Raw genomic sequence first — 140,337 nt, forward strand, 5'->3', positions numbered from 1 at the left:
TTTTATTTAAAGTCTCATGATTTTCAAACATTTGGAATTTGCAATATTAATCCAATTCAAAAGCTGCCTAGTGTCCCCCTCCCCATCTCTCTACCTGCGTTATTTAAGTATAGAATCATTATTATAGTGGTCTTGAAGAAAAGTTGAAACTGATTCAGTGTCTTACAGTGGGCTATCCATACACAGTATTATATCCACAGCAAGCTAGCTGGCACCAGCAACTGGCTCAGTCAGAAACGCCAATTTTAATTAAAATTCACCTTTTCAAATATAGCGCCCAACTTATTAATTGTTCTTTTTAACTTTCAGATTGCTGTTCTAAGAAAGAGAGAAGGGAGTGTTTCCTTTAAAGACAGCAACAGGAAAGATGCCATAACCACCGCATATGGGAAGTGCTAAAAAGGCAGTGGGTAGGTGTTTGCTTGGAAGGAAAGGGTGAATAAAATGTGTTGTTCCTTCTATTATAATTGGAAAGCAAGTATTGAAATCCAAATATCCAGCAAAATATATTTAATGAAAAAATTGAGAAATGTTTTGTTACCAAAAAAAAAAATTTCCTATGATGGAACAAAAGGACAAAACATGGAACAGTGCTGGCATTTCTGGCAATAGACACCCATCAGCATTATTCCAGAAATCAAGTAATGTGGTCCCCTTAACACTGGAGAAAAAGTAGATGGCTTCTAGAGACACCAATCAAGGATGAGGGTCTCCTTTTACTAGGCAATGTAAAGACATGCAGTATATCCACGAATATAAGTATCTGAACATGTTGGCCCAATTCAAATTAAACTGAACCATAAAAGAAAATTATCAGAAAGGGGACAGGAAAATATTTGGGTACAGATAATGGAGAACTTCTGGAGTATCTAATCTAAAATTAATTAATATGTAACTATTGCACTCAGAACATATTATACAACTGGCAAAAAGGTAAAATGTTGAAATTTTAAGAAGCATCCTGGTCTGGTATTTTATCTGCTTTGGGAATATAAAAGCAATAAATAATTTGGAAAAGCCTGTTTCCTTTTTAAAATATTTCACTGAATACCAGTGTAAGACATACCTAGAGCTGACCAGAAAATGGAAATGCTTTCCCACAAAATATTTCATGTTTTTAAAAAAAATGTCGTCTTGAATTGGGATGAAAGGTAAAAAGTGAGAAATTGTTTTGCATGACAGGATTTTTAGAAAAATTTCCTTTTGGAATAACAAAAATGGAATTTTGTGGCTTGCCAGTCGTCCAGCTTGAAGATTCTTGCCAATTTCACTAGCAGAAAGAGAGACTGACAAGAACCTAAATGGCTGGATGCCCTGGCTCTCTCCACATTCTCCCCCATCCCTGGCCTGGCGTCCTGAGAGGTACCTGGACTGTGGGGGAAACTGAAAGCTGGAATGTTCAGCCTCCCTGGCTCTCCACCTCCAGCCCGCCCGCTGAACAGCATCCAAGTGGTGGGAGGTAGACAACTGGAACACCCAGTTATACAGTACTAGTAACGCTAGTTATAGTGGTAAAACTTTAAACTGTAGACCAGATCTTAGGCCACCTCTGGTTTTACTGCCACCTCAGGCCAATGCATGCTTTTGCCCACCCAGCACATGAGTCTGTGAATGAGTTGACTAAATCGCACCCTATTTCCTCCCCAAAAGCTCAATCAGCACCAAACTCTGTCATTGTCAACAAACAAGAAAGGCCAGGATTTCCTTTAGCCAGCATTAAGAAATCACAACTGATACTGAACATTGTTTAAAATACAAAAAAGAGATTTTGGGTTCCTGGTGGATAATCAGTTGAACATAAGCTCCACTGTGATACTGTGGCCAAAAGAGCTAATGTGATTCTGGATGCATAAAGAGGAAAATACCAATCTGGAGTAGAAAGATAATTTTACCTCCAGATTTGGCACTGATGAGACCGCTGCTGGAATACTGTTTCCAGTTCTGTTGTCCACAATGATGTTGATAAACTGGAGATGGGTCAGAGAAGAACTATGAGAATGAATAAAGGATTAGAAAACCTACCTTTATAGTGATAGACTCAAAGAATCATTCTGTTTAGCTTAACAAAGAGATTAAGGCTAACTTGATTACAGTCTATAAGTATCTACATGAGGAACAGATATTTAATAATGGGATCTTCAGCCTACCACAGAAAGGTATAACATGATCCAATAGCTGTAAGTTAGAGAAATTCAGGCTGGAAATAGGGCATATATTTTTAATTCTGAGAGTATATAACCAGTGGAACAATTTTCCAAGATTTGTGATGGTTTCTCTATCACTGGCAATTTTTAAAACAAAGATTTGATGTTTTTTTAAAAAAAAATCTGCTCTAGGAATTATTTTGGGAAAGTTCTATGGCCTGTGTTATACAGGAGGTCAGACTAGATGATAACTGGAAGGAATCTATAAATTCTTCTACAACTTTGGAAAACCTGCATGTCTATTTTTATCATCTCTGGGAAATTCAGAAAATGTGAGGCTACTTTAATTATAAATGACACTGTATGTGTCAGTCAGCTTGCATGACTCCATTCATGTAAATATTTCCTGTCACTGATTATTCAACATGTACAACCAACCTCCTATGTAAGGATCTTCATATTAGCATGGATGCTGTAACAGTCTCATGCTATTATTTAAGGGATTAGCAGGGACAGATTACTTGAATATGCTGAAACGTTCAAATCACTTTATTTTTCTTTTCTCTCTCCCACTAGCAACCATAAAATCACTTCATGTAATTGTCATCCGGCTAATTTCCAGCAGGACTGTGGATAAGCGGCTTATGCTGCAGGCAGCATGAAACCCCCTCTTCAGATTGCCTAGAGTTGCTGCGAGATAGACCAAGCAAACTCCTGTCTAGGGATTTGACTTGTCAACTTCGCATTAAGCATAGCTGCTTCTGTCAGAAGAAATGAACTGGCATATTGTCATTACATCTTCCCATTAAACAATATACTGTTGACTTAATTCTCATTTTATTCTTATTCTATCTAGCACCATCTTGAAGTAGAACGGGCTTTCCAGCACTAGTCAGTACATTGTTATAACTCACTTTAGATTGTTTAATAGCAAATTTAGTGTTCATGAAAGGTGCTAGATTACAGTGACAGTCTTGGAGATGGAAATCCTCCATTTATTAACACAACACATCCCATAAGCAGCAACCATGCAAACTTCACCATGCTGCCATGCCAACATGCCCCCAATTTTGAGATGGAAGTAATTCAGTCTCCATGACTGTTAATCCATGGCCTCTCTTTTGAGGCCTATGCTTGGTGGTGCTTTGCATTAAATAGACAGGGGTTTGGCAGGAATTAAACTGAAACCTCCTGTGAAGTAAGACAACACCATTTATCTCCCCTCTGCCTTAGAGACAAAATATCACATCCACAGAACTATTCTGGATTGTAAGTGCAGAATGCTTTCACTTAACCCAAGAACCTAGCATCTTGTACCAAGAATGATCATCAGGCTGCTGAACAGAAGATATCTTGCATCTGGGACAAACTTGCCAGACATCAAGAACAACAAAGCCAAGCACTGGACCAAAGACACTGTTCCCTCCCTTTAAAAATCTGCCCCATTCACACAAGAGGTCACAAAAGCACTAACTGCTTAGCACTAACTGTCAAGACCACTGCGTAATTCTGACCTCTGTCCCTCTTGGCTAGTGAAAGAGAACAGAGATCTTCTGGGATCCCTACTGAAAGAGACTACCAACACCTACTTCAAAGAAGGAATCCTGCCCTAAAGTGCAATAGTGAAACCAGTACTAAAGGAACTAACACTCAGTGCAGGTGACCTTGCCAATTACCACACTGTATTGAAGTTCCTTGCTAAGCAAACTAATTGAAAAGTGAAAAGGAACAATTTCCAATGACATGTTTCATTTGCCAGTATCCTAAATCCATCTCAGTGTTCAAGCCCTGGTATGGTACAGAACAGCACTTGTTGCACTGGTGGAGTATCAATGTAGTAATTGGGAAAAGGCATTCTTACTCACACTTCTGGACCTCATCATGCCACTTATAACCAAATTCCCCCATCTCCAAGAAACTGCAAGGATGTAAGGGAACCCCTTAAAATGTTTCAAAGTCCTTACTGTCAGATTGAACACCAGGGGTTGTGATAGGAGTGGAAGGATGATCCAGCAGTTAGGACACTAGCCTGGGACTTGGGAGAACTGGATTTAAGTGCTGGCTCCACCACAGACTTCCTTTGTAACCTTAGTCATTTAGTGTGTCTCTGCCTGTTTCCTATTGTAATATGGGGATACAGCATTGTTCTATGGATGTGAAGAGAAATGCATTAAAGATTATGAGGCACTTACATGTTACAGAAATTGGGGCCAGATAAGTACCTTAGACAGAGGGCAGCTTGTTCCTCTATCCCCAGACCACTTACTTACCTGCAAGGCTTTATTCTGGTCCCCGTTATTCACCATCTATGTGAAACTGCTGGGGAAGCATGTGGGATGCAACAGGTCAATCTGTCCGCAATATATTTGACCTTGCCCTGGAAGCATGTGAGGAGAACTGTCTGTCTCCTGCTCCATGGTTTTACCCACTTTCTGCCATATATTTTGTTTTATGACAGTCTTGGATGATGACCCAGCACACGTTCAATTTAAGAACACTTTCATTGCAGATTTTACAAAACGCAAAGAGGGTACCCATATGAGATTTCTAAAGACAGCTACAGCACTCGACCAAGGGTTTAAGAATCTGAAGTGCCTTTCAAAATTCAAAAAAGGGATGAGGTGCGGAACATGCTGTCAGAAGTCTTAAAACAGCAACACTCTGATGCGGAAACTACAGAACCCGAACCACCAAAAAAGAAAATCAACCTTCTGATTCAGATAATGGAAATGAATGTTTGTTGGTCTGCACTGCTTTGGCTCGTTATCGAGCAGAACCCATCATCAGCATGGAAGCATGTCCTCTGGAATGGTGATCGAAGCATGAAGGGGCATACGAATGTTTAGCATATCTGAGATGTAAATACCTTGCCACGACAGCTACAACAATGCCATGTGAATGCCTGTCCTCACTTTCAGGTGACATTGGAAATAATAAGTGGGCAGCATCCTCTCTCATATATGTAAACAAACCTGCTTGTCTTAGTGATTGGTTGAACAAAAAGAAGGACTGAATGGGCCTGTAGGCTCTAAAGTTTTACATTGTTTTGCTTCTGAGTGCAGTTATGTAACAAAAAAATCTACATTTGTAAGTTGGACTTTCATAATAAAGAGATTGCACTTATATGAGATGAATTGAAAAATACTATTTCTTTTGTTTATCTATTTTACAATTCAAATATTTATTATAAATAAGGCTGTCACGGAGGTTGCAGAAATCTCAGATTCCGTGATTTCCAGAGACATCCGTGAAATTATGCTCTTCAGCTTCTGCCCCATGCCCTGGGGCTGTAGGGACCTGGGCATTCTCAATTGCCACAGGCAGCGAGGGTCCCAGAATTCTCAGTGGGGGGGGAGGGGGCAGATCTCCCCCGCTCTAAGCCACTGTCAGCAAGGGCCACCCCAGCTCCGAGTCACCATGGGCGGCAGGGACCTGGCAGCTTTGAGCTACCATGTCGGAGGCTCCGCTGCTGTCTGTTGGGGTGGGTGATGGGGGAACCCTGCAGCCCTCACGAGCGGCAAGGGGACCTCCAGCTCACTGAGTCACGGTGGGTGGCTGACCCCCGGAGCCTCTGACCATTGCGGACAAGCACCCCACCCATTCAGCCACTGTGGGCGGCCCTGCAGCTTCCAGCTTCAACTGGCGGACCCTGCAGCCTTCAGTCGCAGGCAGGGATTGTCACTGGAGCCACAAACCACCAAGGGGGAGCTTGGAGCCCCAGCGCTGGTGGGACTGGGCTGGCCGCAATTGCTGGGCCCTCTTCCTCCTGCAGTGGGTTCTCATCCCCCCCTCAGGCTTCAGTAATGCCCTTCGCACCCCTCCCCATTGTTTTTAGTAAAAGTTACAGACTTCTATGAATTTTTGTGGATTGCCCATGACCTGTCTGTGACTTTTACTGAAAATAGCTATGACAAAATCTTAGCCTTAATTATAAAAAATAATGTAAAATGAGCACTGTACAATTTGTATTCTGTGTTGTAACTGAAATCAATATATTTGAAAATGTAGAAAACATCCAAAAATATTTAAATAAATGGTACTCTATTATTATTTAACAGTGCGATTAAAACTGTGATTGTGACTATTTTTTTAATCTCGTGATTAATTTTTTAAATAATTTGACAGCCCTACCTAATACAAATAACAACTGTATGCTAGTAAAGGAAACCCTACCCACACATGTATTTTATAGGACAGACCCTTGCATAACAGTAGTGTGAATGTGGATGATGAATACAACAAACAGTATATCACGCAAACCTGCAGATTGTTTCTCTGTCTTTGACTCCGATATTATCTTGACCCCATTCTAGACCTGTACAACCCTGTTTAAATTAATGCTTTAGTGTAAACTCACCTATTCTTACTGATTATAAATACTATGCTAGTATCTTCCTCTAGCCCCTTTCTCATCATCAGATTGTATGCCTACTACAGTTGCCAGAAAGCAAGGATAGGGGTACTACTTTTCCTCCCTTCAACACAGTATCTTCAAGCAGCATTGTCCCTTGGCACCTCATGGAGCTGTCTGCTATGGAAAGCCTTTGCATTCTGTAGTTACTACAGCAGGAATTGTCAGCAGGGATGGCTAGCTCATTTTTTATTGAATTGAACCTTAAATTATATGCTATGTTTATAAAAATCGGGATTTGTTTTTAAAGAATGGCATAAATTGTTCTTTCTGGGCTGGCTTTGGTCCTTTTTTACTCTGGCAAGTGTATATATGATGAGTCAAGTGCCATCAGCCAAAACGCATTATGCTAAAGACTTCTACTCTCAAGTGACAAATCAAGTAGTATAGACTACCAGCTGCTGTTACACAGTCTTATAAGCAGATAATCACGTACCTCTGGACACTACTTCCAGGAGGACTTCAGGAAAAAAGAGTTTATTTCTTGCTGGTGTCAATGGATGACTCTCACTCTAGGTGGTTTATTTCAAATTTATCTCTAGTTTAAAAAAAAATGCAATTCAGTATCAAAAGCATGTCTCACAGCACACTTTAAATTAGAGGTCAGAGCTTACAAACAGCACTGCAATACTTTTAAGAAGTCATATATGAACCACTCACCTTCAGAAAGTCAAAAAGGGCACTGTCAAGATAAAAATTGCATTAAAAATGTCTTACCTGTCAATAATACTTTATTACATATCTTAGATTTAAAGATCCCTTTGCATCCTGAAGGCTATGTGTGCTTTAAAAATAATAAAATTCAACATATTCCATAAAATACAACCAATTCTAGATTGAAATGCAACAACTGTTTAACTGCATATATCAATGCTGCCAACAGTCTAAGGCAGGAAGTGAAGAATATGAAATCCAATTTAAACTCATAGAATTTCAGAAGGAAGATATTAATGTTCAGTTTGAATTCAGCCAATACATGAGAGTTAACCCCCGTCTTGCAAAATGCCATGAGATCTTTAGAGAGACAAGGTGGGTGAATATCTTTTACTGGACCAACTTCTGCTGGTTAAAGAGACAAGCTTTCAAATTGCACAGAGAAGCTCAAAAGCTTCTCTCTTTCACCAGCTGAAGTTGGTCCAAGAAAAGATATTACCTCACCCACTTTGTCTCTCTAATATCTTGGACTGACACAGCTACAACACTGCAAACCAGATCTTTAAACACAACTAGTCAAGACCTTCATGCAAATGACAATAGCTGCAGATGCACAGTAGGTGGCACTCTCCTCTGTGCCAGTACTGAACCAATGCCTAAGAAGCTGCATCCTACTAAGTAACCAACTCCACTTCCCACAGCACCTATGTGTTCCTTGAATATATTCCATCCTAGTACTAACCCAGGCACTGCTCAGCCCTGATTGTTTTAGAACTGACTGGATCACAGCACAGAATGGTAAGTCTCTAAAAGAACTTTAGCAGTCTAATTTATTTTCATCATTCATGCTGTTTGTTTATTGTTTGCATTTTACTCTGCTTGAATAGTGTATAAATATATTTAATAGGGGACACCATTTTCAAAACACTGTGGATTGCATTTAAACATTTCTTTTTTACAAAAAGAAGAGAAGGAAATCTGATGTAAGTGGCTGCAACTCCTAGAGAAGTTGGTATAAGTTGCAGCTGTTTGCAATAGGGATGAATTTCTCCAGTATGTATTTTAATGTGTTAACCTGTCTACTCTTTTAATGGCTTTAAGATTTTTCCCATCTGTTCTAGCTTTTATCGTATTACATTCTTTTCCCATTGCTTCTGCATTTGCTTTGTCTATTTCCTGCCTTTTTTTGACAATCCAACAAATATAAATTAAACAATGCAACCCTGCATGAGACTTGCATACTTTTACTATTACTGTATGTATATTACCAAACAGCTAACAGTCTAAATCAGTAGTTTTCAACCTATTTACCATTGTGGGCTACATATGCAGCTCTCCACATGTTATGTGGGCTGCATATGCACTATATACTACCTGTATGGCCCTGAGGATGTCACATGGCCCGCAGCGGTGTGCTGATTGGGACATAAGCGGCCCATGGGATGAGAACCACTGGTGTGAATAAACACGCACATAAAGAGCAATAGATGAAGTGACTGGGTGGCAAAGTTTAGTGTGTATCTGGCTAGTTCCCAGAAGTTTATTTGGAGTTTATTTATGTTATCATATGTTAACCTATTTAAGCTATATATACGTCATACTCAGAGGAACAAGCACAGACTCAGACACAGAGGCCTTTTCTTCACTAGAATTTTTTTTTACTGTTAGCTAACGTAGTAATTAACACACAGTAAAATCCTAGAGTGGACAAGACAGTTGTAGGGAATGAGAATAAGCTATAGCAGCATAAGGCACCTTTTTACTGTTATAACTGTATCCACAACTGGGTTTAAAAAAAAAAAGTCATATCCCTAAGTGAAATAGTTGTAATAGCACAAGAAGTGTGTGCAGACCAGACCTAGGATTTTATTCTGTAGTAAAAAAGACAAAACAGTTCTTTTTCTTGCATGGATTCATGCAAGGGTGACTTCCAGCTCTGGGAGACATTATACCTACTAATTCTGTTGAGCTTATGCACTAAAAATAATCGTGTGTCTAATGTCACTCAGGTGCTGGCTTGGACTAGCTGCCCATACGCTGGGGTAGGACTGTATTAAATCAAACCTAGCATGGGAACATCTACATGTTACTCCTGAGGGGATTCTGCACCAAAAAATTAAAAATTCTGTGCACAATATTTTAAAATTCTGCAAAATTCTGCATATTTTATTTCTCAAAATAGCAGTATAATCATGCCAGTTTCAATCATTTTGGTACTTTATTTCAAAATACTTGTAAGTATGTCTGTAACAATACTGACAAAAAAGATTCAGGAAATGTTTTTTGAGAAATAGATTCCTTATTAGGCTTATTAATACAGAACTTTTGAGTAATAATTTAAACTACAATACAGAAATGTATTTGTCACCACTCAGAAGCAGTGCAGAGGCTTGGGGGAATCAAGTAATGGATGAGTTAAGGAAGAGGGAAGTAATTGCTTTGAAGGAGCCTGTGAATAAACATGGAGGGCTGTTGGGTGTGGGTGGGAGAAGTATGGAACAGGTTTTTTGGGGGGAAGGGGAAATGTATGCTTAGGGAGTTGGGGAGCCTCCCCCATTCAAACTCCAGCTGACCCCTAGCCTCTCTCATTCAGTCAGGCACATCTGCTCCTGCTCCCATGGGTCCCTGCACCTCCACTCTGTCAGCTCCTGCCCTAGTTTGTCCCCTCCACTGGCCCTTCTGACCCCACAGCCTGTGACCCCCTCCCAAGCAAGCCAGTGTGCCCTGTTCTATCTGTCCCCTCCCACCCCCTCAATCTTGTGCTGCCTCACCTGGCCCTACGAGCAAGGTGCTATGAGGAATGCAGTCTATCTTTCTCCCCATCGGCTACGCCTGGTGAGCTGGCTGCCCTCAGTTCTGGCACCATAGCAACCCATGGTGGGCAAAAGATGTAACTTCAGTGCCTCTCTGCAGAACGTATTTTCTGTGAAACAAAAAAAAGGGTGGGAGACACAAATTTAGCATGTGCACAGCAGTGCAGGATTCCTCCATGACTAGCATGCTGCAATCACACCACCTGATTACAGTGTAGACAAAGCCAGAGAATATGCAGGAAGCCATGCTGTAGCCTAGGCTCCTACCAGGCTTTAACTGCACCAGCTCAGCATACATTCACGTCTGTGTGTCTTGTCTACGTTGACTTTTCAACCATGCTGGTCAGAACATTTGAGTGAATGTGCTCTAATATCACACCTTTTACCCTCGTCTACATGAAGCCAGAAGTGACCCAGAGAGAACCTTGCTGCCGCCTTCCCCTCACCCATGACAGGCTGAGAGCGCTCTCCTAGCCCCTCCAAAGCACTGGTCAACAGAGGGACCCAAACCCAGAAAGGATTCACCCCCCCAAGCAAGAGCCCTTCTCCTAGAATCCCAACCAGCGAGGCCACCTCTCGTCCCCCAGAACCCCTCCTACAGCCTCCCAACCAGAGACCCCCGAGACACCCCCTCCCTACAGCCTCCCAGCCAGAGACCCCTCCCCCCACACCCCTCAGACCGAGCCCCCCTTCACAGCCTCCCAGCCAGAGACCCCTCCCCCCACACCTCCAGACCGAGCCCCCCCTCCCCACAGCCACCCAGCCAGAGACCCCACACACCCAGACCGAGCCCCCCTTCTGACTCCCCAGCTACAGACCCCGCCCCTCCTCCTCCTCCCAGCTAGAGACCCCTCCCCCCACATCCCTCAGACCGAGCCCCCCTTCACAGCCTCCCAGCCAGAGACCCCTCCCACCACACCCCCGGACCGAGCCCCCCTCAGGGGCCCCTGCCACAGCCTCCCAACCCGACCCAAGACCCTTCCCCATACACCCCCAGCCCGAGACCCCCGCCACTGCTCCCCACACGCTCCCACCGCCAGGAACCTCCCCGCTCCCTCAGACTCCCAGGCACAGCGGCCCCTGCCGGGGGGGGAGGGGAGGGGTCACGCGAGCCTCGCCGCGGCCCGGCCGCAGCCCACAGCGCTCGCCTCTCCCCATCCCCTCACCCCCGCGCGCGCGCCGGCCGGGACCGCCCCCGGAGGCGGGGCCGGCCCCGTCAGTCCACCGCTATCCCGGCGTGCCCCGCGCCGGCTGGCTGGGACGCTCTCGGCGCGGCGTGCGCGCGGCGGCTGACTCACCACCCCGCCTCGCTCTCGCACGGGCTGACGGACGGACGGACTGTGCCCGCCGGACGGAGGCTCCGATCCATCCGCGGGGGCAAGATGGCGGCGGAGGCAGATTCGTGGGGTAGGTGCTGGCCGCGGGCTCGCTCCTTGGCCGCGCTCCCTCGGTCCGGGCCCGCCGCCCGGCCCCTCTAACCCGCTCTCGTCTCCCCCACAGACGCGGACACCTTCGAGGTGGCGGATCCGGTCGCGAAGCCGCTGGTGCCGACGCCGGGGGCCGGCGTGGACCGCTGGGCCGGGGAGGATGAGGAGGACGATGTGAAGGTGGGGGCCGTGGGGCGGCCGGGCCCGGCCCGGGGTGGGGCAGGGAGGGGGTCCGGCTCTGTGCGGGGCCTCCCCTGGCGTGGGGGCGGCGGAGGTGGAGCGCGCGAGTGAGCGAGCTCCGGCTGGGGCCCGGCCCGCGTGCGGGGGGAGCCGGGGCTGCTGTGAGCGGCCTCCCGGCCGGGCTCCGGTCGCTGAGGGGAAGCGGGCTGCGGTCAGGGCCCGTGTAGCCAGCCCCTGGCCTGGACGTGGAGGCGGCCATGTGTCAGTGCGCGGCTGTCCGTGCCGGCCCGGGGGTGGAGCGCGCCGCTGCGTGCCATATGGTGCTGCATGGGCCTGAGCTGCCAGTGGCTACGTTGCTTTCAGATCCGGCGGCCCCGTCCCGTGCTGGCCCCGGCACGATATTAAACACAGGCCGCCTGGGCTCGCCCTGCTGCAGGCGAGGCTGGTGGCGGGCAGGGGCAGTCGGGGCTGAGGGCGAGGGGGGCTGTCAGAACTTGGCCACATGGCGTGCAGGTGTCTCGCTGCCGGCCTCCGGAGACTCCTCCTGCCAGGGGAGGAGACGGAGAGATTTAGAAACGGCCTAATTAAAACCGATGAGTAAAACTTGTCAGGTGATCCTGTGAGGGTGGATTAGATTCAGGCTTCTTCGGGTGGTGAGACATGGCAGCATAATTCTGGCGAAATGATGCGAGTGCTGGGAAGTTGCGGGATGGGTGTAATGGTGGATAGTGATGGGGCAGATTTTTGGTCACTTGAAGTCTTTAAGATAGTATATTTAAAAAAAGCCCAATACTTTAGGTCAATCATAAGTTATTAACTTGATGTAGGAATTATTAGGTGAAGTTGTATAATTGGTGTTAAGCAATTTCATGTGCACTGAAACCTGTCTGGGTGTACTGGGTGATCAAAAGCTAATTGTCTACTCAAGATGGCAGGTCAAATAAAACTACTAGAAAACCTCTGAAATACTTTGGTAAATGGGCCACTTAAACCTAAGAACAAGTACACTTCTCAACAGGGTTGAATAAACATGGATTCCCTTCTGTAACTTCTTTCCCAGATCCAGAGCAAAACCCCTATCAGTTAAGTCTCAAAAGGTGTCTGTTGTCCCAGTAAATGGAGAACCATGTGGTTATTGCCCACATGCCACTTCAAAGCTGCTGGCAGGTCTCTCGGTACAGAAATGCTCTGGGATCTGCCAGATGGTATTCAACTATTGACCTCTTCTCTGGAGAGTCTCCCTATTCTCTGCCCCCCCGTACATGTTCCTAGCCTGAGGGAGCAGCTAGAGAAGAGGTGGGGTACAGAAGAATGACAGACTGAGGGAGGTTTGAACAGTTAAACTTGTTCCAAATAGTCCTATCTTGGCATTATCTCCTACAAGCCAGAAACTTCTTCCATCCTAGTGGTCCCTCTTTTGGCTTCCTGTGAAACTAGGCAGTCCTTTATTGTTCCTTCAGGATTAGGTAATGTCCAGAGGGTTAAAATGAGGCTTATCTACTAGAGGGGCTCCCAACCTTCCCAGACTACTGTACCCCTTTCAGGAGTCTGATTTGTCTTGTATACCCCAAGTTTCACCTCATTTAAAAACTACTTGCTTACAAAAGCAGACATAAAAATACAAAAGTGTCATAGCACACTATTACTAAAAAATTACTTACTTTCTCATTTTTACCATACAATTATAAAATAAATCAATTGGAATAGAAATATTGTACTTACATTTTACTGTATAGTATATAGAGCAGTATAAACAAGTCATTGTCTGTATGAAATTTTAATTTGTACTGACTTCGCTAGTGCTTTTTATGTGGCCTGTTGTAAAAGTAGACGAATATCTTGATGAGTTGAGGTAATCTCTGGAAGACCTCTGCACATCTCCAGGAATACACATACCCCTGGTTGAGAACCACTGTACTAGAGGATTTTGGAGTTGGTTTCACTTTATTTCAGTGTTAGTCTGTTGTATTTGAGTTTGAACTAAATAGTCTACTATAAACCTAATCTATTAAATCAGAAACAATTAAAATGTCTGAATCCAATGCAGTATAGTTCTCAGATGTTCTTCAGCAAGAAAGGTCAGTTGAGTTGGTGATGGATACCTCAGAAATACCAGATCATTTTTTTAGAACTTGTTGATATCTGCACTCAGGATCTGTCCAACTGACAGTGACTTCTGTAGAACTATATGCAACAGACTTCAGAACGATGGAAGGGTACATACTACATCTGGAATCTAGGACTCTTTGAAAGGGTCTCTGGTTCTGTGAAAGTTTATTTTATTTAAAAAATTGGCAAACTCAGTGTCCAAAATTAAGCATTGAATCATGCTTTTGTTTCAAATCACGACACTCTGAGATTGCCAGACAATCTTAGTATTGATCACTAGATGACCAAAAAACAGTTCATATTTTGTCATTTGTTCAGACATGGGCACCAATAGGAAGGCAGTTCTAAACTAGATTGCAGTAATTCATTCTCTCTAATTGAAGACTCTGGCAGTGATTTTGTTCATGTTGTGCCGAAGTACTGCTGTCTATGATAACTGACAGACTTTGTGCATGTACTGTATTTTTTAGTGCCAGAGGTGACTGAGGCTTGGGATGGTGGTCTTTTATGTAGTATAAATCTAAATAGATAAAATATATTACTTGTATTATGAAGACTTTAAAAAAAATATAAATGTCCATACTGGGTCAGACCAGTGGTCTGTCTAGCCCAGTATCCTGTCTTCTCACAGTGGCCAGTATGAGATACTTTAGAGCAGGGCTCAACAAACCCCGGGCGCCAAGTCGCCATGGCGCCTAGAAATTTTAAGTGTGGCGCCTAGTATTCCTCCGGGAGGAGCGGCCGCCGTCCTCCGGCCAGAGTGCCACTGTGCCCATGTGGCACGGCTGGGAGGGGGAAGCGCTGCAGCTGCTGTGCTCCAGCCAGGGTGCTCCACCGCTGGGCCCATGTTTTGGGAGAGGGGTGGGGCCAGGAGGGGAGAGTGGCGGCTGTGCTTTGGCCAGGGCGCCCCACCACTGAGCCCACATTGTCTGGCTCCTTAATTTTTGGGCTGGCTCCTAGCTCCAAAACAAATTTGTTGAGCCCTGCTTTAGAGGAATGAACAGAACAGGATGATGATCAAGTGATTCATCCCCATTCATCTTGTCCCAGTTTATGGCAGTCAAAGGTGTGGGAACATCATGAGCGTGAGGTTGCATCCTGACCATCTTGGCTAATAGCCATTGATGGACTTGTCCTCCAGGAACTTGTCAAGCTCTTTTATGAACACAGTTATACTTTTGGCTTTCACAACATCTCCTGGCAACAAGTTTCACAGATTGACTGTGTGTTCTCTGAAGCAATACGTCTTTATGCTTGTTTTAAAGTTTTTATGCTTGTTTCAAATTTCATTGGGTGATCCCTGATCTTATGTGAAAGGGTAAATAACAGTTCCTTATTCACTTTCTCCACCATCATTCATGATTTTATAGATCTCAATCGTCCCCCCTTAATTGTCTTTTTTCTAAGCTCAACAGTCCCAGTCTTTTTAATCTCTCCTTATATGGAAGCTGTTTCATATCCTAATTATTTTTGTTGCCCTTCTCTATACTTTTTCCCAGTTCTAATATATCTTTTTTGAGATGGGTGACCAGCACTGCACGCAGTATTCAAGTGTGGGCATACCATGGCTTTATATAGTGGCATTATGATATTTTCTGTCTTACTATCTATCCCTTTCCTAATGGTTGCTAATATTGTTCGCTTTTTTGACTGCTGCTGCACATTGAGTTTTCAGAAAGCTATCCATAATGATGCCAAGGTCTTTCTTGAGTGGTAACAGCTAAATTAGACCCCATCATTTTGTATATATAGTTGGGATTGTTTTTTCCAATGTGTGTTTGCATTTATCAACATAGAATTTCATCTGCCTTTTTCTTGCCCACTCAGCCAGTTTTGTAAGATCCTTTTGTAACTATTCTCAGTCAGCTTTGGACTTACTGTCTTGGGTAATTTTGTATCAACTGCAAACTTTGCCACCTCACTGTTTACCCTTTGCATTGGTTCCAGTACAGATTCTTGGAGGACCCTGCTTCTTATCTTTCTCCACTGTGAAAATGGGCCATTTATTTCTACCCTTTGTTTCCTATCTTTTAACCCAGTTACTGATCCATGAGAGGACCTTCCCTCTTATCCCATGACTGCTTACTTTTCTTAAGAGCCTTTGGTGAGGGACGTTGTCAAAGGCTTTCTGAAAGTATCTTAAAGTTGGACGATGTTCATGCTAGCTTAACATCACCTATTCTGCAAAATGAAGCTTAATACATGTGATAAAACAAATTGACCCTGGGAGCTCTGTAGCTTTTAAACACGCTCATTCTTCCACACACCTGACCACACTCCCTTTGGTTATTCTGGACATTGGCTTACACCAGGCAAAATGGGTAAATGTATCTCAGTGCACAGTATTTACACTAATCTTTAAAAAGAGAGTAGTGACAACTTGGATTGAAGTTTTACAGCCCCAAAAATCCTTTTGACAAAAGAGGCTTTACTTTTCACATTTTCCCTGAAACTCTAAACAGTTTACTACCTATGAATGAAGATCTGTCTAATAACAGCCACTTAATTGTTCTTCCCAGCAGTCTGCTTCTTGAAGGAAAGTAAACTATAACTGGACAAAATCGCAATCCCTCTGAAATTATAAAGACTCCTGCTTTATGTGGCTATTTTAAAATAAGACATGGTTTTATTTCCTCCACTAGTACTAAGAATACTATTGCTTAACCTCCTGAAGGGTTATGGCTTTAAAAATAAAAAGTTTAGGGTTTATTTATAGGGAGTGGGGAAAAGGAACCCTATGATGAATTATCTTGTTTATTGTACTGTGATCTGTGTTCATGTGGTAGCTGCAGAAGTTGGGAGAATCTACAGCAAGCTAGGAGGTGTTTCCTTGCTCTAGATATTTTTTCCTTCCAAAATTAGCGACTAAAGAGAAACTACAGTCCCAGTAAGCAAAAACAAAGTGACCTAAGTGTAGACCCTTTGTGTTTTCCAACAAACAGTTTCTCTTTAGGATGATTGATTATTCTTTAGGGTTTCTTATTACTGATTTAGAAGTTTTGGGATCTTGGTTTTTTATGAAAATGCTTTGATTAAAAGACTTAATGTAACTAGTGAGTTGGTGATAGATGCTGCAGAAGTTGCAAATAAGATACCCTTTTAAAATAACAGGAAATTATTCTAAAATGTTACCTGGAATACAGAAATTACCCAGAAGATATATCTGCTGCCAAGAAATTTCTGTATATTTACTCTTCGGCATTCCTATAGCTAAAGGAGCCAGAACCAGGAAACATGTTCAGGGGAACAATCTAGAGACTTCCTTGATCAATATTTCTGATAGTTCTGTTTAAAATAGCAGTAACCAGGGACTCCGACATTAGAGTATCTTGTCACTTCCCAAGAACACTATTTGTTTTTGGAACTTGCATTGTCATGAATTAAAGCTACAGTTGATTGTGCATATAGGTCTGTAGCAAGCAGTGATTGCTGCTGCTTGGGATGGGATCATGTATGTGGAAAGGGGCATTTTTTCTAACCATATGTTATAATTGGATTATTACTCATTTAGTCACTTATAAACATAGTTAACTAAGTTTGAAAGTGTTTCAAGAAATTAAACTACCTTGTAATAGTGTCAATATTGGGAATGAAGAAATTACTAAGGATGTGTCACCACTGGACTTCTCAATTGGGTAACAATGAAAAGAAGGTAAAACTCTAAAATAGGTTTCTCCTAATGAATTGTATTATTCAGATTTCTAGAGTGTAACTATAGGTGCACATCCTGAGCTTTGGACACCTATCCCATAAATAAAAAAATCAAAAAGACTGCCCATAAATGTATTGACTTAATTCCAGTCCCCCCAGCAGCCTTAGAGAAGTGCGGGAGGCAGGGGCATATAGGGTAAGATGGGTTTGGCAGACCAAGGTGAGGCAGTGAGTTCTGAAACTGGATCTCATAGAAAATGCTCTGCTAGCAGATCCTTCTGATTCATTTAAAAATCTTGATTGCCCTACTAATCTGAATTGTGGCAGTATGTCACTAGGAGAGAGAGACTCACTTGTACCACCAGGTCCTAAAACCTTTAGGGCTTTCTGTTTTAAAATGCTTTGAATGCCACCCAGAAGTTTCCTGGAAGCCAATACGGATGATGGAGCATTTGTCTGATATACTCCCAGTGTTCACATCCACTTAACAAGTGGGTTGCAGTATTCTATGCTAGCTTCACCTTCCAAATTGTGTCATGGGGAAGCTCCCTGTAGAGTGCCTCACAGCAATATAATGTTGAGATGACAAGACATGGATAATTGTGGCAAGGTCTGCATTGGAGAGGAAAAGTCACTCTTCTGGGCAGGCACAGATGGGAAGAAAGCACTCCTGGCTGCAGCTCCATGGTGGCTGAGGAGTAGCCCAGGTCTAAACCCCTTAGGTGTTTGCCTGTCTTACAGTGATTGCATTCTTTCCATAAAGAGTGCTGAGATAAACCCTGCGAACTCTTCCGATGTTTCTCGCAGCCTGCCGAGATTCTCAGTCTTGTCTGGATTAAATCTCAACTTGCTCTCATCTAGGCACCATATGATTTGTTCCACTGTTCTAGCTGGGTCAGGTGTGATGGAGATGTTGTGCTGTTGGTCGTCATCCTGCTAAATACACAGCAGCCCATATGTCCTCACTAACCCTCTCCGTAGCATCATATTCATGTTGAGTCAGAGGTAACCATAGGCTCCTGTGGTGCACCATGAGAGAGACAGCAATTGGGGCAGAGGACCCTTGCCCACAACTCCCCTCCGAGAGGGTTCCTTAGGAAGATAAGTATAGAACTATCCAAGCAGCTTCAACCAGAACCATTATTGTCTGCAAATGAGTTTGCAAAATCTCATGGTCATAGCACCCTACTTCTACATGGAGATTTCACTCCAACCGCACTCTTTTAGAAAGGTTATATCTGTGAAGGACAGGATCAGATGAGAAACAATCTGTAAACAGCACTCTCTGCAACAGTAATGAAAGTAGCTGTATGAAATAAGTGTAGCTGATAAACGCAGCATTGTTGTAGTTGGGTTGGTCCCAGGATACTAGAGAGGTGGATGAGGTAATATCTTTTATTAGACCAGCTTCTGTTGGTGAGAGACAAGCTTTTGACCTTACACAGAGCTCTTCTTCAGGTCTGTGTAAGCTTGAAAGCTTGTCTCTCTCATCAGCAGAAGTTGGTCCAATAAAAGATAATTCCAGAGACAGGGTGTGTGAGGTAATGATAGACAGATTACTCTGATCCGAGGTAATGACTGTTGTTACTGAAAATTCATGTCAACTATTTGAAGTGGACTGGAGAAGCTAGAATCTGTCTTACAAGTACCAGTTCATCTACAGGTCTTAAATGAGTTAATTTGGGTGTCCTGGTACTTGGATCATCAAATCACAGTTAAAGAGCGAGATCTGCTATCTGAAGTATTTTGCTTATACTAGTGGTTAAAGTGAGGTATTGATAGAAGTTAGTCATTAGTTTTGATGCTTAGTTCCATTATTGTCAGGGCATCAAATAAACGTAGCATAGCGGTAAGAATGTAATCCTTGAATTTTACAATTGCTTAGTTTACCTAAATGGGTGATGACTAGATCAGTTAGCTTGACATTGATCCCAGGCAAAATTATGAAAAGGTTGATGCAGGATGCAGCTAGTAAAGGAATGTCTATGTTGCAGCTGGAAGCGAGCCTCCCAGCCTGAGTAAACAGACTCGTGCTAGCTCAGATCCAGTTAGCGTGCTAAAAATAACACTGAATGTTGTGGCTAGGGTGCCAGCTTGGGCTGTCCAGCCCTCCTGACTACCTGAGTCTGAGCTTGGGTGGCTAGCCTAAATCTCAGTTGCAGCAGCAATGTCCATACTGCTATTTTCAGTGTGCTTGCTTGTGTTGAGCTAGTGCAAGTCTAATTACTCAGGCTGGGAGGTTTGCTACAAGCTGCAATGTAGACAGAGCCAAAAGGATTAAGTATGGTTATATACTGATTATTGACATGATTTGCGGGAAAACAGGCCAGGTCAAACTTGGTATTATGTTTTAAGGTTACAAGTGTAGCTGATAAATGTAATTGTGTTGACGTACTTAGATTTCCATAAAGAGGCTGACTTAGTACTGCATAACACTCTGACTACAACATTACCCTTTACAAAATCAAAGCAGCACAGATTAAATGCATTAAAACTGATCTAAAATAATTTTAAATGGGGATCCCCATCCAGTGGGGCTACTCTGAGCAGAATCCTGCAGGATCTATTCCTGGCCCAATCAATTCAATATCTTAAGATCTGAAAGAAACTATAAAACCACTGGTGGCAAAGTTTGTAGTGACACAAATTGGTGGAGTATTGAATAATGACAGGTTAGTTCTATAGAACAATCTGGATGTCTTGGTAAGCAGGATTTACTTGAACAACATGCATTTTAATGCATGAATCATACACCTAGGAATAGAACCTTGGTCACAATTATAGAATGGGGAACCGTATTTTGGAAGGCAGTGACTCTGGGATCAGCTGAACGTGAACTAATGTGCATTGGCTAAACTAATGCAATCCTTTGGTGTAAGCAGGTGAATACTGAGTAGAGGTAGGGAGGTGTTCATACCATTCCATACGGCTTTAGCGAGACCATTACTGGAGCTTTAAAAATGATGTTGAAAAAATTGAAAGGGGTTCAGAAAAACTACATGAATGATTTGAGATTGGGAAAACATGCTTTTTGGTGAGAAAGTGAAGAATATCAGTCTAAGAGGTGACTTTACTATCAGAAATCTCTTCTCTATAGTTAACAGTTCTTTAATCTAGTGGAGAAAGGCGTAACAAAATCCAGTGGTTGGCAGTTAGTGAAACAAATTCAGACTAGGCAGGGTGCAAATTTTTAAGTCAGGGTAATCTACCATTGAAACAACTTCTACTAGGGACATGGTGGATTCTCCATCATTTGGAGTCCTTAAATTAAGATTGAGTGATGTTCTAAAAGATAAGATGTAAGTCAGCCAGAAGCTATGGATTTCATGGTGGAATTACTGGGAAAAATTCTGTCCTGTGGTATGCAGGAAATCAGAGTGATAGATATGAGAACTGGGAACTGTAAGGGGTTCAAACGGCTATTGACTGTACTAGACAGACAATAAGTGTTAAGTGGGGTTCCAGGGAGTGGTTAATGCAAATTGCACAACTCCAGCTATGTAAAAACCTAGTCTTTTGAAGCTATGCCCTGGGGAGAGGACCACTGAAGGGTGATTACCTGTTCACTGGGACTGGAGATGAAAGGCCTGAGCTGTATAAACAACTGAACTGTCCAGTTGGGGTCTGGTTCCTGATCCCATAATCTGTACTTTTAACCAGGGAGATGGCAAACCCAGTTGTGGCGTTTGAGAGACTGATTCATAGGAGTGCCTTATGTTGGGGTTAGGGGTGACCTTTGGTAAGCTTTTAGAATCATAGAAGATTAGGGTTGGAAGGGACCTCAGGAGGTATCTAGTCCACCCCTGCTCAAAGCGGGACCAACCCTAGCTAAATCATCCCAGCCAGGGCTTTGTCAAGCTGCACCTTAAAAACTCTAAGGATGGAGATTCCACCACCTCCCTACGTAACCCATTCCAGTGCTTCACCACCCTCCTAGTGGAAAACTTTTTCCTAATATTCAACCTAGACCTTCCCCACTGCAACTTGAGACCATTGCTCCTAGTTCTGTCATCTACTACCACTGAGAACAGCCTAGTTCCATCCTACATGATGGAACCCCCTTTCAGGTAGTTAAAGGCTGCTATCAAATCCCCCCTGCAGACTAAACAAACCTAGTTACCTCAGCCTCTCCTCATAAGTCATGTGCTCCAGCCCTTTAATCATCTTTGTTGTCCTCCGCTGGATTTTCTCCAGTTTGTCCATATCCTTTCTGTAATGGGCGGGCCCAAAACTGGACACAGTACTCCAAATGTGGCCTGACCAGTGCTGAATACAGGGGAATCATCACTTCCCTCAATCTGCTGGCAATGCTCCTACTAATGCACCTACTAATATATCTTTAGCCTTCTTGGCAATAAGGGCACACTGTTGACTCATAACAAGCTTCTTGTCCACTGTAACCGTAGCATGTGTAGGGTTCTGTTGGATTTTTTTTCTGTAATGCTTTTGCCCCATGCATCTTGCTTTGTGAAGGCTGGCTGTAAACTGGTGTACATTGTTGTAGCCCATGGAGAAAGAATTAACCACAGGTGCTCGCTTGACCCTGGTCAGACCTGCTGGAAAATCTCAGTGAGGTGCAGAGGGGATTGCAAGCCTAAACTCCTGGTCTGAAAGGAGAGATGCAGGTCTCTGCCCTGAGAGTGTTGTTGGCTGGGAAGCCTAAAACCTTAACTGAATGCCTTCAAGGAAGATCAGGAAGGGGATCAAAGGTGCAGCTAACCCTGAAACTGACAGATTAGATGATTATAATGGTTCCTTTTGCCTTAACTCTGTGGGTGCTCCTGTCACATGTATTGATAGTCTGTCATCCATCCCTCTGTTGCATTAAGTGGTATGACTGTAATGGCAGCATTTGATATTTTTAAACCCTGATGGGTACTAAGTGGCTTATGTTCAGATTTAATCACCAAATAACACCACTGCTACTACCAGAGCTACCTCCCATCAGAGCTCTCTGCCCTGCTTCTGTAATGCTTAATTTATGCTACAAAATCCATTTTCTGCTAAGCCTCTCTTGTTTCTGGGGACGGATGTGCTATAGGGAAGAATCAAATCATTCTAATTTCTTATCAGATAATGTCTACTCATAAAATAATTTTTTATTATAACAATGAATTTTTACTCTGCAAATTGATTGTGGCAGTTTTTTGTCTTGCTTCTGTAACTGTGAGCATGAGCTTGTCTGTTACTGTGAAATACAGTGAGTGTTCAAAACAGCTACCTTCTTTTTATGGAAAGGTGTTAATGAAACATTTCAATTAATTCTCTAAAACAGTGGTTCTCAACCGGTGGTACGATGGTACGCCAAAGAAGGCTGGGTGGTACGTGAGCCGTACTGCGCCGCCAAATCCCCTGCCGCCAGCAGGGCCCTCCCACCCACCCTTGCGGAACTGTGCCGCCAAAAAGGGGAAACGGTGGAAGGGTTCCGGTGGAGGGCATTGTTCCTGCCATGGAGCCCGCTGCGAAACCCCGCTGCCGCCGAAGGGCCCCCCCCTTTTTTTTCCTCCCTCGAGTGGTACTCGGGTCAGGAACAGTCAGGTCAAGTACCACTTGTACCTGACCCGAGTGGTACTGGGGGGGGGCGGGGGGTGAGAACCACTGCTTTAAAAGAATGCCCTAATTTTATCACTTTTGTGCTGTGATCTAATTGACTGGGTTGGGGAGTAGAAGTGGAGTGTGGACAAGAGAGCAGCGTGAGGAGTCTGCCACAACTGTTTTTTCTTTCCGCACAGATACCTTTACTGGTTCAGAAGTAAGATTTAAATACTGATAACTCATACTCCTTCCTGTTTGGTAGGATAACTGGGATGATGAGGAGGAGGAGGAGGAAGAAGAAAAAGAGACAGAGATAAAACCAGGTGAGGACTTGGGAGGCGCACACTTCATTGTATATAGAACCAAGGAAAACACTTGATTCTGTGCACCAAGTGTATGAACTGTGTTTATGGGACACAATAGACCCAGTGTGTTTGGCTTATTAGTGACAAAGTGCATCGTTTTTCACATTAGTTACATCTGGTTTCTGAATTGGCTTTCGGTGTTTTTTCCCCCATGTTATAACAATGTTCTTTGTGCACTAGACTACTTAAAAGAGGCTTTGTTGTTCGTTGTTTTACAGAATCAAAAGTTTCAGAAAAGAAGAAAATAGCAGAAAAAATAAAAGAGAGAGAAATGCAGCAGAAGAAAAAGCAAGAGGAGATTAAAAAAAGGGTAAGACTTCAGGGTCAAGACGTTAGCTGTTAATGGGAAAAGGAAGTCTTGCTTATTGTTTGAGTCTAGAAAAAACAAATGTAATCTCAGAATTAAAGCACTGTTACTTATAACTTACCCCCTACCATAAAGTTGTCACCCTGTTCTTCTAGTGAAGAATAGTCCTGATGCAGTCTGCATAAGAACTTGAACATCGAAGAGTTTGAAATAGTACTTATCATATTTCCATCCTTTTTCTAAGTGTGTACATTGAGGTCACAATACTTACCATTGTATGAAATTACTTTTGAAGAGGGTTTTGGTATTTTCTGCTTGTAGCATGCTTGTGGTTATTAGTATTTCTACGTGAAATGTTTAAACACAAGTTTTAGGCCTACTGTTAAGAACAGAATGCTTGCCCTTCAGGAATAACTACTTCAAACAGAAGAATACTGTTCAATTAGCTAGATGAAATAACCTCACTTCTTGCAACAGCTCCATTCATGGGCAAGAAATGTAATTCACTTGCCACCAATGTAAACTGATGTTATTTGAGGACTTTTAGTTAAATGGGTTGCTTATGCATGGTTAGTAACAATGACCAAAACCAAAGACTTGCCATGGGTCAATCAATCTACTTTGTATACTGTTTTTTTTTTTTTTTAGTTAGAGGCACCAGAGGAACCTAAGGAACTCACACCAGAAGAACAGTTAGCAGACAAACTACGGCTAAAGAAATTACAAGAGGAGGCAGATCTTGAGTTAGCAAAAGAAACATTTGGTAAATATGGATATGCCTAATCCAAACAAGCAGTTGGTGTAGTTATACTATGACAGAAGTAATGTAGAAAGTTAACTAATCATTCATTCAAATCTAGCTTTCAAATATAGCAGTATATTGATAAAAAATATGTAGGACTGCTGTGATGTTGTTCTTTCTTTTATAACAATATCAGGATGAAACTTGGCATTCGACTAAAGCTAATTAATAACTTGTTCCTCTCTTCTTTTAACCAGCACTTTAGGGTTTTCAATAACTTTTTTAAAAAAAAGATTGACAGTTCATAGGTAAGAATTGATGTCTTTTGGTGTTATGAGAATCTTTAAGACATGGTATGTTTGGGGAAACATCCGGTGACACGTGTTGTGTAACTGTCAGAATTAGTTTTGTTAATTTGGATTCAGATGTTACAAATGTCACAATGGATGTGAGCTATGCTGATATCAACCAGAAGTTTGTGTTCAAACAACTTGTCTGTTTATATCTGGAAGTATACATCATAATGACTCTAATTTCAAGCACCAGATACAATTTAGTGTCTACAGATGTTCTCTTCTGCCTACAAGTGTCTATAGCATCTGCTTGTAGGAAGTTAGATAGGGATGCATTACCTGATTCAACTTCCCAGCCAATAGTCAGTCACCTTTTGTATGAAGGAGGAGTAGCCTCTAAGGCCTTGTCTACACTAGCATTTATGCCAACAAAACTTTTGTCACTCAGAGGTCTTAAAAAGACACAACCCTGAGTGACATAAATTTTGCTGACATAAGTGCTTGTGTAGCCGCGTTACATCAACAGGAGAGAGCACTCCCGCTGACATGATAAAACTACCTAAACAAGTGGCGGTAGCTATTGCAGTGAGAGAGCGTCTCCCACCAATGTGGTGCTGTCCACACAAGCACGTATGCTGGCAAAACTTGTGTCACTCTGGGGTGGGTTTTTTCATGCTCCAAGTGTCAAACGTTTTGCCAGCATAAGTGCTAATGTAGACAAGGCCTAATTGTCTGGGGTGCTCTCCAGAGTGCAGCCAGATTACCTGTCAGATTGGGCTAGGCTTTCTGAGGGGTGGCTCAGCATCAGTCAAGTGCGTTTTAGTTTGGTCAAACTATGACCAAACATATGCTGAAAAAGCAGTGAAGTCGGTGGAAGGGTGTTTGGCTTCTAAGGGCAGTTACAAGAGTGGTAAATTTAACTAGATTGGGGAACTCGCTATTGTTGTATGCTTTCCTGACAGAATTGGCAAAGTATTGATTTTTGGACAATGTGTGCCTTTATGTTTGAGGAATAAACTTCCTTACAAACAGGATTGATTGATTGATTGATTTAAATCAAGGTGATTTAAATTGAGGCTTTCCATTTGGTGACTGAAATCAAGTATTTTAACCAACTTTTTCATTTGTACTTGTTTTCTAAAGAGAGGTGCATTCTCATTGGTTAATGTACCATTAAAACACGTTGATTTACAACTAAATGGAGCCTTTACACTAAATTTGGTACATCTTTTTGCTACCTAGGAGAGTTCACCGTACATTCATCTTAACAATTATATAGCTTAATATTTTCAAATTCTCTAACATGTACAGTTAATGTTAGAAAATGATGAATTATATATTGCTTGTTTACTAGATAATTAACATTTTGCTTATGATTTGTGTCCAGCTGAATTAGGAGGGTGACTGGGATTTAGACGGACACACAACAGCATATAAAACTGATTTTTATTAAACAAAACAAGTCCTTAATAGCTCATGACCCGTTGTACCATATTTATAAAGCTTGACCTCAAAAGTTGGATGTTTTTCCACTGATTCTTTCTTTATGTAGAAAAGCAGCCTTTAACTCAAAGTACTTGACAGATGCTCATGGATACAACATTTATTTTTATTTAATTTTTTGAGATTATAAATTTAGGCCTTAATGTCATTTGTATATTCAGATTTTATTTGAATAGGTTTATTTTTAGAAAGAGAACATTATAATTTAAATAAACCCCAATATAAATAAAAATGGATATTTTTCCACCCTGTTTACAAAGTGAATTATGCTGTGTGTTTAATACAGCCTTCATGGGTTTTGGGTGTGCTTTCACTTGTATTTTTTCAGTGAGTTTCTTCAGAAATAATCCAGTCTGCTTTGGTTTGGAAAAATCGCAGTCCTAATAGTCAATTAAAAAAATTCCAATTAAACCTAGTACACAGGGCTATAAGGAGAAAATACTCTCTTCAGTCCTGTTGCAGAGAATAGGTGGTTCAATACAACTCATGGGATATGTAGCCTTTCACTTAAATTACTAGTTCAAATTGTTAGTAACTGAAGTTGTTTGGACTCTGCCATGTAAGAGCTGCTTAATGTGAAATGAGTTGACAAGATTCAGTTCAAGTCCTAGCGATGCTGGCTGCCTTGTTGATCGTTTCAGCTGAGGTGAGGGACTGAAGAGGAATGGAGATGAATTACCCATTCTGTGGCTAGAGGGTTTATCTAGTGTAGTCAGTCTGTGACCATCCACATAAACTACAATTAAAGGCACCGGTATTTTCCCTGATACTATGTTTTTCCCTGCAGGTGTAAATAATACTTGTGGAATAGATGCCATGAATCCTTCTTCAAAAGATGACTTTACGGAGTTTGGCAAATTGTTAAAAGAAAAAATTACACAGTATGAAAAATCTCTACATTATGCCAGTTTTTTGGAAGCATTAGTTCGAGACGTATGTATTTCATGTAAGTCTTTACTTCAAGTGTGAGATTTCCTAGCATATTCCATAGTAGGGTTAAGTAGCAAACACATTTATCAAGTAAAACTGAATGGGGATTTATGCAGTCCTACATTAAATGATGCACTGCTACCCCTACCAGAGACTATTTTTGACTAGTACCTGACTGAGAATCAGTATCTGCATGCTTTTCATCTTTTAATGCAGGAAGTATTTCCTCTATGGGACTGATCTTCTCTGAATGTTCCTGTCAGTTCAGGATAGTCCACTTAAACATACAGGCAATTTTGTACTGACGTAAGTCTTATGCAGAACCTCTATTCAAGAGGAGGAAAAAGCTCCCCAATCTATATAATAGCTCAGTAGAGGACTGAGTTACAAACCTAAGTTCGTATAAAGCTGGAAATTTGAAGCAGTTTAAGTGTTTAATTCCAAAACATAAGCGTCTGTTGAAATAAAACTACCATTGATTTGTTTTCACTGCTTTGGTTGGCTGAGGTACTTGGTGCATAATTCTGTTTTGAGACTTCCCTTTTTCCCATGCTTGTACATGCTGTCCTTTAGAGTAATGGCAGTTGGATATTGTGACTGGTGCCATATACAGTAAATACATCGTGGGTGGTTGGCCTACTGCAACGGATATTGAACTGCTCAATTGGAGTCCAAATCCTGTAACATGAAGAATTGTCAGTGTTTGAGCATTAAGTGCATGTAACATCCCACTCCCCAAAAGCCTTCAAACCTGTCTTTAGGCAAAACATTTGACCTTCAGGCACAAACAGTTGACCATATGACAAATCTAGAGGCATAATGTGCTCCTCAAAGTTTTAACCAGAAAGGATCACCATGTAACCTAGTCTGATCACCTGTATATCATGGGCCATCACCTAGCACCTGCCCACTAAACCCAACAAGAAAATTAGACCACGGTATTACAGTCCATGGGAGACTAGACAGGTAAGAATAGGAGGGACTCAAGCCCCAGGGCTTGAGGCCCTGCAATGGCAGGAAAATGATTGAGATATACCCAGATATACCTGGCAAGTGACCAGTACCCCCCAGGGGAGAGGAAGGTGAACCCCCCAAGATTTCCCCCAGTCTGACCTGGAGGAAAATTCCTTCCTGACCTCACATATGGCAGTCGGTTAGACGAGTGTTTCCCAACCAGTGTGCCAGTGTGTGCTGTCAACCCCAAAGAGGTGTGCCAGGGAATTTTTTGAAAAAATACATGAGAACAAGGGGGCAGGGAGGCACCTTCTGATTGGCTATTTACCTCACTGCCCCAAGGGCAGAACAACCAATCAGAGTTCAATCTCCCTCTCTTCTCTCCCACTCCCCCTGTGTGAACAATGGGTTGGCTCCTCTGCCCCTCTCCTGCAGCTGCCAGCTGGGGAGGGGGAGAAGAGCACCTGGAGCTTGAGGTGTGCTGTGGCAGAGAAGAGGTTGGGAACCAGTAAGATAGACCCTTAGGATGTGTGCAAGAACCAGCCAGCCAAGCACCTGAGAGAGAATTCTCAGTGCCATCTCAGAGATCTGGCCCACCTTGCCCAATGTCCCATCCCCAGCCATTAAAAAAGAAAAACTGGGGAGCGGGGGGAAAATCATTTGCTGATGCCTGCCAATGTCAGGCTGAAACCTTGAAGCATAAGCTTTAGAAACGTACAACATAACTGTGTCCAGATGTTGGCCTCCTATATTTATTGATTATTAAGTTGACCTTCTTACACTGCCCCATTACACAAGTTATCAAGGAGATGTGAAATCCTAGATTGTGATGCTGAGGATCAAGATTGCCCTGCGTGTATTTCACTATTAACAATGAGATTTTTACTCCAACCAAAGGATAAACTACAGACATAAATCTTCACTTATGGGATTTTAGAGGATTTGATGATTATTGGAAGGCTCTCTGAAAACAATATTGGTTGAAGTCTAATTTTTTTTCCTCTCTGTAGTGGAAGTTGATGATTTGAAAAAGATCACAAATTCTTTGACAGTGCTATGCAGTGAAAAACAAAAACAAGAAAAGGTAAGACTTCTGCATTTTTTTCTATACTGTCTTTCAGTAACTTGCATAATACCAATATCCGCTGTGTGCCTTCTATAAATCTAAGGGATCTAGGTTTTGAATTCAAATGTGCTTCTGACTTAACACAATTACACTTGTTAATGAGAGATAGTTGAAATGGAAACTGATTTGGGATATTGTCTTAGGGCTAAACTTGGGAATGTCCCATAAACTTAAATAAGTGTATTCATATAAAGTAAGCACTATTTTGCCAGTAATCTCTAGCCCCATCCCGTCTCATCTTTGCACTGATCGCATTCAATTTTTTTGCCACTGTGCTGCAGTAGAAATGGATGTGGAGGTATCCAGTTGTCCTGGAAATGTGGGAGAAGCCTATATTTTAGTCAAAACCAGAAAACTAAGATCAGTTAAATGTGTTTATGGAAGTAATTTAAATCTTTGTCCTCAACCTTTAATAAAACCAAGATCAATGTGATCAGAGTGACTTAACAGCAGATAACTGAACTAGATCTTGTGTGTTAGTATGCCTCTGTGCGCCATACAACTTAAGTGAAAAAAGCAATGAGTGATAACATTGTATCAAATTAAAGTATATTTGGTGCTTTGTGATGATACAAATTGTGTAAAATGTTTTCTGTGCAAAAGTTATAAAATTAAATTTGCTCGGGAATTACCTAGCTAAATGTCAATGAGACGAGTTTTAAAAAATAGCTAAATGGACATTTTATCTGGCACATCCAAGCCATATTGTCCAGCAGATAATTGAAATGAGCCTGGTTTCAAAACTTATACTGGGGAGTTCTTGAAGGAAGCAACCAGCTTCTGGACCTTCAATGCAAATATTAAGTGCTCCATAAATGCTCAATTCTGCTACTTTGTACCCTCAATTGGTGGGTGATTGGAAACACTTTCTAGGCACTTAGAGGCACATTCCCCAAACTGTTCTAGGGGCAATTTACATTAAACCGTTTAGTTCAAGAGAAGATTGACAGTGTAAACTTGGCCATAAACTCTCTTGTGTAGAGTGATATTGAACTAATTTTGCATTTCTAATAGACCTAGACTTTAGACACATGAACTTCCCCTTCTGTTTACAAAGCTGAGAGAAAGGCAGATGCCAAGGTGCAGTTGTGGCTGAATGTAGTTATGCTGTTGTGCTTCACTGCTGGTTTTTGGATTTTGGCAGCTAAATTTCAAGCTAAACTTGACATTTTTTTATAAAATCTCAGATTTGGACATCAGGTATGTCTTTGTTATAGATAACTTTTCTTTTTTTATTAATCCTTCTCTGCCTGCTGTCTTTGATGCCCCATCCATTGACAGAGTTACCAAAGTGGTTAATATTAGCATGCAAGAAATAGCTTGCACCTCAGTTTAGTAACTCTGAGTCGCTATTGGGGATATTAATTTACAATAATGGAGTAAGCTCCCAACATATAATTTGTAAGTTCTCTTGGCTGAATCATGCTTCATTTTTTTTTTAAGTCAACCAACCAAAAAGACCATACGCAAACAGAGCTTTTACCTTAAAAAAGAGCCAGAGATTCCATAAATTCACTAGGGACTTTACATGGAAGGTGCTCTGATACTATGGTGATGGACAGCCATATAAACCCTAAAATAAAGTTCCCTTCCAACTAAATCACTAACAATAGAAAAATGAACCTCTAAAATCTTGCATTTAGACAGTGCCTCTCCTCCTGCAGGATAGCGAGCTTTGAGCTGTATATAGTGTAACAAGTTTGGTGAAATAGGATGAGTGTTTCAGTGTACCACAGAGTACATGCTGCTATTCTGATTAAGTGTGTCCGCTAGAAATTGAGTGGCTTTGCCATGAACAAGAGTGAAGTGTGAACTGAAATTCAGTTTCCTCTGGGTTGAAATTCAACAGCACCAGCGCACACTGATATTAGGTGGTAGGAAGTGAACACTTTTCCAACTACAGATCAGCAATGCAGGGGAGAATAAGTGTCTGGTATTCAGTTACCCACATAGGAAACTGCCAGGATCCTAGGGTTAATATCCATCATATATTTTACCATCTCTTCTAGGAAAATAGCATGTTACTTCTAACTTTGACTCTAAAGTAAACCAAAGCTTTTTTGGTCTTTCCTCAGCAAAGTAAAGCCAAAAAGAAGAAAAAAGGGGTTGTGCCTGGAGGTGGTTTAAAGGCCACGATGAAAGATGATCTGGCAGATTATGGAGGATATGATGGAGGATATGTACAAGATTTTGAAGACTTCATGTGACATTTATCTTCCCTGATGTTGTCTTTCTGTTGCCCGTAATCCCTTAAACATGTAGCACAACTTCTTTTCCTTTAAACTCTGCCAAATGCTACAATCAAAAGTGCAGTATCTTTGTGCTGGTTATTTAACCCTTTGACAGGGTGGTGCTAAAGCATTGGGATACCTGTCTGGTCAAGGGGTTAAAATGATGAAACTCAATTGCTATATAAATCACAGGAAAAAAAAAACAGAATTCTAATAATGTTTTTAATTGTTGCTATCTAGTTTCATAGTAACAAAACCACTAAATTGGACATCAATTTCAGCAAAGCAAAAGTTGTATTATTACCAGCACAGTTTAGTAATACAGCCTTAACTGTATCTCCTTGAATGATTTATCTTGTGAACAAAAGCAGTTTGCAGCAAGGGCATGGTGTGCACTTAGTATTACAATTGCTTGGTCTAAGTTAGAGCTTGAGGTTTTTTTAAATAATTGTGAATGGGACTGCGAACTTCAAAGTAAGGATACTGCACCTGGAAATTCATCACTTGATCGATACATCCACTCTTTCAAAGTCTGACATTTAAAATAAAACTTATTTTGGTCAGAACAAGAAAATAGTCCCTTATTGCATTTGAAAAATGACTTGTGGTATCTTGAGTATAAGCAATCTAGTTTACATTTATCTGAATATTTCTACTAATGCAGCTGTACGGGTTGGTTATTCTTTAACAGTTAACTGCCTGGTTTAAGTGTCTGAGAAAGAAATTTCCTTTTCTCATGGGCTGTGATAGAACTTTCACAGGACTTTGCCATTTTCTTTCATTTACAAAAACCTGCTTAGCAAACTGCAACAGTTACTACAGTTGGGCAAATTGTTATGTTAACAATTATGACATCTGCAATGTTTTATAAAGCAACTAATTTAATAAAATCACTATTGTGAGGACTTCAGAGCCTGTGTATTGGGAGTACTTATTTTAGTGTTAACTAAGCTCTAGCACAGTGTCTCTGGGCCACCTAGCTATGCTGACAGGAGAATTCTCTTGAAGATAAAGAGGGCGGGTTAACTTTCTTGGCTCACTGCCTAATAGGAGCAAAACTTCAGCCAGAGGCTGGTTACAAAATGCAATATACTACTGGTGTAGGGTTCAGGTCTTCCTGCCTTTCACAATAACAAACTTGCTGCCTTGACCTGATCTTCACATGCCCCTTAGAGAACCTCTACTACAACCCCAGAGCAGCTCGTCCCTATGCTATGCATATTCCGTTTCTTGATGTGGCTTACTTTACTATTCCAAATCAGTGAACCTTGAAATTGGCAGGATAGTGAGACAGACGTTCAGCATTGCAAGCCAGGATTTGAAATCTGGTCCCACACCTTAGCTGAATCAAAGGCAGCAATTTAAAACACGGTATACCATTACACACATTACTAAAAGAAGTTGCAAGCTAAGGTTACAAAAACAATTAGGACATCATCCTTAACACTGAAGTCACATGCACCACCACATTTTGTTTGGTTTTTAACTTTAATGTCTGGAATGTTAAATCTGGGCTTGGTGGACCTTTGGAGATCTGCGTATGGTGGGAGTTCATGACGCTCACACCTTTAACTAAAGGGAGAAAGGATGTTCGATGTGACACCTCTGCCACAAGTGTGAGGTGTTGACAAAATAGTGACTACAATTTCCTCAGCTGCTCAGTCTGTCGTCATTCTCCTTCTGCAGTTACACAGAACTCCGGCTTAAACAAAACTGGAATGAAGGGCTAGAATTGCAGTTAAAAACTGTTCACGGGAATGTGTGAAGGGCCTGGGCCTGCTCTGGTTATGGGGATAGTGCGTGGCTATATTGGAATATTTACTGTTTGTATAAAGTTTAATAGCAGGAATATTAGGAAACCCCCCAAGGGTGACAACACAACATCTCTAGATAAGCAACCTCCTGGGAAATGTGGAGGGGGTCATTGCTAGACAAAGCCTGAGCTATTAGCTCAGATGATAGTGTTTCCAGGCTCCAGCCAAAGTTACAAGACTTGTTTTGCTCAGGCTGGAAGCCAAAAGATCACTAAATGGTCACTACTGCGAGAGGGAGAGGCAAAGAGCTGTTCCTGGCAAACAGACCAACACACTCCTCTGCTGGAGGATCTGCAGAAGCAAAGCCTGCCTGGCAAACTGCCCCGGGGGCAGGGCTTCACAGAACGGCTGGCAGCCGTTCTGTGCATACAGGTCTGCGCAGGGGTAAAGGGAGAGTGGGGAGCCCAAGGGCAGGCACCCACAAGGGTAAGGAGGTCCCCCTCAAAGGCTTGCTGTGTGAAAGGGGTCACCAATACAAAATGAGAATCACTGCTTTAGCAGAAATAGCCAGCTGTGCTTATTCCAAACTAAAGAAAACTGCACCATGTCCAACATAAGCCTCAATTCTGCAAACTGTTAAGCATGTGGACTGGTCCTAGTGACTTCAATAAAGTTAGCAGGTCTGCAGGGGAAAAAACAGAATTGTATTTAGAGCCAAAGGGCTGCTGTAGTAGGAACTTTTTATTTAATTAAACCTTGGGTTTTTTAATTTAAGAAGGGAATAGAAGCAGCTGCAAAACTTCTCCATCTTGCTGCAAAGTATATAGGACCTTCAAGCTAATCTTATTATCCAATTAGATGGAAGAGCCCCTAGTCATTACATTTTCTACTTAGGGACTGACTGAGTTAAGAATCTTCAGCTTGTTATTAAGTGCCAAGAACTGTGGCACGCCGTGTCCGGTAGGACAAAGCTCAGTAAGGAGCAAATCACCAGAATCCTAATCCTACAAAAACGCATGATCCTAGCAACTGAGTTGCTAAGGCAAAATTGTCTGAAGCTTGCAGTGTGTGTGTAGGTAAATGGAAATGCTGCTGAGGGTGACTCAGCGACTGCATGCTCCTGGCAGCTTGAGGAAAAGCTGTTTGCATCATCGAGCGTACACACATTTCAGAAATAGGAAAAACGAAAACTTCCAATTGCATAGGGTGAATGTTAGACACTTTACCAAAATGTGATATTATGTGTGCACACAATACAAGTTCACTTTCATGTAGCAAATTCTCCCTTTGTTTCACTGGTAAGAGAGCGTACTCTAAAAGCACAGGCCCAACATCTTAACCCTGTTAAACAGGGAGCTAATTGTGAATACAGAGGTAGTCCATTCTTACCATTGGCTATTATGGCAGTCCTATAACTCTTACCTTGAGCAGATTAAAATAATCTCTTACCTGCATAAAGCACTAGAGAGGAGTGTCCTAGACAAAGAGGTTCCTCTGAACATTTTGGAAAAATAGGCAAGAGACTTTTTAATACAAACGTTTAAAGTTTTCTACCTGCACTGGTGGTTCTGTAAGGTCTACAGAACCTCTGTATTTTAAACAGATATAAATATTTGATCCGATGGTCAGTTGAGGTTACTCTGAGTACGACAAACTAATTTTACGGCAGTAAGATCCTCCGCCTTGATCAGGCTTTGTTTGTAAGGAGGCTTGACTGCAATTTCTGCTGAAGCCAGTCATCCAGGCCCCTAAGATAGCTAAATGAGTCATTTTAGAATAAATCCAAGTTCTGGCTGAAATGCCAACTGTGCCACCCAGCTGGCTAGCCACAGCACCCTCTTCCAGGCCCACCAAGCGGGCTTTTACAAAACATTTTGTTCAACTCTGATTTAAATATTAAGATTTATTTATTATCCAAAACAAATTGGGGTTAATAGTCTCTGCCCTTCAGGGAAGGGCTGGGCTTTTTATGGCAAGTTTCCATGCTGAAACCAATTTTTAAGGCACCTAGCAGCATATATTGAGTTAAGCAAGAGATCAGGAGCTGGCCTAGAGTAAGATGGTTTGTTTTTGTTTTCAATCACAGCGCAAGCCATAGGTCTGCTGCTTGTCAGAACTAGAATCTTCATGTCGTTTCGGCTGGAGTCTAATTTGCTAGCATATCCTTTAGACAGCAGCCAGTCTGCGCATCCTTCAAAAGCATATTTACCACATCAAAGAACTTGTTATCATAAGCCAATTTGTAGTACATGTAAATGTCTTCACAGTAGGTCAGTAACTTCTTCAGATTTTTCAGAGCAGTCTCAGTAGGCTGGTGCTGTTTGAACCTGAAAGAGAATTTCGTGTTATGAAAAGGGAGAAAGGGCAATCTTACAAATAAGATTGACAAAGCTGAAGGACACCACATGAGACGGGAAGAATTTCCGATATCTGCAGAAAAACACAAGCTGTGGAGTAAGGGGCAGAGGAGCGTGTGGTGGAGGTGGGAAACAGACAGTTCTTGGATGGGATTTGTGTTTTGCTTCTCCGTACTCTTCCCCAGAGATTATTTTAAAGGCAGACATTAAGGAAACGAAGCTGTCTAGGTCTTAAAGAGTTCCGAGCTCTGTGGAAGTTCTCTCCTCCACACTAATGGCTGACATTATCTGACAACACCCAAGTGTGCTGAGTGCTTCACAGTACAGCAAATAGCACATGAACCCTGCCCCCAGAATCTAATTGTGTACATGATGCAACAAAGGGCCAACCCAACGGGGCTTAGGGAGACCCAACAGAGGCAGCAGCAATACGCAGGGTAGCTACCCAGCCAAGGTGCATGCCCAACATTGTCAAAGTTGTTATGCAGGTTTTAGTAACTACAAGATAAATGTCATTAAATAAGAGAGTCCTCTGATTTTAAAGTACTTGACATGCTAATAAACTATTCCTCTTGCCACCCCAGCAGGTGAAGTAGTAACATCATTACTGGTCTGGAAACAGGCAGTGGAGGTTAGATGATTGGCCCACAGTCTATGGCACAGCTGGCAATGGAATTCAAGTGTCCTGATTCCCATGCCTGCCCTAGTCTTTCACTTCACAGCAATTAAGGGTGATTGACATGTGCAAAGTGCCCCACAGAGCAATTCTCACAACACTTCTGGGTAGTTATAATTTTACAGGCAGGAGCTATAGATTGGGCTGGAGTCTGCCAACCTGCACTTGAGGTCAACACAAAGGTACAAGGATGAATATCTGAGCTGGGTATGTGAGAGATGACAAACATATTTAATTTGATGGCAGTACAGTAACTTCTAGTTATGACTATGCAATGGAAGAATTAGCTGCTGATTTCTTATTCATTGTTTGTGAGATTAATTAAAGTAAGAACAGTTATTAATGTCATTCAGCAAATAAACTATTTTTATCTCAACAAAACCTGTATTTTTGTAAGTATAAAGATGAGTGATCTATGTTATGAAGTGTCTTTAAGCACTGATGAATTAATAAATTAAGCCTGTATTCACACTAACTGAAAAAGAGTATCTATTATCACGCAGAACAAAACTAAATACAAATGGCACTGTGGGGATTTCCATACCCCTCACTTAGGGATCCCCATTTTACCCTTAAATGTTCCCAGATCGCCTCCCTTCATGGCACTTGGCAGGGTGACAAATGGTTACCTCAGAGGCTCACCTAGCACTGCCGCTCTTAGAAAGGAGTGGCAGGCTACTTTATAGTGCTAGTCCCTCCGGAGGGCCGAGTGTGCGGTCTCCGCAACACAACATGCTTAAGCTTGGGGATATGGAGCAAGAATCCCAAATCCCTCCTGAACTTGGCTCTCCCCAAGCAGTGTACTGTACTGGCACCGGAAGACTTGTATTTTATAAGCAAATACAAATAAAACCACTCTCTTTGAAGTCACTTGCCAGAAAGACAAAGACCTAGCCAGGCAGGGTTGCAGAAATACTTACTTCTTAGCAATCTCCTCAAACACACTAGATTTGAGTAACCTTTGCTGCTTAAATTCTTCCAGGTAATTGAAGTCACCCTTAATAATCACTTGTTGATACAGAACTTCTGCCCAGTCTGGAACAAAGTCATAAGCCTCCGCCACAATGGCAGCCTAGGAGAAACACACCAGAATTACTGACTAAGAGGACGGGCCACAATCGGATTAGTGTAACTGCTGAAACTTGTCCGCCATGGGGTTTTGCCTGCTTTTGTCTGCACTCTGGCAGTACTCGAGCATTTCAGGTGCAGACTGCCAGGGCCTCTCTGGCTCAGCTCTTTATGCTGTTGTCTCAGAGCCATTCTGTTAATGAGGAACGCAAGGGGCACTGTGGAACTGTAGGTAAACACGGGGTGTGTGAAGTGGGGGGTAGATATGCTGGAGAGGACAGAGTAAGACAGGAGGTGGAGAAGAAGAAACTGAGGATGGGGGGAAATTCCAGGCTAGAAGATTCTGATTGTACTGAAGTTAATGGGAATTTGGAGCAGTTTTGGGCCCTAAGAGCTGGGAGATGAGAGAAAAGAGAAGGCATGAATTTGTAACAGACCCAGCAGATTCACATATAAAACACATTCAACAGAGTGGCAGGTCTCCTTGACATTTCTTTAAAACATGGTAGAGGGGAAAGAAAGGACAAGACAGGACAAAACAAGGGTCACTGAACAGCCAATGAAAAGGTCTGAAGGCCACACAATTTTTTGTCTAGAGAATTCATTTCCTTTAAACTTTGAAAACCAAAGAGGCCTGAACATTCTCACTTTAACTTGCTGTTGGAGAGAGATTCCATCTCTGGTGCTGAAGGGATATTTGTTCTTTTTAAGAAGTCCTTTTCCCATTGGCTTCCCCCACTTGCTGGTGCTACAGAAGCGGTCAGCTGCTTGTAACACAGCCACTGCTACCAGCTGGCTCTCTCCTCAAACACGTTCCCTTTTCTAACTTTGGGGAGCCGCATTTCATCCTGTGAGCCTGTACAGCGCTGTGGCGAGTGAGGTGGATGCAGTGTCCCTTCCTCAGTCACTTTACCTGGTAGAATCTGGGCAAGGCCAAGATGCAATCCATCAGCTTCTGTCTGTTCAGGTTAATCAACATTGTGCTCTGATTGATGTTCAGAAAATGAAGCTGGAGGGTTATCAGCTTTGTCAACCGGTTGCAGCGTAAGGACTGGCGGACACAGGAATCCTAATTAAAGAGTCAAAACAGAAAAGCAAAACCAAGCTCCTGGAGTAATGTTTCTATAAGGAAAGCTGGGATGCATGATCCCAAGCACAGCTCTGTAGGCTTCAGAACTACATCAGTATTTTGTCTTGTAAATCACTGCAGTTTCTCTGATTAATTATCTTCAATGCACGTTTATATGAAGCACCGCTCACCAGCTCGTTTTTATTGTAATAAAATATAATGTAATACAATAAAATACCTCAGCCTGCTCATCCACATGACCACTGAATCAGAGAGTATTAGGCTCTGTCTTTTGCCCTGCACTGGGGTGTAGCACATCACTGGTGGCTGCTTCAAAAGCACCTTTTCCTCACTGACGAGGATGGGTCTCTGAGCATCACTCCAAGAGAAGCTCTGCCTGCCTTTCAGCCTTAGCCCATCTTGGCCAATGCTGATAATTAATATTTTACAAAGTTCAAACTCCATCTCAGTTTACCTTGGAGTAACTTTCAGCTGCATCAATAAAGAGCGTCAGAGCTTTCATCAACAGTTTCTTTAAGTTAGGCACATCTGTGAGAGACTCTTCTGAAATGGAGAAAGAACTTTAAAGCAAGCACCCAAGACTTTTCCAGTCGCAGCAGCAGACAATATGCAACAAAACCTTTTGTAACTCATTATTGAACATTTGTCTAAAGACATTTCAGAAGGCAGCAACATGCCAAGAGACCTTAGAAATCATCTCATGCACTAATTCTGCACAAAGCATAAGAAATGCTGCTCTGCTGTGTACAGAACAAAACGCCAAGCAACTGCATGAGTCTGATCAGAAGTTTTAGAGGCGATTTGAAAACAAATACAAAATATCCATTTGCTTTTGTCATGGGTGCTGACTGCCCTCAACGAGCCAGGCTAAGTAAAGCATTCAGCAGAACCCAAGTGTTTTAGATCCCTTTACATCACTGAGTCTTGCTCCACAGTGACACTCCTACATACTCCATTCATTAGACCTCAGAGCTGCATGGAACCCCTGGAAGTTCAGGCTAGTTAAAGTGTTTGTTATTATACCAGAAATGTAGAAAATACTTCGAAAACTGCGTAACGTCCTAACACACTGGGATGCACAGGGCCCCGTGTTCATGGTGCTACGAGGGTGTTGCACCAGCACAAAAACCGGGAACCCCACAACTTTCTGGAAGGAAAGAGCAACCAAATAATACCTCTGAGCATGGCTAGCTAGTGGGGCCATGCAGCGCATCCTGCGGATGTGAATGTGATCACATTTTGATGTGCAGGTCAGCAGAAAAGGCAATCGGAACTATGTTTACCAGCCATATCTCACTTAAACCACAATGCATCTGACAGAAAAAAATGCCTTTAATTTTACAAAAGTATTTTAAATTAAGCCAATTTGTGATTATGCACAGCAATGAAATATGCTTATAAAAGAAGCTATATTCAAACACAGGATTGGTTCCATGATACTCACCCCATGGCTGAGATTCAATGAGTTTAAGCTGAATACAAGCAGCTGCCTCATGATTCTCTCCAATTTCTCGACACATGCTAAAGCACAGGGCTATCATATTGTGCTTTTCACTGTCCCCTGGGCGACAGCGCTTTATGTAATCTAGAAGAGCTGTCTTCAGAGTTCCACTCTGGTTAGGAGAAAGGGCATCAGTTGTGTTTTGGGGTTTGTTTGTTTTTTTAACAGAACTTGCAAGCAAAATCAAATCCAGTACAATTTTCAAAAAAGTGGTCACCATGCCACCTTAAGTTCAGCCTCAAACATTTCAACACATAGTGGGAATACAATTAAAGCATTACTGAGAATGGTAGACTCCTAACCATATTTAACAGAATTGCAAAAAATCTGGCAGGTAATTGTAAGCCAGCACTCTGTAATAGAATCTCTATTGTGTAAAACACAAAAAGGGTCCAATCCAGCTCAAAATATATAGGGCCTCCAAATTTCTGATTACTGAAGTTGAGAGAAATAGTTATAGTTTTCCTTCCCTCCTACATTGATTTTTACTGTGTGTAGCACATCATGAGACAATCTAGACTGTTAAAGTAACCACATGAGTCTCTTTATAACTATATGCAAGAAAGAAGAAAACATGCTAAAGTATTTCATTTAAAATTGTGTTTGGTTTTCATCAACCATCTGAAGACATTCGCTTTGTAGGGTGATATTTTAATCCCATACTCGTAAATTATTAAACTCCCTAGATAACTCAGCTGGCAGTGAAGGTGTCTGTCTCTAACATTAGCACACACTTTGGTTAGTAGGTTTTTTTGTTTTCTGCACCTACCGGGTCTAACTTTTTTCTCATGAGCACTTCAAAGTAATGTTTCTCATGCAGCAGGTCGAATACGTACGTCATTTCATTATATCTGCCAATACCAGTAAGGAGTCGGACCTTTAGAGACAACAGTATAAAGATGAGTGTGATATGGAAAATCTCTCACAAAGGAGCAGCCACATATTTTAGGATTAGTTTGTTCCCTTTTTTAAAAAATTGGAGGTTTTCTTTCTTTTTTTTTTTTAAAAGGCAAAAGGATCAAAAGCCCAAATAACCAGCCCCCCCAAAGTACAGCTTTCCATCAACTGCAATCCATGCAATGAGCTTTCCAGTCCCCCCTAGTAATTCCAACTTTGAGTGACATCTCTGTCATTAAATAGGTATGTCTCATGTCTGGTGGGGCCTTTTCCAAGCAGCAACAGAAGATGCAAGCAAGCTTGGTAATATGAATCATTTCATTTCATTTCACTTCACCAAACAATGTCTAAAATACCCGGAAATTCCCAAACCAATATATTGCATTGTTCCCCAACCCTCCATTCTGCCACAGCCTCCCCCACTTTTCTAACAAATCGCTATGGTGGTCCTTCTGTGATGTGGAAATCTGGCCAGTAGCAGCTGTGATCATCAGGTCACCAAACACACATCACAAAGGTAACAACTTTTGGTTTCTATTGATACAGGCTGGGCAAAGACCAGTGACCTAGAGGTGAAAGCTGTTGTGTTTTAATTCCAGTTCCATGAGCCTCTAGTCCATGTGCTCATTTGTTTTGCTACCACTTGCATGGAGAGCTGTGCACAGAGTTTGGTTAGTACGGTGTGATGAAGGATACATACCACAAGACCATACTCCTCATTGGGTGCCAAGTATTCCTCAGTGAGAAGTCGAGCAGTTTGCAGGACTCTAATAATTCCTTCCATGTGACATGTCAGACTGAAGCAATTATGGGCCAAAATCAGCAGCTCTGTAGCTAAAGAATGAGAGAATTTGGGTTCTTCAGTTAATAAGCGGAGGAAGTTAGTCACTGCATCTCTTTTGAAATCGGTGCTAACTGCAGATGATTTACAGTTTTTTTCAAATTAGAGACACTAGAAGAGAATTGGAAGCATTTACAGCTTCTGAAACTGCACACATTCAGTCTGGCTTTCCAGTTTGTGCTAGAATCTGGTCTTTTGGATTATTCTCAGTGAGGTTAATATAACCCTTACAAGGAAAGGCGGCTGCTTGACAGATGCACAAAGTATATCCCATCCACCATCATGCCAAGTCAGTTCTCAATTTTAAGATGTACGAGTGATGAGGTCTACCTCACACAGGGGATGAAAGGGTTAATGTGGGCCTGAGAGGCCAATTAACACAAGTGGTTACACAGGGAGGGTGGCCAAGGCCCAATTAAAGATGAGTCCCAGCTAGGGGAAAGCTGATTAGTTTCTATAAAGACAGAAAACTCAGAGTAGGAGGAGGCCACAGCAAGAGAAGGAAATAACTGTCGTCTCTCTCTGAGTAGTAGAAGTCACCAGGGTGAAGCATGCTCTGGTGATGAGCTCTGACCAAAGGGCAGGACCTGGACCTAGACCTACAGAGAGAAAACCCAGGGAGGCATTCAATGGAAGAGGTGATTCAAGAAGAGGAGGCCAACTGACAAGCAGACAGCCTGGGGTAAGCAGGAATGGAGGATCCAGAGTAGAGACAAGACCCCCAGGAGATAAAAACTCTTTCAGGTTTAGATTATCCCAGCATACTAGAGGGGGATATGAATGGAGACCTTCTAGTTGCACCTGTGTGTTAATTTTGGTAATCTTTGGGACAGAGAATTTACACTAAAATCCTGTCCTTATCCTTTTCTTCAGAGAGGCATTTTCAGTATTTCTAAAGGAACTTCATTTACCACTGCTGGTTGGCTGCAAAAAGTATCTTGGTTACATTTTGTAAGCACAATTAACACAATTTCCATGAATGGACAACTATACAACGTGCGTGAGGTTTTGGCCAAAGAAGACCTCTAAATATTTAACAGAGCAACACACAAAATACCAGGTTGTTCTGCCACTTTCCTAAGAATTTGGCCAGAAGAACTTCCTAAATCCATCTGCAAAACTTTAAATAACTTGAGATTTCCAAGCTATCACTACAAGAACTCCTCTCTTGAGTCTTAGAGGTAATAGTGAATTCATGTATGTATGCCCTAGGCACTAATGCTACAATCTATTTCTTCTGCATACATTTTGAAATTTCTCTTTAATTTTTTGGGTTTTTAGAAAAAAAATGAGCAATGAATATTCCCCTCACCAATGCTCCAAACTCTTCATGATATGATACAAAGCCCAAAATGGTCAATGTTATCATAATGCTAGTTACATATGGCATTATTCGTTATTTACTTACTGCATGATAGTTCCCCACGAGGTACAGATGAAATCTTATCCAATAACTTCATGCCAACCAATGTATGATCCTGGCACAACTTGGCCAACTCTAGGAATGCTTGAGTCTCATCTGCTGGATTCGCAACTTGCTTTTGCCCTGTGCATACATGAGACACACAGACAGAGAGCTATGTCACAAACACTAGTTGTTCTTGGAGGAAAGGTTAGCTACATTTATGGAAAAAATAGTGTATTCTCTTCCTGACTGAGGAAGGGGCTGGAACTATATAATCCAAGAGAGCCCTTTTGTTCCAATCATTTTTGTCAAAAAGTCATACATCTTTTCTTTGCCAGATCAATCCAGTACAAACCCACTGCATAGCCATATTGTTTGTTGCAACTAAGACTGGCTGTTCTTATCTAAAAATACGTTGACTTTGTCACAACACCCATTTATAGAAAACAATTCAAACCAATTCACATTATTTTGAGCAAAATATCCTTTATTTTGCCATGAAAAGATTAAAAAATCCTTAAAAAACCAGGCCACTCTCCCATTCTTGCCTTTGTAAAAAAAAAAAGGAAGAATCTTGCTTACAAGTTTGATGGCTGGATAACTTGTTTTTTAAAAAAAAAAAAAAAAAAATAACAAAAGGCCCAGGTAGCATATTTTTTGCTATTAACAGTCTTGGTTGTAAAAAAACCAGAATCTTAATTAAAGCAACAAAACACTGGATACAACAAGGCAAACAGCTAATAATACTTAACATGAATAGAGATTTACAGTTTTAAAGTATTGTGCTGTAGGAAAGTGCAGAGGCCTTCCTCCGAGCCGGGGCCCGAAGAAGGGCCACAACCACGGGGTTGGACAGAAAAAGGGCCGGCCGCCCAGTCTGCCCGGCAACCGGGAGGCTGGCTAGTGATAGGTCCTGCCGGTCGACCAATCCAGCACCAGAGGGGCGGAGCCTCAGCCAGGGCTGCGGCTATAAGAAGCAGGCCCTACAGCTCAGAGGAGAAAAGACTGCCGCCGGAGACAGACGTGCTGTCCCGCCAGCAGAGGGCTAGGCCGGAGCAGAGCTGCCGACCAACCCCGGCCCCACCTGGGCCTGGAGACTGGATAGGGCCTTTCCGGAGCTGGACCAGGCAACCCGGCCAGAGAGACTGGGCCGAAGTACCTGGACCCCGGGACTGGTCCGAATCACCGGAGCCCCGGGACTGGTCCGAGTCACCGGAGCAACCCGGGTGGGGGATACCCCCCGAGGCCGGACAGGACCTGGAGGAGCTGCCGGCCGCCGAGCCCCCAGAGTTGGAACAGGACCTGGAGAAGCTGCTGGAAATCGAGCCCCTCCCCGCGCCAAACGACCTAGAGGAGCTGCCCCTCGAAGAGGAACTCCCCGCATTGCCGCCCGTGGATGAGGAGGGACTGACAGGCCAACCCCAGACGGAATACCCCCACGATACCGAGGAGACAGGTACTGGGGCCAGCGGGGAGGAAGTGGCCCAGGGGCAGCCATAGCTTGTGGCTGAATCTGAGGCCTAGTCGGTGTGTTGTGGCGGGAGTCCCACTGACACAGTGGCAGCTGCTTTTGCCACTGCTAGGGCCCTGGGCTGGGATGCAGTGGAGACGGGTTGGCCTGTGTCCCCCTCTTCTCCCCCATTTCCTAGCCACCCCGAAGAGAGCCTCCTGCTCCCTTCCGCCCCAGAGAGCGAACCCACTGCTTGCTTGCTTGCTCGCCCGCCCTGCCTGAGGGCCGGGGCGATAGACTGCTTGCTTGCTCGCCCGCCCTGCCTGAGGGCCGGGGCGATAGACTGCTTGCTTGCTCGCCCGCCCTGCCTGAGGGCCGGGGCGATAGACTGCTTGCTTGCTCGCCCGCCCTGCCTGAGGGCCGGGGCGATAGACTGCTTGCTTGCTCGCCCGCCCTGCCTGAGGGCCGGGGCGATAGACTGCTTGCTTGCTCGCCCGCCCTGCCTGAGGGCCGGGGCGATAGACTGCTTGCTTGCTCGCCCGCCCTGCCTGAGGGCCGGGGCGATAGACTGCTTGCTCACCCGCCCTGCCTGAGGGCCAGGGCATCAGACTCATAGCCAAAGCTAACATTCCCCTTGTAGGAAGGTGCAGTGGCCTTCCTCCGAGCCGGGGCCCGAAGAAGGGCCACAACCGTGGGGCTGGACCGGACCCCGTGCTACATGCGCAAACACTGAATACCATAGTTACCACATATACACAGTCAGCAAGTGTTTTACACACACTCACACACACACTTTTTAGAAAAGGACTTCAGATATATGCAGAGGTAAAAAACACACAACAAACCGCCATCACCTTTTCTTTCAGAAGATACCAATAACTCTTGCATGATTTCTTCAGCCACAAGTTCTGCCACAGTTTCAGACTGGAGACCCTGTGTTGTGATGAATGCCTGGGCTTTCTTGCATCTGTCAGGCTGCTGGGATGAGAGGATCACTCGAAGCAGCTTTTCAGAATCATGGGTTGATATTTCACCATAAGAGCAATTCAGTTCCTAAGAAGCATATAATATATTTTAAAAATGCTACCTAGAGAAAAATGCATGTTACAGAGCAGGTATTCACCAACAAAGCTCAATCATATTGAAAACACAATGCAAGGTTATTCAAAATTGTGTGTGAAAAAGCAGATGCAAGTCTAATCCATCTTTATACCAATTAATATTGCATTGATTTGTGCATGTTAACTAGTGAGGGTTTGATACAAGAAAGCATTTTAGTACATGTTTAACTTTTTGCTTGAAGTTAAATGTGTGCTGAACAGCTGTACTGTTTCTTAATTGGGGACTAAATTTGTTATAATCAAAATAGATTAAAAAAAATGCATTCACAAGCTAGAATTTTCTTGTTATACTAACATTCCACAGAGTTCGCTGATCAGATTTACCTTCTCCACATCCAAATAATTCCAAAGTCTCAATGCAAAAGATATGCAAATTCCATCTTAAAAAGAATACCACATGTAAAGCTAGATGGGCCATCAGAAACAAAAAACAGACACTGATGTATCCAGGATACTAGACTAGATACGCTTCTGGTTTGATCCAGCAGCACAAATGTGATGTTCCAAAACTAAGGGCTGAATCTTGGGGAAGGGACAAAGAACATGCAAAGGGATTTTGCTTCATGAGAAAATGTCTGGAGGAGAATCCTCTGCTCCAACCTGAGCAGCTGGGCTACATCCACACATGAAGCCATGAAGAAGAGGAGTAGCAGCAGATGGTTAGCTATGGGAGAAAGGTGGGGGGGAGGGCATTGAAGATGCTGAACCTAGGGGAGTGTAAGGTGTAAATCTGGCCCTGTCTGTGCTGTATCTCTATTGCTGCTGCCGTCCGCTCAGGTTTTAAATTGATTTTAGGCCTTATGAAGGTGTGGAGGGCAACACATAATTTAGAGCTAAGTACTAAAATGACTAACAAACAATTTAATTCTTAGCAGATTATGAAAAAGGACAATTAGAGAGACATTGGTAGGAATTTGGCTTAATGAAGTCAGAAGGCAGATCTGAAGGGTTCTGTTCATTTCAATACATGATCATATCTAGGATTTGTCTGAGTAATGGGCCATACTACCACTTGATAATTTCCCCCTTATTTTTTGTTTCTGTGCTCAGAAGTGTTCAGGAATGAGCTCCTAGTAAATTATTTTGTGAACTCGCAAGAGCTTCAGTCTCCATACCTCTATGGATTGGCTTGAGACAAACAACACTATAGTTCTGGTAAATGTTGCCAGGCACATACCTTGGAAAGCTCATACAAACAGAGGACTTGTCTGCAGTAGTTTCTCCCATGAACACACTCCTCTATTAGCGTTTTCAGACTGTTAATAACCAGATCATCTGAAGATGAAGCCAGGACACACGACCAATTTTCTAAGCTTGAGGCTGGAAGCAAAGAGAATATTGAAAATGCGAGTCTCAAAGGGAAAAGCACTCTAGGGCTAGTAAAAAACAAAGGCTCACACTTACAATAAAACTCTAGGAATCAGTACAAATAATTACGTGTTATAGTTTTTCAATCTTTAAAAACTGAATTCGCAGTATTTGTGAAGAATGGAAAAGGTACCCTCATGAGGTTTTGGGAGATGAGTATCATTAAAAAAAACCCACCAAACAACACCATATTATCAAATACAACATCAATTGTGAAATTCTTAAAAATATCTGAATACAAGTGTATAAAGCAGCCCAGATAATGTTCAGCTATCTTTCTGCAGCCTCAAAATGGGATTAATACATTTAATTCTAGCAAGAAACGTTCTAGTTCCAGTTGATAGAATCTTTTTTACTAAGACTGTGCATGCACTCATTCACATACAGATAACATGTCTATGTATAAGATGTTATCAGTTTTCACAGTGCTATTAATAGAAAACAATGATCCCTTATAACAGGGGTGGGGAACCTTTTTTCTGTCAAGGGCCTGATGGTGGCCCTGGCGGCGGGGGAGAATTCGGCGGCGGCGGGAAGTCCCACCGCCGCCGAAAAGGGGCAAACGGCGGCAGGGTTTCGGCAGCGGGCACTGCCCCCCCCCACGGAACCCCGCTGCTGCCATGAAACCGCGCCGCCACCGAATTCCCGCCGAAGGGATGACGTGATTGTTTACGCAGAAATTTTGCCTGAAATGTGTAAATTCAGTATGGGATGTTGGTAGAAATTCCCCAGAGATTTCTGGGGAAATTAATTTTGTTACACAAAGGAGGAATCTATAGAAACCTGACAACAACAGTACTTGTCAAATGTCTGCATCTGACTGCTAGGGTTACTTACTACTTTGTAATCTTCTGGGCTGAGGTGTGTCTTTCACATCTGCTGTGTCTCTTGCTAGAAGAATAGCTCGAATGTCTGGGTGTAAGTTGGTTACATCAGCTTCCCCAGAGGCCAGTGCTCTGCAGTGCAATACCAATGAAACATCTCTGCTATAGAACTGAAAATACTGGCAAACACGGCTGGCTTCATGAATGCTTCCTTCGTCTAGAAGATGTCCAATTAGAAAGCTAAGTGATTCTACCTCAGCTTTATCCAGTGTGGTTTCAGACATATCGTGGAATGCAAGACAGTCAAGTTGTAAATATTTTGATGTATTCAGAGTAGTTAGTTTTGAAAAGGAAAACTCCTTAGCTAAGTTATCAAAGGAAAGTTCACCACTCACTGAAACCTGGTGAGAAAATTTTGACTTGACCAACCTATCCTCTCTATTTAAGGTTTCTTGTGTGATACAACAAAGCCAGATCTGTCTCTCGATTTCTTCCAATTTGTCCAATGTCACTGAGTCACTCTGTGCTAGCCAGTGGCCAGACAAGGTAAGCAGCAGATGTTTCTCCATAATGTTGTTTACCTTCTCATCAGCCGAAGATTCAGACACTATGTTTGCCTGAGCTAAAAAAAAGTCAGACGCTGCTTTGTTGGAGATAGAATTTTTCATAAAACTATCATGACATTTTTTCCAGAAGTCAATTCTAGTTTGTTTTTGATGCCACTGTCCAATGTGCTTTAAAAGATGTAAATCTTGAAGTACCTGCAAAATTCATAAAAGCCTTAAGGGACTTAATCTACAGAAACGATAATCACTTCCTGAATAAATATGCACCAATATTAGACGACTAGAATGCTGAAATTAGAATGTCAATGTCTTAGGGCAGGGGCCCTGTCTCAGTCTGTAAAGTATTAGGCACATCTGTTTTTCTGGATAAATCACAATAATAGAATGATGCAGCAAGTAACAAAAAGTCACCAATTTGTTCAGCAATTTGTTCAGCTGATTAGCAGATAAATTGAATAATATTTTAAATTAAGGCAATTCACACATACCTTTTCTAGGTCCTTCTGGAGAGCACCCGCGTATTGGCAAAAAGTAACACTTGACCAGAAGTTTGTGAGCTTAGCAACCGAAAAAAAACTTGACTGTGTAAACGTTTTACCTTAAGTAAAAAACATTAGGTAACTATACTATACCTCTCGTACAACCACACTGTCCACAGGCAGTTCAGCCAGTTCTGCTACTTTCCTTGCCAATGAGAACAGTCCTCTCTCTTGCAGCTGCTCTAGAACTGATCTGCATTCATTCTGAAAATTCTCTGTGTCGTAACTGGTCAGGATGGAGCGATTAATAGTTATAGATGAATCCTTCAAAATCTGACTGAGTGCACACAGTTTCTTCACATCTGGGCCTGTTTCAAAAGAGACAGGATAAATATTAAGGCAATTATTCTTTAACTGAAGAAGTCACTGATATATATTTTCAACATATAAGCCTGTGAGGAATGGAATACATGTATAATACATATAACATACTAAAGTTTTCATATGATCACAATTTTTTTTTCAGTTTAAAACTGGAACTTTCTGTTCATTTTCCATACATTTCTCACTAGTTGGACACTGGCAGTGAATTGTTCTCCAGAAGAAGCTTATATTTTCCTCCACAGCTACATGTAAAAATCAATTCTGGCTTCAGAAATTCCTTCACATTATAGTACACTACTATCTGCAGATTTGCAACAAAAGTTTATCACATTTTCCTCTTTCCATAAAAATAAACAGCAACATAATCCAAGCTACAGTAGAACATTAGTGTAGAACGTGTCGTTTTTAAAGTACACTTCTCACAGGGTTAGGTTTTTTTAATTATTCCAATACATTTTAAAGTTGTTAAAGCAACCAGACCATCTAATAGAAAAAATGGTCCTTACCATAAGGCAAAAGTTTATCCATATCTGCAAAGAGCTGTAAGAGTTTTCCTAATTCATACTGTGTTCTACACTGCTGCATCATCAGTTCAAGAAGAAACAATGCCTGTGACTCCACCCATGGTGCTGATATTATTGAAGGTGTTGGTTTATCTGCAATTTTAAGCTGTTTAAATAAAAAGGATTTATAAATTTCTTACAAGCATATTCTGCAGTGAATACAAATACAACTTTGTTTCTAATTAGATGAGGTCACACTGAAAACTAGAGAATACCTATTCTAATATACAATATGTGGCTACAAAAAGAAGTATTGCTCCATCATCAATATCTTGATTTTAATCTAGAAGTAGTTCACTTTCGTCGTTTATGGGCAAGATTTCTGGCAATTTCCCCTGAAAATCTGTATTAATTGAGTAGGTAAAATGTCAGAAAGATCATGAATAGATAGGAAGAAAACTTAATTGGAAACAAGTAGCCCTGATATATCCCATCTGCTTTATATACACACACTTATTACATGGGGTCAGAGTATGATGCTCTGAGTAGGAAAAGGAAATTGATCTTAGCTTTGACTTAAATCACATGAAGGAAAACAACCAACACTAAGGGCATGAACTGTCAATTGCTAGGATACCCAGGAAACTGAAAGAACAAAGAGATGAAAAGGGGAGAGTAGGAGTAATTGTTGTATGTCTAGCTGTGACAATGTAATGAAAACAGGTGAAGACACAAATCCAAATAGTCCCTTTATGAATTTGATCCTTAGCAACTTTTGGGCCAACTTTTGTCCCCAGGTTGTTGCTGATCTAGCACAGCACTTGAGCATGTGCTCAACATTACACACGTGCTTCAGTCCCACTGAGTATTTCAGTCCCAATTGCTGAATAACGGCCTTAATGGGGTTGCTTAAGTGTAACTTGGCCCAATTGTTTTCAAAGAATGAGCTGACATGGTTTTTGAGACTGCTGGCATCATGGAGATATTGGAGCCCCTTTCAAAAATTTCCATTTTTCAGAAAGCCGCCAATATATTCAAGAGCAACTATACATCCCAAGAAGATTTCCTCTGAAAGATACCACGATATCAGCACCATCATTTTCATTTTACTATTAGAATTAATACTAAGGCCTGGAGAATGTGTTACTATTACTCATCATGAATAGTACCTTACACCATAAGGAATGTGTGACTCTAAGAACCCTTCAATGCCAACTAGCAAGGCGGCTACAAGAATATCCTGATGTGTAAATTCTGGTTCACCAAAGAATTTCAAGTGAGGTCTTGAATAAAAGCCAGAGTCACGCTCATCATTAATACAATGTAAGGAATCATGTATGAATGTGGAAAAAAAATATCTTTCTACAGTCTGTATTAAAGCACACTCGACAAACAGCTTTCTGCCAGACAACAGATTGTTTATTCCTCTGTCTCCATCAGTCTGAATGTAAATTAAGCATTGTAAATTAACACAATGGAGAGTCATTTACATACAAGTTAGTGGGGGATGTGAAGCCAGCAGGAAGGCAACATACCTGAGAGTAAACTACGAGGGGGTAGAGATCATCCTGACTCTGAAGCACAAACGATGAACTTTGGGGAATATTAAGGATAAGGCCAGGAAGACACCTCTTTATCCTTCGCCTAGGAAGTAATCGGGCAATGCGGCTACATTAAGGAAAATTGGATCTCAACCATTCTTGGCTGAAATTCTGCAAAGGATATTTTGGATGAGATAAACTTATTTAGACTAGAGGTTAATCTATTAAGTTTAGTTTCCAGGACTCCTTTTATGATTTGTTTTATATGTAACTCTTCTGTGTCCATTATCCTTGCTCATTATCTCTTAAATCTTGATCTTTGAGAATAAACTTATGATTGTTTTCACTATAAATATATCTCAGTGCTGTGGTATTGCACAAGGAGCCGATTCTGAGTTGAACTATTCAAGCAGGTGTGTGCACTGTTCTCCTGGGAACAGTAGACCTGATATTACCGTGAGTGCACCTACTGTTAACCTGCAAGGCAAAGTAAGGCCTGGCATAACTCAGACAAGGTTGCCTGGGTGGTTAACAGGCTGGAGGTATCAGGGAGCTGACACCCAGTTAAGCACAAGTAGGTCTCCCTCTCGCTGGAGGCAAGCAGGTAACAAGTCAGTCCTGGGCACCTTGAGAACCATTTTATAATCCCAATGAAGTCAATGGGATTATTCATGGAGTAAAATACTACTACTTGTGAATTAGGGTATCACAATTTGGCCCCAAATAATTAAAATGTACTGATTTAAAAGTGTATGTAGTTTATTCAAGCAACTGATTCCTTTTTACAAAATTCAGGTTTTCCACCAAGTGGAAATGATGGAGTTGTCTGACACCTATTACTCCAAAATCATCTCCTGAATTATGATAAGCAGACTATTTTTCTTTGTTTTAGCCTATGGCATAAGAAAATGACATCTAGGCAAAGACATTTATAAAATGTCTGCTTACATTTGCAAGACTTGTCTGGAAGTTGTGGAGTTTGGTTTTGGCTTCACTGTATTTTTTGTAGTCCATGCACAGTTCATACATCTCCAGCATATGTAATAAAGGGGAATCCTTTAAGATAAACAAAAAGGTTACAAAACTCCACTGAATGTACATTTAAATGGAAAGTTTGTCTCAATCAATATAAGAACAATAATTTGGTTGGTTTGTTATTTACAAAAAGATATATAAACCTGACAATTTTTTAAGTGTTTAAAGAGAATTTTCCAGTCTAATATTTTCTGATAGGGCTGGGTAGCACAGTGCATTAAACAGCATTTATCTTTCAAATAATTTGAAAGACAGAGTGGAAAGCCTCCTCCAAACAAATAAGAGAATCTCTAGTACAGGAGACCTAAGCACATACAAAAAATACTTAGGTAAGTCATTACCTTGAGGAAAAGCTGAAAACCATTCATGAGAGTTTTACTTTTTTGCTTTCTTAAAAACATCTTCCAGATGGCAGAAAGGTCATGAAGATCCCATTCATGATTTTCTACTGAGCCTTGAATATGGTTTGTTGCTTCGGCAGCAGTAGCATTATCCACTGAAGTAATTATCCAAACACAGAGACAGCGAATAATGTTGGCATCCTGCCAAAGGGACAAAAAATAAATAAAGACGACAGTCTCTCATTACTTAGTAATCTAGCTAGAGAGCTGTCGAACACCACATGAAATGCATCATGACGTGTCACACTAATCAAATTATTTTGATAATTGGGGAATACTTGGTGTGTGCAACATATGCATTTGCCCTCTGACGTAAGTATGTGAAGCAATGGTCTGAATTGTCTCCAGATGTATACATTTTCCTTATATTGTATCATATCTCTAAAAGAGAAACACTTTTGAATAATTCTTACATGAAAACATGCTGCTAAGACACTCAAGAATGGAGCATGGTGTCTCACTCCTTCAGCCAAAAGGTAGCACCCAGGATTAGGAATTTCTTGACACCACAACAGAATTTCAAAGAGATTGCTTTTATGTTCACTCTGCCTGCGCTCAGTCTTGAGTGGACTGGTGGTGTTATTGTTGTGATGACTCCCTGTATAAGAGTGAGAGCGCTGTAAGTTCTCAAAGGCTAGCATCAAGTGATCTTGCAAAATGGGAGTGAAATCTTGAAGGATGGAAACGACCTAGAAAAGACAATCAAAGGAATCTATATATATTAAACTTTAAAAGAGCAACGGGGGAGCTATTGTGTACATGAAGTAAAAGCAAATACAAAAGACGTTTTAGCAAACAGAATTTACAAGATATATTTCTGGAGATCTACAGATTAAAGTGTTCTGGAAATGCACAGTATTACAATAAAATATTGAAATTCCTCCCTTTTCATAAAACATACACTCATTTTCAGCCCCCATGACATCACTGGTATAGATGGTATATTGTAGAAAGGAATTTTTCAGTAAGTTGCTACCTGGGGTTTATTTGCAGGTGATAGAAAAAAATATAATTTTGTGCGCTATTCTGAAAACATTCAGGGTAGGATTTTCAAAGAAGCCTAAATTAAGCTTCTCAGTGGCAACAGGATTTGCGAGCCTACTTCTCTTAGGCTTCTTTTCTAGACTGGAATTTTCATTGTTTGTACAAAGTACACTCAAAAAGTCACTTCTATCTGAAAATGGTATACCTACTACTACTGATAGAAATTAACTCCTCATGTTAATACAATGAAAAGACTAGAAGCAAAACTTCTATTTTACCAGTTTGTTCATGTGCATTTGCCAGCACTTTGTGTCCTTCCTGTTTCTGCTGTAGAGACAGCTGCCCCTCTTGTGTGTCAGCTTTTCACACAGTAACAGGCAGGACAGAGAAAAACATTATGCAAAAAACAGGAAAATGTGACTGTAAAACAAAAAGGAATGACAGGGAGATTCATGGATAGTTTAAGAGCCTGAAACAATTTCTAACAAGGTCAAACTGACCAGATTTAAATTTGATGTTGTTTCTTTAAAGAGAGTCCTGTGTTTAAAAAAAAATTAAAAACAAAGACTATACCATTGACAATACTTGCTCTTTAAAATGTCTTCATCATTTTTAAATTATACCTAGTAGCTCACCTCATCTAGTTGGTAGCTGTACATCTGGGTCTGGATGATAAACTGCAGCCAGTCATTAGATCTCGCACATTCCTTTAGGTAAGATGTACTCAGTTTGATATCATGGAGTTTACAGAACTGCATCACCAAAGACCACTGTCTTCGAGAGTCACTGGATGTTCTGTATAGAATTGAAAGAATTTTCACTCAAAAAAATGTGTCCAGTTTAATTGTTTAAGTAGTAAAACTATCCTTTCATCTTCACACATTTAACAGCCACAGATGCAAGCAGGTCTTCCACTTTTAATGAATCAAGATGTCTTTCCTGTGACTTCAGCAGGCACTGGATCAGATTCTATCTCGGGGGCCTACCCCTACCTTGTTTGCACATCCAAATTCCCAACTTTCACAACAGTTTTGGCTTTGCAAGGAATTCCAGATCATTTTTGCTCCTAATTCAGGATGTGCCTAGAGTGCAGTAAAAGTAGCACAGTCAGCAATATACATTAGCTTCCCTCCTTTATTATGAGTGCTGTTGGAGGCCCATTGCCTATGATATTTGATTTACAAAGAGGACTCATTTCTTACTTCCAACATGTGGAAACGCTGTTGATCATAGGTTTTGTTTACTGCATTTGCTATGCAGAGTAGCTGTCTCAATGACACATGGTAATACCTGACCACACAGAGGGTAAAATTCAGTGCTTTATATCAGTTTGTCAGTATAAAGAGCATAAGTACACTCACTTCTTTATTTCCTGATGTTCGATTTTATCCCAAAAAGCTTCTTCCAAGCAGATGAGCACTTCTGCTGCTGCTGTTTTTTCACCATCCGCCAATTTTGTTAGCTTTTCAACTATTTAAAAAAAATTAAAATAATGTTACTGGGGCTCTATTTTCACATTAAAGTACGGAACTTTTTCAAAAGTGCTGAAGTAACTGCTTTAAGTGCTAACATCACTTTTGACAAATAAGAGTTAGGCTCCTAACTCAGGCATTTTTAAAGATGTGTCCTATATTTAAACAAACACACTTTAAAGAGCTTTATCACATAAAAGCAAAACAAACCAGAAAACCTGTTAGGTTTCCTAACTAGAGAAAAAAGCTACATCACATGGAACCCTGGTTAAAAATGTAATTTTCTTAATTTAAGTTCTTCCTAGAAAAATTCTCACTGTCAACTTCAAATATCTAATTTTTATTTAGTTTACAGACTGAATGCAGCAAGGGAGAATCATTTTTAATTTTCCTTTTAAACATTTTGTTATGTTACAATATTAAGCAGAAACCGACTACCATTTTTGGAAGAGCGATTACTCTATGTCTATGGGTGGTAGAATGACACCAATATGTTGCAAATCATTCATGTAGACTATTCCAGTCCCAGCTGCCCCTTTGGTGCACAGACTATTTACTATGTTATCAGTTGGCCAAGTCCAGATTAACCATGGGATTACCCCTCCACAGATTAGTGAAAACTGTATCTGGTAAGAATGGCAAAACTCTTAACTCCTCAAAGAAAGGGTGCTCTTCCCACATTCCTTAGAGTTTATTCTGGGTGGGCACCATCACCTCCTTCCTCCTTTTATAGCTATGTTATACTGCTCAATAATTATGAAATGTGCAAAAGTATACTCTACCCAAGGATTCTCTTAAGTTGTTCTGAGACTCTTCATTTCTAGTTTTGAAGCTCCAAATTAAATTTGCAACTTTAATATCAACTCGAAGTTTAAGGCTGTCAAGACCAAGTAATTCTAGAAAACAAATACATGCTGCTCCTATTGAAGGTACATAAAAGAAAGAAAGAGCTAGAGCATAGGCTTCATTCCCTGCTTGCTGAATCCTGAAACAAAGGAAATGTTAAAGTCAATACAATACACTCTATCACTAACATTTCAAAACACAGAAATCCACAATGTAAACTAATATCTACAATTGTTGAAAAATATAATCAACTTAATTTGGAATCAATTTAATAATGCTGGAAATATGTTAACTGCCTGGGACAAATCTGGACCTAAATCTGGGAAAGAAAATAAAGCATCCCACATGAAAAATGTTTAAAGGACGTACCTGAAATTTGGCCCAGAATTTGCACTTTGTTTCAATAAGATTTTATAGAACCTTGCAGCCAAATAAAATGATTCCACAATTTAGAAAAATGATTCTGATATGCAGGCAATGTTTCAGTGATAATGCAACCAGGGCACACTCAGAATTGCACCTGAACACTCCCACTGGAAGTTTGAAATGTACTTTATTTCAAATACTGAGTGATAAAAGTTTCATTTGTTATCTACAGAATGTGTGTGGGTAGTTAGGTAGAGGGTGAGATTTTTCTTGTAGTCCCATAGCCGCCAAGTATCCTACATTCTTATGGTATGTGCATATATTACCATAGTAATGACCATAAGAGCATAGGGTACTTGGAGGCTATAGGACTATAAGAAAAATCTCACCCTCTATTTAAGGACCCCACATTAATGTCTCTTTGACCTTGCCCAAGTAAAATGTAACAACAAAATTACTGTGATGTTATACTCTAGCAAATGGAGTGATTGCAATAATTTCCAACAGTGAACAGCAAGTCATATGCTACAGTCCAACACAGGACTGGAATTACCAAGAGCACAGAAAAAGGTATGATTTAAATGGCAGCATTCCGAAGCTTTAACTCTGGAAAATCTTTCTAAACTAGCAGTTTGGTAGCACAGTTGGAATTAACACCTGTCATGGGATGAACTTTTCTTTGATTTACATAAATTCAATTTGCGCAGTCAAAGTTGGGAATGAAAAGCATTACACTCCTACCAATCTCAGGCAGGTTTTCTTCTTGAAAAATAATCTGAACTCCACAAAAAAGTACATTCTCTCTATGGAGAAAAGATGCCCCTTTTTTGAACATTCTCTCAGGAATGTTGATTTTTCCATTGAATAAGGAGAATAAGGCTAGATCCTTGTACCACAAAAAGTGACTGTATCAAAGCTCCATCCACACTGAAAGTGATACAGTCAAATTAGACTCACTTCTGTCAGAAGACGTGTAATAATCTACTAATGTTCAAAGCAACACCGAAAATTACTATACCAGAGATCAGAGATGAAATAAAATCTGTTTCCCCAGTGTGTTTACTTTGTACAGTTGGCAGGAGTTCCCCTATAGACATTTTCACTGTTCTCTCATATAGTCAGTCGAGTTACCTTTTCACTTATGTTTCACACAGCAAGAGAGAGAAAACATTAAAAACAGGAAAAGATTATTTAAAAACAACAAAATGTAGCATGGAGACATAAGGGCAAGTGTAATAACTAACTATTTTTAACTTTTTGAAGATTACTAGATTTCAAATTGATGGTGTCACTTTCACACTAATTAATACAAATAAAATGCCATATACTGAATATACAAAAAAGTAACCTCTTCTATTGTTTTGCATAATGTACTTTAAGACTAATTTCTTATTTGTGTGTCAGATTCTGGGATTTCATTTTATATTTAGCTAAATAACTTCTATAAATTAAAAGCGAGAGGATGAAATTCACACTTGACTTATGATTTCATTGATTTTCTTTAGTTTAAATAGGGAAATTAATAGTTAGTGGAGGAAGGGATAAGGAAAGAAAAGAAGGGGAAAATAATAGCCATTTCCCTTTATCTAATGTTAGTTTTCATGTCTAGGCCTAATCCTGCAATCATTATTAACATGTGTACTTCGCTCTGGTAAAACAGATTTGGCATGGGTTTGAAAGTGGATGCCTTTTGTTTCTAAGAACAGACCCTATGTATCAACCACACGTCCAACAACCTATTAAAACAAAGGCAATCCTTTCTGTATCCTACCCCTCATATACTAAGGGCTTGTCTTCACTTACCTCGGAGATTCGACGGCAGTCGACGGGAGTTATGCAAGCTATGCAAAAAACTTGCGTAACTCCCGTCGACGTCTCTGCTTCTGTTCTGCGCGCCGTCTTCACTGCACTGCGCCAAAGGGAACCATGTTCCCATTGACGCAGCGCTACGCCACTTGAGAAGGTGGTCTTAATACGTCGATTTCTGGATTGACTGAGTGGGTCTTCACTGACTGCTCAGTCAATCCAGAGAAGTCGATCTGACGGTGGCAAATTTGCCGCCATCAGTGAAGACATAGCCTAATCATACAAACACTCTGTATCCCAATTTACTTACATGAAGCTATTTTCAAAAACTTCCTTGGGCCTAAAACTCCACCATCCAATCACTTAATCTATTCTTTTCATATTCACCATTCTTTGCTTTTTCGTTTTTAAAATGATTTTTGTAGTGATACACAGGTAAATGACATTTCAAAATTGAAAGCTGGGAGTATTTCTAGCAAGACAGTCCTGTTTCTCGTTTTAACATTTTCTTAGCAAGACTCTATACATTCACTTGGCAACTATTACTTTTTAAATACTCACAGCTGTTTTGGGGACTTGCTCTTTACTAACTGCTGGACCAAAAAGGTACCAAAAGCAAATGATGGGCGTCCATGGTGCAAATAGTAGGAAAAATCCAGTCGTTCCATTATGGCATATTTGTTTACCAAATCAGGCAACGAGAAATGAGGGAGATCACTTGAGATGTCTGGAAAGAATGTCGCAGTGTTTCTTAATTGCATAAACATTTGATTTAAAAACTGGAAGATGCCTTTCTGCCACTCAACAACTTCTATGGAAGAGGAAAACAAATACCACACTAACTCTGCTCTAAATTATTAAACTTCCGAGTTCCTTTCAAATTCTATTTCTGGTTCAAGTGCAATTGGAACTCTGGCACTGACTTTTATTTAAGTTGCCATGGGCAGGTCACTTAAGTAAACTGAGACAGGATGGTTCTCACTATTAGAGGAACATATTACTTACCTAACTCACAGTAGATCTGTAAAGATTATTGTTTTACAAAACATTTCTTGGGCAAAGAGCTACACTAATATTTAGATCTTCCCCACGCCATCTGGCAGAAACTAAGTGATGTAGCCAGACCCAATAACACCACTGTAAATTACCATTTTAAAACAAAACCTTTGGTAAAATATAAGAAGAAATCTTTTTGTACAAAGAAATACTTAGTGAACAGAGTAATTTGTTGGGCAATTCTACTGTAGAGAAAGGAGTATGTTAACTTGAAATTGTATGATAAGATATGTTGTTGTAGGTAAGTGTTGCCAAGCAGAACTGTTAAGTGTTGTTATAGGGCTTTGTTGCTGAAGACCAAAAGAGCACGTGTCGCTGGGTGCACAGACACACAAAGGCTTGGACTCCTGGATGGAAGTTCCACCCCAACTGCTCATTCAGAACTTTAGGGGTTTTGAATTTAACTGATCATCAGTTTGGCTACTGAGTAGAGAGGGAGCAGGATCACAGAGGGGCCCTGATAGCTAGACTGTTTCAGGGAGGGAAGCACTGCTGGGCTCTGATAAGACAAGGCGTTCCCTCCGGGAATAAGAAGTAGAAGGTTGCTGAAAGCTATTGTCATGGTTATGTTATGTTTACTCTGGACAAATAAAAGTTTGGTGATTTTTCAAACCCAGGGTCAGAGGCATAGCCAATTGGTGGGTTCTGAAGAGATGTATAGGGCCCTCAAAATAGAGTTAGGAAAAGCAGCCAGGATATTCACAGGCAAGTGTCCCAAGAGAAAAGTTAGAAGGGTAAAAAGGCTGCACTAGAGCCTCAGAGACACCAGGGTTGAACAAGGTGTGTGTCCAGGAAGGGGCAAATACTGACATCCACTGAAAAGTACTTCATTCTACGTTCACAGCCTAAACACAAGTATTTTACATTTTAAAATGAATTACCTGCTACGGCCAGAGTGTTTGACGACTGCCAGCCAAATAATTTGGTGGGATCAAAAGGCGCTAATGACTGCAAAATTAGAAACAAAATATATTCAGAAAAACAGTTCAAAGCACCATGATTTTAAAGCCAACTAGAACAAAAAAAATACTTCAGACAGCTACAACAGTTGACAGTGAAGAGCTTGTGGATGCTGCAGGGACAAATATCTTGGGCAACTCTTTCTGGGAAGCACATATTTTCAACTCATACAGGACCCAACTGTGACTATAACTTTAAGCACATATTTCAGTGGGAAAGGATGTGCACAAGTGCTTTGCTGAAGGGTGGCCTTGGCATGGCTAACGCTTTTCTAGTAGTTACTAGTCCAGTAGACTATTCCCAACTATTAGGGGGTCATTTTATCACCAAACTAACTTAAGACAAAGGTGTCTATCAATAGGGGCTTTCATAAGACTGTCTACTTGGGGTCCCTCCATTTTCACCCATCCTTGCATTCTAGGTCTCACTCTCCCTCCTCCCCCACTTAATTTTAAAAATAACTCTCATTTTCAGGGACAGTTGACACCCTGCCTATTGAAGACACTAAGAACATTACCTCCATGATATTCTAGAGCTGGCAGCTCTCCCGGGAGCCTGGGGTCGCGGCATAGGTGAAAAATCAGGCCACTTATTTAGGTGCCTAAATATGGACTTCAGAGCTTAACTTCAGCCACCCATTGTTTAAAATCTTGGCCTAATGCCTTAATGCCAACCCCAGTCCCAGGATTCGCACAGAGTAACATATAACGGTATGTTATTTTATGTTCAATTGTGAAATCAAGCCAGCCTAGAAGACAATGAAGAATACTGGAGGTTTTTTCCATAAATGATAGGGTTTGAACCTTTACATACAACATTTAAAAATTAACTATAAAATACAATATAGAGGCTTTAATACAAGTTTCAAAAATTTTGTTCCAATGAAGTGTACACACTGGCAGCGAAAGGGTTAAAGGAGCCTGGGGGCTCAATTAGCCCACATGGTGGCACAAGAACCGATTCATTATCAGACCCAGCTGGGAGGGAGCATAAAGGGAGCAGCTCAGAGCAGTGAGAGGGGGCTGGGAGACAGGAATCTTGGGGCAGAGTAGGCCTTGGGATCCTCTTCTGAGGACAGAGCACTGGCAAAGGGCTAGGAAAGACATTGGGAACCCACAGGGGTGCAGCAAGTTCTAGAGTAAGCCTTGACAAAAGAGCAGACCCCAGGGAGTTGGGTTTACAAAGGAAAGAAAGACATACTCACACTCGGCCTTGGGAGAGGCAAACAGGAGCTGGGCCTCCAGAGACAAAGTCCTGGGAGGTATCGCTCAGTACAAGAGCCAGAAAGGACTCTGCAGAGCCTGGAAAGGGTTGAATAATCTGTGGAGGAGTGACCCTAGGAAGGGGCTGTGGAAGAGGGCCTACAGACAGGCTCAGTAGTTCAGGGAGTCATCAAGGAGTATGAGGAAGCAAATGTTAGCTGGGCCTGGAATGTAAAGCAGAGGGAGGGTCTGGGTTGCTTTACCGACCACTGAAAAAGATGGTGAAAGCCCCCAGAGATAAAAAGTACAAGGAAGTACTGAGCCCAGAGTTGGGCTGAAGACCTGGTGTATGGTCACTGGCCTACTGTTTTGTGGGACTCTGCTATCCCAGATGGGAGGCAACTGAACGGGACCTGTCTGGAGGGCCGAATTACAAGGAGAAGCAGACCACTTCTCAGTGGGGGGCACCAGACCTGTGATGCCACATCTAGCAATGAGGGGGTGCACCAGCCGGTGAGTCACTCCTTCACACTTGTAATAAACTGAAATGGGAACGCATACTTTCAAGCTGTCTGTAGCTCCAAATGGAACGTCTCTGAAATTCTTATGTTCACTTTGCTGTGCAGCTTCATTTACACTGCATTACGTATACCTGCATAAGATGGTAGAGTGAGATATCAGGTGGCAAAATTCCATGAGAAGTGTTCTGTGGAAAGAGAGCAGCTTTGAGTTTGGGATAAGGAGTCAATGCCATTTTTAACAGTTGTGGATCCACCTTCTTCAGGGGCTTTTCAGTATCTTCATTCTGAAGAACCTAGATTGAAAGGAAATAAGAACAGAACATTTCACTAATAAAAAAGTAACTACATGGGCATGAGCATGCATTCCTTGTAGGCCCAAAACTGAACACCCCAAACTGTCTGAAATCAATAGGAATATCGATTATTCAAGAACAGCAAGACAGGGCCCTGGCTGCTGAATTTGTTGCAAAACTTTCATGATTTATAGTCCAAAAAAATATCCTGAGAATTATTCGAAAAACACCTCTTCAGCAATCACTGCAATTTTAGGTTGCACTATTATACAAAGGCAAAAAACCGAACGGTTTGTGTTAAAAGAAACATGAAGCAGTGTGTTAAAAAAAAGATATTAAACATGCTTATATTTTAAGTCTTTACAAAACAATGAAACAATAAGCACAGTATTTTCTATGAGCCATAAGAACATAAGAATAGCCATACTAGGTCAGACCTATGGTCCATCTTGGCCCAGTATCCCAGATGTGGGTGTACCATGGATTTATAAAAAGGCAATATAGTATTTTCTGTATTATCTATGCCTTTCCTAATGATTTCAAACATTCTGTTAGCTTTTTTGACAGCCACTGAACACTGAGCGGATGTTTTCAGAGAAGTATCCACAGTGACTCCAAGATCTCTTTCTTAAGTGGTAACAGCTAATTTAGACCCCATCATTTTATATGGATAGTTGGGATTCTGATTTCCAATGTGCATTTCTTTGCATTCATCAACACTGAATTTCATCTGTCATTTTGTTTCCCAGTCACCCAGTTTTGTGAGATCTCTTTGTAACTCTTCGTACTCTGCTTTGGACTTAACTATCTTGTGTAGTTTTGTATCATCTGAAAATTTTGCCACCTCACTGTTTACCCCTTTTTTCAGATCATTTATGAGTATGTTGAACAGTGCTGGTCCCAGTACAGACCACTGGGGGACACCATGATTGATAACTTGACAAACAATTCAAAAGTGGCAGCTGAATCCCACTGTAGCAAGGTGCTGTGGCCTTCCTCGGAGCCTGGGCCCAAGGAAGGGTCACGACGCCCCTACTGGGCAGAACCAGGCCCTGCAGGCCAAACAACCCGGAAGCAGAGGGGCGGAGCCAGGGCAGGGAAGGGAAGTATAAAAGGCCGGCCCAGCAGCTCACTCAGAGGGAAGCTGCTACTGGAGGCAGATGTGTCTTTGCAGAGGCTGTGCCTGACCCAGGTCCTGTGGCTGTTTGCAGCAACTACCCCATTGACCAGAGCCTCCAAAGCCTGCCTGGGCCACTGGGCCCGAGTGACTGGAGAGGGCTGCCGGGCCTGAGTAGCTGGGAGAAGCTAACTGAGGCTGCTGAGTGGGAGAAACCCCCTGAGGCCGGCCCTGACCTGGAGGAGCTGCCCGATGTTGGAGACCCACTGGAGTGGACTGAGCCTGGTGTACTGGAGAACCCCCTGTGACCCGGAGGAGCTGCCCTCTGCTGATGACTCAGGAGTTTTTGAACCTGCTGCCAGTTGATGGTGAGGGACTTGTAGGACTCCTGCTCGCTGTGTACCCCAGCGACCCAGTGGGAGATAACTGTCTACAGGTACCTGGGGACAGGGTGGGAGCAAGGAGCCCAAGGACAGCTGACTCTAGAGTGGCTGAGTCTGGGGTTGGATGAGTCAGCATGTTGCCACTGATAAGGCCCTGGGCTGGGATGCAGTGGAATTGGGTGGGCCTGCATCCCCCTTCCCTAACCATCCTGGGAGTGCTTGGCTTCCTCTGAACCTGCATACCAGAGGGTACTGAGCTTTGCCAGCCCCGCCTGCCTGCAAGGCCAGGGGCTTTAGACTATTATACCTGCCCCACACGCTTGAGGGCCAGAGGCTACTGACTACTCCACCAGCCCTGCCTGGCTTGAGTGCTAGGGACTGTAAACTGTTTACCTGCCCCTCTTGAGGGCCGGGGGCAACAGACTGCTTACCAGCCCTGCCCTGTTTGAGGCTAAAGGAAAATTTTTAAAAAAATTTAGAAAGATTCTACCACCTTAAGAGCTAATCCTGATGGCTTCTGTACTTCATTATCTACTCCTAAAACATCACTATAATAATACCATCCACTGCATTATTTTGAAACTTAGTGTAACCTTTAATCAATTTTTCATAATTTAGTGAAACATACTACTCCAAAGGAATATTTTCATCTGTGAAAGGAAGTTGTGGTTGCATTTGCTTACTTCTTTGTGTTGAGTTGAGACAACATCCCATTTTGTTTTCATAATCTATGTAATACAATTTTAGGATTATCACTCTGAAGCCTAAATGTCTGACTCGGTGTAACATAACAGAAGCAGCTACAAACATGGGTGAGACCTCTTTGTTCAGAATATCACCAGGTTCAATCATTACTTGGATTTGTAGTCTGTTACTGTCCAAATTAAGTTCTCATTTTAACTTTACAAACTACACCGCATGCTGTACAGCTACAGGAAGGCATGTATCTATGCCATACCAAAAGTCCTAGACCATTGTGAGATCAGAGATAACTCAAACAATTACCTTACTCTATAGCTAATTTGCATGCAACAATTTCATTGGTTGTGTGAGGCACAGATGACTCAGACCACCTGGCATGCCTGTGTCCAACTGTCACTCACACAAATCAACAGAAATCTACCACAACCACTCACACAACACAGCAGCTCATGCAATAACCCCAAAGACACACAGCCCTTACCACTGCATACACCCTTGATTTGCCATCCACACAACTGTCCCAGCACAACTCAACCCACACATAAATCAGCAACTACTCACACAACACAGCCAGCACACACACAACCCCCATCATCATTCTGCAGCCTAGAATGTCTGAGTCAGAGTGAAGCAATGGAAATAGCTACAAGCATGGTTGAGAGCTCTTTGTTTAGAATATCGACTTGTTCAATTGTCCCTGGGATTTGAAGTCTGTTACCATGCAACTTTTAAGTTCTCTACCATTTTCAGCTTTTTTTTTTTTTTTTTTTAAATACACATGACTTTATGAATTACACCCATGCTACAGAACAGACTTTCAGCTACTAGTTAAAGGAGTAAGTTTCCAGAAATAATTGACATTTGTTATATACTGAGTACCTGATCAATACCGCCAGGTGCATACATTGTGGTTGCAAGTGCTAAAAGTGTATGTCCTTCCAACAGCATGCTGCTCACACTAGCTTGATTACTAGGAATCAAGATCTGAGCATTTGCAAGACTAGCCTGAAAAATCATCTTTGGATCTGGAAAAAGAGAAAAGTGAGATTTTTCTTCTCCAAAAAAGCAATTATATTATTAAATTATTCATATGTTGAAATTGGTTCAGGATTAAGAAAAAGTACCTTTTTTTTTTTTTAAAGTCATGCAGATGGCATACTATATAGATGGGCAGACAGGACCCTAAAACACCTCCCATGTATTGACAATGCTCCTATATTGAGCTTCAAGAGGAATTTATCTTACAGAAAGAGGATAGGCATCAGGTCCCCTATTTTTACATTGCATTACAGATTCATTCTTTAGCGTAGAACGTACATATTTTCTGAAATAATAAATGCAAGCTTCATTCAAGGGTTATTTATTTGTTAACCAATGATGATATGGATGGCCCTGTAAAAGATGGAGGGGATTTTCAAAAGTATCTAAGTGCACAAGTCCCATTGACTTTCAATGACATTGATTAAAAACCATCCTGGCCCAGGGGAACATATAATCTAAAAGACTTTAATAAGCCAGGACATACCAGAAGACCCAGAGGAGGTGTTAGCTGTAAATGTATTCTGTGTGCGCTGTTTCTGTTCAGACTTCTACTAATAAAGGCAATCATCACCTCCTCCAGCTGATGTTACACAAAATGAGTTTATCCACAGAATGTGCAATGAATGAAGCTGGGTTCCTACCTCTTGGGTTACTGGCAACCCCTCGACACTGCACTAGAAATTCAAACCAGGGGTGAGCCTCATGCAATTCCTTTTTATCCAAAATAGGACAAGTCGAAGGAGTTAAACTGAAAACAAGGCAAGAACAGTAGCATCATGAAAATATAAAATACATTAATAAAAAGCAGCAATGTACAATCACCATCCTCTTCTCTAAAAAGTGATTATGTTGCACTCTTTGTCAGGCATTTCTAAAAGAATCAAACCTACAGATTCTCTTGTTTCAACAACCGTTCCCCCTCGATGGGAGTGTCTACACTTAGAGCTGGGGATGTAATTCCCAGCTTGAGGAGACATACCAGCACTAGCTCTCATTGAGCTAGCACATTAAAAATAGAGCGTAGTCACAGTGCCATAGGAGTGGGAAGGGCTAGCTGGCCCAAGGTATGTCCCAGACACCAGGCGTTTATTGGAGCGGCTCTCACTGCTCGTGCCACCGTGACCACACACTCTTTTTAGCTCACTAACTCGATGAGAGTTAACGTGGGTATATCTCCTTGATCTGGGAATTACACCTCCCAGCTCAAAGTCTAGACACATCCTAACAATGACAGGTGAGGAATTTTCATTCTGCTAGGACAGACAGAACAACAGTAATCTCAATGACTATGATCTGCTATCAAACTACTATTTACTCCCTAGCCAGAAGCGTTGGGTGGGTAGGGGGAAATGGTTCTTAAAGCAAATGCATTTTCTCTTCTCCCAGAACCTCAACTGGTTCTGATTTAGATGTAATCTTGCAAGGAATATAGCAGTCAATGTGTGTCAAGAGTTTGACCAGACCTGAGCCTGATTCAGAGAGGTTGTTAAAGAAAAACAGCACTAACTCACTGTTAAGATCAAATTCTAAGAGGAACTCAAGAAGTGATAGTCTGAGCCCAGTGTTAAACTCTGGATTACATTTTAGAGTCAAAACTGCAATTACAACAGCAAGACATTACAGCGCTAGTTATGGGACAAAGCTACAGTTCAAAGCACAGTATTTTTCTCTTCAAACTGTTCACAAAGTCAGCACTGCATTGAATCTAACCATCTTCAAATAGTGCTTCTTCCCAAACAGTGAGGGCCTCATTGCATTGGAAAATTCTCATCACCAACTATTTAGTCTGTATTTTACCAGCTTCCATTTTTTTTAAAAAAGATCTGCATATAAAACACTTCTCTTATACTCATGAATAAATCCAAGTACTTGTACCTGTAATAATCTAAATAAGTGTATAGCAGATGCTGCAGACTACGTTCTAAACAATACAGGATGAAACGTGTATGGAAATCTAAACCACTTGCAGTATTATATTTTGGAACAGGATGTGGATTTTGCATCACTCCTCCAATGTGGATCAATCTTAGGAGGAGGAGTTCAAAGTCTTCTAGTTCAGATGGGACAAAAATTCCATTTCTACCAAGAAAAAGAGAAATCACATTTTTAAATTAAGCAGTTGCCTCAGTTGAAGGTGTCTTCACTGAACAGCTAAATAAGAGGTCTTTTGCTGACAGTGAATTGTTTTACTGCAGAAGTGAACATAACATGCAAAAATACATTTCCTTACAATGATTTCATAGCATGATATATTAGTGTTGTTTTAACTGCTGGAGTTCACTGTGAAAAAGTGGGAGAGAGAATTATTACACTTCTGGATTTCCTCATAGTAAAATAGGTAATAAGAAATGTACCTTTTGTACATAAGAGCTAAGGGCTGATCGTGCATTATCTTATTCCTCAAAGACGTTTATTACATTTAATGGGAGTTTTGGGCCTGCAAAGAATGCGGGACTGAGCCCATACTTTGCAAATGGTTAAATCTATTTAAATAAAAATAAATCATGATTAAAAAATAAATGTATATCAAATTTTACATGCACACACTTCTACATCAGATTCTGGTTCTCCACAAAATGTAAACTTAGTATTAACACAGTGAGGACACGTACCTCGCCAGCTTATCTAATATTTCATTTCTCATATAGCTGCTGCATAATGTATTTTGGTCAATAATATCTGGTGTCAGAGAAGGCCAGTTAGTCTGTTCAAATGAGGTATGACTCTGTGGCTGGGATTCTTCAATCCATGAGCAAATATTAAGCCAATCATGCTGGGATGTCAGATATGTCCAAAGAACCTCAGGACTACAGCACTTGAATTCTGTGTTTAAAAACACACACACAACTTTAAGGTAATAGTGAAATCCTTTATAGTCGCACCTTGTTAATGGATAAAAGGTTTCTTCTTTTGCTAATACAATGCTGAATTAAATACACTGTCCTAACTAGTTAGAACTTTATGTTGGAAAAACAAAATGCTACAATATAATAAGCTTTCTGGGACAAAATCCATCATGCATATCATTCACAATGGATAATAAATTATTTTGAGAAGTCCTGTTTAGTTAGCCCCTTTTCCTCTCTTCCCCAAAACACCAGAGGATAGACTCTGATTTTCCTGCCCATATTCTGAAGGTTGGTTCAGATGAATTTCAAAATGTATCTGAGTCTTTTCTCCCACAACACAACTTAACTTTCCTCATAGTATGCGCCTCCCTTTCGCTCATCCTGAACTCAGTACATCTGCTCCACTTGCCCAAATGCTACTCATTGCTACAGAGCTACTTTTAGTTTTAAACGTTTAATTTCTTTGACTCATTAAATATGGGAATACTTGCTTTCATATCTTCTTTTGGGAAGAAGAATCATCTCTCGAATATGCTGATCCCACCACTGACCCCAGTTTAACATAATTCTGTGCTCCTTGTTGAGAATCTGATGTTTGTCACAAGTCAAGAATGTATCCAAAACAGCTGTGTGACTGGAGAGATCTTGTTCCTTTCTCCAATTCCTGAAACTGGCAGCAATATTTACCCATTAAGATGTTTTACTCAGCTTCTTATAAACTGTAGTTCACAATATTGATAAATTTAACAAACCAAAGTTCATTAACTTTTTGTTCTTTATAATTTTTAGTGGTGCTCTACAAGTAATACCAACAAGATCTATATCTTCAAACAAGATTTTTGGGAATGCTTTAGTACCTTCAGAACAAATGAATGTAATGGGGAGAAAAAGGCTAGCTAGCTGCTAGACACAGTAGTAAATATTCAATGCTGCAAAAATTTAGCTGATGTACCAGGCACATGCACTGGAATAAGTGTGTTTATGTAATGAATATGATACTTAAAGGGTCTTAGGGAGTTCTCATTTTAAAGTTCTGTAGTTTGCAATATTATAGATGTTAATATTTCAGACACTCAGTTTTAACAAATGTTTCAATATTTATTTAATATTTAGGGAATGTGTATTCCACTCTAACATTAAGGGTGAGACTAACTATCTTAAAGAAGATAAAAATTAAGGATCAGACTGCGACCCCCTAGTGAAGATGTTCTACTTTTTCATAAAATACTTGTATAGTTTGGACCTGAGTGAGACTGATTCTATAACCTAGCAATGAGGGCACTCACCTGAGAGCGGCGAGACCTGGTTTCAAGTCCCTGGTGCAGAGCAAGGATTCAAACCTGTGTTTCCCACATCCTCCGTGAATGCCCTAAGCACAGGGCTTACACAAGGACACAAGCACCACCACCTCCTCTGTTTTGTGAATCTAGCTCTTTTATTTCCTTCGCTTTTGATTAAAAATGCCCAAAATATTTTGTTCAACCTGAAATAGTTTTTTCTGAGTCTTTTGATTCACCAAAAGTTTAGTTTTGATTCATCCTGAACTGAACAATTAAAAATTTTTTTTTTTTCAGAACTGCCAGCACACCAAAAAGTCAGTTATTTGCACTGCACTAGCTCTGGTAAAGGGTTCACCATGAGATTACATAGTTGCTAGGGCATCTGTGATCTGTGCTGGCTGCTGCCTCCGCTCGCCTGTGTGTGCTGCAAACAGCAGTATCACAGGTAACTGCAGAACCACTGGTTTTAGTGCAAGACACAGCTGGATATGTTTCGTAACACACACAGACATTCACCCAGTGTTACAGCTTACAGAATTCTATTCGGAGCTTAACAATGGCCAAGTCTTATTAAGTCACTGCGCTCATCCCCCTGCCGGTGCAGAATTGTTCCATATGTAGTTACTGATCTTGCATAAACCCACAGAGATAAAGTAACCAAAAGCCAAACCACCTTCTTTAAATTAACTGCCACTGCTTGTGCCTCAAGCAATGAATAAACAAATTCATTCTCACTAGAATGTAAGCAATGAGGCCTTCATATGTCATTAGTTTGGTTTCATACACCTAGTTGTTTTATCAATAGTATAAGTTTCATAGATCCCCAAACCAGAAGGGACCATTGCGATCATCAACTTTGACCTTCTATATAGGATAGGCCATAGAACTTCCCCCAAATAATTCATACATTGTATCTTTTAGGAAAAACGTCCAATCTTGATTGAAAAATTGCCAGTGATGGAGAATCCAACATGACATTGGGTAAATTGCTCCAATGGTTAATTACCTTCACTGTTAAAAATATACACCAGGAGAACTGCATGGTGACTTGCCTGCCGGGTGTGAAGTCTTGCGGATCTCTCAAGAGAGCTAGATAGACTTAGGTGGAGTGGTGGGGAGAAGCTGGTGGTTGTGGTACATTTAGGTACCAATGACATAAGGAAGGATAGGAGAGAGGTTCTGGATGCTGAATTTAGGCTGCTAGGTAAGGAACTGAAGTCCAGGACCTCCATGGTAGCATTTTCTGAAATGCTTCCAGTTCCACATGCAGGGTCAGACAGACAGACAGAACTGCAAGGTCTCAATGCGTGAATGAGACAATGGTGTAAGGAGGAGGGGTTTAGATTTATTAGGAACTGGGGAACCTTTTTGGAACTGGGGAACCTATACAGGAAGGATGGGCTCCACCTAGACCAAAATGGAACTGGATTGCTGGCACATAAAATTAAAAATGCGTAGAGGAGTTTTTAAACTAAGGGGTATGGGGGAAAACTGACAGGTGCGCAGGAACACGTGGTTCAGACAGAGACATCCCTTAGGGGAGGATCTATTCATGGAGATTCTCTATATCCTAGTAAGGAGGAAAGGATGGAAAGGATAAAATATGGGCAGACAGCTAAAAAGTGACCATTTTTTTAAAGTGCTTATATACAAATGCTAGATGTCTAAATACTAAGATGGGTGAACTTGAGTGCTTTGTATTAAATGAGGATATTGATATAATAGGCATCACAGAAACTTGGTGGAATGAGGATAATCAATGGGACACAGTAAATACCAGGATACAAAATATATCGGAAAGACAGAATAAGTCGTACTGGTGGGGGAGTGGCACTATGTACGAAAGAAAGCAGAGTCAAATGAAATGAAAATCTTAAATGAACCAAACTGTGCCACAGAATCTCTATGGATAGTAATTCCATGCTTGAATAATAAAAATATAGTAGTAGGGATATACTGCAGACCACCTGGTGATAGCAACCGTGAAATGCTCAGGGAGATCCGATTTCTACTGATTTAAATTTTCACAATTGCCAGAAACTATGAAGGAAACGGACAATTATTTAATCACAGTAGATACTGAGACTGTGTTTTAATTGTTTATAAAGCTTTTTTTCAAACTATCAACATCACATATCAAAATATACAAAGTAAATATCCTTAAGCAAACAAATCATACCTGTTTTTACTATTCACTTGCTAGTCCATTTGTAACAAGCCTAATTCCAAAGTCTAAATCACTGGATTTTGACTCTAAGAAGTTCTCAGGCAAAAAAAGAAAATGCTGCTTACCTGTAAATTTCTATCATCATTGAAGGAAATACTTTTGTTGGTTTGCATGTACAGTGAAATCAATGTTTACCAACATTTATCAATTAAAAATATCTAATTCTTCCAATACTAATCAAAGACCAAGACTGGTCCATAGAGATTTTACACTACCTTCATGATAACAAGTGTCCTGCTCATGAAGAAAATAATCAGCTCCCAGAGTTCTTAAAAACATTTTACACTAAGTAACAGGAACCCCATGACACTGTAGTTGGAGAATTACACAAGTCCACATTTGTTAGTACAGCAAAACCTATAGAATACAAACCTCAGATTACCACAGTTCTTAGCATATTTAAAAGTGTATCACTGCTGTTCATTTAAGATAAAAGGGCAGTTAACCCACGTTACCTGGTAAGAGGATGAATCTCTTTATTTTCTTGGAAAGATCCTGAATAAAAGTTTTCAACCTGATGCACAAAGTCTATCATTCTCTTCTCTTTTTCAGAAAAATAGTTCTCTTCTTGCAACACTTTCACCTTTGAGTAAAATTAATGTACTATCTTTGATCACAAATATATTTAAATTATTGTCATGACATAAAAAAGAATGTTATCATGTTGCTGACTTCTCTGATATTAAAACACTAAGATAGAAATGATCCAGGGGGAAGGAACCTGGGGGTCTGTGAGGGGAGTAACAGACTGTGGGAGAAATCCTGGCCCCACTGAAGTCAGTAAGAGAGTTTTGACAGTGACTTTAGTGGGGCCAAAATTTCATCCTGTGTATAAAGTCATGCAAGACTTATATATACACACCAGGAACTACACCAGGGATAGGGAGGTGGTGGAATCGCCATCTTTAGGTTTTTAAGCTGAGGCATGACAAAGCCCTGACTTGGATGATTTAGCTGAGGTTAGTCCTGCTTTGAGCAGGGGATTGGACCAGATGACCTCCTGAGGTCCTTCCAACTCTATGATTCTATAAACTGTTACTTTAACCAATTTTAACTTCAACCACAAATGGCAAAATAAAAAAAAAGCCAACGACAAATCTCAGGCTATTGCCTGGATGCAGGGAGCAAAATAGATTATCAGACGGGCTTTGGGATGGCGAAGAGTGTGTATTCTACATATAGATGTACAAAACGTTAATTGTTCTGTACAACTGATAATAAGTCAGAAAAGCCTTTTCTCCACTTACCAACAAGTTGCGTACGTTTTTATCAATCGTGTAGAAACATATCTTGTGCAACTGCTCTTTCACATCAAAACCCTACCAAAGAAATCAGATTTCCATTGCAGATCACGCAGCATAATACTATTTGTATATGAAGTAGTTTTCGCTACTCAAGACAGAGCATGTTTTCTTTCATAAACACAGCATCTTCAATATGTGCACCTGTAGTATTTCCCGCCACAGATCAGAAGAGAGAGAATTCAGTACTTCCATTCCCCTAGTCTGCATGTAGCTCTGCAAATGCTCTGGGGCTTGTTTAATCCCTCCAATCCCTTTGGATATAAAATTTATAGCCAACTGTTAGCGTTCAAGTCCAGAAAATGCACACCCCCATGTGTATGTGGAATGTGTATTGAGAATGGGCATACTGAACACAAAACGTAAGGCGATAGGTAGAGAAATTTCTTACGCCATAATATTCTGGTAGTAGTTTCTCTCACTAATCCCGAATGGTAATGCCCGCGCTCCCACCACCTGTGGAATTTGGAGGCAGCCTGCTCTTGCTGCTGGAGACACCAGGACTAACCCCTACTCTTCAGCTCAGGCCACGAGAAAAGATCTTCCAAAGGTGGAGAAACACTCCAGCAAACGATAATCAGCATTAAGACAAAAACCTGATCTATTAATTAACCTTAAGGCAATTACATGTCTAAGTCTCCCCTTCGAGAAAAACGTCAATTGGTTACAAATTGTATTCCAGTCATATACCCATGAATACAAGGGGAAGAGGGATGTGGAAGAAGGGAGCAGGTAGAATGAGAAGAAAAGTTGCTAATAAAGAAAATTATCAGAAAACAAAAATTTTTATTCTGCTGCACAACTTCTGTCCTCATTCAGCACTAATGGAAAGTAGTGAGCAATGAATCACAGAAATAGGAGGGAAAGGATAAGCAGAGTTTTAGAAAGTTTTAGTATAGTAGAAATGGAAGATCCTCCCATTTAAAGCAAGAGTGTTATAATTTAAGGAATAATGTGGGAACCATTGTTACAAAATACCAATTCGTTAATCAAAGATTTCTGCAGGAACATATTATTTTGACAAAAGTTTACTTGGGAAAAATCATAAAGCTTTTCGATAAGGCTGACACAATATTTTAGTTTTCTGTTTTGAAACTACTTCATTTAGAAATTTTTTACATTAGATAAAATAAATTAAAAACACTAGGCCACCTCTGAATTGCACAGGTGGGGTGACATTATTTGTTAGTGATGAATGAGAAGAGAAACTATGCAGCAGAAAGACACTGAAGATACCTAGTAAACTGCATTAGGACAAGGTTGCATACTATGAGAGTACTCTCTAATCCCATTCCTGAAATGCTTTAGTTTGCTAAATGTCTGGTCCTCAGAAGAGTTCTTACGCATTTCACTTTTATGGAAAGTCTCTTAGGTACACTAAGGCTAAAACCCCATAAGGAAACCAATAAGATTAAAGAAAAAAATAGGATAAGCTGCTTCCTTTCCCCTCCTGTGAGGAGAGTTCTACCCAACTTCTTGATATGATGTTGAGATTGAAAAAAGTAATTATACTGGCAACTTTCAAGTCTAAAATACATCTAAAAAAAAAGTAAAAGTCAAGGGATTTTTTTATTTTTATTTTTTACTCAGACAAAACAGACCCCGAAAGAGCAAGTAAAATATAAAGAAGAACATTTTACTCCACTTCTTTACAAACCTGGTAGTAGCATACTGTATCTAAACGCTGCAGGTAGAAAGCTAAATTAACTGTATTTAACAAGCCATACAAGCCATCAATATTCAATAGAATTGTCTTTATACTTCCCTAACCATGATATCTGTCACAACACATTCATAGGATATTACGTAAGAATTTTGAAGGAATGTTAGTGGACTATTTTTCCTAAAAATAATGTTCATTAGTGTATTTAATAGTCAAAATAAGTTTTGTGTAATCATAACAGCTGTTGGAAAGCTAAGAAAAAACCCACTGCTTACTGTATATTTGTTTGCTGCTCAGCTATAAGGAAATTCTTTCAGATTTATTAGTATTTTAATCATACATCACTCACCATATTATTTATGAGTTCTGAGGCTTCTTTGACATCGCCCTTTAGAAGACTGTCATAAACGAGTTTCAAACCTATTTGAATCAGCTCTTGAAGACTCTGAGCAGGGTTGTGATTCACTCGGAAGAATGTCTGAGCCTCTGGTATTCTGTTGTTTAAAATGGCCTCAAAAATAACTTGCTAAAAGAAAAAAAAACAATTTCTACAGATCTTTTATAGATTAGATACTAAAAGCTATGCTGTTTACTATCCTTGTGCTCTTTGTTTTGAGCACAATATTTGAATAACAAATATAAACCAAGTTTATTTAGCTTTTGCTTATTTTTTCGGTAGTCTGAACATAACTTCATGCTGATCATTTCCTTGAATACATTTCATGGGAATTTAATATCTCCAAACTGACTATTTGTCTTTACCTCTGGAGTGAGTTTTTCCCACATTTGGCTTTGTTCTGTTCTGGGCATATCTTCATCAAGGTCACATCTTATATTTATGAGATCTGTCTGCTTTCGAGGAAACTTTATCATAAATGTTCTAAGTTCAATAATGTAGGTGGTTAAAATATCCACACACTTCTGCAAGCACTCATCGAGTTCTGTAGAGGACAACAACGGGCCCCTTTAGTAAGAATAAAATGAACATGACAGCACTCACCCTTATTGCTCATTAAAGTTTAGCATTTATCTCTGATCTGATTTGAACACAAAGCACAAACATACATTCCAATCTGCCTGGGCAAGCACATGGTATCAGTGGTGCTCCATATAGGCCCACCTGCATTGATTTGACTGCAGGATCAGAGACGTAATTTGTGACATTAAATTTATATTCAAGCAACTCTTATTTATACAAGTTACCTTTAAAATACATGAGGAGTTTAATATAACATTCAAATGCTACTTACAGTGCATACGATGTTAAAATGATAATCCTGGCCTCCCAGTGACTCTGTGTACTACCACATGAGATCAGAGTTCAGTTTCTAGGCATACTCTCTTTGCCCCCTGGGTTGCTTGGACTAAAAAGCACTCGAGACAGGAATAGGGAGAGTGAGCCATGTGTTGTTGGTCCACAATAATCCTTCTGGTTGATAAGGAAGTAGCATTTACAGGTTTTAAAGTGTCCTATCTTGTTCTCTTTGGGCAGAAAGATTATGACACAGGGCTTTGGAAGTGGGTATTGTAATCTGGGGAGCAGGGAAAGGAGAAAGTCTTCCACAGAGGAGCAAAGGGGAAGGAGAAATGAGGAGGGGAAACTACTTCTTGGAATTTAGGCTTCTTAACAGTTTAGAGAGATCAACTCTTATCTTATACTTTGGCCCTTTTAGGGTTTGATTCTGGCATCATTATACATGCAAAACTCCCACTAATTTCAATGGGGGTTATACGTGAGTTAGGACTGCGTGATCAGACTCCTAGTGTCTTCCCTGATCCTAGAGCTTGGTCAGTTTTTTATCCTAGTTATTTAGGCTGAAGTGTGTGTCTTATTCAGCCTAACTTTTTATCTCCTCCTTCCCTGTAAATGATCTCTGATTCAATCAAATTTCCAGCCCAAGTTAATTTGTGAGAGTGAGAATCCTAACAGAACAGCTTTGAAAAACTTAAAACCTGTGCACCATGTTCAGGAACCTTAAAAATAAAGATATACTATTTAGTTATTACTCATTGAAATGGCCTGATATGTGCTACTACCTCTTATCCATGTTAGTAATCTTACCTTCTGTATGGATAAAAATCTCTCTGATTTGTTTGTTAAGAAAAGCCAAGGTAAGGTTTAGGAGCTGCTCAGAAAAGTGTTTACTCTGAGCTTCCAAATCATTTTCTCTGATTGCTGAGCGAAGTAAATCTAAAGCTGGCTTCAGTTCTTCCACACCTATAATCATATATGAAATTAAATCCACACACACAATAAAGATGATAGATCACATTACACAACAAAAATTAAACTAATTGTAGGTCATAAAGGTAAGTCACCCAAATCTTTTACATCATCAAATGCGTAATTAACCCAGTCACATTTTGCAAATACACCTCTTTGCTTTCACATTAAAAACATTTAGCGTAGCACAATATTAGAACACAGACAAACAGTTTAAATATTGAAAGTCTTGTGTAAATTTTCTCTGTCACTTGTAGTGGAGAAGCCTAGACAGAGTATTACCATCCAAACAGACACTAGAATGTGGATAAATGAAGTGGCAATCTGCCCTGTTTAACCAAAAAAAATAACTACTTACAAATAAAAAGGCAATGAAATGTAAACATTAATGTAGTTTAATATATTTGACTTACTTCTCAAGTACAACTGGGATGTGATATTGGTAGATTGCTCAGGTAATGAGCAGGCTGAAGTAAGATTGAAAAGATTCTCTTTGCTCTTTAAAAAGAAGTCTACTGTGTCTAGCTGACGATTCTCCAAACCGGCCTAAACAGAAATGCAACCACACTATCATGAATATTCTAAAAAGGCACATTGGAAAATTACTGCTAATATATTTTCTTTAAGTTCAGTGATGATAAAGTGGAAGGATATGGGACAGAAAAAGAACAAAGCAATTTAGACAGTGCCAATTCAACAGTTAATATTATACAACTGATCAGGGTTTAAAAAAATTGTCCAAAATCCAGAACTGAATATTCAGACACTTACTAAGGAACTATGTAGGCTGACAATTTTAAAGGTCCAACATTTTACCAGCCATCAGGACTTTTAACCAATGCCCTCATCTAAAAGATGGAACTGCAGCCATGAAAAACTCTATAGAGACAAGCGGTTGGTTGGTTGGTTTGTTTTGCCAGGCAAGTAAATGTTAATGTTGTGCCTCAGCTCGTAAGTTTTCATGCTGGCTTTGCAAGGCTGAGAAGGTAAAATGAAAAATCTAGTTCTAGTGACTTGTGAAATAGCAACTGTTAAAATCATAGGACAGAGATTGTTGTAAAGGTATTGATTTAGCAGATCAGGACCAATATTTTTCCATTCACTCGTTCAGGGCTTTTGATCAGGAAAAAATTGCACTCTCTCTACAGTATGTTAGCTTTTACTTTACATTTCTTTATTTTCTTGGATTTCTAATGCTTGGGTTTTTTTTAAACTACAACATTCTTGTACTTTTTTTTAATCCCTAAATTACCGATATACACGTTTAATCTTAACTCAAACTGTTGGAATTTTTTTTTGTTTGTTTTTTGAACTGGAAAAAAAATATTACTGATGAGAACCTAAAATAAGTTACTTACACTACTTTAAGGACATATGTTCGTGATCTGTAATAGATAAATTACATTTTTATTTTACCTCTAACGCATGTATGGGAATTGAACATCTTCCCCAGCCATTGAGATGACAAAGAGAATCTACAATGCCAGCACTTCCATGGATTATCAGTCTATTCAAGAATTCCTCTTGAGTTAAACCAAACAGAATCAAGGAGAGACCATGCTCTAAATAAAAGAACCAAAATGACAGTCAGTATATTGTTTAGATTTAATATTTTTAAAACTGGACTTTCCGTCTGAGATGCCCCTTTATGACAAAGGGCGAAGAGCACACCCAAACCACTGTTGTCAGAATGTTTAGCCAAACAACGTCCTGTAAGGTATCATATAATTGCTGACACGCTGGTCATGACTATCACTGTGAGATATATTTATGGGTGGTGTACACAGAGTTATTTATGTGTGCTGGAAATACATTCTTAAAATATGTCATGGAAGCAGTAAATAATGATGCCTGCGCTAGTTAAAGGAACGTGGATTTACCAGTCTGCATGGAGCAAGCCAACAGGAGGATGAGAAAACAGCATGGCTTGATTATAAACCAAGGACAATGAAAGGACATTTGCCCCTAAGCCGATAAACAAAATGATCAAGCCAACTGAGACAGTAAATTGACCAGAAGATGAAGTGAAATGGCACCTGCACCCCAAAAAACAAGCAGCAGGAGAGAAAACCTTGTCTTACTTATCAGAGAATACATGTCAAAGGTTTTCTGGACTATAAAAGGAAACAAAAGGCCTCCTTTGTTATCCATCACTCCAGGGATAAAGGGACCAGCACCCTCTGGTTTTGTGAATGGAGGATCCTCCTGTCTGAGGGGCTGGAGATGCTGATAGCTCGATGCAAGCTTAGACAAAGACTAACTTGTTGAAGTTCAAGCGAGTTTTCATTTTGTTTGTAAACAGATCACTCTCTTTCTCTGGCTCAGCATCATTTAAATCTATGTTCTTTCTTAATAAACTTATGCTTAGTTTTACTATAAACCATCTCAATGCTGTAAATTAAAGTAAGCATAGGTCCTCAGCTAAACAAGTTGGTGTGTGCACTCTTCCTTTGGAAGCAGCAGACTTAATTTCTGTGGGTGAGTTCAGCAATAGCAGCTGGATACTGCAGAGAGACCTCTCTGGGGAACTCAGGTGCACTTAATTAATGTCACCTGCAAGGCAAGGTTAAGGCTGGCAGAGCCTCAAGGAGTTTGCTGGTGAGGCAGACAGAGTGGTGTGGCAGAGAGCTGACACACAGTTTAAGTACCAGCAAAGGTCTCTCTTGGTGAGGCAGAGAGGTAACACAGTGGCTTACGGTTCTGGGCTCTCTGCAGAGAGAATGTCACACCATCACCTTTTCACATAACTTTGCACACCCATTTTACTAGTTTCCTTATGACTTTCAAAAGAAAATATCACTAAAGTCACAACTTAAGTATATAAACATAAAAGTTACAAGGTGATATAAATTCTCATACAAAAAATAATTTTAATCAAAACTAAAAATACATCAATTTGAGATACTTTCATGACAATCTAGTGTCCCATTCCTGAAAGAAACCCCCATGTCCAAACATAAAGAAATCAGTCATAAGCAAAATCCTTATCCACTGAAACATAAGATTACATGTGTTCCTGTCCAGGAGAAGCAGAAGAGAACACAAGAATGTAGTCTGAGTCAGAGAATCAAATGGCACTGCAGGAGACCATTGTATGGAAGGTATTTTGGAGCAGTGATTTACCTATGTAAATGTCCATAGAATCTGCGTTTTCCTAACTAATATTTATGTTTACAGTGTTGTTGTAGCAATGTTGGTCCCAGAATATGACAGAGACAAGACAGATGAGATAATATCCTTTACTCAAGCAACTTCTGTTGGTGGAAGGTACAAGCTTTCAAGTTACATAGAGCTCTTCTTCCTCCTTGTACTTTCCACCAACAGAAGTTGGTCCAGTAAAAGATAATACCTCATCTACCTTATCTCAACCTGGTATTAAGTTAAGCAGAGATGTTCAGGGGTTCATATCAATACTGCCTAGAAGAAACACACGCATTGGTTTAAGGTCAAATACAGGTACCTAAAACGTACAATTCTCCAGCAAATAAAAGAAGATATTTAACAAACTAGTTAATATACCTGACTAAGAATATCAGCTAGCATGCAGATTCAGGTTTCATAATGAAGCTCCATGGAGGCAAGGAAACTCATTAAACACTGCATGTTTATGTATTATGCATGTGACCTATGAGGAAAGCATGAGCTACCTGCCTGTGTAGCCACTACAAAAAGCCCATTCCTAGATCAAAAACGGCTGCCACTTGCTCACTTCGCAGCAAAAGTAAAAACACCCAAGCTGGTGGTAACATAAGGTGAAACGAAGGGAAAATATAGGGGGAAACAAGGTGGCCAAAAAAAGAAAAGAAAAATGTACTAAATGGAAAGACCCAGATTCAGGGTCACAGGCCGTGAGAGAAGGCCCATGCTTTATGGGCCCAACTCTGCCATCAAATATAGCATAAACTCCCCTAGGAGTTGTGTGTAAGAGGTGCAAATGTATAACTCAAGGCAGGATTTGGCACTAAACTTTTAATGAAGCTCTCACCTTCAATAAGACATATGATGAATCACTGTCTTGGAAACTTAATATTCTAAATGGCAGATTTTACAATAAAGCATAAATTTAGCAAATATATCTAAGTCCTATTTAAACCTGAAAATGAAATCGAATTGTTACAGATTTTTCTATACAACATAATTATTCATCATGACTGGTGAATTCATACTAAATCAGTATAGCCAAAAAAACCAAACTGTGCAGCAATTTGTTTAATTTACATGTACTGAATTTCTGCTAAAACAGGGCCATAGAGCTACAGTAGGGCCCAGTATGACATCCACTCTCAGCAGAAAAACATTATGAATTGGGGAGAAGCATGTAAGGTAGACGGGAAGCATATTGTGGAGTACAGATCAAAATGTTTTCAACAGAAGTCTTTCACCATATTAGTTAAAACCAAAAAAAACTCACCTGTCAGAATGAGACACAACTGCTCTTCTCCACTGCAATCCACATAAATACATTTTTTACCTACGTGATAATATGTCACATCTTGCGTCTCTAAATCCCATAGAGCAACGGTCAATCCTTTGTCATCTCCTGACAATGCAAACAGTGCACTAAATCCTGTCACAGATTTACACTCAAATTTCATCATTTTTTCTAGTCCTCCTGGATGGATTTTTTTCCATTGTCTTCCTACGTCATTGATATTTGCATAATCTTTCTTTGTTGATTCAGAAAGGATATAGACAATGTCTTGTGGAATGGAGGACAAGATTTTTTCAGACTTTTCACAGATTTTAGAATCATAATGTTCAAGATGGGGAAGGTACTGGTACCAAGGTAAGTAAATGTTAGACTCCAAATTTGGAGAGTCAAGTCTCTTTGACGTGTTATAGAGTGAAGACAAGTGCGCTTTCCATGACCTGGGGAAAGAGAAAAACATACAGCCACCAAACTCATGATAATGAAAGTAATTTACAGGCTTCAATTTTCAAAGGTTATTTTAACCAAAAACCAAAACGTAAACTAAGATTTATGGACAACATCCAAAATCCTGCACTCTACCCTCAAAATACTGGCAAAGTATTTCTATCTAAAACTATTTTAATACTGATTATTTACATGGTGCAACTGAGTTGTATGCTTACAGCTACATTAGCTCATAAATTTCCCTAAGTTTAGAATTGACTTTTTTTAAAAAAAATCTCTCATAGAATTATTCAAGGACTTTGTGGGGTTTTTTGGTAAATAAAGCATTCATTGAATGAACAATGAGAACTATTTTGACTACATAAAGCTGTTACAGCTTTAGATTAAGAAGTTAATACAAATGATATACTATTTATCTCTAAGACTAGGTAAAAACCATAGTTAAAATACTATACATAGTTAAAATACCACATGTGAACAAGATACATTCAGACTGTTTTTATTCTATTATAATTATTTGAAGGAGTCAATAGGCATGTGGACAGGGGTGATCCAGTCAATATAATATACTTGGATTTTCAGAAAGCCTTTGACAAGGTCCCTCATCAAAGACTCTTAAGCAAACTAAGCAGTCATGGGATAAGAGGGAAGGTCTCTCCTGGATCAGTAACTGGTTAAAAGATAGGAAACAAAGGGTAGGAATAAATGGTCAGTTTCCAGAATGAAGAGAGGTAAATAATAATTTCCTCCAATGATCTTTACTGGGCCCAATGCAGTTCAACATATTCATAAATGATCTGGAAAAGGGGGTAAACAGTGAGGTGGCAAAATTTTCAGATGATAACTATCTTTAGTAATTTTGTAAATCCAAAGCTCACAGTGAGGAGTTACAAAGGGATCTCATTGAATTGAGTGACAAAAGGGCAGATGAAATTCAATGTTGATAAGTGTAAAGTAATCCACACTGGAAAACAAGCCCACCTAGAAATTCAAAATGAAGGGATCTAAATTAGGTATTATCATTCAAGAAAGATCTTGGAGTCATCATGGATAGTTCTCTGAAAACATCTGCTCAATGTAAAGTGGCAGTCAAAAAAGCTAACAAAATGTTAGGGAGCATTAGGAAAGGTAGATAAAACAGAAAATATCAAAATACCACGGTATGCCCACACCTTAAATACAGCATGCAATTTTGGTCTCCCATCTCAAAAAAGATATATTACAATTGGAAAAGGTGCAAAGAAGAGCAAGAACTATTATTAGGGATATGGAACAGCTACCACATGAGGACAGATAAAGACAGGGACTGTTCATCTTAGAAAAGAGATGACTACAAGTAGATATGATAGAGGTCTATAAAATCATTAATGCTATGGAGAAAGTGAATAGGAAAATGTTATTTACCCTTTCACATAATACAAGAACTAGGGGTCACTTGATGGAATTAATAGGCAGCAGATTTAAAACAAACGAAGGAAGCACTTCTTGGCTTCTTTAAAGCAAAGGAAGTACTTCTTCAGTCAAACTGTGGAACTTGTTGCCAGGATGTTGTGAAGGCCAAAAGCATAACTGGGCTCAAAAAAGAATTAGATAAGTTCCTGGAGGATAGGTCCATCAATGGCTATTAGTCAAGATGGCCAGAGATGCAACCCCATGCTCTGGGTGTTCCTAAACCTCTAACTGCCATAAGCTGGGACTGGATGAAATGGGATAGATCACTCAATAATTGCCCTGTTCTGTTCATTCCCTGTGATGCATCTGGCATTGGCAACGTTGGAAGATAGGATATTATCCAAGTGGACCATTGGTCTGACTTAGCATGGCCGTTCTTATGTATGGCATATGTATTCATCTATGACAAGCATATAGAAAATTCTGGGAGGACTTGTAACAGGATACCATGCCTGTCAGTAGTTGTTCAAATCTAAGTCAAAGTAGTATGACAAGGACACTACTATTTAGAGGTTGGTTAATGGTCTATGGAAAATGAATTAGATGGTCTCGGTCCATTTGCTAGCAATGGCCTAAGGATGACACCATTTTTAAACTAAGATGAGCTAATACATTTGTGCACAGCTGATTTCAGAACCTGCAACATTTGTAATTAAAATTCAGTAGTCTAGTAATATGTGCCTCGCCTAGATTATGATGTAGGAAGTACTGTAAAATCTTTATATTTACATACCTGTCTGTCCGGAAAGAAAACCTCATAAGTTTCATGCTGCAGTCAGAGCTAGCAAGGTCATCCTCATCAATTCCTTCCAGTCGTGTCACAGGAAGATTTTCAAAATTTTCCTTATAAAAAAAATGCCAAGGGAATTCTCTGCAAATAGATATTAAAAATAATTCATTCACCTCCTCCAAAGCTTTTTTATTACTCTTTTTAAAATGCAAATTTTCATATTCATTCTATGAAAGTCACAAAATTATTCTGATGAAAAACTGGAAGATAATATTGGAGATATGTGGTCCTCTCTCTAAACTCAACAGCATTCCATATAAATATATTCACATAATACAAATCCTCTTTCACGTGAGCAACTTTTGCAGGATGAAATCTCCAGTCAGCAGTTATCAAGTAAACGTGGTAAATTTAAATTGCTAAGCAGTTCCAATATAATACCTGTATATCCTTCAATAAGCTGCTATCCAAAACCCAACGCTATCCAAAAATCACAATCTGTCCCCTCCCAATAGTAGAAGAATATTTTTCTGCTTGCTCAACTGGAAGAACAGATGTTGAAGCACACTAATTTGCAAACTCTGAAGAAACATGATTTTTAATATGCTTTTATTATATCTCATCCTACCCACATGGACGCTGATGGGAATTTGGCTTCTTACTTCAACAGGTGCAAGATTGGCAATAATTTAAAAGTAGCTAGCTTCATAAAAATGTATTTTAAAATTCTGCAGCAAACATACCTGAAATACAAATTTAGATCAACAGAAATGGCACAATTAGAGGAATTAATGACCACAGCGACATTGAGATCATGCGACACCTTTACTGAAGTGAGGGGAGATACGATGCTTGTATTCTTGTTCTCATCCTGCACATTTGCTTGGAAAAGTGCAACGTCAACATCTGCTAGATGCACACCATCTACTGTATCAAATATGTCTTTACACCAACGTCAAAGAAAGTGACTGGTTTCAAACTGTCCAACAAGCAAAAATGAGTAATAAAATACATGTGAATTTCTTTGACTTTGTTTCCCAAGGGAGGAGTATATGTGTATAATCTTCAAGTTTTTGCACAGCAAGGTATTTAGAATGATTATTTATTATGTTTTGCCGTAGCACTCAAAGGCCCAATCAGGATTAGAGCTCCATTGTGCTAGGTACTGTACAAATGCAAAGTATGCAAAGCTCATAAAAAGCTGACAGTCCAACTTAATTAGAGACACTGTGCCAATAGAGCACATATTGAACACCATTTCTATAGCCATACTCCCTGTTGCTCCAAATTTCACTCTTGGACAATATGTGGTTTTGATTATAAAAGCAAATCTGTGCAAAGTACAGCTTTATTAACAATGACTAGAGCAGAAGAGGTGTTTTTAAATTTTGGCAGTACAAATTGCAAGGTTGTTTTCCTTCTACTTCAATCCACTCAGTTTAAAACTGTTATTCCAACAATCTCCCTGAATAGTAATTAACGTAATGAATATTGGAGTATTGGTGCAAGGCTGTTTGCAAAATGTTCATAAGTCTTTGTTTTTGCTGCTCTCTATTTTTGAATTCTGGATAACAGCATGGAGTAGGAGCATTAACAAAAAGCCAACCACCAAAAATGAAATAATGGACTCCAGTCTCATAAAAGAAATCATACCACTGGCGATGGCCTGCTATTTAGCAGGAGAACACGCTACAGAATATGATCAAATTTGAACAACCTTATCTAGTTGCCTTGGAAAGTACAACCTATAAACTGCTTTAAACAAACATTTTGAAGTTATTACTATAAATCAGGAAAATTAGTAAGAATGTAATTAAAAAGTAATTAAAATCTGAATACTTTTTAAAAAAGTCATGGATCTCTCTGAATGTGCATTCACTTTTTTTTGGGCAATCACTTATTGCCAGATACAGTTGGAAGAACAAAATAATTATTACACAATGTAAGAAACTATCTGGATAGAGGCAGCTGAACAGTTTGTGAAGCAAGTGGCTATCATCCTGCCCACAACATCTACAGTGAAATAATGAAGCTCCAATGGTCTGGTCAGAGATCAGTGTTGGTACCTGTACTTCAGCTTTTCACTCTGAAATGATGGGCACTGAACTATGTTATGTTAACTAAATGGACAAAATAACTTCAAAATAGTGAGGCTTGAAGTTCCTTAATGAAATGTGTGTTTAATCCTGAAAGGGTTTCAAGAAACATTTTTTTTTCCTATCCACATTCTTTTTCTTCACAGTATGACTTTATTCTTTCTGATCGTTTATATTAAGAAACAGTCTCCATTTCAAAGGATACATATCCAGCCAGAGTTATCTAATAAAAATAGAACTCCTCTACAAAAATTCACATCTGTTATTCTTTCCAAAGCTTGTGGCGACAAATCAAGGATAAAGCAGTCACGTGCTTCTAATTCTGCATCTTCTCCAGGAAAAGCAAGGTACACAAGAATAAAATTATTCAGCAGTAGCAAGGATGTGCTGTTTTTAAATGACAGAATCTTCACAGATGATATTGAAGAAAGACCTGTAAAATTATTTTTAAAAAATCAGGGTTTTTTACATATCCAAATTGATTGTAAAGACACTATTACGATTATAGCTTACATTCATTCTTAGCCTTTTGATCAAAGAGGAGTGCCAAGATCACTGAGGTCAGAACAGTTCCAAGAATAGTACTAGTTTGTTTAACCAACTTGTAGTACACAAAGGCAACAGGGGAGCGCAAAACAACATTTTGGTAGGCACTAAAAATAGTGGCTACTAATTTTGAAAATAAAATATTTTAGCAAGAAGACTTCTGGTTTTTTTTGGGGGGGGTGCAGAGCTTATAGTTATTTAATGTATTGAGGCCCTGATCCTGCAAAGATTTATACAGTGACTTCAATGGGCTAGTCACAGTGTGTATAATTAAGTATATGCTTAAGTCTCTGCAGGATGAGGGAGAATATTCTCAACCACAGTACTTTCTTACTTTCATTTGATCAGGTAAGTGCATGCCCATCTGTAATATTAATATCATTGCCATTCAGCAAATCCATTAGCATTACTGATAAGCAAGCACATGCCTCATCAACACTGGGAGTTCCAAACCAACATAAAAAATGACAGCATGAAAATATTTTACGCCTTCCTACAGCCCAATCTTGCAGCCCGTACTCATTTTAATAGTTGTTGCAAGATTGTGCCCATAATCACTAAAAGATTAAAAATGTGGAATATAGGCAGAATATACTCACTAATATTTTTAACTTCAAGAAGCTTTTTAAGTGTGTCTTCATTGCAGCTGTACAGGGCAGTTGTATCAGATTTTCCATCATCTCTATCAAGCTCATACACAAACATTTCATTGTTTTTACTAACAGCCAGAAGTTTTGACTTGTCTCCTTGTGAATCATTATATTCTGTATTCTCCCACATGAAGCTATATTTAATAACAAGATTTAATACGTTACATTTTTTCACAATCTCTTCCAACTTCAAATCAATTCCACAGTTCGGAAAACAAACCAAAGCAGCTTAAAAATACTGTATCTAGAGTGTTTCTCTCTCTCTCTCTCTCTCTCTCTCTCACACACACACACACACACACACACACAGACAGACAAAAAACGGTGAAATATACAAACACACAAAGTGCTATCAAATGTCCAAACTAGACACTAAAAGGGACACTTGCTCTTTTATCTATTTTGGTTATAGTAATCATGTTACTTGTAACAATAATAGGCAAAATGCTTTCAAAACATGATGTGATTTTTTTAAGCAGACAGTGATGCTTCTGTTTCTTCAGACAGGCTTCAACAGTTTGTCTCTGTCCCGAGAGGAGATTGCCTTACTTCAGGAAGACAGGGTGCTTGGTGGTGCAACTGGTCAGTGCGTTGGGCTGTTAACCACAAGGACGCTGGTTCGTGCCTAACCAGGGTTGCTACGCAGGAGGTTTTCCTCGGCTACCCTTCTGATGCTACTACCTGCCCCTAACACTTCAGAAACAGCAGGTGGGTGAAATAATCTCTTTTACTAGACCAACTTATGTTGGTGAGAGACACACGCTTTGGTACTACAGAGTCTTCTTCAGGGCTGGGAAAGGTTCTCGGGTGTCTCGCATAAAGTAAGGGGCCATTCAAGGTAGAGTGGCCCAGGAACAACCCTGCAATCACACGGGACAAAGAGAGGGCTGGGCTCCCGTCCCGTCCCGTCCCAGCAAGACAGCCGCAGTCGCTCATTCCAGCCCGTCTCCCACACGTAGGGCTCTCGGGTTTGAAGACGGCTCCAGAGAACACGCTCAGGGGCATCCCTGTCCCGCTCTGCCAGACAACGCCCGGCACGGGGACACGGGCGCGCCAGGGCGCCGCCCAGCAAACAAGCCCGGCCCGGCCCGGCTGGATGCCGGCGTGCCACAGCCGCCTCACAGCGGAGCTCGGGCTCGCCCGGACCCCGCCCCCGGGCTCGCCTCGGACCCCGCCACTTACTCCGCCCAGGGTCCCGGGATGAGGCGGGCCCGGCCGGCCCTGCCACTCGCCAGGGACCTGAGGTGGATCCCCCCCGAGACCAGCAGGCTGGCCAGAGCGTCCTGCGCCCTGCTGAGCTGGATCTGGGCTGTGTCCCCCAGGGGGCTCCGGGCCTCCCGGGCGAGGGGCACCAGCAGCACCCGCAGCGGCCCCTTCGCCGCCTCCATTCTCCTCGGGCTGCCCTGCCAGGCGGCTGCCCAGCCCGAACTTCCGGCTTCAGCAGAGGGACCGGGCCGCCGCCATCTTGCGCAGGGCACTACTTCCGGCCGGCTGACGGAGCGACGGACGGCTTGGCCGGAGGAGACCCGGAAATCAACCTCTTCTCCGCCTTAGGCAGTGGGCATTGCAGAGACTACAGCTCCCAGAATGCCATGCGGCAAAAGCTAGAGGCTTTTTAAACAAGTGGGAGCGTTGCATGCTGGGATTTGTAGTCTCCATGGGTGCTAGCTGGGCAACCGAGGAGGCGCATGAGAAAGCTGGGATTGGGTCCGTACTACTGAGACGGCTCATCTCGAGAGATCAGGACCGGGGGGGGCATTGCATGGTGAGACCTTTGGTCTCTCGGTCGGTTGCTTGCTAGCAGTTTAGCTTTAGATGGAGCATTATAAGCTGCGACTTCTGCCTTCAACAGGCTCCTAACTCCGGATCCGATCTGAAGTAGAGCCTGGGGACACACACGCCTATTGAGCAAGCAGGTGGGACTCAAGGAGTTTAGAAGGAGCCTAGAAGAACCTGGAGCAAACTTAACCAGTATTTCCGATTGTCCAACCATCCATTTGCTGTGTATTCCCTAACTCCTCTGGTTTGACCTTGAAAACCAAACTGATCACTTCGCAATGGGGATGGAGGTAGCACTTTATCAGTTACCACCTAAAAAGCTTATATGTTACTAGTATTTGAAAGTGGCATGATTTCTCAGAAGCAGAATGTCGATCAGATACTTTTTATTCTGCTCCTGTGCACGTGTCAACACGATCATTTATTTGAGGGGAAACTCAAATTGAATAGGTTCAAAACGTTACCCTGAAACACTCCCATGACTCCTTCCCTCACAAAGGCACTCCGAAATAAAATGTCCTGGTGTGAAATGCTGACTGGTAATAAAACAAGAACACCTAGTAGTCCTCCGACGCAAGAACTGCAACAGTATTTACATTCCAGCGGCTAGACTGTGTACCGCACCAACCACCAGATCAGAGGCTGGTTTAAGTGGGATTGCAGACGTGCACGTATCTATCAGGCCAGGCTGTTCTTCCAGGTAACCTCGGTCTTGCTCTCACCGCCTGCACACAGCGGGGACAGCAGAGGAGCGACAGTCCTGACCACTGGGTTACAGCTGGGATTTTAAGACTGCTGCAGGCGCTGCACCGTCTTGCACTGGGGCACTGACCTCGGCCGCTGCCAGGGACCCGTGCAGACAGCTCGCCAGGGCCCACGGGCCGCTCTTGCCCTGGGCTGGATGGAAACATTTCACATCCGGAAGGATGATCGAGTCCGCCACCGCCGCTCAGCTACGACACAAACGGGCTAGGGCTGCCAGGGGCCGGCCGGCCTCCCTCCCCGTCCTTGCCCCCGCCGCTCACCAGAGACCGGGCCGAGCCCTGCCCCGCTAACACCTACAGGCTGCTCGCGCCCCGCACGCCTGTTTCCACCTGCCCTATAAGCCCCGCCCCTTCCCCCCGTACTGTTGTCGGGGCTCCCGCACTGTTTTGGCCCCGCCCGCCACCCGTCTCTCTCTCCAATCCGGAAGCTGCCGAGGAGGGGAACTGGGGGGAACGGTGGCCGCGCGGGGCCCTGTCCCTCTGATGGCGGAGCGGAAGGATGTCGCTGGTGTCCGGGCTGCTGTCGCACACGCTGGGCAGGGTGCTGCGGCTCTCCGGGCTCCATAGCGGGGACCATGCGCAGGGCAGCCAGGCCATGGAGCAGGACAGAGCGCTCGAGGTGTATGGTGACTATCCCCGCCCGCTGCCCCGGGGACGTCTCGCGCCGAGGCGAGGCTAGGCTGGGCTGGGCTGGGCGGGGGGCTGTAACGGGGGTGAGGGGGGCTGGGCGGGTGCCCTGGTTACTGAGTGCTTCGGGGCCGGCGGTTGCTGCCCAGGGGCTGCGGGGCGGGAGGGGTCCGGGACCCGCCCGGGCCTGGCCCCGGAGCTGTGGCAGTAGGACGCGGTTGTCGCTGCTCCGGTGCAAGGCAGGGTGACCGGATGGCAAGTGTGACAAACGGGGCGGGGGTGGGGGAGGGGCAGTAGACACCCCTCGAAGAAAAGGCCCCGAATATCGGGACTGTCCCTATAAAATCAGCCCATCTGGGCACCCCCGGTGCAAGACGAACCACCCTCGGGGACATTTGTACTGGGGGAGGTACCTGGTGACTGCCTCCTCCCTCTGGCGAGGGCCCCCGCCGGACACACCTGGCTGTCCAGGGGAGGCTGGGGGCTCCAGGAAGGGCAGCCCGTTGTGGGGGGTCAATATTGATTGTAAGCTGGAGAGGTTAGAGCTGCCACCCGTCCTGGGACACAGGGCTCGTTCTGCATTCTGCACCAGCTCAAGTCCTTGAAGCCCTGCTTGCCCGAAGCATCCCCAAGCCATTTCCGGGCCCTTGAAACTTCATTCCTTGGTGAGGCAATCTGAAACAACATGAGGGTTTTATGTGATGTAACAGACACGGGGGCACATGGAGATCAAATGGCATCCCTAAAATCAGAGGAACAACATTGTAGCGGGACCTTCAGTAGTATTTAAATATGGTTTCTGAAAACACCATCAGCTGTAACAAATAAGTAGTACCCAAGTCTGTGACCCTTATGCATGTGAAGAATCCTGTTGACTCCAGTGGGATTGCTCACATCTCTACAGTTAAGCATGTGTATGGTTTTTGCAGGATCAAAGTCTGTGTCTGCTATAAAAATTACTATAATTAAAAGATCAAAGACAAAAAATTAGGGCTGTCAAATGATTAGAAAAACATTCACAATCAATCATGAGATATAAAAAATAGTCAAGATTAATTGCAGTTTTAATTGCACTGCTAAACAATAATATAATACCAATTTAAATTCATCATGGAAGCATGTCCTCTGGAATAGTAGTAGAAACACAAATGTTCAGCATATCTGAGATGTAAATACCTTGCAATGATGGCTACAATAGTGCCATGCAAATACCTGTTCTCACTTTCAGCTGATGTAAATAAGAAGCGGGCAGCATTATCTCCTGTAAGTGTAAACAACTTGTTTGTCTTAGTAATTGGCTGAACAAGAAATAGGACTGAGTGAACTTGTAGGCTGTAAAGTTTTACATTGTTTTGTTTTTGGTTGCAGTTATGAAAAAAAATTATACATTTGTAAATTGCACTTTCACAATAAAGAGAGTGTACTGCAGTACTTGTATGAGATTAATTGAAAAATACTGTGCCTTTTGTTTATCTTTGTTACAGTGCAGGTGTTTGTAATAAAAATAATATAAAGTGAGCACTGTATACTTTATATTCTGTGTCGTAACTGAGATCAATTATATTTGAAACTGTAGAAAAACTACCAAAATATTTATAATAAATTTAAATTGGTATTCTGTTTATTAAGGATACCATTTAGTCACGGATGTCAGGGAAGTCACAAATTCCATGACTTTACTGGACCTCTGTGACTTTGGGTTCAGCTGTCAGTGCTGGGCGTGGAGCCGGGGCTGTGCATCCCCAACCAGTGGCTTTGGCTGGAGCCAGGACTGTGCAAACCCTCCCTCCTCCCCCCGACCACCACCACCACCCCCGCCCCCCTCTGGCTTCAGTCGGGGCTGTGTGCCCTCTGTCCACTGCTGCTGCGGCTGGAGCCGGGGCTGTGCCCCCTCTTGGCAGTGGGGCTGGGGCTGTCAGTCCCTGCCATGAGGATCTAAGTTTCCTTCCTTCCTTCCCTCTCCCAGCCTTCTCCCCCCCTGTTATTTTTAGTGAAAGTCATGGACAGGTCAGGGCTCCTGTGCATTTTTGCTTGTTACCCACGACCTGCTCATGACTTTTAATAAAAATAACTGTGAAAAAATCTTAACCTTATTTATTATAGTTTAACAATATTTAACTGTGGTTAATAACAATTATTTTTTATCCAGTTACTTTGTTTTGTGTTAATCGCCATTAATTGACAGCCCTAAAAAATATCTTTCCTCTTGTTTATGTTGTGCATGTGAGTAGTTTATGGCTATTCATTGTCATTATTTCCTCTGTACTCAGTGAAATAATCAGTTTCCTTTTTGCTTGTGTGGGTCTTTTCACACAACAACGGGGACAATAACATTTTAACAACAGGAAAATATAACTGCCAAAATTGACACAAGGCTCCTGGTGACAGCTGTCGTACATAAAAAATTTTGTAATTTTTTGTTTGGTTTGATTTTAAATTGACTGAGTCCCTTTTAAGATAGGGTGTGACATTGGAGGTGATATTCCTACACTTTTTTGTTTCTAGTTTTGAGTACTTTATAATTTTAATATTTTTTCTTACTCAGATGTATGATAATTACAAGTTTTCCCCCAAAATTATTTAGATATCATGTCTATTTTGGCAAAATATAGAGTGAATCTTTTGGACTTCTTTTTTAATGTAACTGAAGTTTAGTCACTTTTTAACATTGTGATATGAGGGAGTATAGTCCAATGCTTGGACCACGGGACTGGGAGTCAGAAGTTACGTGTTCTGTTACTAGCTCTACCACTAAATTGCTGCATGGCCTTCAGCAAATAACTTAATTTGCTTTTGCTTTTGTTTTCCACTCTGTGAAATAATACTTAGCTTCCTCACAAGTATGTTTTAAGTCTTAATTAATGTTTGTAAAGTGCTTTGAAATCCTTGAATAAATGCACTGTAGACTTTAAAGCTGATGATCAAAGTTTGGCAGTTTCAGAAGAATTGCTTATTTTGAGGTCTGAAGCAAAAAATGAGATTTTTTTTTTAATGATAAATTGACTGGAGAATCATGTATAATACATGTGCTGAGAGTGATTTTACTAGCAGGATTTATAGTTGAACAACTCACAATTTTTTTCCGAAGCAATGCAATATTCTGCCCTTATGATTCCCAAAGTGACTGAAGAGAATGTTAGTAATTCTTTACACTTCATTTGGGTCTTTGTTTGAGGTTCTCAGTGATTTTTCCAGGTTTTTAATTCTGCATCACAATAAACTTGTGAGATAGACAAGTACATATGCCCACCAGACAAATGGAAAGACCAACATACTCAAGTCTGAGGAAAGGATGGTTTAATGGTTAGGGTAGTAGCTTGGGACTTGGGAGATCTGAGTTCATTTATCTGCTTTTCCACAGATTTCCTGTGTGACTTTGGACAGCTCTGTGCCTCAGTTCCCCATCTGTAAAATAGGGATAATATTGAGTTCCTTACCTCACAAGGTGTTCATGTACTATGGTGCTGGGAGCCATATAAATATCTAAGAGAGACTGAGGTGATTTGCCACATTGAGTCCATTGTACAGTGGGGAATAAAACCATGGTCTCATGGCTCCCACTTATATGCGAGGTCATACTGCGTGCAAACTGAAATGCACTACATGATTTTCAGTCACTGGAGAGACTTATTAGAGTTATATAGATTTTTACACATTCCCTAAGGAGAACCAAACTCAATAGTTTGTGGGTTTTGCTTTGGAATATTATTTTAGAATTGTATGTGCTATGAAAAAGAAGAACCAGTCAAACTATTTCTATGCCTGTACAGTGAATCCTGTTTTATTGCCTGCATTTAATGCTATCACCCATGTAGAAAGAATAGTGTATTCACTAAGGGGCTTCGAGACACTTCAGAAAGTGACTCCTCATACAGTCTATGGGCAGAAAATAAAGCCCGTTGAGATGACCACACTGACTGCTCAAACAATGTAATCAAAGTCCTTTGCACACTCTGAGTTCTCCATTGCTGGAATGCTTTTCCACTGAAAGAACTTGGGGTTGTTTTTCAGCCAACTGCATTTGCATCACATACCCTATAAAAAAAACTGATTAGGTTTGTAGTAGGGGCTCCAGTCAGCCACATCTATAGTATGTTGATTTAAAAATAATTTTTTTTTTGTAAACAAGGTTGAATTATCTGATATTAACCAGATAATGATTTTCACAACTTATTCTTTATTTGCAACTGTTGACAGTTCATTTAACAAATTTTGTTGTCATTTGTTCATGAATTCCTCCCAATAAGTATTTGGTCACTGAAATTGTATAGTATTGTTTCTATCCAGTGATTAGATGACCTAAACTTATAAACAAAAGGATACCTCTTTTCCGGTTTGCGAATTATTTCTAAGCATTTGTAATAGTTTTGAATCTACAATGTAAGCACCTCGTCCTGGAAAAAGTATAGTGTCTCCAACTTCTATTGACTTTGTTGGGAGCAAGAGTGTCTTAGAACCTTGCAAGACTTGACCCATATATCAGAAGTTCCTCAAGTCAAGGATTTTATTTTCTTATTCTTCTTTGAAGTGCTAAGCATACCAATTTTGGTAAGAGATCGGTGTCAAAAACCACAGGGCCCTGTGAGAAGGGTTTGATGTAATAAGATAATATTATAAACTAAATTCATTCCATGTTCTGAGTAAGGCATATGTCAGAACAGTGCAGAGCTGAATCACGCCATCTGTAAGTGGTAAAATGCTATGTTCTTTGACCATGAACTGTAGAAATGTTTGCATTATATGGAGAGGAGCAGACATGGTGAGATACAGATGGTTTAGTTTCTGCTGCTCTTGAGTGAACTGAGTCAGCAAGATGTTTCTGTAACTAGGCCTCTCCTGGAGAGGAGTAGAAAAAACTAGGCTGGGATGACCAACTGGTTAAAAACCCGTGAGTAAGGTTAAGATTCTGTCATGGGACAGGTCACGGGCAATAAACAAAAATTCACGGAAGCCCACCACCTGTCTCTGACTTTTACTAAAAATACCCTGGTGGGTGGGGAGGGGAAGGAAGGACAACAGAATGCTGCAGAGGCTTACAGCTGCTTCCAGCCGTGCCACTGCTCCAGTCTCAGAGGAGCTGACCCAACCCTGGCTGCTGCTCCGGTGGTCCCGGGGCTGGCTGCGGGACAGCTGTTCCAGCAACCCTTGCTCTAGCAGCCTCAGGGTTAACAGCTGCTCCAGCCGTGTCCCAGAAGAAGTTACAGAGGTCCTGGAAAGTCCCGGAATCTGTGAGCTCCATGACAGAATCGTATTCTTACTTATGACTTTTGTCCTAATCCTCTAATTTATAGATGGTATTTCATTTATGGTGTATGTCCTTCTGCTTTAGATATAATTCGAACTATCCGGGATCCAGAGAAGCCTAACACGTTAGAAGAACTGGAAGTGGTAACAGAAAGCTGTGTTGAAGTGCACGAGACAGGGGAAGATGAGTATCTCATTATTATCCGGTTTACACCAACAGTACCTCATTGCTCTCTAGCAACTCTCATTGGTAAGATTTATATTTCCTTAAGTGACTGACTAGTTTTCTTCTAAAATGTGCAACAGTAAACCAAATACAATGGAGATTCATCAGAATAACACTGAATTTTATTACCTTTATTTTTATTAAGTATTTTTTCACATATTTTGTTTGGAATTGTGTATTAAAAACCATTACACAAAGCAGTCAGAAGAAATATTGCAGTATTTCTTAAACTGATACGCTTTTTATAAAGTAAAAAGATCCTCTAGGTTCAGGGATGATGGCTTTCAAAAATCCTCTTCATGATTTGGTGGTTCCAAGAAGCCTTGAGTTAAGAGAGGAAGAAAAGCAATTGAGAGTTATGTGTACATGATTGCTGCTTATTAGCCATGCTAGTTTGAACAGTATTGGGTTTGACAGCAGGTTTCAAAAATGGCTGTCGCTGACATGGACATAATGCTGTTTTACAGTAAGTGTAGCCAGGGGTTTTCTGTGTGTGGTAGTGTAAACTACAGCACAACTTGTGAATACAATTGCAATATAGTTTGGTGTGGAAGCAAACCCGTGTAACAGCCTAATGTTGCTCTTAGTGTTCTAAAATGTTTAACAAGCCACCGTATAGATTAGGGCTTTAGTATTTGCCTTGTTGCTTCTTAGCTAAGCAGCCCAAGATTGCTTCAGATAACTACAGTGACCAGACTTTAAAAATAATGGGGAGAGGGGAAGCATTAGTGTTGAAATGAATGTAGAGCAGTGATTGAGTAATTCTAGGTTAACACAGACAAAGGACTCTCATTTTATATTTTAACAACTTTTTTTCCTTAAAGGAAGATAAATGTTGGCATATAACCAAGAGGCAAATCATGCTGAATTATCACTCCACTTCTTTGTATGAGAAAGCAAAGTACAAATGGCAAAGAATTAATTGGCCTGTTTTAGGACCGGCAGCTACCTAATTTATTTAGGGCTTCTCTACAAAGGGAAGCTATTTTGAAATAAGATAGCATGGACCAACTATTGCGCTTCAAATTCACACCCTATCTCCTAGTCTAGACACTCTTCTGTTCTAGACTTTTGCCTTTGTGTAGAATAGGAGTGTTCACATTGGCAGCTAGTATGGAATAACTGTTCCACAATAACTATTCCAGGCTATCTGCTGGTGTAGAAAAGCCCTTACAGAAACACTGATTCTGTGAGGTACAAAGCATCCTCAACTTCAGTAGTATCAGGCTGATGTATAGTAGCTATGACTTTTAACATATGTATTTAAAGAGTCTGAAGATTTGTACTCTGACTTTTAAAAAGTAAAATAGCTGACTGTAGTGGAGTGCTGTGAACTTGAGTGCCAGGGTTTGATTTCCACAGTCACTATATGCTTGTATCTGAGTGGCCTGTATTTCTCCACAGTTCTTCATTCTATAAAAGGAAAGAGCTACAGCAACGATATTTAAGTAGCTAGGTAGCACATGTCAGAGTACAAGCCATAAGCGTTCTAGGGCATGCTGGAGGGCCTGTTTGTTTCAAGTGACTTTTGAGGCATGGGCCAGCATGTTGAGGTGTTGGTATTTCTCGTGCTGCTGCTTGATTGAAGGGGTGAGTTGATTGTATTGCATTTTGTTTGAACTAATTAGCAGAGTGCTCCGAGCCTGTGTATGGGTGTTCTTTACTTTCTTTTAATTTAGAATAAACAAATATATTTTTTACAAGTCTGTAGGCTGCATGGATATTTACTCTCTGGAAGGAATCAGTAGGAACCAGAGTTATGATGATAATTTCTGTAACTGAAACTGTCACCTGGTCAGTCTGGTGGCTAATCTTCATGTGGTTGACAAATGGGTCAAATACTTGTAGTGGTCTTCTGTCCCAAAGAATGACTGAGTGCTTGCTTGATCTGCAGACTCTTTAGTGGATTTAAGCATTCTCTTCACCTGTCTGCTCTGTGCTAATGATTATGAAGATAAACACATTAGATTTTGGATATTTCTCTCTTGGTTATTTCACATAATCTCCTAATTTATCAGTATAATCATATAGTTACTACAGTGATGGATGCACTAGAAAGGTCTAATTTACATGACATTGTGTTTGTATGTTGCATGTAAAAAGTCACTTTTTTACTGATGTGTCACTTGCTATTTTTTATTAATCCAAGATTTAAGTGTAAGGTCCTTAGGACAAGGACTGTTTTCCTTCTGTGGTTTGTCTGATACTGAGCACATGTTCACAGTTTAACAAATAATTTAATATACATTGAAAGTTAGGCAAGGGGTGGCTAATTAGGGTAGATGATACACTTGGGGGACTGAGAACAATTTTCCTCCTCCCTCAAGTTGTTCCAAGATTGTGTTCTTTTCAAACTGCTTGCTGGACTTATAACAAAAGGGATATCTTCCAAAAGAAATAGCTGCATTATGTATTCAGCAGAAGTTAACGTGTAGCCACAATAATGGGCAAGAATCTTTAGTACAGGAATGTAGAAAAAAGAGGAGTGCAGTGATAGTGATGTATGAATTTTTAATATTTTTGAAAGGATCTTGGAGACTAAAGTCTCTCTCTAGCCACAAAGCAGGCACAGCACAGGGTTCCCTATTATCCTGCCTCATCTGGAAGAACCATATCTTGGGGTCAGAGGGGCTGCATTGTCATTCATTCATCTATCACCCTTTATGCTGAGAATGCTACAAGGGGGACAATTGCCAATTGTACTGGTGGTTTTTGTGATGTAGATATATGTCCATTGGAAATGAGGCAGACCAAAAAAAATGTTTAAATCATCTACAGAAATCATTGAACTTGCCAATGGAAAAACTAGGATTTTTTGTTTGTTTTTTAACAGGGCTTTGTTTGCGAATAAAACTTCAGCGATGTTTGCCTTTTAAGCACAAGGTAAATTATTCATTTCTACCATTCTCATTTCAGACTGTGCAGGGATGTATGCCAAGTACCAAATGACAAACTTAAAAAACCAAACAAACTGCAAGATCACTTACTTTGTTTTAAAATTATGGCCTAAAAGATCTGTTGGTGTTTTTAAATAGAGCATAGTCATTTGCATATGGAATAACATGGTGTCCTCCTGCACAATCTAGCATATAAAGTAATTTATGAGTAATAGTGATTTTCCTTTTTGTCAAAGCATCTAACAAAAAAATCCCATTTTATGTAGAATGATCAGTCAGTTGTTGCTAAACTTTAGAAAGGGGAACTGTGCTAAAGGGAACCTCCTGACCTTTTGACAACCCATTCCCACCACGTGTCACTTGATTATTTGACACATGGTGGGGATGGATTGTAGAAAATACAGAACATCTTAAAACAAACAACCCCAAATATCTAAGTCCTCCTGATGCCTTGAAGGGAAAGAACTACGGGCCACAGTAACATCTGAAAGCATCCAGGCATTGTGAATTTTAGTAATGTTTAACTAATTACTGGGTTTGTTTGTACCTTTGGGAAAAACTGATGGTGGTTGTCCCCAATGACTCCTGAGTGAGTAAGTGAGACAAGATGACCTGTGAGTAAGGTAATGAGTCACATGCCATCGTTACTTTGAATTCTGACTCCAGTTAAAGAATAATGGTGCCCTCCACTGTTCATGTAACAATTCTCTGCAAAGCAAAAAGAGGGAAATGGGATCTTATGGTGGGTTTGCTCGGAGAATTTGTAAGCAGTGCAGAGGTAGGACTCAAAATGAGATTTCTCTTTTCCTGTAACGTAAAGAACATAGGAATTGCCATGTTGGACCAGGCCAGTGGTTAGGGTGACCAGATAGCAAGTGTGAAAAATTGGGACACATTTTTTCTGGGGAGAAGGGTGGGGGATAGTTGGGTGTGTAAAATTTAAAAGAATTAAAAAAGAGAACGTGCACACAGGCTCACCTTGTATTGTAAGGTTCCTTGAAGGAGCCTGAGGTCTGCCATGCGGGGCTGAATGAGCCTGAGTCCCTCAATGTTGGGCTGAAGGAGCTGCATGCCACGGCTCAGGCTTGGCCTCCTTCAGCCCCTCAAAAAATCAGAACAAATGACGTCCCAACAGTACTTTGACTGGGACGAGAGACAAAGCCCCTAATATTGGAGGATCCCGATTTTATCGGGACGTCTGGTCACTCTACCTGTGGTCTGCCTAGTCCAGTATATCATCTGACAGTGGCCAGCACCAACCACTGCAGTGGAATGTGCAAGAACCCATGTAGCAGGCAGTTATGGATTAGCCTGTACCAAGGGAAAGTTTTCTCCTAACCCTGATAGTTAGAAGCTGACTCATGACCTAAAACATGAGGGTTTATAGCTTTTCCAAAACTCACTTAAAAAAATACTTGTCTCTGGACTTAAATATATTTTCTTAGACAGTGGCTAACTAGTGCTTTGTCTTCACTGCCAAAAAAAGTGTGTTGATACAGCAAAATAACTAACGCATATTGGTTATTTTGTTTTGAAGAAGAACAAAGGCCTGTTTTGGCAGTGAAGACTTAGCCTGACTGTTGGTGCCTTTCTGTTGCAGAGAATACCAAATACCATAATGTGTGATGTTACATATATTTGCTGCAATACTTTTGAGCTGATGGCCTGAATAATCTCCTTATACCAGAATTTCAGCACTGAATTTCTTTACTTTTGTAACTACTTGCCAGAAGCTTCATGCTTTTGAGAATAGTTGCACGACAAAAACTGCGGCTTGCGTTTCTAGAAAATTGTGTTGGTGATGCTGTGCACTGCAAGCTACTTAATCGTAACATCACTTTAGCTTCAAGGGTATGTCATGAAAGCTAATTAAAAATTTTGGTGTTTTAAATTAATTACATTTATGCACAGTTCGTTCACTTAGTTTTTAAAGCAGATGCCTTCAGTAAATAAATAACTTCAATACAGGTAATCTAGCCTTGAAGTTCAGATTTGTGGACACCATTCATATGCTGTATGGGAAGAGCCTTTTTTGAGAACTGTTATACTTAATAATAACATAAAGGCTAGCCAAGGTTTGGAATTGTAATGTAACATATTTCCATGCTGGGGATCTGTAATAGTATTCAGAGCTCAGACTCTCGCCACCTCACGACACTGAGCCATGTGGAGGCAACATGCACTTCCTGAAGGTGGAGAAATCCCTTTGGCTCTATAGATGACAATTCACACTGCTTCCTCACTTCCCCTTCTTAGCAAAAAGACTGAACTGCATTGAGTTTCCACAGAAAACCTCATTAGCCCCCATTGGCAAAAGTGGAGGATGAAGTGACAAGGAGCTTTAAAGGAAGGGAGTGGGGGGATGTTGAATATCTCTTAGGATTTCCTCCCTGAAAGGGTCTTATTTTTCAAGTGTGTTTAGATAAGCTGTTTATGAAAGTGACAGTGTCAGTTCCTGTAGCCTCTAGACAAACCGTTCCTAAACCGTGATCTGCAGAACACTTGCTTGTGGTTTACAGAGAGCTGGCTGGCAAGATAGTGCTGACTCTCCTCCCCATTTCCTGCTACTTAACGGCATTAAAAGACAACTGAAAATACACTAAGTACTTTCCCAATACTATTTTGCCATGCAAGTAATTGATATGATTACCTCCCTTGGTCAAGATGGGCTATAAATTGGAGGGGAGCTGTCCTGTCCGTAAGACAGTCTCATAAAATGTCATCCAGATGATGAAAAAGCTTGAGACCTGCCAACTGTAAACAAGAGGATAGGATAGTTCACAAAGGTTAAATGTTGAATCAGTGTGCATACTTTGTACAGATATTTCTCTTTCCCAACAGTGTGCAGGAGTACAGCTATTCATATGTGTGGCTAACATTGTTCATGTCTTATCTAGTTGGAAATTTACATATCTGAAGGTGCCCATTCCACTGAGGAGGACAGTAAGTGGATCTTTATAAATTGAATGAATGTGGCTTCAGAATCTGTGTGCGGCCCAGCAACTCTGGAATGAATGTAGTGTCAAAGTTGCAAGATGAAGCATGCCATTTAGGCAGTCTCAGAATTAAAGGGTGCTGTAATGAAATTCCAACTTGTTCATGTTGCACATGTAGTGTATCTTACTGTAGATATTGAGGCTTACACTTAACAAGGGGGGGGGGGGGAAATAAATAGGAAATATTGCATATGTGCCATTAAGTCCATTTTTGGAATTTCTTGACTTTTGAGTGCTAGACTATTTTCATTATGGTTTTTTAAATGTGGAGGGACTTGACTGGCAAGCATGTGCCATAGAAAATCTCAATTGTAAAATTATGTCTTTATTAAAATAAAACCAAATTGTTCTTTCACTTCTTTTATTCTAAATCTGGATATAATGGTGGGGGGGTTTTTAACATGGAAAATTTGGACTGCTCTTGGGACTTTTCCTTTCTTTCAATCACATAGCTGGAAATTGAAACTAGACAAACTCAGATTAGAAATAAGGCACACATTTACCGAAGTGAGGCCAATTAATCATTCGCATAACTTACTTAGGGATGCAGCAGATTCTCCATCACCTGGTGCCATTAAACTCCCACTCTTGAATTTTTTTCTTTTTTCTACAATACACTCTATCTTAACCAGAAGTTATGGACTTGATGCTGAAACCACTTGGTGAAGTTCTATGGCCAGTGTTATGCAGGCAGTCAGATGAGGTGATCCTAATGGTACCTTCTGGCCTTAAAATCTATACCACGTTAGCAAAAACTTCAGTGGGAACAGGTAGTTGAGTTCCCAAATGCAGGGATGTTGGAACCTAAGAAGTTAAAAGCAAAATTTAGTGCTCATAAGATTTCACCTTTGACACTTCCTAGCCAAGGTCAGCAGATAGATGCAGATGTAAGAAATTAGTATTAGTGCTATTAGGTGTTGGTGATGGCTTCCCTGTTACAAGGAAGCAAAATATGTTTGTTCCATATTGTCCAATTCAGTGTTGTTGTGAGGGGTTAAGAGGAATTTAGGGTGGGATGTAGCTCAACAGATTTTACATTACTTAAGATCTATGGAATATCCAGCATAAACAGGGTGTTGCATATTCCTTTCCTGGACTAGAAATGCCATGAAAATGATAATGATTTTTGTGTCTGTGTGTGAACTGGCTCCCATTTGCCTCTCTGCCCCTCATCTCCTACTCCCTCTTTGTTCCATCCAAGATGCCCATCTTAGTGCCCTTTTTGTGTCACTTTTCCATGCCTGTGCTGGTTCCGGTGCCAGGGGTACCCTCCTAGAACCAGTACATCTTGCCACCTCCTAGAACCAGTACATCTTGCCACCTCTGTTTCTACCTGCACTGCACTTCTTCGGACAAGTCTATTACACAAATCCTAGTCCTCTTCCCCATAGATCAAAGTGATCATAGTCCCTCTTGTAAATATTTAAAATTAAAATTGTAAGATGGAAGAAAGATGCCACAATCCACTTCTTATTGCTTTTGTATGTTACCTCCCATTCCCGTTTCTTGAAATTGCTTTTGTTTACAAAGACACGCTCAATGTGATTATTATATAAGAAATTCCTCAGTAAAATGTCTGACTTACTTTTCATCTGATATTTTGCAGTCAACAAGCAAATAAATGATAAAGAGAGAGTAGCAGCTGCGATGGAGAATCCAAACTTGCGTGAAATTGTGGAGCAGTGTGTGACAGAACCTGACTAGCAGCTACAGTAACCATAGCGCTATAATCATTTTGGTACATTGGTTTAATTATTTGTAAAACTTCAAGGCCTCGAGTTTAATACTTAAGTTGTTTGTACCTTCCATGTGATTTTTTTAAAGGAAATCGTTTATAAAGCAGATGTATATTATAAGAAGGTAGCTAGAAATATATAAAGTTAGGTGAAGTGTATAGTGTTCTAAAGAATTTGTAATTTTCAATGTTCAAAGAGAAATATTTTATCTAGTTATAATAAACCAGCTGTGTTGCCTTCTTCTCATGTACATTGTGATACAAAGCCAATTTTGCAGGTTAAGTTTCCACTGTGATCAAGTGGAATATGTTTCAATCACTACACTGTAATAAAAAATAAAATTGATTCTTGTAATGAAAAGCCACTTCCTGTTTTGAATGTTTGTGCTTTAAATTTTACAAACTCTTCTGGCATGGTAATTAATAGAGAAGTAAACGTTTTGCTCAAGTGTTTTTACTGTTGGTAAACTATTTTGTCATAAAAATTGAAACTATATGTAAAACACTAGCTGACACTCTAAACTTCAAAATAGTGTGTGAATGGTCAACTAAAGTTAGCTAACAGATCAATAGTAGTATACTCAAAAAGTGTTAAATGAATACTTCTGTATTTCAAATGCTCTTTAACCTCTAATCTTACATCAGCAAGAAAAGCATTTCTTGTACTGTCATGATGTCCAAATGATATTAACAGACTGTCAGTGAGAATTAATAGAAGTTTTCAGAGGATTTTAGCAGCAGATAAGGAATGCTAACCACTTCACTGTGGTTTTGTTTCCTTATGCAAATTACTTGAGGCATGTTGATTTAAAATCTGATCAGAATTCAGTCATGGGACTAGCAGATTTATATTGTTAATAATTTGATACAATAGAACTTCACTGATTCTTTGTTTGCTAATCTTCAAACCTAAAAGATCTCCTACCCTCCTTTTCTGCAAAGATTTAAGAGTGCTGTAGTAATGCCTTACTAGTAAAACTTTGTCACTTTTTTATAAAATTCTAAAGTATATCTGTCACATTAAACTACACTTGGGAAAATAAAAACAAATTACATTTATGAAACAGTATGGCTGACTTTTCACATCGGTTAGTTTATTAATTTGTAAGAAGTTACTCAATCTCCCAGTCATTAGTTTCAATTGGAGATTCTGCAGTAGCTTGTATTTTCTGTGTTTCTGTGTGGGAACAGTTATGGTAAACTGAAATAATTAAAAAACAGCAAATCTAACCAAGTATCAGTAGAGCTGATAAATAAGTTAAAATCTAAATTGAATGTTTTTAATTCATACATATATATAACATTTTATGTAAAAGTTTCATATCCTGAAGCTCCATAGACTGACTTGGTGTTGAGATAGCAATATCATGTAAGAATCTGGATTAATTAGAAAAAGAACAAACATTAAAAGTAGGGAGCGAACACGTGCTGGAAAACACAGAAAAGAAGTAACTGTGGAGAATGAAAATGTATAGAAACCAGTCTTATGTTAAACTATAAGCAAGTGCATCCGTCAGCAATTTCTGCAGTAGCCATCACAGAACAGCATAACATCTTCTTGCACAAAAAATCAATATGTCATCTCAAGAAGACTTTATATATTAGTTGGAAATGTTCTAATGAGTATAACTGATTCTTTTAATGTTTTTAGAAAACTTCAACACTAATTTTTAAATTATATTTTTTTTCTCCAGATTATAAGATGGCTATATTTCCAAAGGAATCAATGTTTCCAATGCTTTTTTGGTCAATGTCTTCCCAGCCTATATGACAGTTTGACTTTTCTCTTGCCATCAAGAAAACAAACAACTTTTCCTTTTAAACAACTGCTTGAATATGAATAGATCCAAAATGTGTGACTTGAAATTCAGTTACTGTTCGTTTAACTACCTAGACCACCTATATGCAGTATGTGCAGAATTTCTGCCATAATGAGAAGGAAGTTGAGAATAGCCAAGACTAGACCATTCTATTAATAATTATATTGGTGTTGGTGACTAGTTATGGATAGATTTGAATATGTTAGGCTGGAGATAAGAACATGTAATCTGAGTCCAGATTCTTCCATCTATTACCTATTTAATATAAAAATCTATTATCTATTTAGTATAAAAATTTTAGTGTAAAATTTTTTGCCCAGCCTTAGACCTGACTGTCAGAAGCTATGAGCAGCAGCTGCTGCCGCTGCCATGGATTTGACACACTTGAGTGTATGGAGCTTCTTTGCATATATCTTTTTCCTTCACTAATTGTAAACTTAACCAATTTACCCTTTAAAAGTGTGCTTCTAATTCAGACAAAAGACAGTTTAATATTCTTCACAGGCAAATGATGATGTACTTTTAGCATATTAAATGTGTAATGTCTGCACGTATAGTATGTGCTCTTAGAAACGGTTGGGGGAGTCAAGGTTACCGGACTGTCTGTCGGACATGTTCCTCACCCACCTTTCCTTTGCCTTCGGAGAGAGCTTATGAATTTGACTTTAACTGCCATTCCTCATGGAGCCAGTGGAGGGGGCTCCTGCATTGGCCAGCACCTCTTGCTTGACTCTTATGGTGAGGATTGCATTCTTTTGGATTTTAAATAAGTGCTTGGGTTGCTAGACTTCCTGAGATAATGGGATTTTCTTTCTTTCTTTCTTTCTTTGTACTAGAAAAAGGCTTGAAAGATAAACAACTTTTTACAATAATTGTCTAGTATCTTGAGAACCTTTAGGCAACAGCCACTAATTCAAAAGGCAGACTGTGCTCTGTTTCCAAAAAATTGAGTGTGAGTGTGCATGCACATGTATGTTTAGCAGGGATGTCTTGGGCCTGGAAAAAATAATTTTCTTTCAACAACTGACATACATGAGAAATTTTTTTAAAAACATGGTCTGCATCCAAAATGTCCTTGGTGATTAGAATTTATGTTGATAAAATTCTCTGCCTTCCTTGGATCTTGCTTGTAAGCAATAAACTGTCCCTGAAAGGATTTATTTTATGGCCAAACAAGCTGATTTGATCTTATTCAGAGATGTGCCCTGTGTGTATCAATTTACATAACTTCATTGCTGTAGTACCTGAGTAACTCGATCGTTAATGGATTTTATCCTCTCTCTACACCTGATGAGGTAGTGAAGATGTTATTTCCTTCTTCCAGATGGGAAACCGAGGCACAACATAGATTAAGTGATTTGCCTGATGTCACACAGGAGGTGAAGAATTGAATCCAAGTCTCTTGAGTTTCAGTCCACTGCTTTATCCACTCAACCATCTGATATTTCTTACATAATGCAGGCCAGTTGCCATTTGGCTCTGGCTACAATTCAATTATTTACATTATTGTAAACCACAAGACTATCTGCGCAACGCTATAGAACAGATAATGGCAACACATGTTTGTTCTGCAAGTTTGCTGAAGCAGTGGTATAATGATCACTTTTGCCATCTCTTGATAATGATTTACCCAGTCTTGCTGTGCATTATCTATTTCTGTGAAAAAATTTAGTTGGACAACATCCCTCATACATGAAATATCCCAGAGTCCCTTGCAGTAATGAGCTAGACACTGCATGGTAATGTGTAGGTGCCAGTGTATGTCTAGGCAGTTGCTCTCTGAAACGTATGGCACTGGAACCTATTTAATTGGAATCTTTCTCCCTACTACACCCGATCCTCCTGGGGATCTGTTACAACTAAAGATCTATAACTCCTAGTTTCTGGGAATTCTGACTGAGCATGAATTGAATTTAATAGTTTTCCTGCCATGTGGCTGGTTTTTTTCCCCTTAGTACTAATTATACAAGAGTAACTGGATTAAATTTTATGGCCTTTCACTTTAGACAATCTAATGGTCCCTTCTGACTTTAATCTACATATATTATAGCGTCTGCTTGGTATGAAATGGGAACAGTAGAACCTCTCTGATTTGCACGAGCAAATGGAAACACAGTCAGGAGTACTGAATATTGTGAAGTAGTGAACATTGAAAATACAGTTAATGCAAAATGTACTTACTGCACAGTGTAGTTAGATTTTAATTACAAAGCAGTTACAATGCTGCTTTTGGCTTTGAAGGCTTGTTGCAGAGGAACTGGCCCTGTAAAAGAAATTTGCCTAGCTCTCCTGTGTGTGTGCCCTGGTTTGGAGGAGGGTGGGGCTGCCCCTGCGAGTTATAAATGGGAGCCAGCTCACAGGCAAGAGAATTCAGACCTCTGAGTGGGAGACTCCACAGCTCTGAGAGGGAGAGTTCAGAAGAAGCAAAGCTGAGTTGAAAGCTTCAAGGCGGGGATGCTCCTGATGGAGGGAACAGCGAAGGTTCCCCAGATGGCAGAGGAGCCAGAGCAGGCTGAAGAAAACAGAAGGCAGTCAGGGAGGAGGAGGGGTTACCTACACATTTCCACAGCTAGAGAGGGTTGAAAGCTGAATGCAGCAGACTGAGATACCTGCTGGCTCTCTGAGTCAGAGAGCTGAAGCTGGAGGGCCAGATTGGGCTGAAAACTGGGGAAAGACAGTCGTGAGCCGAATAGTGTCCCCGGGTAAGAGCTGGAATGATACCTGGGAAGGAAAAGTGCAAAGAAGTACCCCAGCGAGAAGGGCTGAAATGAGGTCTGAGGAAAGATGTCAGCACCATGCTGCCGAGCTGGGGTGTGGTGAGAGATGCCAGGGCCATACATGGTGTTGATGGACTGTCAGGACTTGAAAGACAAATTTGTGCTCTTGGGACTGTGCTGGGGAATTCTGAATTATGCTTGTGGGACTCTTGCTATGATTTTTATGCATGGGACTTTTGTAATAAATTAACCCTGACAAAGGCTATTTGTATGTGGAAACCTTGAGTGGAATTACTGGGACTCTGAAATGAAAGGGGAAACTGAGGCAGACACACTGCTTGTGCCGCAGGAGGGCACGGCAGGCAGGGACCGTTCCATCACAAGACTCTTCCTGCAGATCAGCTGATAGTTGTTTTGTAGGCTACCATTGATATTTATGGTTACCTGACAGATGCATCAGATCTTTGTTGTAAAGCTTCCTGGGTGGGAAGGCAACATACACTGCAATCCAGAAAGCCAAGGGTTTAAAAAAGAACTAGGTACGTTCATGGAGAGGTCTGTCAATGGCTATTAGCCAGGATGGGCAGGGATGAAAAAACCATGCTCTGAAGCATCCCTAGCCTCTGTTTACCAGAAGTTGGGAATGGGTGACCCGGGATGGATCACTTGATGATTGCCTGTTCTATTCATTCCTCCTGAAACACCTGGCATTGGCCACTGTCGGAAGACAGGATACTGGGCTAGATGGACCATTGCTCTGACCCACTATGGCCGTTCTTATGTTCACCTTTGAACAAACCTAAATTTCAAATGCTGTGTGTCCACACCTCTTCACAATTGAAATAAACAAGAGTGGGGGCTCCAGGAGTGTCAAAACTGTGCTTGTTTCTGTAGCAGGCTTCTGAAAAATGGGCTTAAAATGTGCTTCTGTATTTCAGCTGACTGAATAACCTCTCACATACATAGAATAGAATATTCGCCTGTCAGCCCAGCTGCTGAGAACTCCCATTTCTGCTAATCTTCTACGTTTGCAGGAAGAGGCTACTCAGTCCTTTAGTCTGACAAACTGGAAGTGTTACAGGGATAAAGAAGAGGGAGAGTTTCTCATGGCTCTAGTATCCTGAGGCCTGGGTATCTAATGTGAATCCTCCCTGGGAATATCAGAGTCAAGTCAAAGAAATTCGATCGTGAAGAGGCTCATTAACTTCACGGTAGGTGACTAAGTTACAGTTTGCTGTATGGTCTGGTTAACATAAGGAACATGATGTGGCTATAGATTACAGAATTACATACAAACAGTAAGAGAATCTTCATGGGAGAAGCATTTGAGATCTTTAAAAAGTCAAAAGACCCAGATGAGAAGAGTAGAGGAAGATGAACTTTATTTTGGTATCTGATAAATACATATAAATATTCTCAGCATGGAAACATTTTCATGTTGGACTTTTCTTTATTATAAGTATGAAGAGGGTCAACTCTTCCCACGCAGGAGACCAGGAAACGCAGTCCAAGGGTGCTCGTTCCCAGGGTTGGTGCGTCTGCAAAATAAGGAAGGGCTTTGGCCCCCAAATCCATGCATCCCTTGAGAGCAGCTAGATTCTTGTGTCTTGTGCAGTGCTTCCCAGCCATCCTGGGCTCAAACCCCCCTAGCAGCATGTGTGACAAAGCGTTAGCATCCCCAACTGCTACTGTCCAGATTCTCCCTTGAGAGGAATTTCACACTGTAATGAGGAAACCACTCTGAAATGATGTCACCATGAATTTACAACTGGGATCCCTGGGGCAAGAGATACCTCTCACAGCAATCTTCCTCCTGCACCCTCCCAACTGCGAGTGACCTGTCCCCAGGTGGAACAGTGGCTGGGCCTCCACAAGATGTGTTTGTGGGTGAAAATACCACTGATACCTCCCGTCAGTTCATTGCGTAGTGTAAGTGTGCCAGTCAGAAGCCAGAGTAGATTATCTGGTCAAGAGGTGATATTTACTCTTTGGTTTCAGAGAAAACTGTTTTCAGGGAAATGGTCATTACTCCAGAAGGCTGGTCTCTCTTGCAAATGTTTTGAAATTCATTGCAAACATCTGTTGAGATTTCAAGGATTTGTAACCATTTTAATAATAAGCCTCGTAAAGCCAGCCCAGAGGCACAAAATGATTTGAGTGGATTCCAACTAGCCTGCAAGCTACGAAGAGTAGGAGAAATTTATTTTTGTGAAAGAACATAATGAAAGAATGGGACAATAACTGTGCACCCCAGAGGTTGTAATCCTCTTAGATACAATACCAGAGACAGCGCAAAAAAAAAAAAAAAAAAAAAAAAAAAAAAAAAAATGGGGGGGGGGTTGGGAGGAGGGAAGAAAATTGTGTATGTTAGTTACAAAACCAGCTGAGTGTCATCTGCATTTTAAGGTGAGTAAAGTGAGGCACTGGGTGATTAAGGACAAAATTTTCAGAACTGTCTGCTAATTTTGGATGTCCAATAGAAAGATTTCATTTTCTATTTTCAAAGGTTCTGAACATTAGGATGACCCAATGTCCTGATTTTGCAAGGACAGTCCTGAGATTCAGGGCTTTGTCTTATATAGGTGCCTATTTCTTCCCACCCCCCGTCCTGATTTTTCACACTTGCTAGCTGGTCACCCTGCTGAACACCTGCCACTTACACTGATTTCAACTGGAGGAGTCCCTATAAATACTTAGACATAGCTCTTTCTTCACATTGTTAGTGTGAAGTTTTATTAGACAAATGCTTTTCACAAATTTTGAGATGAAACCACATAAAATATGAATCTACTGTGAGCTAACTCAGTCCTTTCACATTTGAAGGGAACCTACTGTTGGCTATTTGAATGGGAAGCTAATATAGCCTGATGTCTTCTCAAAAAGAAATAAAAAAATCTATGAAATAAAAGTAAAAACCAACTTCACCAAACCTAAAACATTCGTTCTGTCCGGAGGGGAGACTTTGTGTGTTGAAAACTCCTGCTGGAAGCATTTACCTCTTGTGTATAGCACATACCAGGGAGAGTGTCCAAACAAAGTGTCATTACTCAGCATCCTAAAACAGTGAAGGGATTTTCTTTTGTTCAGCTGGACAGAGCCTTTGAATGGTAACTGCTCTGTGGAAATAATTTCTTCTGTATGAAAAGCATATGGAGATGCTTTCCTAGGATGAGATTTCTGTTTTTGCTACACTATGTCATTAAAGCACAACCCTACACTGCAGTGTAACAGTAGATTCCCCTCTTCCCCCTTCCCTATGGGCTCCGATTTAGCTTAGTAAAACCAGTCTATTAACTTAATTTGGAATAAATGGCAAAACCATGGTTTTTTTCATTTTGGTATTGGCACCGTAAGAGATTTCATTCCAAGCTGTATAAATCCATTTCATCTAAGAGTTCAGTCTAGTTCCCAAATGTCTTTTATATAAGTTGCTAGATGACAATGTGTTGGTATTACAATACCGCTACCTGTTTCCACCACTAATCAATATGTTCCTTGGCTGCCCTGAACCTTCATCTCTGCATGGCCTGAGACAGAGCTTCTGTTTATGCTGATTCTATTCTATCCGCCAGCATCTTTTGATACTATTGACTGAGATGTCATTGACCCACCTATTTGCTTTGCTTGGGGGTACCCAGAACTTGATGAGTGGTTCTGTTCTTTCCTCTTAGAGAGAGATCCCAGCCCGTGATATTGGGCCATGCTCATCTGACCTAAGGGCTTCCTTCAGGGTTCTGTCCTGTCACCCGTTGTTCAATGTGCATATGAATCACTGTGGAAGGTATTACACATTGGGTTTCTGATACCAATGGTATGTGGCTAGCCAGCTGCTCCAAGTCTCTCTTTCAATGAACACATGATTTCTTTGCTCTTCCAGTGCCTGGCTGAGACCAGGACCTGGAAGAGTGAGCAACAGTTCACCTATGGAGTGACCTGTAGCTCAGTTCAGTTGATGCTGACAGGTACTCCATGTCAAAGAGGTGCAATACATAGGGCTGATCTTGGATCTAGTTGGATGACAAAATCAGCTTTCCCCTACCTATGCCTGGTAACACTATTGTAATAATTTCTCCCTTATCACAGTTATCTATGCCTCTGTGGTCTCCAGACTAGATTACTGCTGTGTGCTTCACAAGCCTTGAAGATCATATAGAAGTGTTTATCATAGTTAGTGGACTTTGCACCTGGCTACTTGAGCTGTAGCGAGACTATTACGCTGATTTCCCATTGCTTGCAGTGGTTCTCTCTCTCTCTCTCTCTCTGGTTCTGGGTGCAATTCAAGCTGTTAATGCTAAAACCCTATGTGGCTTGGGGCCTGACTATCTGACTGGCCTGCCGCTCTGTCTGTTACCAGGGCAGTTGAGATCAGCTGGGACTCAGTATTTTACCTAATTGGATTATAAATGTTACTTAAAAATATGGCAGTTATAACTACTTCTAAATTCAAGGATGTTTTTAGTTGTGCAGGTACCTTGATCCCATGGTGATGTATTTTATCCATCCTGGAGCAAAAGAAGAGCTGGATTTGGTCAAGTTCAATTTACTTTTAAGGAAAAGTCCTATAGCTGAAACTGTTAGGCTTCTAGATAAAGGTAACAGGGTTCTATCTGGATTGCTCTAAAAACAACGAATGTACTGGGAAGTAAGCTTTTTCCAAGAATTCTCAGTAGAATTCTATATCAGGGAAATTATTTTTAGTAATTATTTTATGACAGGCCTTAGAGATCAGGGTTCCATTATCCTATACAACTAAATAATGGGAGACAGTCCCTGGCTCTCAATTCTATAGGATGGCTCAAAATACCTAAATTCTGTAGGATTTTTCTGTCATGGCATAGCTGGATATCCAACCACCTTTACTGAACCAAACTGAACATAGAATCATAGAGTTGGAAGGGACCTCAGGAGGTGTCTAGTCCAGCCCCCTGCTCAAAGCAGGACTAACCGCAACTAAATCATCCCAGCCAGGGCTTTGTCAAGCCCCATCTTAAAAACCTCTAAAGATGGAGATTCCACCACCTCCCTAGGTAACCCATTCCAGTGCTTCACCACCCTCCTAGGGAAAAACTTTTTCCTTATATCCTACCTAGACCTCCCCCACACTGCAACTTGAGACCGTTGCTCCTTGTTCTGTCATCTGCCACCACTGATAACAGCCTAGCTCCATCCTCCCTGGAACCGCCTTTCAGGTAGTTAAAGGCTGCTATCAAATCCCCGCTCATTCTTCTCTTCTGCAGACTAAACAAACCTAGTTCCCTCAGCCTCTCCTTATAAGTCTTGTGCTCCAGCCCCCTCATCATTTTTGTTGCTCTCCACTGGACTCTCTCCAACTTCTCCACATCTTTGTTGTAGTGGGGGGCCCAAAACTGGACACAATACTCCAAATGCGGCCTCACCAATGCCGAATAGAGGGGAATAATCACTTCCCTCCATCTGCTGGCAATGCTCCTACTAATGCAGCCCAATATGCCATTAGCCTTCTTGGCAACCAGGGCACACTGCTGACTCATCTCCAGCTTCTTATCCACTGTAACCCCCAGGTCCTTTTCTGCAGAACTGCTGCCTAGCTCGTCGGTCCCCAGTCTGTAGCAGTGCATGGGATTCTTCCTTCCTAAGTGCAGGACTCTGCACTTGTCCTTGTTGAACCTCATCAGATTTCTTTTGGCCCAATCTCCAATTTGTTTAGATCCTTCTGTATCCTATCGCTAGCCTCCAGGGTATCTACCACTCCCCCTAGCTTAGTGTCATCTGCAAACTTGCTGAGGGTGCAATCTACCCCATCCTCCAGATCATTAATGAAGATGTTGAACAAAACCAGCCCCAGGACGAACCCCTGGGGCACTCCGCTTGTGACCGGCGGCCAGCTAGACATGGAGCCATTGATCACTACTCATTGAGCCCTATGCTCACAGCATCATTTTAAATTCACAACACACACACCACAAAAGGGATAATAAGATCACATCATAAACACTCTTTAATTTACTGAATGTAAGAGTCTTGTGAAGCTGGGCAGTTAACATTATCTTGGCAGAACTAATCCTTTTAATATTGCTTTTAATATGTTTCAAGTTCCTTGCAAACAGCTTATATGAACCTGGTTCTGAACACACATACCACGGCCTGGTACAAGGGGGATTAACCAGCTTCTAGCATGTATTCTAACGCTATTATCTGATGTTTATCTTTGCTTCTCATCTCCTTTTTAATACAGGACACAGAAGTAAATTATCTTTGTCTCCAGCTATCTTCCTTCAGACAGTTAAATTCACATTAAATTAAGATCACAATAAAAATAAAGACTGGGGAGTCATCCCTCATGACAATTTCTTTCTGCTTTAATTCCATGGTTTACTTTGCTCTGACCACAGGTAGGTCTGTCTCAGAAAACTTCTGCTCCTCCAAATGCCATTGTGGTTAACAACAGACATTCATGAGTGGGATTCCCATGCAAAATCTTTCCCCCTTTGTCTCCTTCTGCATTCTCCCTTTAAATTCTGTTTTTCCATGTTGATATTCTGTGAACCTGCTGCCAAGAATGGGTTTTCATGCACAGCCTTCAATAAAAGAAAAATCTTCTCCTGTTGGGACTAGAGATGAGCTCAAGTGGCAAAACTTTGAATGCAGATCTGGACTTCAAATGGCCCAAACTTGGGGTGGCCAGGTTTTGGTTTTATCCTCCCTCAGGATAGGAGCCATTGGCAAGATGAGAATTTGGGCATGGCCTCGATGCACCCCTAGAGTTCTGTGGTCTTGGTATATGAGGCTGCAGTTAGACGCCTCTCTTGTTAAGAGACAACTTTGCCGTAATCTGTATGGCAGTTACTAACATGGTCAACGCATTTTTAGACTGCTTGCGATTTGGAAGGCAAATGTAGGTAAGTTATCTGAACCAAGCATTTTTCCAGGTACAAAACTTACACTGGACATATCTAAATGATGTAATTTAAAACAATGTCAGGACTAGAAATGAGTGAACATTTACATTTCTTAATATTTAGTATAAGAGAGTCTGGATTAGTGTTGTCCTCCACCAGAGTGCATTAAAATACTTCTGGAAACCTCCGGTGAGGTTGCCATTACCCAACATGAATTTGATTTTTAAAAAGAAATAATACTTAAGATATTTTCCTGATCTCCAGGTATAAATACAAAGGGAATAAATAGTTGTTTCTATCACATTGAAGTAAATGATTCAGAAAAGCAAGAAAATGAACCTATTCTATATGTATCATTGTACAGCGGAGTCTCCAATAATCTGTTAAATGAATTTCTGGTTTTCATGATTTCCCAATGTATCTTTCTTTCTTTCTTTGTGAATCATCTCTGTCTTGCATAAAATGCAGACATGAGAAAAATTGGGAGAGCTTCTTCTTGTTTTGATACATTAAATATGCCTTAAGTCAGGCAATGAAACATTCAAAAAAAAATTTTTGTAAACAATGATTTACTGGAAAAATTACTAGAAGGCAAGAAACAGCCAAAAGGTCTCAAAAGATTTGGTCTGAGGTAAACACAGTGCACTGTTAAAATGAATTTAGCAAATTAAAATGCACACTGCCAACAATATTCTGTGTAGTAGGGGAAATCACCTTCACTGGTTGATAGTGATTGAGGTCTGTGTTTTTATCAGTGTGAAAACTCTCTTTTACACATGCGATAACCCAATTCATACTCTGATCAGGACTTGGCATGTGTACATCCCTGTACGCACGTGGAACCCTGACCATTTGCACATGCAATATTTATGGGCACATTCAAAAATATAGGTCTGAATGTTTAGAAACATGGATCTGGATTCTGGTTTTTCCTTGGTTGTACACTGGTGTTACAGCACTGACTTCAGTGGAGTGTCATCTGACTTACACCATTTAAATAAGACGAGAAACAGGCCCATGATGAGGCAATGTTGTCTGCTCTCTACTTCCAGGAGCAGACCAGAGGAGCCAAAACAAGCGCATCTGAAGCTGTGATTCTGTAGCATGGTTCCCCCATGTCCTACTCCTCCCAACACATGCCTGCAACCTTCCAGACGCTGTTGGGCTGCCTCAGTGTGAATGTGGAGGTAGGAATGGGGCTGGAGAGCAGCCACTCTTCACAGCATGGTCCCTGGATTTACCCCAAAGATTTCTGATTAGAAATGTGATCGGGTGTTAATGCTGATCTGTCTGCAGCTGCTACTGTGCAGGCTCAGGGGAGTTAGCTAAAGGCTTCTTCTGTAACAGCATTGCTGGAGAGAGAGAGAGGCTGCCGGAGACAGAGGGTGTTTTGAAAGAGATGAGGTCTCCAGGCATCACAGAGAGACTCTGATCTGGGGGAACGACCTCTCTGCCCCTCACATTCTGAAAGAACAATGAACAGGACACTCCATAAGTCACAACCACTGACTATCGCCCACTGTCTGGGAGAAGCCTGTGTAGGAGAGAACATGGCTCATAGTCATAGATCAAACAAGCATTTGCTTAAAGGGCAGCTCTAAATTATTGCCAGTGTGTGTTTAGTGGAAAGAAAAGCCTGAAGAATTGCATTCCCAGTCTAACTCCGCTACCACCGCAAGTGCACAATGTACTGGCAGGGCCAACCTGTAGAAACAAGTGAAATTTGCTTGCGCGGATAAAATACAAATTCCATCCACTGAAGATGCACAAGAAAATGAAAAGTCTACAGCGTCTGTGAATGAGTAAACCAGTTACTCTGCCTCTCTGGGGACACCTTCCTGGTTAGTGAATGGTATAACAAGGGGAGAGGATAGCACTGCACCATCTGTTTTAGAGAAAGTTGAAAAATTTGTTGCTTGACAAAGGGTGTTTTGTTGGTGATTTATTTTGCTGAGTTACTAGGATTAACATGCACCCCCATCCAACCTTCCTGGGCATGCATGTGTGCACATGTGCGTGTGTGTGCGTGCAAGCACGCACGCGCGCACAGGCACAGACACACACACACACACACACACACACACAGACACACACACACACTTTTCCTGTTGCAGTTTTAGTTTTTGCCGTGATTCAGAAACAGCAGCTTAATTTATCATACAAATGATACATCCCAGAAGGCCCTGCTGGTAAACTAGTTTAACAGAATGAAACTGAGTTTGCAGGACAACACAGGAGAGTCAGAGAGCTCCATTCCTCACATTATTAAAGACTAACTAATGTATGTTTCAGGTACTGAAGGCCTCTCAATCATTGTAACGAAGCCCCTTGAAAAAACAGACCATAATGGAGTAATCTCTGCTCAGATTACACTGGCTGTATTCTAATTTAAACGTAAGCGTGTTTAACTCATGAAAGACACCAAAACATAGCTCCAAATGCTTTGGAAAGGGAAAACATTCTCTCCCTCCAAGTGGTCTTGATCTCCTTTATTTTTTTTTAGAAATTTAATGCAAGTTATCTTATTCAGTTTCCTCATCCAATATCAAAGAGCCCCAAACTCCTGTCTTTTTCCTACTGATTCTCAGTCAATACAAATGACTTTCAATTTATATAGATAAATATTGGATTGTAATACAACAAGTGAGTGTGAAATTTATACATCATTAGATCTTCAAGTGAATGAAGACAGCAGGTGGGTATTTAATGTACTTTATCTTTTTGTTGTTGGTTGCATCTAGATGGCAGTTGAGATAGCTGCATATTCATGATGTGGTTTCTGGTTGTAGCCTCCAGCTTCTGTTGTTCAGAGGAATTTGAGCTGATATGTGTACAAATTGTTTTTTAGATTAGCTGAGATTGGGGGAAAATTGATAATGTAGTGAGTAAAGAGCAAAACCTCAAAGGAATCAGAAGTTCTCTTCAGTTCAGTTAATAACAATAATAAAATAAAAAATAAATACCTAGCATTTTTCATCTGTATAGCTTCAAGAAGTTGAATAAGTATTACAATTCCCATTTTAAATAGGGGGAAAACAGAACAGGGAGAGGTTAAGTGACTTGCCCAATGCAAGGCAATGGCAGAGTAAAGAATAAAACTCAGGTCTCCTGATTGCTAGTGTAGGGCTCTAACCACTAGACATAACTGCTTCCCACAGAGCTGGATAATGATTCCAAACTCTGCTTAACTTCTTTGTTCTAGAATTTGCATTAGAAATAGAGCTGGTTGACAAATTTCAGAATTTTCTGTAATATTTTGTATTAATACTGTGTGAGCCTCAGTTTCCCCTATGTTCTGTATGGTTAACTAGGTGGAGGGTGTGACAGTCTGTACCCCGATTTTTACTCCTTTCACAGATCTATGATAAATTTTGTACAAAGTACACCTTGTGAGGTATCATTTGAAAACTCATAATTTGCTGATCATTATTGTCCTGGTAAAATATGTGTGGCAACATTGCATGTAAAGTTATAAGATTCCTCTGTACGGTATTACTCTACATGTTCCAAGTCTGGAGGGAGCAGTCACAAACCAGTTCCCCAGAGACAAAGGGCTAACCAACGCCTCAGCTACGTGCCTGCAAAATCAAATGGACTGTCACCTGGTTAAGTGGCCATTCTTTGGCAGGAAAGAGGATGTGGATTAAAATCTACATCTAAACAAAGAAACAGCTGGGGGTTCCCATCCACTCAGACTTTCTGTCTTCTGAACCTCAGCTGGAGATGATTCTCAAAAAAGAGAAAGAATTATAAAGAGGAGAGATCAGACATCCCAAATGATTCCTCCTTTATTCCTCCACTTGATGGACAAAGGAAACAGATGGGTGACGGATCCTGACTGATTCAGCCAGTAAGACTATTGAATCGTGGTGAGAGAGACCTTTGCTTTTGAATTCACTTAGCTTGTTAAGTTAGGTATTAGTTGGGATTTATTTTTATTTTCTTGTAACCAATTTTGATTTTTATGCTTCATTACTTGTAATCACTTAAAATCTATCAATCTTTAGTTAATACACTTGCTTTATTGTTTTATCTGGATCTGTGTGTTTGGACTGAAGTGATTGGGAAGCTCCATTTGGGATAACAGGACTTGTGCATATCATTTTCCATTAATAAAATGATGGACTTTATATGCGCTTGTATTGTCCAGGAGAGAGTTGGGCAGTACAAGATGCAGAGTTCTGGGGAAAGTCTGGGACTGGGAAGTTGCTGGTGTTGCTCTGCAGTGTAATTCCAGGGTGACTGGCTGTATCACTCATGCAGTATAACTGGGAGTAATCTACATGCTAGATGCTGTGTGAGCAAGGCCAGGAATGGTAGCTCTCACGGCAAAGCAGCATAAAAGACACCCAGGTTGGAAAACTGAGGGGACGCAGCTGCTCATTGGTTCAGATTGTACCCTGGGTAATGTCACAGTGGGAAAAGGTTGTTTACTCTTTTCAGAGAACCAGAGACACAGATGTGACTGATGCCTGGCTGTCTGCCGTCTGGGACCTATGTCCAAGGAGAGCCCAAGAAGACAAGGGGCACTCTAATCGCCTGGACATTTGGTACCTAGAAGCTAAAGGCCTTGGATAGCCCACTCTCTGTAGAAAGCCAGCCATGTTTGCCCAGCTGGAGAACAAAGGGCTGAGGAGCAGGGCCAGGTGGCAACGTTTGCTTGGGAATAAGGACAAAAGACTGAGGAAGAGCCAGGTGCAGTGTTGTTAAGAGCAGGCTGCTGGAAGCTGGGTCTCTCCTGAACTGGGACACAAGACGAGTCAGAGGGCTCAGGACTGACCAAGATGGACCATGCTGCAACTTTGCTCTCTGTGCTAACCAAGGACTTTCTATGCTGTGTTCCAGCCATCTAATAAAGCCAACTGCTTTGAAAACGGGGATGCACTGCTCCCTTTGAATATACAAGTCTCTTTCCAGTGTCCAACTCGGGTGGACTTGCTGAAGGGAGCTCATTGCGAGAAACAGGGGTGCTGAAGGCTCTGAGGTTCGGTCTAAATAGGCAGTGAAGCCACATGGGTTACCGTAGTGACAGAGGAAGACCCTGGGGGAAGGGGTTTGGCACACTGAAGGGATCTGCCCAAGGACTGTTCCAGAGCTCCAGACCCAGGGATCTGTGATATAAACAGGGACAACATTTTCACAAACATTTTCGATTGGCTCCAGCTGTAAATCTTTGAATGGAATACCTTGTTCCCATGGGGTCAAAAACCCTTCAAGAAAAGCCTTTCAAATTATGTTTTGATGCGTCTGTTTCTTGATGAACTCAAGGAACGGGGAAATGCTACCAAAAAGACTTGTTACAAGTTTCCAAAAGCAGGCGTGAGTTCTGAGTGAGAGCATGGACTGGTTTATGCTCTAATGGAAGTGGTTTTCCTAAGCATCCTCAGGCAGCACTCAGAGCATGGCTACCACTCAGCAGCTCACGTGAACGACTAGAGAAGAGGCCAGTGAAACGCTATCTTGTAAAGGCCCTGCCTTTGTGGGAGATGGCCAGCCCTTCTGATTGGCTGGGAAGCTCTACTTAAACCAGAAAGAGGCACAGGAAGTTTTCTGAGCAACTAGCAGAATCCTTGGCTGGCTGCTCCTACAGACTCTGCCCACTTGTCTGACTCCCGAGCCCTGCCTACCAGTCTGTTCCTCTCCTCCTTATCCCAAGCCCCTGGCTCCTGCACCCTACCCCTGACACTGACTCTGGCTTTGACCCCAGGCTTGGCACCTGACTCTGCTTCTGGTTCTGAGGTTTGACTTGACTCCTGACTCTGTCTCCAGTTCTGATGTTTGGCTCGGCATCTGATGCTTCAGTTCCAGGCTCCTGCATCTCACCATTAGGTTTGACAGCCCAGGCCCTGGTCCCTACACATGTTGTCTGCAACAATTTTTAAGTTAGGAAATTGTCATCTATAAAGCTTGGAAATTCCAAGCAGCATGAAGCCTCGAGCAGATGTCATTCAGATTGACGTCCTCTGTGATTATGCAGGTTTTCCCCCCTATGCACTATACGAAAAGAGGCAGAAATCCTGCTCCCTGCTGTAATTTGCTGGTCTGTAGCAGACACCACCTAAGACTCCAGCTTGTGTTTTATCTGTTAGGACATTGATCCAGAAGCATTTGAGATCATTCTTCCAAGATAAGTGCTGACTCAGAACAGGTAATGTCATTTTTACAGGAAGTGCTGTTGTAAGGGGCAGATGATGCTTTACTGGCCTTTTGGAAGATCTCAGAGGATTTGGAGAGGGAAATGGTTGAGGCAGAGCAGACTGGGTCAGGCAGGGAACTCAAAGCATACAGGTCCATGTGGAGTTTTCCGGCCTTTCCCAAAGCAATGGAAACGAAACACATGGCATTGCCCACCCTCTCAGCGTCCTGCCCTGTTTTAGAGTCAGGAGGACCCTCTTGCTGTACCGATATTTCATATGAACAATAAAAGAATCAGAAATAATGTGAAACAACTGCAGAGGGCACTAGCGAGCCAGAGGAACACACCATGCATTCGGAGAGCGAGCCCAGGAAATACATCCTGACTTCTTCGAAACCGGCCTCTGCTCTCTCCTGCGGCTAATGGTTTTCTGGGTCTTGGGTCCATGGAATAATTGTAATATTCAGGGCCTCATTTTGGTCTGTAAGGTCTCTGGGCCCGCTAACAGGGTTCATGTGGAGACTGCTTGCCTGACTGATTCCACAGGCAGTAATCTGGCTACCAGGCTAGTGGTTTACATTTTAAAAGAAGAATCACATGGGTTTAGGTAAGTGTCTTGGATGAGGTAGGGACTGAAGAACCAGCAGTGGTTATGCTTGAGCTAGGCTGAGCAGAACAGTAATGGTCACTGGAGAAAACTAGCTCTGCACCTACATGTTCTCCCTGCCTATGGTGCTGCCCACCCATCTGCCAGTAACGTGTCTGAGGTGCTTAGAGCAACGTACTGTCTTGAGCTAACGATCTTCTCAGGGTTAGTAAATGGACTTCCTCATTGCCCGAAGAAGTAAACAAGCCATCCCGTGTGTGTAAGTCGAGATCTCCTAGCGGGGGGGCCTCTGACAGAGCCCTCGGGTTGCAGGCAGGGGTATTCAGGTCTATTTGATCCCAGTCCAACAAACAGAAATGGGGGCTCCCTGCACCAGAGTATGGGGCTCTGTCTTTGGCCAGCTTTCTATGTGGCAACAAGAAGTTGCACAAAGAAGTGACTTTGCACAACTCAAGCCCTTCACAAGTAGGCTGGGCAGGATGCACAAAGGGACTTTGGCATTGTAACACCGAGCACTTTGGCTCCTAAATTTCAGGCATCTAGAAAAATCACAGGAACAACATGCAATCCCCAAAGCCTGGTTTAGGCACCGAGGCTCCCTATACAATGAATGGGGACAGCCAACTGCCTTAGACAGGGCTCCCCTACAGCCAGCCTGCTAGGTTCAGAGCCACCTAAGCCAGCAAACAGGAGATGCTGATCAGAGAGGTATGTGCAAAGCTCAGCCGCTCTCTAAGATAGGGGTCTGTGACAATCGGGGCCCAGACACTCCGAGGACAGAAGATTCAGGCCCCAAGAATGAGCAACGGAACCAACTGTTGCACGCTGGCTTGTCACACTGTGGAAGTATATCGAGCAAGGTTTTTTTATTCCAAACGGAACAATCCTGGTGAGCCGTGTGTGCAGGCTGCACTTCTGAATGTATGTACTTGTGTATATAGAGAACTGGGGCAGCCGGGAATTCCCCCACTTTGAATATTTGTAGGGACCGAAGAAAAAACCCTGCACACCCTTTTAACATGGAAACAGGGTAGACGTGAAATCCATCCAGACTCTGAGGGACAGCCTGTGGGTGGGAAACTGTCAGTCAAACACTGGACCCACCCGCTAGCTGGGCCTACCCTAGGAAGCTGCTCAGAGGCAACAGGTTACTTGTATCTGAAAAGGGATTTTATCTACTATGCACGTGTAAAGCCTGAGGCTGCATCTTTATTTATTTTCTGTGTAACTTGTATAAGTTTGCTCCACCTTTTTTATTTCCTCTTGGAATCGCTGGTTTTTCTATTAAATAAACTGTTTTTCTCCCAAGCAGGGCTTTGCTGTGTAAACTGCTGCCTGTCAGCTGGTAACTGGGGGGCTGGTTTCATGCCTTGGGGGTGACCAACCAGGGGGAATGTCAGAGTGTCTGGCACTTAAGAACTCAGGGAGATGGATTTGGGGAGACTTGGGACTGGAAGAGCTGTTGGTTTCCCTGCACAGAGTAAACAGGCCAGGGCGAGGCCTTATGCTTGTGGGCAGGGCATTGGTGTCTGGGAGCTGAACCATAGCTGCGAGGCTCCAAGGCCGCCTGAATTACGGGGCAGGTGGTGACAGACACCCTTATCAATACGGGGGTCCCCAGAACATCACAGCAGCTCAGTCCAGGCGGCAGGAAGGCCCCTCGCTCTACTTGTGATCTGCAGATGGAGGGAAGATAGGCATTCAGCGTCTAACCTGTGTGTGGGACAGAAAACAAAATGGGTTGGGCGGGGGAAGGAAGAGACCCTCTTTTATGACTGTTAGCCTAGTGGCCCAGGTAGTCACCCAGGATGTGGGAAACCCCCACTTTCAAGTTTCCACTCTGTGTGTGTGGGGGCGGCAGGGATTTGAACCAGGCCCAGCCATCTCTCAGGGGAGGGCCCCCACCACTAGACTATGGGATAGTCTCCCCCCGGGGCTCCCTCAGTCTCTCCTGTTGAGAGGAGTTCCTCTTTAATTACACACCTGAACAATTAACTGTTAATGGGGCCTGTGAAAGAGTCACAATGACTCCATTACTGACTGAGCAGGGCTCTCCCCGGAGAGGGGGTGATCCCTATTCAAATCCCTTCTCCCTCTCTAGAGACAGGGGACTTGAACGGGCAGTCTCCCACAGCTGGGGTGAGCACCCTAGCTACTGGGCCAAAGGCTATTTGGGAAGGCTAACAACGCCTCCTCCCACCCTGGATCACCCCCCTCAGCTTGGGCAGCCCCCTGCCCATCTTTCCTGGTCTGTGCATTGCTCTGGGGCTGAGGTGGGAGATGGGCCTATCTAGGGGCAGCAGGGCAGATGCTGAGGCAGGAGATAGGTGCCTGGCTCTGGAATGAAGCTGCAGTGAGTGTATCCAGAGTGAAAATGTAGGTGCCGAATGAGTTGAGGTGCAGATGGGGTTTGGCAGCAGCTGAGTGGGAGTTCTGGGATTCGCAGCCATGCCTAAAACCAGGTTTTAGGTGCCTAAGTACCTTTGAGTGCCACCCCCTCTCCCCAGGCTGCATTCCCGCTAGTATGGGCCAGCAGCTCCCTCTCGTGCCTTTACCTTAGGTTTATCACCAGACTTGCCACAGCTACAGCAGGGGCTAGTTTGTGCACCATCTCTGCCCGGAGTTCATACAGCTCCAGGCTGTCCACTGCTCAGGGGTGTGTGTTAGTTTCCTGACTAGCAATCCCGGAAGAGGGTCTGTACAGCTCACCATATCTTAGGCACAGTGAGTGAGGACTGGCTGGTTCTCTGGGATGCTAGCAGACCACCGCTGGTCCATGCAGCATTTACAGGCGATACCATTCGTTAACTTCCTCATGCAACACTCCTCTTTGCTGATGGACCTGAATCTGCTCCTCACCTGCCAGGTAGGAATACAAATCTATTACACTACCATGGAAAGGTCAGATTACAAACCTGTAGGTAGTTATATAGTCAGACAGACTCCCAAGCGCTCTCTCCATTGGTTTCACAGCCTGAAGAGGAAGTGAGGGGCCTGCCCAAGAAGTTCAGTTGTGGGAGGGTGGGGCCACCCTAAGTAGCATTGATTCTCTGAGGCATGAGGGGGCCGTTTGCTCCCTCTCTTATAAAATGCACCTGGGAGGCCCAGCCCCCTGCTGTGATAGGCAGTGGGGCTATAAAGCTAACGCCTGGGTGCTCACCTTGCAAAGCTCAGATGAAAGAGGAGACGCTCAGAAATCTGGTTAGGGGAAAATAGCAGGAAACTGACATAGAGAAAGTATTATATGGTGGGAGAGAGTGGGGCCTCTTGGTGCTTAATCAGGGATCAAGCTGGTAGACAAACCTTACATTGAGAAACTGCATGAGCTCTCGACAGACCAGCCTGGCTTTGAGAAATATAGGGACTTAACAAAAAAAATTCCCCATGGTGCCTTTTTCAATGCCTGTATTCATTTTCCTGCTGGGCCTGTTTGAAGTTCCGGGTCTCCTTTTTCTGTGTGGGGAACCACTGAAGTTCATTTGTTGTAGGCGGTGTTGGACAAGAGCTATTAGAGAGCTTAATCTTAGGGGCTGGCCAAGGCCCTGATCTCACCGCAATTTTGTAGCATACATTGTCAAACACAAACTGTGGCACAACCAAACATAGCGTGCAGGGGGACAAGTTCTGCAGCAGTGGGCCCTTGAGAACTCTTACTCCTGGGTCCATGCCCAAAAGTTAGATGCCTTGTTTTCCTTCCTCTCTTTCTTTAGCTGATCATACCCTTTTCCCTTCTCATGGAACGTACTTTTGCCCCCTGTATTATTTTCTTTGTCTCCCCATATCATCTGAGGACCTAAACTTCACACCCTAGGCATGCAAAAGGGGTAGTACAGGCTGGTGTTTCAGAGACCGAGATGAAGGGGATTTTTGTTTTGGGAGTGTTTAGTTAGGCACTCAAGAACCAATTGTCAGAAGTCACAGAACCTCTCTGGGTATTGCCAACCTCTTGCGTTCAAAAAATCAGAAGCTAGGGCCCAAAAAGTGTGAGATTGGTTTAAAACTCATGAGATGAAAAATCCTTTTAGGTTCCTTTATATGCCTCATGGTTTTTGAGCTCTCAGGGTGCATTCGGATCATGGTTTCAAGCTTTCCTCAGCAACCTCCAGGGCTAGAAACGTTTTTTTTTAAAATGAAACGGAGATTTTCTTCTAATCCCATGAACCTGGGAGCTGGGGCTTTGAGAAAAACACCAACTATAGGGAGAGTTGGCAACAATCCCGTGTACTAATATTACTTAGCTCGTATAAGCCTGAATCGGGCAACCCTCGATTTAGCTGGGACTATTCACACACTTCTATTCTTTGCTGGATTGGGGCCATACCGTGCCTCTAGTCACTGCACTCAAAACCCTTCCCAAACACACACGCTGCTCGAGCTTCTGAAAACTAGCTTGCATTGGCCACGTGTAGAGGGTTAACATCAATATTAGCACAGCCACAAGCACTAGCATCATATCGTCTTGGTTCCATAGTTACTCCAATATTAGTGACTGATTGTTACAATTTCCACTGCCCTGAGTCTGCCTGAGTCTTGTCTCTTTCCCATCCCTGGAATCATGTTTCACTTTTATCCCTTGCCACCGTGAGCTCCTTCCTCCCTAGTTAGAGCAGGGAACTTGTATTCTGGCCAGCTGTCCCCTTCTGTATCCTGTCTTTGAGGATGGAGGACTGAAGTGCAGGGTCTTTTCCTCAGACAACTTTTTAGCCATGGAAAGTCTCCCAGTCTGATGGTGCCCTTCTGAAAGTGGGTCCCTAGGTAGTTGCTAGCCCAGTCTACGCCTACAGCCATCACTAAAATGACTCCTGTTCACTCTCCTGCTTTGCTAGAAGATGCATTTTCTAGCACTCCAGTTCATTCTCTTTCCTTCTGTCACCGAAACAAAAGTTTTCATCGGATTTATGTGCCCTGATACGTTCCATTAAACTTTCTTCCTCATCTCTCAGACACACACACTTCCTTCCTTCCAGGGTTTCTATTCAGAGATGGAGAGTCCCTCCTTTTTCCAGGAACACACAGCTGGTTTTGCTATCATGTACAGTACACGAGCACAAATATTCACGGTGTGAATGGAGATGATGGTTACGGAAGCCATTCTAAAAACCATGCACAGCAGAGAAATATTGACATGAGTTTTCAGTCCAACAGGTTCATTAGCTACACCCAGAAAGTTGAACTGATTTTTTTGTTCTCATTTTATAGTATAGGGAGTAGGGAAAAAAAAATTCCTTGTGTCCTTCAAGAGGCCTATTAGCAGATCATTAAGTGATCCAAACTCACTGGCTTAAATGATCACATAGCAGGAGGAATTCACTAGAAGTAGAAGAACTTCATGTCACCTTGGCCTTGCACTATTGCAATATAGAAACCAAATGTTACTTATATTAAGATAAGCAGTAATTCAACCACCATTGTCTAGATAATAAAGTAATTTTTATCTCAGAAATCATTCTGTGCCAGGCTATATTATTGGAACACCCCGATGAATCAAAGCACCAGAGCATATAAATCAAACACGCCTCATGCTTAGATGTTTTTGACTTGTTTTCAGTAAATGTTTAAATCATCTCTCTACAGCTTTCAGATTTTGCCTCAGAGAGCTGAAAATGATCCGGCCGGGCACTCTCGAAAGCAGCTGCTGAGTGTTTATTTTGTGTAGAGGCACAACAGTTGGTAGTTGGAGAAGGGACTAGTGCAGCAGAGGCAAAATGGCCAAAACAACGGAGATCTAGGAGACAAGAAGTAGCAATCCTTCTATCCTAAAAAGATGTCAGTGCAGTTCCTGTTGAACTTCAGGTTCACTAGGCTCTAGACTAGTGACTCACTAGAAGTTACAAGACTTCTAACGCTAGGAAATAACTCTGTGTACATGTGGGCCTAGACTCTGGAGAACAAGATGGCTGTGACTGAATGTGGGCAGGGTAGGGACCAAATCCTGGGAAATAACGCACAGTCCAAGTCAAATGAGCCGAGCAATCAGACAAATGTGCTCAAAAGGCATGTGGTGGAGGGATTCGGTCCTCCGTAGCCCCTAGCAATGATGCAGCTGAACCACAGCCCTTCTGCTTTGGAGGAAGGTGGTGAATGCAGCCTGAGTTTCCCCTTATGTGGCTTCTCAACCCACTGTGCTGTGTATCGACCCACTGGCTAGGCCCCTAACAGGCCCATTGTATGTGCTCTCTCTAATCCACTGCAGAGCACCACCACTGCACTCCCATCGTGCTTTTGAGCCTCTTGCCACTTTGCAAGTCACACAGGATTTTGCTCTTATGTAACTCATAAGGCTGGAGTGCCTTGCTGTAGCATGTAGTTCAGATATATTGTTATTATTCTTATCTAACATGCAGTAAAAATTTCATCTGGTCTGCCGAAGTAAAAGAGCCTTTTGCACACCGCGCTTTTGAAGTAACTCAGGCGACACTGACAACGCAAACTCCATTCCAGTTAAACGTAATGTCAAAACAAACAATTGCAAGAAACTGAATTCCTGTGGGTTGGCTGCAGCGGGATCCATCCCCTCTGAATAAGGCAGAGCTGCAATAAGTAAAAAGACTGGTTGTGCCAGCAGCTCTTTGGCAGGAAAGTGTCCCTGCTAGCTTTCCGCTGCTGCTCTCGCAGCGTTGTGTCACTGAATGGAATCTCTTCTTACAAAAATATGTGAAAGTTCTTCTTTCCCCACTAAGAATATGGACGTGACAAGTAAAAATAGCAACAGTTTGTCTTTTATTCGCTCGATAAGAAGGCATTGGAACCAGGCACGGCAGCCCAGTTACATGTCCCATGGCTATGTCTACTGAAAGATCACATGTAATCTTGGCGCTCCGCTTTCCTGAGAAAGAACTGGCATTTAATGACCAGGGTGTAGCTATGACACATATTTCAGCTTTCTTGTTGAATCTGGTCTTTGTTGAAAAATGTAGTGCTGTTTTTTGTTTTGTTTTTAAAGGGTAAAAGCTCAGCATCACATAAGGAGCTCCAAAATGCAAGAAATGTCTGTCATTATTAGTTATTTCACAAATGATTTTATAGATGGACTTGTGCTAAGTATAGGAGAGCCAAGACCGGAATTTCTAAGGTAAAAACAAGCAGAAAACAAGACTCCTTTTTCTTTTTTAAAGCCTTTTGGGCCTTCTTTATATATCAAAACATAAATAACAAAGTATAACAAAACAAAAGGGTGCCACTCAAAGTATATTTTCCTTGGCCAGTCACCTTTACATCTATGTTCAGCATGCTCAGCACACACGCTGTGACTCAAACGTCAGGTGAACCTTCTTGCTGGGCCACAAGGTCTCCTGATGTGCAGCCTTTCTGTCTCTTTGTCCAATGTGCTTTCCAGTCGTCCCACCGCGTGTCTAATTGTATCTCCTGGTTTTGGAATTCTCTATTGCAGAGATTTTTGTATGGCCTCATTCGTTGTCTACTCCAGCAGGACCATGTTTGTTTGCTCTGCTCTGTAGCACCTAAAACGGGAGGGCTGGCGTGCTCATTGATGTGCCACAAAATTCTGGTTCAGAATAAGCCTGAATCTGTATACGGTACCATGTCTTTGTTAACCATGAGTGAGGTGCTTGTCAAACTTCCTCTCGATGTTGCAGCTATACACAGCAGAGGCACAAGCAGGCAAACATCAGTGTATAGTGTTTTTAGTTTGTTGGGAGACAACATTTCTTATGGCAACTGGCATGATTCTTTCCGACTTCATTGTACCTTTTATCAACATTTTGCCAGACCTTTCTAACTGTGCCTGCTGTGTGAAAGATTAAAGGCATGTCGACCTTGAGAGATTATAGGCATAGCGTGGGCAAGGGGGAAGGCAAAATATCAGCCTGATGGATTCAAACTCCTAGTTGCCCCATTATATCCGTGCGAACTTCGGAATGGTACCTCTGCATAAAGAGGGGTATCAACCTAACCACTGAAAATGCAGGTATTTGCTTAACTAGTAAGAAATGATGTGAGATGCAAGGGTGGATCAGCTGGTTCACCGACTGAAACCACAGACTATCAACAAGTTTTCTTCTTCAATGGTTTTGCTCTTGAGGCTTCCAAGGGTGCTGTTACTACCATAGGAGGTGCAAAAATGGTTTTACAGCTGTGGAAAACTGTGGGATAGCCCCAGACTGGATCCATTCCCAGCCCGTTTCACTCACCTTCTCCCATATAACTAGCAGACTGCATTGTTTTATGGCATTTCTTGTATATGGCTAGTGCAAGTGGCTAATCCGCAGCTTTGCTTGCGTCCTCTGCCTAGTGTGCTGTGCCCTGTATGTGTGCAAGATCTAAGGAGGGAGTTAACGAGTCCATTCTGGCTGGAATTCCACCTGCATCCCGACACTCTGTCACACAAGTGCTGGGCTTTTTCATTCTCTCTGCTTCCCTGAATCTTTACGTGCTCAGTGCCCAGTTCCGCGTTGGTAAGGAGTAAATTGAATCGCTGCCTGGAGCAGTGGATCAGTATTTAAATGTTCAGTGACACAAGCATTATTGTTTGTGTTGTCATAGTGTCTTGAGGCCCATATGTGTGTGGTGCATAAAGAGACAGCTCTACCCCAAGGAGCTTACAATCTAAGTATACGGCAAGAGAGAAGAGGTGGATACGGAAACATGCAGGAGGAGAAGATAAGAGCGGCAGTTGTGATCAGTGTGGTAACCAGCAGTCACAGCACTCATCTGTCTAACCACTGAGTGTTTTGTGGGTACACAGTAGAAGTGAGCTTTGGGGGGAGATTTGAAGGACAGTTTTGTGGAATTTCAGGAGGAGTTGCGTACACAGTAGCTAATCTCCACTTCAATTACAGGTCTAACAGGGGCAGGGCTCTGCGTCCTATTGCTTTGTTTAAAGCTCAGTGCTGGAGTTTTCTGAGACTTTTGCCCTCAGGAAATCTTGGTGTGGAAGTGCAGAGGGCTAAAAAAAGGAAAAGTTCAATTTTTGCTCCATTTCTCCTGTTTAAATATTTTTATTTCTGCCTTTCCAGTGGGAAACCGAACCTCGCTGTGGAATGTCATCCCCTTGGTGGCCATCCCATGGTAATTCCTGTCCAGCCGTGGCAGTGTGCCTGTAATGGGTTGGTGAATTTCTAGCAGCATCTGTTTCTATCATTACTGCGTTTTCTGAGACACCATGGATCAGAGCTCTGCTTCTACTTCCATAGCTATGCACTGCAGTTCTTGGCCTCCTGCCTTCCTCCTCGGCCATGGGCTGTGAGCTCATCCGTTGAACGTCTCTGGTGTTTTGGTTTCATTATGTCCAAATTTTATTTGGTTTTTTCCATCTTTTCCCTTTGTTGCAGGAAAATGCTCCACTGTGTGATCCGTTAGAGATGGCTGGAATCCGCTGGAGCCTAAAGTGGTTTCCATGGATGATGAGCCGCTTTCTTTGATTAGCGATCTGATGACAGGCACGACCTTGGACTTTGTTTTTGTTAGAGAGCCCTGGTTATTTCAGTTGCATTTAGTAATCCCCTAAATTGCAATAGCAATAATAGCAATCCTCTGCACTGATGTATATCCTCCCAAACCTCTCCTGTGCCCCCAGGCCAGATCAGAGCAAATTTTACCTGAGTAGCAAGAAATATTAGAGCCGTGAATGATTCCAACCACAAAATCTCAGGAGCAGGTTCTCAGTTTGGCATTCGTCCTTTCCTCTTCCGTCCAGCTGTGTTTGGGAGACCACTGCAAGGGGGTTGGTGGCACGTATTTATTCTCCTTTTCAACACAAGGTCCTATCACAAATTCCAAATCGGATCAACCCGTTTTATTACCATATCGTACGTTACCCAGGAGGGAAGGACTCTGGGGAGAGATCTGGCCATGGGCTAACATACACAGTTAGTGAGAACGCTGCTATGGGAATTACATCTACCTCATCTGTCTCCAAAACAGGGGGCTGGGTCCAGTGGCTGTTGAAGTCAATGGCCAAACTCCCATTGAGTGTGGTGGAAGAGGTGTGGGGCCTCTCAGTTGTATCGTCACTTTGTTCAGAGGCAGCTTGTGGGGCACCGAGGCTGTAATGTAGGAGACACTGGAGTAAAGCCAGACAATAACTGGATTTAGGGCATGATCCTGTGAGGTGCAGAGCACCCTGAACTCCCATTGAGGTCAAACTGGAGTTGAGGTCAACACTTTCCAGTAGTCACTCAGCACCTTGCAGGACTGGGCCCTTAGACCCTGTTTGGCTGAATGCTGCCTTCATGCCTTGCGTGTTAGTTCCACTGTGATGTCGGCTGGGCTCCCTTTGGAATAAACGTGAGCAGAGGCCAGCCCCGCGAACACCGCTGCACCATTCTAAAAGGCTGCTACGTTTGCGGAGCCTTCCAGTTTCTCCATCACTTGGGAAGTAATTTTCAGGGATTTCAGGTTCTTGCGCCAGAGGGATCTGCGGCCTGTCAAAAGACATTTGATGTTTAACAGGCAAAATTGAGGCCAAAGGAGTTGATCTTATTTCCCAGCAACATCATCCCAGCTAATGTTCCCAGTCACGCCGATGTTTCCAGGTGCTCTAGTTCTAATGGGTGTTTACGTTACTTTACCCGGCACTTAGCAGTGCTGAGAGCTTTTCAGACAGTTGCAGCCTGTACGCTCCCACCTGGAAACTTGACTCCTGCTCTGTGTGTCAGTATCGACCCACTTAGCACCCTCCCTGCTCCCGTGTTCAGGGCTGTAAATCCCTCCTTATCTTCACTCCCAAGCCTTCTCCAATGATTATTAAAAGGACGTCCCCTTGTGGGGCGACCCATTGTTCAGCCATTTCATTCACGAGCCCCCCCTTGTGATAACTTGTGTATGAGGGTCTTCTCTTGAGGTATGTAGTTGCAGGCCATGGGGCGTTGGAACAATTTAGAGTGAGGGTGCTGAGAGGCGCTGAACAGAACTGTAAACCCCATATATGATGGAAACCACTTCCAGGCAGGGGATGCTGCCGCACACCAGCACCCCTACGTCTGAATCTGAAAAGGAAACCTGTTTTCTTCCTAATGCATGTCCCACCATCATGCACAGAACCAATTACTGTAGGGATGCCCCTCAGGGCAGGGTTTTTGCTGCCCTGCCAAGGAAAAAACCCCATGAAAATGCAAATCCCAAAACAACTGTGAAGCCAGGGCTAGCTAGAGCTGTCTTTCCCTTCCAAAGGAGAGGTTACTGGCCTCAAAGGAAAAGAGGGGGAGATCCCACCTTTCCCCTTCCCCAAAATGCTCAGACTTGCACAGTTTGCTTGGGAAGCAGGGGCCATGCTACTGGATCTCTACGTCTTCTCCTAAAGGGTCTGTTCCGCTAAGCTGCCCTCTTGGCTCTCTGGCTCCCTTTGGCAGCCTGGCCTCCCTGGCGCCCATCTGTACTTTAACAGGAGTTCTGCTGGAGTTAGTCACCCTCAGCAGCATTAATTTACACAGGGATTTCCACTTGGAAATTTGCAGGGTCCTGCGGAAGCATGACCTAGAGGGCGGCTGCTGCCTTGTTCCACTCTCTCATTACACTCCTGTGGTCCCACAGGAGCACTCTCGCACTTGGGGAGAAGGAAGAGACATACTACATTGGTGCCACTGCCCTGCCACAGGAGTACCGCACCTACCTCCCATTCCTTTGCTTCCCTCAAGGCTGTGTAATGGGCCCATGGTGAATATTTTATCCATTTGTTTTAGAAAAGAAAAGTTTGCAGAATTTCCCCCTCCGAGAAGTGGGTGATCTCTGCATCCAGGTGAAACAAATGAGTGGGTTCACTTGCTCAAAGGTTAGGCAAACCAGCCTTGACAATATCCTTTCGACTCAAAATCCTATAAAACATTAACACTACCTCAATATGCACACTCCTTGTTGCAGAGGTGTCCTGGGAGCTGGCTTAGGACTAGACGTTATAGATATAAAACCAATAATCTAGGAGCCTCCAAACAGAAATCTACTACTTTCAGAAATGGCCTGAGATTTGCACCGGAAGCAAAGCCCATGGACATTAAAAAGTCAGGGTGTGAACGCCAAGTCTTTGCCCCGTGGCACAGTCAGAACACCAGCGCAAAGCCCTTTTCAGCTGTGCACCAGGTCAGATATGGCTCCAAACATTGCAGCCCAGCCCTGGCTCTGCCTGTGTTGAAAGTAAAGGATGACGCTCCATTCCTTATCATTGTATCGGTCTCTGTGTTAGTGTTTGGGGAGTAGTATTTGGTGTGTATCTTCCACTTGGAGTCTGGTCGTGCAAAGCGAATAGCAGCTGGCCCTAAAGGGCTTGGCTTCATTCCCCATATTGGCAAAGCCAATGGCTGTGTATTAGCCTGGTGCGCAATACAGTGTATTGAGCAATGCTGACTCTGAATAGCACATAGTGTTCCCCTAAATCTGTGTTAGATTATGTTAGCTAATCCTCATGCCTCAGTCATTTTCCACTTGTTTATCCACAGTAGATTTCAACAACTTTCCAAATTCAGAGAAGTTAAACTACCTGGCCTACATTCTCTTGGCTCTTGTCCGTGCTTTTCAAGAATATCAGCAGTTAGGTCATTCCAATGGGGAGTGTTCTTGCTAGTCTCCACTCGCTGGGTTTCAGTGAACGGTCATTTTCTCACATCCCATCCCTGCTGTGGGATTGACTGATGCGTCTTGTGTTACTCAGCATGTCTCTTTCACGAGAAGGCCTCTGCTCAATGGAAGTTCTGCTCATGGAGGGGCTGGAAGAGCTGGGGTGGCCAGGAGAGCAAAATTCAGATGTGAATCTAAACTTTTGTGAGGTTGGTGGGAGAGGGTAGTAGATGGTTTCGGACCCTCTGCTCGAATGTGGCCCTCTCTCTTCAAGTCAATGTTATGCTGTATACATGGGCAAATCCATGTCCCTAGACTGTGATATGGTTCTGCTGCACAAGGCCAGGGAAGAGGATTTTTGAGTGTCCATTCTAGAAGTGCATATCCCCAGGGTGGTGGAGACCCAAGTTCCCCTGGGGATTCCTGCATCCCAGTGCCCTGGGGAAATAGTTTGGATCACCTGATTCTCCCCTCACCGGCAGTAGAGGGGGGGGCCTATGGTTGTGGAGGCTCTTCCAAGTACTGGTCTCTGCTGAGTGCCCCATAGTCTTGGGGAGAGAATTCCTCCACTATTCCTCTATGGAGAAATCCCGAGTGCCCAGCATGGCTCCTTGGGCTGGGTGCTAGCTGACGATTTACCCTACTGTCTAGCTGAAATTAGTGGCTTCCTGCTTTACTTTATTTCATAGATACTGACATCACATTTTTTGAAAGAAATCTCCATGATCTACATGACTAGGAGAGAACAAAGTTTAGTTAACTTATTAAAATGAAGCTAAGTTTAATATTTTGAGAAGGGCTGGTTGAAAAATGGCATTTTCCATGAAAATGTTTTGCTTAGTTCCAAATTTCTCATGAACAATTTAAATATTTTTCATCTAAATGAAAAGCTTTCAGTTTGATGTCCCTCTCTTTCCCCTTTCTCTTCATTTCATCCCTTTATTCTACTAGAAAAGGGAGATGCATGGAGGGGGGGGGGGAGTGGAAGAGAGGGAAAGGTATAGAATTACCAAAACGATAAAAGCTCAGATGGTTTTGATTATATTTGAAGAAAAATGGAAAAAGCTTCAAAGGCACAAAATTTTTCACAAATATTTTGTATAACTTGAAAAGCCTCTTTTTGTTTTTGACAAAACTTTATTATGAAAACATTTCAAGTAGCTCTAATTGTGTCATTTATTTCTGATCCATTCATTTACCTCAGCATATTTACTCAATCCTCTACATGGCAGATTTTTTTTAAAAAGAGCAAAATTCTATGTTTAAAAACCTACTTCATTTAAATTAATTTATTTCTGTCATTACCATAAAAATATTATTCACTTGAAAATAAAATGAGAAGTTTGCTCATAGGCATGAACGGCTTGGATTGTATGGATAGTTTGCTGTACATTTCTGCAAAACTTAGTACCAATCCACATTTTATCCCCTGGCCAGAACAGTGCATTGTTTGAATAACCTAATATCATATCTACATATCTACAGCCTAATATCTACAGACCCAGTGCTGCTGACTAACCCAGAACCACGTCTTTAAGGAAATAATTTTACACGTTTTATTTTAGGATCAGTTCATTAGAGCCCAGTCACGCTCTGGAATAAGTTGTCATTATTATTAGTTCTTTATAAAAGATGCCATGGAACCACGTATGTGAAGGCATTTCTCTCATGTCTTTAATGCTGTTCTTAATTCCTGGTGGTCTGGTTGTGTGCGTCTGCTAGGTTGGGGGTAACTCTGGGAAAGAGTCTGGAATACATATTGGCATTGTGAAATATGCATTGTGTGCGCCTGTTACACCAAGCTTCTGTGACCTATAAGGAAACTCGTTGCATTCTGAAGGTAACAGAGAGAATATAGACTGTCCAATCTGATCCATTCCAACTCTGAGTCTAAAGCGCCCTCCTGGAGGGATCTCTCAATAGATGAGTACATAGATAACAATAGTTCCACAAAAGAGAAACCCTCTTACCATGACAATTTTTCCTTGTCCCAAAGCCTGTCTTTAGTTTATAATGTGTTACTCCAAGAACTGGCATGTTAAGCTCCTGTGTAAATCTTTCCACATTTGCTAATTAGCTGCCATAGAGCACAATGGATTTTCAGGAATTTTGTTGAAACACAATTAAAAAACCATTTTGTTTCCTTTGTGGGAAATATAGGAAAAGACAACTTATGAATATCTATTTCAAAACTTAATGCTCAGCATATGTAAATAGCTTTAAGGTCAGAGAGATCTCACATGGGATAGTGCACTGACGAAGTTCAAAAAGAGGGTAGTTTAAATATGTTCATGTTTTTATGTTTATCAGGGATGACCACAGTCCGCAGATTTTGGCTCTGGTCTCTGAAGAAGCCGGGATGTGGATCCAAGCTCTCAAAGTGTTTGCAGGGGAGTTCAGGGAGATATGAGGACACACAATTTTATGGCAGACCAAATGACAATATTTTGGGGGTGCTGGATTGTTTTGATGCCGGGGTGCAATGGGAGATGAGATGAGTAATGTAATTCTCTAAAACGTAGAATGTAACTGTATTTTTGTCTGGCCTTTTACAAGGAATATGAAGGTTGGAATGTCAGCCTCTTGCTGTCTCTTGTTGACTGAAATAAGATTCTTCCTCATTTTTTTTTCATTTGTGGATATTTTTGGTTGATTTTTTGTCTTTTTACTCGTATGTGCACTCACTCTTCTGTTTGAAAGGAACTTCCCCAGAATCAGCTATTTGAAACCTTTTGGATTATTTTTAACAATTAAAATGTGAGAAGGCAAATTTTGGAAATCATAGGAGAAGAATGTTGAGTGTTAAATCTGCCCCCACAGACAGGAACGTCCATAGCAGTATTTAGGATTACATGAAGCTTCTGTATAATCATGAGTAAATTTCAAATGCAGGTGGAAACCAAGAAATGGTCTATATTAATCCTTCATTAACATTTTGCTATTTTCCATTCATCTGAATTGATTTGTGAACCTTGAAAAGATTTCCCATTAAGTTCCAGCTAGATACATGCAGACCTCTTACTATTTCTATTTGCATTTCATTCATGGACTAGGAAAAGAGAACCTTCCGTTTGCAAGCGTGCAGTTTGTTATTTCAGCCGTGGAAATTGTTTATGGGCCAAGTAATTTTTTAGGTAATAGTTTTTGAGCAGAAATCAGAGCAGTAACATCATCAGAGCCCATTACTTCATTGTATCAAGTAATGCACAGAAATATCAGACTGGTTGCTTCACAATAAAAACTGAAATTTTACTTGCCAAACCATTTTGTCTAAATTAAAGCATGTGCACCCCCCACCCACCCTACAAATAGCAGGAGAAGCTCACTCCACACGGAGTGCCATTCAATACACAAACTAAAATAACTGAGAAAATAAGCAAATGGGGCTAGATCTCCTTTCCCTCTAGCTCTTAAGGGCTCCCGAGGACATGACAACCTGGCTGCTTGGGTTGTGTGCTGGGACTTTGGGTTAACAATAAAAAAAGTGAACACGCACCCACAAGGAGTTTGAATGAGTTCAAGAATCACTGAATTTAAATGAGAAAGCTATTCCAACTCCTTTGTCAACAAAACAGTGTATCTACTACAAAACACAGGGCATGAGAATGTTGCAGTGGTCCGTAGCTTGAGGATTTGCTTATTTTGATTTCCTGAGTCTCTGCTCTGCGGTTTGAAAGCTGGTGTGTTCTTTTCTGATCTCTCGTTCAGTGCACTGGGCTTGTTTTGGGATCACTACCCAGTCTGGAACCCATCAGACCTGACAGAACTGTATTCATTAGAACAATGATTTGTTTATTACATGACTGACCTCTGGAAAGGCCAATGAGTTTCAAATCAGGGCCTTTCACAGCAGCTGAGCACTGGGCTGCATATAATTCCAGCTCCGATAAGTGCTGTGATAACGATCACCTTTAAAGTGAAAAACCCGGAACATTTGGGCAGAAAAAGTGTGCTTGCTTACTTGTTCGGAAGCTATGCTTGGGGTTGGGATTGAATTTCTAGGGCTTGCTGCAGTGGCATCATCAAACTCAATGAAAACCGAGCAAAGTAGAAATAGCCTGATAGGAAACGGATGAGGTCAGATTTGTGGGTGGTTGAGAGGTAAATGCAGACCCAGCTTTTCCTATTAGGCAGCTCCTGAGGCCACTATCCAGGGGCACACTGAGCTCAGATTTGCCTCATCAGCACTTACCGAGGTATAAGGACAAGATCTGAACTCGCATTCATTGAGACTAATCTGAGGAAACATGTGAGAGACTTGCTCTGTGCTGTTGTCTTGTATTCTCCGTACTTTCTGGTTCCCAAAACAGTCGTGTATTTTGAACCTCTTCAAAGCTTCTTCCAGATGTTATTTTCCATCTCATTTACTGTTTCCTTCATGGCAACCTGCCCAATTACTTGTCCTTCCGTGGTTCATAGGTATGGCAGCAAACGGAGTGGGGGAAATAGCTTTAGGGCCTGATCGGCTGCCCTTTGAAGCCAAAGGGAATCTTTCCATTGGACTTTGATGGGCTTTGGCTCAGGTCCTGTGTGAGTGATGAGTTGTTTTTTGCTACCTAGTGATATTTTGGCACGTTGCTAATAATATAACAATGCAGCACCACAACTGTGCTGTGAACAATAGTAACCACCTACAGGGAGCGGAGGAGGGAAAAGCTGGGTCCCTGAAGACATAATAGGAAGCCTAAATTTAAAACTAAAAAGAACTCAGAATGTCTCAATGGCCCTGGACATTTGCTGTTGGATTTCCTCTGCTCTACGGGAAACTGAAAGGCGGTGCTTGTACAACCGGCATACAAATGCAGTGTGAACATACTAGCTAAATAATTAACTTGTTTTTTGCTTTCACCCACCACCTTACATCTTTTTATTACAACGTCTCTCCATTTGTTCTCCTCCGGCAGCCCAGTCTAATTCCTTTTTAATGGCCGTGGAGACACGGCCATTGCTTTCAGTGGAGGGTGTTAAGCATTTCGGGTGAAATGCCCTTAACTTCAACGGTGCCAGGATTTCACCCTTGAAGGCTCTTTAAAGTGTTAAGCATTCAAGGTGCACCAACCTGGTGGCTGGAAAGATCCCAGAGATTTAGGTTACCTTGGTTATTGACTTGACAATGCAATAAGAACGCCCACGCGTGGTGCGGGGTGGGGGTAATACTGAAATAACGAATATGGAATCATTATTCCGGAATGCCTATTTTAGTAAATTTCCAAGTGTAGGAAAGCCCTGATGGGTGAAATCTCAATATCCTAAACGTCGTTTGTGACTGTTGTAAGAGGTAGCTGAGGGTTTGATAGCGTGTCTTCTTTTAGCCAAGTCATTTGGAGCGATTTGTAACCTTTTTTCATATATACTTTCACCAGACTCTGAAAGGAGACATTACAGCAGGTCCTCCAGCAATCTCCTCTACCAAGACTATTTTGTTGGGGGCATGTGCTTCCAGGTGTAAGAAGTAACGTCTTGGAACTCATAAGAATGGCCATACTGGGTCAGACCAATGGCCCAGGTAGGCCAGAATCCTGTCTTCTGCCAGTGGCCAATGCCAGGTGCTTCAGAGGGAATGAACAGAGCAGCTAATCATCAGCGCCAAATGCTAGGGTGAAATACCGTTGCTTATTTTATAAAACAGGCAGGGAGTCAAATGGAGGCAAAAGTGACGAAGCTCTTTAGGAAAAACACCAATTCCCACCTATGACTTTAGCGAGACTAGACTCTCTGTAGCATCAGGCAGTGAGCAACCCTTTCACTGCATCCACCAAGAGCAGGGCCAGTAAATCACTAGTCCACAACAGAGCAGAACAAGGAGGCTTAGCTACATTGAGGAGTTGACGTACGGAAGAGATTTAAAGAGCTATTTTACAGCGAAGCAAAGAGCTAGAATGTGCTCCCAGAGAGGGGCTGGAGTCAGGTAACATTAAGGTATTGCAGCAAAAAGTGGCTGGGCTGGGATTTTAATATTAAAAGGGCAATATTGAGTTTGGAGCCTAGGAATCGCTGACCAGAGTGTCTGCCTTTTCAGGAGCCTGGGAGGGGATTTTACAATGATCATAGGTCCCCCTCTATTGGCTGTCAGATTTTCTTTGTGCAGGAATTGTGCCTTCTGACTCCACTTTTCTGTTTTGTTT

General features: G+C 41.6%; 3 protein-coding genes and 2 long non-coding RNA genes across 6 annotated transcripts; 2 read left to right on the top strand and 3 right to left on the bottom strand.

Moving 5' to 3' along the window:
• Positions 1 to 2,180: 2,180 nt before the first annotated feature.
• Positions 2,181 to 10,583, bottom strand: LOC137158293 (uncharacterized). Its single transcript, XR_010921349.1, has 3 exons — positions 9,981 to 10,583; positions 6,992 to 7,093; positions 2,181 to 2,905 (listed from the first exon to the last, which is right to left on the bottom strand). It is a non-coding gene; the product is annotated as an uncharacterized lncRNA (long non-coding RNA).
• A 676-nt stretch (positions 10,584 to 11,259) lies between these two features.
• Positions 11,260 to 32,285, top strand: EIF3J (eukaryotic translation initiation factor 3 subunit J). 2 transcript variants are annotated; one of them, XM_067555454.1, is made up of 8 exons: positions 11,260 to 11,429; positions 11,523 to 11,629; positions 23,187 to 23,247; positions 23,508 to 23,599; positions 24,245 to 24,359; positions 26,922 to 27,080; positions 29,029 to 29,102; positions 31,220 to 32,285. In XM_067555454.1, the coding sequence occupies exons 1-8, from the start codon at positions 11,405 to 11,407 to the stop codon at positions 31,349 to 31,351; spliced, it is 765 nt and encodes a 254-aa protein (XP_067411555.1). In that variant the 5' UTR covers positions 11,260 to 11,404; the 3' UTR covers positions 31,352 to 32,285. The 2 variants fall into 2 exon arrangements, with proteins under 2 accessions (XP_067411555.1, XP_067411556.1); XM_067555455.1 differs by lacking the exon at positions 11,523 to 11,629 and having other exon boundaries at positions 11,282 to 11,429.
• Positions 32,286 to 34,512: 2,227 nt separating this feature from the next.
• Positions 34,513 to 89,848, bottom strand: SPG11 (SPG11 vesicle trafficking associated, spatacsin). The gene is made up of 40 exons (XM_067555453.1): positions 88,462 to 89,848; positions 87,229 to 87,413; positions 86,289 to 86,516; positions 84,731 to 84,929; positions 83,991 to 84,128; positions 81,341 to 81,798; positions 78,346 to 78,491; positions 77,343 to 77,475; positions 76,768 to 76,923; positions 75,468 to 75,646; positions 75,055 to 75,231; positions 72,989 to 73,060; positions 72,197 to 72,324; positions 68,726 to 68,904; positions 67,998 to 68,208; positions 67,261 to 67,464; positions 66,027 to 66,133; positions 65,224 to 65,369; positions 61,981 to 62,142; positions 60,048 to 60,114; positions 58,672 to 58,837; positions 55,875 to 56,077; positions 54,982 to 55,090; positions 54,256 to 54,415; positions 53,050 to 53,325; positions 52,577 to 52,777; positions 52,149 to 52,256; positions 49,663 to 49,825; positions 48,926 to 49,140; positions 47,741 to 48,488; positions 46,713 to 46,855; positions 45,269 to 45,467; positions 42,968 to 43,105; positions 41,419 to 41,552; positions 40,591 to 40,698; positions 39,765 to 39,933; positions 38,775 to 38,863; positions 38,144 to 38,299; positions 37,083 to 37,234; positions 34,513 to 35,456 (listed from the first exon to the last, which is right to left on the bottom strand). The coding sequence occupies exons 1-40, from the start codon at positions 88,665 to 88,667 to the stop codon at positions 35,276 to 35,278; spliced, it is 7,299 nt and encodes a 2,432-aa protein (XP_067411554.1). The 5' UTR covers positions 88,668 to 89,848; the 3' UTR covers positions 34,513 to 35,275.
• A 110-nt stretch (positions 89,849 to 89,958) lies between these two features.
• CIAO2A (cytosolic iron-sulfur assembly component 2A) lies at positions 89,959 to 104,588 on the top strand. Its single transcript, XM_067555456.1, has 5 exons — positions 89,959 to 90,448; positions 95,779 to 95,943; positions 98,753 to 98,802; positions 101,714 to 101,759; positions 103,419 to 104,588. The coding sequence occupies exons 1-5, from the start codon at positions 90,322 to 90,324 to the stop codon at positions 103,514 to 103,516; spliced, it is 486 nt and encodes a 161-aa protein (XP_067411557.1). The 5' UTR covers positions 89,959 to 90,321; the 3' UTR covers positions 103,517 to 104,588.
• A 17,679-nt stretch (positions 104,589 to 122,267) lies between these two features.
• Positions 122,268 to 124,756, bottom strand: LOC137158294 (uncharacterized). Its single transcript, XR_010921350.1, has 2 exons — positions 124,621 to 124,756; positions 122,268 to 123,418 (listed from the first exon to the last, which is right to left on the bottom strand). It is a non-coding gene; the product is annotated as an uncharacterized lncRNA (long non-coding RNA).
• Between the last annotated feature and the right edge of the window lie 15,581 nt (positions 124,757 to 140,337).

The sequence above is a fragment of the Emydura macquarii genome, unplaced genomic scaffold, assembly GCF_026122565.2.
Source record: "Emydura macquarii macquarii isolate MOO-44397 ecotype Brisbane River unplaced genomic scaffold, CSIRO-AGI_Emac_v2 contig_1644, whole genome shotgun sequence".
NCBI lineage: Eukaryota > Metazoa > Chordata > Testudines > Chelidae > Emydura > Emydura macquarii.

Bases quoted from the DNA above. Each gene is read 5' to 3' on its own strand.
- EIF3J (XM_067555454.1), top strand. From the start codon at position 11,405: ATGGCGGCGGAGGCAGATTCGTGGG. The intron at 23,600-24,244 runs GTAAGACTTCAG...TTTTTTTTTTAG, and splicing joins AAGAGGAGATTAAAAAAAGG to TTAGAGGCACCAGAGGAACC. The intron at 24,360-26,921 runs GTAAATATGGAT...TTTTCCCTGCAG, and splicing joins GTTAGCAAAAGAAACATTTG to GTGTAAATAATACTTGTGGA.
- SPG11 (XM_067555453.1), bottom strand. From the start codon at position 88,667: ATGGAGGCGGCGAAGGGGCCGCTGCGGGTGCTGCTGGTGCCCCTCGCC. The intron at 77,476-78,345 runs GTAAAATAAAAA...ATTTCTGTTTAG, and splicing joins TTCCCATACATGCGTTAGAG to GCCGGTTTGGAGAATCGTCA. The intron at 55,091-55,874 runs GTAGAGTATACT...TTTTTTAAATAG, and splicing joins CAACTTAAGAGAATCCTTGG to TTGAAAAGCTAACAAAATTG.
- CIAO2A (XM_067555456.1), top strand. From the start codon at position 90,322: ATGTCGCTGGTGTCCGGGCTGCTGTCGCACACGCTGGGCAGGGTGCTG. The intron at 95,944-98,752 runs GTAAGATTTATA...GTTTTTTAACAG, and splicing joins CTCTCTAGCAACTCTCATTG to GGCTTTGTTTGCGAATAAAA. The intron at 98,803-101,713 runs GTAAATTATTCA...TGTCTTATCTAG, and splicing joins GTTTGCCTTTTAAGCACAAG to TTGGAAATTTACATATCTGA.